This window comes from Urocampus carinirostris, chromosome 7 (assembly GCF_059441175.1).
Source record: "Urocampus carinirostris isolate Australia breed hairy pipefish chromosome 7, RoL_Ucar_1.0, whole genome shotgun sequence".
NCBI classification, from domain to species: domain Eukaryota; kingdom Metazoa; phylum Chordata; class Actinopteri; order Syngnathiformes; family Syngnathidae; genus Urocampus; species Urocampus carinirostris.
In genome coordinates, this window is record NC_142355.1 from 40,396,862 (window position 1) to 40,518,757 (window position 121,896).

General features: G+C 39.4%; 5 protein-coding genes and 1 long non-coding RNA gene across 10 annotated transcripts in view; 5 read left to right on the forward strand and 1 right to left on the reverse strand.

Annotated features, from left to right (window-relative positions):
• Nucleotides 1-49,552, forward strand: part of abtb3b (ankyrin repeat and BTB domain containing 3b) — a 174,339-nt gene extending 124,787 nt beyond the window's left edge. Inside the window, exons 4-17 of one of the 2 annotated variants that reach the window (XM_088340961.1) lie at nucleotides 10,221-10,373; nucleotides 10,557-10,722; nucleotides 15,684-15,773; nucleotides 20,236-20,337; nucleotides 26,945-27,038; nucleotides 31,147-31,282; nucleotides 33,619-33,839; nucleotides 35,283-35,461; nucleotides 36,082-36,187; nucleotides 37,898-38,000; nucleotides 39,870-39,951; nucleotides 40,036-40,104; nucleotides 42,628-42,741; nucleotides 45,195-49,552. In XM_088340961.1, coding sequence (XP_088197087.1) covers nucleotides 10,221-10,373; nucleotides 10,557-10,722; nucleotides 15,684-15,773; nucleotides 20,236-20,337; nucleotides 26,945-27,038; nucleotides 31,147-31,282; nucleotides 33,619-33,839; nucleotides 35,283-35,461; nucleotides 36,082-36,187; nucleotides 37,898-38,000; nucleotides 39,870-39,951; nucleotides 40,036-40,104; nucleotides 42,628-42,741; nucleotides 45,195-45,404 — 1,825 coding nt within the window. In that variant the 3' untranslated portion in view covers nucleotides 45,405-49,552. The remainder of the gene's footprint in view (nucleotides 1-10,220; nucleotides 10,374-10,556; nucleotides 10,723-15,683; nucleotides 15,774-20,235; nucleotides 20,338-26,944; nucleotides 27,039-31,146; nucleotides 31,283-33,618; nucleotides 33,840-35,282; nucleotides 35,462-36,081; nucleotides 36,188-37,897; nucleotides 38,001-39,869; nucleotides 39,952-40,035; nucleotides 40,105-42,627; nucleotides 42,742-45,194) is intronic. The other variant, XM_088340962.1, reaches the window with a different exon arrangement.
• Nucleotides 49,553-51,131: 1,579 nt separating this feature from the next.
• On the forward strand, nucleotides 51,132-69,889 carry mlc1 (modulator of VRAC current 1). 2 transcript variants are annotated; one of them, XM_088340959.1, is made up of 12 exons: nucleotides 51,132-51,294; nucleotides 52,559-52,882; nucleotides 57,308-57,397; nucleotides 57,469-57,522; nucleotides 59,772-59,873; nucleotides 62,690-62,791; nucleotides 62,870-62,941; nucleotides 63,017-63,133; nucleotides 68,405-68,461; nucleotides 68,836-68,958; nucleotides 69,048-69,212; nucleotides 69,332-69,889. In XM_088340959.1, the coding sequence occupies exons 2-12, from the start codon at nucleotides 52,625-52,627 to the stop codon at nucleotides 69,407-69,409; spliced, it is 1,218 nt and encodes a 405-aa protein (XP_088197085.1). In that variant the 5' UTR covers nucleotides 51,132-51,294; nucleotides 52,559-52,624; the 3' UTR covers nucleotides 69,410-69,889. The 2 variants fall into 2 exon arrangements, with proteins under 2 accessions (XP_088197085.1, XP_088197086.1); XM_088340960.1 differs by having other exon boundaries at nucleotides 51,139-51,294; nucleotides 52,579-52,882.
• Nucleotides 69,890-81,228: 11,339 nt separating this feature from the next.
• Nucleotides 81,229-92,152, forward strand: LOC148363325 (uncharacterized). Its single transcript, XM_088340736.1, has 4 exons — nucleotides 81,229-82,316; nucleotides 85,027-85,605; nucleotides 86,905-86,983; nucleotides 92,093-92,152. The coding sequence occupies exons 1-4, from the start codon at nucleotides 81,229-81,231 to the stop codon at nucleotides 92,150-92,152; spliced, it is 1,806 nt and encodes a 601-aa protein (XP_088196862.1).
• Nucleotides 83,578-85,021, reverse strand: LOC148363326 (uncharacterized). The gene is made up of 2 exons (XR_015850834.1): nucleotides 84,786-85,021; nucleotides 83,578-84,042 (listed from the first exon to the last, which is right to left on the reverse strand). It is a non-coding gene; the product is annotated as an uncharacterized LOC148363326 (long non-coding RNA).
• panx2 (pannexin 2) lies at nucleotides 89,400-102,351 on the forward strand. Of its 2 annotated transcripts, none has more exons than XM_088340963.1 (6): nucleotides 89,400-89,510; nucleotides 92,093-92,671; nucleotides 96,068-97,182; nucleotides 97,262-97,397; nucleotides 98,479-98,664; nucleotides 99,444-102,351. In XM_088340963.1, exons 2-6 carry the CDS (start codon nucleotides 92,443-92,445, stop codon nucleotides 99,761-99,763), a joined length of 1,986 nt encoding a protein of 661 aa, XP_088197089.1. In that variant the 5' UTR covers nucleotides 89,400-89,510; nucleotides 92,093-92,442; the 3' UTR covers nucleotides 99,764-102,351. The 2 variants fall into 2 exon arrangements, with proteins under 2 accessions (XP_088197089.1, XP_088197091.1); XM_088340965.1 differs by having other exon boundaries at nucleotides 92,097-92,671.
• Nucleotides 102,352-102,489: 138 nt separating this feature from the next.
• trabd (TraB domain containing) lies at nucleotides 102,490-121,583 on the forward strand. 2 transcript variants are annotated; one of them, XM_088340966.1, is made up of 10 exons: nucleotides 102,495-102,578; nucleotides 102,994-103,034; nucleotides 103,232-103,298; nucleotides 109,183-109,349; nucleotides 109,496-109,636; nucleotides 111,024-111,134; nucleotides 111,217-111,356; nucleotides 115,856-116,028; nucleotides 117,989-118,085; nucleotides 119,170-121,583. In XM_088340966.1, exons 1-10 carry the CDS (start codon nucleotides 102,563-102,565, stop codon nucleotides 119,276-119,278), a joined length of 1,062 nt encoding a protein of 353 aa, XP_088197092.1. In that variant the 5' UTR covers nucleotides 102,495-102,562; the 3' UTR covers nucleotides 119,279-121,583. The 2 variants fall into 2 exon arrangements, with proteins under 2 accessions (XP_088197093.1, XP_088197092.1); XM_088340967.1 differs by lacking the exon at nucleotides 102,994-103,034 and having other exon boundaries at nucleotides 102,490-102,578.
• Nucleotides 121,584-121,896: the final 313 nt, after the last annotated feature.

A 121,896-nucleotide genomic window follows, 5' to 3' on the forward strand; every position in this document is an offset into this window, starting at 1 on the left:
CGGGCCTTTACCAACAGGATGGGGTGCCACCATGCTGGAGCTTCAGGGTTAGACAGTTTCTGAAAACAACACTGCCAGACAGATGGATTGGACGGTCGGGGCAGAATGATCACAATCTCATGTCGTGATCACCCAGATCTCACACACTGCAATTTCTTTTTGTGGGGATTTGTGAAAGGATTCTTCTATGTGTCCCCTAATACATCGTGGTTGAGCTGAAGGCACAGATAATAGAAGCGTTTTTTACCACTGACAATCTAATCCTCTGGCGCGTTTGGCAAAAATTTGACTAACGAGTTGATGAGTGTTGTGTGACTAATGTTGCTCACATTAAACATCTTTGAACATTCCATGTAAAATTAAGATTATTAGCTTTCTGAATGTACAAGATGTGTTTTATACCCTTATGATTTCTGAGATATTCAATGTCAAACTTTACCCAAGACTTTCGGAACACCCTAAATTATAAATCCCCAACTTGCGAACCATATCACTGAGAAACAAGAACAAACTGAAAGACAAGAACAACACAAAATCTGAATAATTAAGCACGCCTTTGGTTGGAGAAAATTTCATTCAAGCCTTCCATGTTTATTTGTCGCAATTTGGATTTTGAATAAAACGTCAACCTGATGCAGACAAGGTTTTCATCAAATCACCCTCATAGGCATTTATATTGATTTATCCTTCCAACTCCAGCTCCTCATGTTGTGTCTTGTAAAAATAATGTATGCTTAATGATAACGTAACAGGCCACTGCAGTAGGACTCTTCTGAGTGTCTTAATTTACAGCTCTGCATGCAGTATGCACTCTCTCACCTTACCATATACAGCAGAAAAATGTGGAATCACTCGACATTGTTCATGCACACCAACAGATTATGATTGTATGACGTAATTATACCTTCTGCTGCAGTGGCGGATGGTGATTCCCGAGGACTCAAAAGAACAGCTTTTAAATTCCACAAATTACAATTTGTCCTTTAAATGACCTGAAGTGTTGCCTGCAGATGCAGTCATTATTGATTGATGCCGCAGTAGCACCATCTCACTGTGTCAGAATGATGTAAGGCTCTGGCAATGTGTTCATCTTATTTCCCTTGATTGCTATTTTCCGGACAAGTTGTTTGCCTAAAAATGTCAGTCGTGTTGTGTAGGTCTGAATCACCACGGAAAATAATTTACTTGGGATTTCTTTATTTTTCCATTTTCCTTTTCATATAATACTGCATTTCGATGCCATTTGATGGTTTTTAACACTGAATAAGCAAATAAATTCAAGATGTCTTACATCATTACAGTGTATTGTGTTAATGGTAGATGAAGCATAAAATATTTTTATATTTTTTTTTTTATTTAACTGAAAACATGTTGTGGTGTTGTCCTTCATTCAGCATGTCAATATACTTCATACAATAAATCCATAATACTAGAAATACTAGTTTTAGGAAACGAAACAAACGAAGGGAGCATCACTGCAGCTGGGTGGTTAACGCGTCCATGGCAGTTCTGAGGTCATGAGATCGAACCTTCCTGTGTGGAGTTTTCATGTTCTCCCAGTGCTTGTGTGGGTTTACTTCGGGCACTCCGGTTTCCATCCACATTCTAAAAACATGCATGTCAGGTTAATTGGCTGGTCCAAATTGTCTCTAGGTGTGAATGAGCGAGTGAGTTGTTTGTCTCTGTGTGCCCTGCGACTGGCTGGAAATCAGTTCAGGGTGTCACCTGCCCACTGCGGGAGGATGGCTGGGATAGGCTCTGGCACCCCCGCGACCCTACCAAGGAGAAGCTGCGCAGATAATAGATAGATGGATGGAAACAAACAAAGGTAAAATGTTAACAATACTCAATGACATATGTGGCTTTACTACTTCAACATAGTCACATTTGAAATATTGCAGGAAACATGAGATGTAAAAAACAAAACATGACAATCTTCATTCAAAAAAATAAAATAAAAACTGCTGAATATACGATATATAGGGTTGTTGATTTAGTAGTAAGTTTGTAAGCGATTCATTTGGATTGGTCGAAAAATCCCAGTCAAACTATTTCCCGCATGTGGATGTAGTGACTGTCCGCCAGGCGTTGAAGTGTTTTGTATCCCCTATTTGTTGCATTCTGGGGAGTACATATCGATGTTTAGGGAGTGGGTAGCCTTGGCATGGTGCAATGGAGGTGTAACTGGCTGGCAAGGGGGTGTTTTGTGGGCACATTGAATGGACATGAACACAATGGTAGCGTGGACACTATACTTTGATACGCAAATAAAGCCCTTGGTCCTGATAGCCTTAGTCCAGTGGTTCTCAATTCGTCTGAGTTCAGGATGCAAATGAAAAGGAAATGAAACCAATAAATCACAATAAAATGAAATGTGGTCCTTCTTTAACACAATAGGGACAGTACCAATTTACCTAACAAGAAGAAGAGACAGAGCAGGGCATTATTGCCATCTACTGGTAAGGAGTGTAATCAACCCTCTGTTTTTTCTTCTTCCTAGCATTATTTTGCTGATGAAGAGGCCCACGACCCACTAAAAGCGGTTATGCGACCCACTTTTGGGTACTGACCCAAAAGTTAAGAAATTCTGCTTTAGCCCAATGTCAAATTAATTATGGATTAGGGAATGAATTGAACCAAATAAAAACTGGCAACCGTTAAGAAAAATAAATTTTCATGAACATGAAGCACTTGACGAAATATCTACTGTATAATATTTGTAATGACATAGAGACACAAATAGCCAAGCACCTGGCGATTGGTCCTTTTGAAGGGTGACCACTGATGACCACAGCTGGTGGCTGTGATAGGTAGAACTTGTCACAAGAAATTATCCAAGCAATCACCAGGAAACAACCACAAAATGCCTGACTTATGGACCAAAACGAAGTAAACTGCCACGAGTCATGTGAACCCATCAGAGCTTTTAATAGGGCTACCGTATGCTAATGAAAGCCCCATTGATGATTAACTAGAATACACTAATGCTTGGTTATGGCGGTCAATGGGGGCCTCCAAGGGTCAAACTTACCTTGAGAAAACGTTCTTACCATCTCAAAGTATACAACTGTAACAAAAGAACAACTACAGATCTACAAATACAAACACAGAACACAGAATTTCAGTTGAATGAATGGACTTTATTGTCATCATACAAAAGTGCAACATATCGAAGGGCTTTTTCTTTCAAGGTTACAAAGCGATTTAGAGAGCGACAAGCTAGCTGTACGCTAGCATCAGGGATTGCCAGTTAAACCAGGTCTTCTTGTGGATAGAATACGGCCTTACCAAATGTAGCGGTATCCAACAAGTTATAACCCTGGGTCATCCGTTTCATGGGTATTGGATCTGACATTGCTGAGATAAGATAAGAGAGTTTTTACCTGTTGCAGTAGGCCAGACCTGCAGCCTCGCTATTGTCTTCTCTCCCGAACCCGATAATAATCCACTAAGCACCTGCTGATGATCACCATTTGTTTGCGCTCTTCTGACTTTCCTCAGAGCCCATTGATTAATTTTGTTTTCAATGTAACGAAATTGTGAAGTAGGGAAGGATTACTCTACAATAAATAACAATAAAATGAGATGTGGTCCTTCTTTAACACAATAGGTACAGTACAAATTGACCTAACAAGAAGAAGAAGCTCTGTTCTCCTGTCTTGGCTACCCATATCCTGCCTGATAATGTTTCCTGCATCGATCCCCAATCTAAGCTACGCTCTCCTTCCCTGGCTACTCGTATCCTACCTGATTCCATTTCCTGTATCCTATCTCTGATCCGAGCTCCGTTCTCCTGCCTTTGCTACCCGTATCCTGCCTGATTCCGTTTCCTATATCAATCCCCCATCCGATCTCCGAACATCCTCTGCTCTCCCGTCCTGGCTGCCCGAATTGTTTCGATCCACGATCACGATTCGTTCTACGGGCCCGGCTACCCGACTTGTCCAGTTCACAATCACGCTCGGCTCTCCGGCCCCCCTGTCTGCCTAGCCATCTGTCAATAACCGTGGGGGCTTCCTGTTCCACCTGTACAGCGAGCACCAGAAGGCTGTCTTTTTCCCTGTCTATGACTACCCCGAAAGCATTGTGTGAAACGTTACGCATTTGGGTCCATTGCTAGTACCGGTCGTGACACTGACAACATTGAGAGAGAGAGAGAGAGAGAGAGAGAGAGAGAGAGAGAGAGAGAGAGAGAGAGAGAGAGAGAGAGAGAGAGAGAGAGAGAGAGAGAGAGAGAGAGAGAGAGAGAGAGACTATCCACTGCGGAGGCAGGGAATCACAAGACTTGGTCTGCAAGTCGGACACACAGATCAGATCATTTTACACAAGACCATAAACAAAAGAAAGAGCAATAATACCTCGTTTTTTACAGGGGCTGCGTTTTGAAATGGACCTGCAATAGTCAATCAACTAGAAACATTGTTGTTCTTATTTATGAAATACTCTGTTATATCCCAAAACAAACCCTACAGAGTTTTTTACAAGTGCAAATGCATATTAAAGTAGTCATGGTCACTTCCGCGTATGCCTCATTAGGATAATTTCTGTTTGAGAATACAAAATAAGTGTAAAGACTTAGCTAGAGGCATTTTTTTTGTGTTTTTAACATGTTTTGGTGACATCTCATTTACTTTCCTAAGTGCAATATTGCTTATTGGTATTCATAGCATTCTGTTGCCACAAGGTCGAAATGCAGTCACATGCATGCTTGCATTTCTTTAGATAAAAGGCTCTAATAAAAATTAAGGAAGTATGAACTAGCACATTTTTGGACTACCATTCGAGGAATCAATTGTTCTTCAGTTTTTGCACCATGCTGCATATGCAATTCAGAGATACTACCCTGCTATCACAGTGTGAACGCTGGGGTCAAGAAGCGCCATATGGTTGTCATTTCCTGCATCTGTCTCAAGGGGACTGCTAACAAATGCACCCTTACTGCCTCACAACACGTTATGCTGGCATTTGATAAAGAAGCACTCCATCTGCTTCCATCATGGGTGTTTGTGTGGTTGTGTATTCCCAGTACATTACAAGAATGTACTACAACAACAACACGTGTATTTTGATATCAATTATTGGAGGGATTGTAATGCATGTTATACTGTTATAGTATATTTTGTAGATATAGAAATGACAAACTACTTTGACCTGAATAGTAAATGTTGAAGCTCATCGCAACTAGGGTTAAATGGCAAGTGTACCTTTGGGATCATCAGGATACTTTAGGCAATAATGCAATACAGTGACACGTCGCTACTTCGCGCTTTGATTATCGCCGGCTCACTGCTTTGTGGATTTTCATCATGCATTGTGTTCCCCATTCCGATTGTCTAAACAAAGGAGCATACTTTCTATCACTAACAAACTTGGACCTTTCTACGCACCAAACATGCTCAGAAGACACATGCAGGTATTTGGTGCTTCCTCGTGACTCCTCGGAGCGTTTAAAAAAGTATCTGTAATGCACTACTCTCCGGTCTCCCGAAGTCCAAAATCAAGAGCCTTTGGCTGGTAAAAAATGCGGCAGCAAGGCTTTTAGTTAAGACAAGTAAGTTGGATCACATAACGCGGATTTTAGCTAACCGGCATTGGCTCCCTGTTAGCTTAAGATTTGATTTTAAGGTTTTGTTGGTATTATACATAATCATGCATGAACTTGCTCCCTCATATCTTTCAGATTTATTATTCCCCTATGTTCCGGTCCTGAGCCTTCGCTCTGAAAATGCTGGTCTACTAGTGATCCCAAGAGCCAAGAAGAAATCCGCAGGTTCATGAGCGTTCTCCATTCGGGCCCCGGTGCTGTGCAATGCTCTTCCCCCTGAAATTCGATCTGCAACCTCAGTGGAACTGTTTAAATCTAGGCTTAAAACAGGCTTATATAAATGTATTATATTTCATTTGCAACATCCATTGCAGCCTGGTCATCCTGGAAAGGAGATTACCATATGTGCGGTCCCTTCTCAAGGTTTCCTCATTTTGAGGTTTATGAGTTTTTCCTTGTCCACATGTTGGTTTTAGTTCAGGGAAGGGTGGAATAATAGTCTGTGGTTTGCAAAAATCTGTGGTCTGTGCAGCCCTTTGAGACTCGTTGTGATTAAGGGCTATACAAATAAACATGAGTTGACTTGACTTATTTTTGACAGAACTGGAAGGTAATTGCACTTTTACATAACATCCACATAATTGTGGCAAAGTATCATGTACGGGCAACAAATAACAGCTACTTGATCCTGTAAAAAATGAATCATAAAATAACTAGATAAGTTGGAAAAGCACAAAAATTTGTTTTTAAAAACAGAATGCTGCAGAACTAACTTTGCCTAGTCAATTGAATCCCCATAACTGACTTCAAGACATCTCATCTCATCTCATCTCATTAGCTGCACCGCTTATCCTCTGTAGGGTCGCGGGGGTGCTGGAGCCCATCCCAGCAATCATCAGGCAGTGGGCAGGGGACACCCTGAACTGGTTGCCAGCCAATCGCAGGGCGCACAGGGACAGACAACTCGCTCGCTCATTCACACCTAGGGACAATTTGGACCGGCCAATCCACCTGAAATGCATGTCTTTGGAATGTAGGAGGAAACCGGAGTGCCCGGAGGAAACCCACGCAAGCACGGGGAGAACATACAAACTCGGCACAGGAAGTCCGGTAGCTGGATTTGAACCCACACAGGAGGTTCCCAAGACCTTAGAACTGGATAATTTAATGGTTTGGTGAAGGGAGAATGGAATAGATGGACGAGTGGATGGATCGAATCCAAGTTGAGTGAACATGACTTTTTTTTTCCCACTATGACGTTGATTATAAGTGCAAAATTATGAAAATTTATGAAATATCTTTTAGACAGAGAAGAAAATGTGTCACCAGAGCTGTAATGTTCATTCAATTATCTCCCTACAGCAGCAGTCCTGAACATATGGCCCATGAGTCTGTTATGGCTTTTTTCATTAGTACATCTGGCCACAGTGATCCTCAGTGATCTTCTATATAACTCTCCAAATCCAGTTTATACGATGCTGATGCACCACATTAAGCCACTTGTTTGGTGCAAAGTATGAAGTTAAAAAAAGTTTCAACTGCAGTTTTCACTCACAGTGTTACACCAACAGACACTATTTGGTTGTTTGTCTCTAAATAATCCTTTATATGGAATGTTATTAAATCTATGTTTACTGTTGAGACACTTTATGATGAAAACCCACAGAACACACTGTAAACACCTGAAAATGCCAGCCAAACACCCAGAGCAATTTGATTGGATGAGCGGTAGGGGTGGCCGACTCTCTGCACACATGGCGCACTCCCCCTGAATGCTCTACATTCAAATACTTCTCTTTTGCAGTTTTTTGTGACATTCTGACAGAATAACTCTGCTCGCTCCTGGTCTTGATACTATTATTTATGAAAAAATGGGGGTCAAAATGAGCCTCAACGATTTTAATTAACTCCGGGAGGGAGCCAAATTTGTGTGTTTTGGGTGTTTTTGTTGAAGTTTTTCATGTGGCTCTCAAAAAAATCGAAATATTTTGCATTAATGGATCTTTGCTATAATAAGGTTCTCAAATGCTCTGCCTTCTGAGATTTGATCTGCAACCTCAGAGGAAGTGCTTCATTCTATGCTTGAAAAAACCGTATTTTCTATAGCTTGTGAGTGATGTTGACCTCATATTCTTGTCTACTTGCCCTTGAGAGGTAAGGATGAGCCTGGTCGTTGTACGGTGCAGGCATTTCAAGCATCATACCGGCACATGGACCTGATGTATGGCATCATCTATAACCTGTTGCATTGGTCAAGATTTTGGAACAGGAATACGTCAAGTAGACATTCTGTTATTTCCTATATTTCATGTTGATGATGTCTGTGCAATGTGTAGGGGAAACAAGCCCAGCATAACAACTACTCCATTCTTCTTTTCTCTCTTTTTATTTTGGCCTTGGACCCAAAAGGCCTCCCCCCCTTTTATTTTTTCAAAGAGTCCCCTTCCGTTCATGTTCTACTGGATTAACAGACTACAAACGCCTTTGTTTTATCACGGCCACGATGTCCCCTTTTATTTTTGCCGTTCACGCTTTGTGTTTTTGTTACCACAGATAGAAGTGACACATTCCACTCCAGTTCCAAGAACGCAGGTCTTTGGGATGGATGGAATGATTAAGCCCCCTGATGGACAGTTCTTGGGAGTACCGAGGTCTCCCCAAAAAGAAAAATCTGCAGTGGATTGCATTAAAGTCTGATAACAGGAAGTTTTTGGTTGTAGTTAAACCATTCATTACTATGTGTGACTTGTGATGACTGATGCCACTTGTTTGTTGTTGGGTTAGAATAATAATATTGTCAGATATTTTGGGGTTCAGGTTTTTGTCAATGTTAAAGCTTGGGGTTTTATTTAGGTAAAGAAAGAAATAAACTCTGAGTCGGAGATTGAGTTGGGTAGCCCTTTCATCGGAGGCGCATCCCACTTGAGCTGTTCCACGGATCTGCCTCCAAGAGAAATCACACACATCTGAAAACTACTGGCCTTTCTTTTCCAAACACAGGCGTAAAACAACACTTCTGATTGGCTTAAAGACGATCACATGATTAGATGAAACGATACAATGCTGGTCGCTAGGTGTCACACTATCATAATAAATAAGAAATGAAAGTTAAAGTATCCGGCCAGCTGCTCAACTGACCTTGGAACATAAAGATTAGCCTTCTCAAAGAGAGAGAAGGTAATTATTTACAGTAAGCCTAAACAATGGTGCAGTATCTTTCTAAGGAAGTATGGATAGTGAGGAGAGGCATATTTTAGGGAAGTGAGACAGCCAGGCGCTATCTCTGAAGGACTTCTGTGTAATCTTCGTCTGAAGGAGAAAATGAACTACCTGAGCTGATACAATTGTAACAAAAGACAAACAACACCTGGATATAATCATTGGTTTTGTCAAGGTACTTTTGAGGATAAAATACAACGGCACATTCAAACTATCATCGGCAATAGTGTTGTGATTAGTAAACACACTTCACTGGCCCTTTATAATGGAACACAGGACAAGATTTGTTCCCTCTTCTTTCCTGTTGGCTGAACAACATAAGTAAACGCGAAACAAAACAATTAAGAAAATAAGTTTGTTTAACAGCCCATAGTCTAGCACTGCAAAACTGATACTGATACAAATCTTTACTGCCATCCCCACTGTATCCTGGCCAAGACGTGAACTTTTATTACGTCAGAGACATTCCCATGGTGACGGTTTTATTTCGAACTTCATGCTGTTCGATAGGTAACTTAAGCAGAATAGCCTGCATGAATGAATATCCTAAACTTTTCCTATCAAAATAGAAATCCCGTTCATTTTGGATAATATTAGCTTCTTTAGATTCCCATGGCCCTTCCCTGCCAGACACTTGCCAGCAGTTCAACCCCTCAACCCCCATTTTGTTTTCGTTCTTCCTTTTATTTGTCTTTTTTCCATCCCGATAAGGATTGAATTCATCATGCAGCTAATGTGCCTGAAAGCAACATTTGTCCTTGTTGTTTGCATTGAAATCTATGTTGAATAAACCTTCCTTTCCGTATTGAATCAAACAACGTGTGTCTTCAATTTTCATTCCTTTCGGATTAGTGATTCTTATCCAAAATCCATGAACTCTAATCAAAATAATTCAAAGTTAAATTAATGTAGCATGTTTGCCTCCAGATTAAGAGTTTGATCCAACTAATTTTTACGGGCGCGATCAATTGACCAATTTGGTAACTGTTCGAACAAAGAATAGTTCTTCCTAAAAGCTGAAAAAAATTTAGGCTATCTCCTTAGAATTGTCTGTCAATACCATTGCAACATCCATTGTAGCCTGGTCCTCCTGGAAGGGGGATTCCCTCAGGTTTTTTTTTCATTTCCCTTATACTAAAGTTTTTCTTTATCCTCATTTAGGTTTTAGATCAGATGATGGTGTTATGCTGGTCTTTGCAGCCCTTTGAGACTTTTTATGTAAGGGCTATACAAAAAAACATGACTTGACCACTGCTCTACAGAATAAGGATGAATTCAATTTTATTTATTTTTGCGATATGATTGTCTTGGGAGAAGTCACCTTTTTTTTCAAACACCATTTTACAGGGCAATACAACTAAGTTAACATTTGCATCAGATGTTACGGACTCCCCCATCTGCCTTCTGAATTTTACCATAGCCCCGCTGACACATTACTCTTTCTTTCCCCCCACAGGCCGTTCCTAGTACTGCCGCCTCTTATGGAGTGGGTGCGTGTGGCCATTGTTCACACCGAGCACAGACGGTGCTTCTCTGTGGACAGCGATGATGTTCGGCAAGCTGCCAGGCTGCTAGTGCCTGGAGTGGACTGTGAGCCCCGCCAGCTTCGGTACAGCTGCAGTCCTTGAGGCGTTGTAGTTCACACACACACACACACGCATGCAGACATACCTTCCCGACTAAGACTCAACTCATAGCGTCAACAAGGAATTACCTTATGAAAAATGGAAACTTTGTGTTTTGGGTGAGGAGGAACATCCTCGTAACTCGCTTTGTGCATTTTGCCCTTCAGAACGGATGACTGCTTCAGCGCCTGGAGGAAACAAGATGCCGCCTCAACTGAGGCAAAGTTCCTGCAGAACTTGGGCTTCCATATGCTCAGCTGCGGACGCACAGACCTGGTGAAGCAGGCTGTCAACCTGCTGGGGCCGGATGGTATCAACAGCATGAGTGAGCAGGTTAGAGAAAGTCGGCGCACTTTAATAATTTAAATGAAAGCAGTCTTGCACTTGCTGAGTGTGCACAAAAAGTTGTAATGGAGAACAAAAAAATTAGACATCCAGACATGGAAGAAGCTGAAAAGGAGGGAAAAGGAGAAAGAGAGAGAAGAAGAGGTAAAGAGGGAAAGAGAGAGAGAGAATGAGAGAGAGAGAGAGAGAGAGAGAGAGAGAGAATGAGAGAGAGAGAATGAAAAAGGCAAAGTATATGTAGAGACAGGAGTCACAGATTGGATCATTTTTGACACAGTAACCCCTCGTTTTCTGCAGGGGTTACATTCCTTAAAAGACCCACAATAGACGATCCCTACTAACTAAAAACATGTATTTTTTAATCTATCAAATGCTTAAATACACGGCCACAAAACAATGGGAACCAAGCAGAGTGCTAACAGGCTTTACCGTTGACGATTTTGGACCAAGACTTTTTCTGTAGGGGTTGTGCAAATGCTTATTTTCTGTAGTATGTAAAATGAAAGCAATAAACTACACTCAAGTTCGGGCAGTATTGAAATGACACAAAAAAATAATTGTATTCCATAACAGTTACGGAAAAAAGAAGTGATCAATTTACAGGTATATTTAGTAAAAATAAGGATTACAATTTTTACTAAAAAACTAAAGTTAAGAGGAGAATGATAAACTCCGATGTGCATTGGTTTAAACTTAAAAAAAAAAATGTCCTTGTTCGTATTAATTTGTTTACATTTACCATGTCCATTCCGCCTCTCCCTCTTTGCTTTCTCATTGCTTCCAATCCAAAAACGTGGCAAAACTAACAGAAAAGTACCAAATAATTAATGTGCAAGTAATACGACCACATCAACAAGCAAGTTTGAGTACTACCTTACATGAAATTATGTAAAATGAAATGATAAACACAATATAATGCTAGGGAGCATGTGTCCTCTTCCGCAGAATCCTTTTAAGCATCCATTTATTCAGTCCATGCACTCATTCACATGTGTCTCATATTTACATATACATAATGTACTCATAGACAAATTGTTTATATCATAATTTCAATCACTGCGAGACAGAAGAGATGGCAAGAAATCCCAGAAATTTGTTGGAGAATTAGAAAGTGAGTGTTGTGGAAAATAGACTTGCATTTGTAGAATAGAGTTGCGTACATTTAGAAATGTAGAAAGACTTGCTTACATTGCTTAGAGTAGTGAGGGAATGTTGACATCATTCGAGAAGATCCTTGGCAAGACAAGGACAAGGACTCTCTGAGCAAACTGAGGCGAACAACATGTCCTAATAAGGGTACGACAGCGTCTTCCTTGTTGATTACTGAGGACTAGGGCCGCCTTTTGGGTTGTACTCAAACTGAAGCTATAAAAGCATTGTTATGTCTGGAGTTCTCTGAGTTCTTTTGGGATGACGAAATAAAAGGCTCCCCCTCATGGCTGGTTCCCGATGTACTTAATTCAATCACGAAAGAAGACTTAAAAGATTATCGAACCTACATTTTCTCCTACATTAGCACCCAAAACGATATTGGGCTCTTAATATGCTCTTAATGTGAACAAAAAACAGAGCATATGTCTGCCATGTGAAAGTTTTATTTTTACTCAATACATAGCACTAGCTGACCTTTGTTACATTATTCGTTTATCTCAAACAAAATATATTAATTTTATTTACATTAGTACATTTTTAAAGTAACCCTCCGAACCCTGATTACAAACTTGTCCATAATTTTTCCAATTGGATGAGTGCAACCAATGTTCCCTCTAAGCTGCATATGTGTGCGCAATTGCGCACTGCCCAGAGCTTTTCCGCGCACAAGAAAATCTAGCCAGCTTACAAAAATCAGGGCTCGTAATTGCTAATTAAGAAGCGAATTAAGTCAAAGTTACAGTGCATGAGGCTAAAAATACAAGGGTTCCCCTGACGTTGTGTTCTAAATGCGGTATTTGGAAGTCAAGGTCGAAGTAGAACGAAGTTGAGTAAAGTCAGTAGAGTTTTTCGATAACTGGCTTTTTCAGCTCGGCTCACTAAAAAGAACCGGCTCTTTCGGGTCCCAAACGGCTTTTCAGGTTGTTTTTGCTTCTGTAACCCCTACACGACCAAATATTATCTAAAAATGTGCACAAAATGACTTAAAGGAAGGGGGGGCAATAGAACAAAAAATAAAAAAATACCAAAATGAAAAAGTAGTGAAGAGCTGGGAAAAAAAGAAACAGAAGGAGAGAAAAAGAAAAAAAGAGGAGGAAAAATTCAGAAAAAAGCCAGAAAAAAAGAAAAAGAAACAAATAAAAGGAAAAAGAAAATAGAGAACAAAAAAGCAAGAAAAAAAGTAACAGCTGGGAAGAAATAAATACAATAAGATTTTTTTAAAAGGAATTTTAAAAAGAAGTAGAAAAAACAGGAAAAAAGAAGAAAAAGTTTGTGTTGCATTTAAATAATTTCCAATCATATCAAGTCAATCTTGTTGCCAACATTGAACTTCCACTAAAAAAATGTAATTAAATACAGTTCTGTATCGTGCAACCGACTAAATAACCCCCCAAAAATGTTAGTATAATGCGACAAAAGATACCAGGAAAAAAAAGAAATGGAAATCTTGTGAAAGAATTGTAAAAACAAATTACGTTTGTAGGCCGTACAACCTTTGCAATAGTACATTAGTCAACTCATTCAAAAGTGAAGAATAATTTTGCATTGCCGGAAACTCAGTAAAATGTGACTTGATGTCAAATTTTGGACATGTTTGATAATGGATTAGTTGCCACACTTGGGATTGCTTGTTGCCCACTGTTGTTTCAAGCGTTGCTCACCGACTTTGTGTGAACGCTCAGACCCGTGGAAAATTAGAGGGAGCATTGAGTGCAACAGAATCTGATGCTGCCGAAATCTCATTCTTGGGAACCGATGGCATGTGTTATATATGAGATCCATACAGTCTAAGGCTCTGCTGGGAGAATCTTCTTCGTATTGTCCATCCAAACCCCCTTTTTTGCCTGCCCACCAAAAAGGAAAGAAGCAAAGCAGAACACAGCCTCCATCCAGCAAAAGTCAAAAGATAACTCTATTCTTTCATTTGGTAATTTTGAAACCTAAGATATCGTAAAAGGAAATAAAAACAAAAAAATGATAATAAAACGAAATGTGGTCCCTCTCATAAACAATTGGGACGGCAGCAATTGACTAAACAGGAAGAAGGGATTAAAAAGGGGTATTTTCGCCATCTACTGGTAAGGAGTGTAATTGACAGGGTTTTTTTTTCTCCTCAGCATATTTTGCCAGGGCAAAGTCCCGCACACAACTGAAAAATGTCCACGATCCACCTTTGGGTACCGACTCATCAGTTGAGCAACATTGCCTTAGATGATCTTGATATATAATTGTATCGTGCTCCAGTAATTATTGAGTATATTTTTTCACTGTGTGATACCTCTTCATGAAGAAAGTGTAGTTTATAGTTAAAAGTGTTTTGCACTTTATTGTACAGTGAAACCTCTACTTATGAATTTAGTTCATTTTGGGAGTAGCTTGGTAACCTGAAAACTTTGAAAATAGAGACATGTATTTCCTGTAAATGCACTAATCCGTTCCAAGCCATTCAAGTACAGTATGATATTGAGCAAGTATGTCGTGGGAGGCGAACCTTCTCGTTTTGATGAATGAAAGTCTTCAGGAATCAAAACAGTTAAGCAAAGCGAGGTGGGAACCCGGGGTATTCATGGGAGAGGTGGCGAGGTGATTGTCTAAATGAAAACACCTGGAGAGAGGAAAAGTAAAGGGGATTGGAAAACATAAATTCATATTGTATAAGCAAAAAATATGAAAACAAATGATAAAACTTATTTTTTTTTCTGCACGGCCCCCGTACCAACTGGTGGTTGCCAACAACTGAATTAAAAATGTATTTTCTTCTTGTTTTAATACACACATATTTAGCTCTACCCATCAGCTGTTAGCATTAGTATTGTCTAGCATTGCTCTGAAGGTCACGGGCTGTGACAAGCACAACACTAGAAACCAGATATTGGGTGTATTTTCCTGTAAGGCTGTAAACTGTGACATCATATTAGGAGAAATATACTTGTCATTTTGTCACCTGCTGCCACCAAAATCATTCAATTAGCAGACAGTATTTGTTCGAAAGATTCCAAGCATTTATCTATAATGATTCTGTCGCACTCGTACATATATCTATTATCTATTATTGTCTATTATCACAACTTAATTATTATTGACTGCTGCTTTGGTTGATTAAGATTGACAGCTGCAGACACAGTCCTCAAAAGAGTTTCTCAATCGCGGTACAATGTGTTACTTTTCTTAGACATGCTCCTGCTCGTACCGCCAATATCGTAATCCCACTCCATAGGGATAGTGGGAATATTTTTCCTACATTCTTGTGCATCACTAATTAGATAAGGAGAGATTTGACTACTGAAAGGAGTCCTAGTTACACGCGCCGTATACCTGTTCTTCATTTAATTTCTTCACTTTGACATACAGAGCACTTGGCAGAAATCCAGATCCTTTTTTAAATTTAACAGTCGGATTCCCTGGTCCACACCAGATCCAGGCCAGCTGCTCGTTACCTACCAACAGGGACGCAAGGGGCGCCGCTGTGTTGACGCAAAAAAAAATGACAAGCCGCACCGTAGCTTAAGCAGAGAGTTTAAAATGTAGGAAAAAAAGTGGCTGCTTGTAGTCCGGAATTGACAGTATTGTATTTCATAATCCTAATAAAACTTACTCTCCTTTTCTCTCTCTCTCTCTTTCTCTTCCGACAAATGTTGACAACAATGGGCTGCCCTTTCTTGCACCTAGAATGACAACGCTCACAAAAAAAAAAGCAGCTGTCCTCCCAGTGTGTTAGACCCGTTCTGCTAAAAATGACATGATTATCATGAAAGATGACTAAACTGTGGTTGGGTTTTATGCTTGTGCTCACGCAGGGGATGACCCCACTCATGTATGCTTGTGTGCATGGAGATGAAGCCATGGTGCAGATGCTGCTGGATGCTGGAGCAAATATCAACAGTGAGGTTTGTACCTTTTTGAGTTTTTATTTTGTGTGTGTGATTTTTTTGAGGGAAGTTCATCTACTGAACAATGAGTAATTCAGCTAAATAATGTAACAGAATCATGAAAAGTGTTTGTATGAAAGATCACGCTCTAATTTGTGCAATGAGAAGAGAAACCGGATTGTTGCCTCTGCAATCTCACAAAACCCTCACCATGTATAGTATGTTTTGATGAGGAACTAATCAAGATTACAATCTTAAATAAAAATGCAAAATTTGGCCCGAAAATATTTTAAAAGTGACAAAAGTTGTTGTTTGAGCTGTTCACGTAACACATTGATAAATACCATCATACAATTGAAATGGGCTTAGAATAGAGTGCAAAATTTCAGGTGCACTTTTAGACTTTCCAGATCTGAATAAGAGTTTAGGAGTTATAGACCTTTAAACTCTTAATACCCTTTTTTCATGTGACCAAAAGTAATTGGACAGTTGACTTAGAGGGCTGCAATTGACTCAGTAGCCTCTTACTTTGTAAACCTGTCATCCCTTAAATAGACAAAAGGTCTGGAGTTGATTGCAGATGTTTGGTTCTAAATGTGGAAGCTCTTGTTGTGCTTTCAAGGGAGCTGTCAATGGAAGAAGAAGATCCCAAGACTAAAAAGTAAAACAAATCCATAAGAGAGATAGCAGAAATGCTCAGAGAAGCTAAATCAACAGTTTGGTACAATCAATGAAAAACAAATGCACTGGTAAGGTTGGACGTCCACAGGACACAAGACACGCCGGATAACCGGCGAACAATCTACATGGTCAAGAAAAATCAATTTAAAACATCTACTTAAGTGAAGAACACTCTCCAAGGAGTGGATGCATCTGTCTCTAAACCTTCAATAAAACAAACCTATTGAAAAAAAATACACAGGGTTCACCACGAAGTACAGTCCCAAAATAGACAGGTCGGATTTTACTTTTCAATAAAACACTTCAACAAACCAGCCCATTTTTTGAAAAGTGTTATATGGACAGATAAGACAAAGATAAACCTGTACCAGAATAATGGGAGGAAGATAGTTAGGAGAAAAAAAAGGGAACAGCACATGATCCAAAGTATACCACATTATCTGTGAAACATGGTGGAGGCAGTGTGACAGCATGAGGATGAATGGCTTCCGAGGGCACGTGATCACTTGTATCTAATGATGACAACCGATAGAAGTAGCCAGATGAATTTTGATTTTAGAGGGATATCCTTTCGGCTCATATTCACCCAAATGCTGCAGAGTTAATCGGATAGTGCTTCACAGTGCAGAAAGACAATGACCCAAAACTTGGAGCAAAAACACCCCAGGAGTTTAATAGGGCAAGGATAGTGGAATATGGATGGGATGGGCTCCAACCCCCCCGCGACCCTAATGAGGATAAGCGGTAGAGCTGATGAGATGAGATGAAATGAGATAGTGGAATATTCAGCAATAGCCAAGTCAATCTCCTGATCTCAACCTAATCGAGCATGCATTTTCAATGCTCAAGATGACACTTAAGGTGAAAAGACACACATAGAAGTAACCAAACAAGGCTACCGCTGTAAAGGCCTTGCAAAGCATTAAGGGGGAGGTAACCCAACGTTTGGTGTTGTCCATGGGTTCCAGACGTCATGCTGTGATTGACTCAAGAGGATTTGCTACAAAATATTGACAAAAAAACGTTTCGTTTAAATCGTCCAATTACTTGTGAGACGCTAAAATACAAGTCCTTCATTTTCAGTCAGATGCTGTTATTCAGATGAACTAAACATTACACTCTGCTCTTCTCTTTTAGTCAAGATAGTTTATTTCAAATCCAATGTGTTTGCAAGTAGAGCCCATCTTGCAAAATGGCGCCTGTCAAAATACTTTTGGGCCTAACTGTGTGTTAGAAAACAGAAATATTAAGCCTCTTGATCGTGTCCATTTTCAATGTGTCATCTTCAATCATCTTATCAGCTTTGATTTGCCCTGGACCAAACCTCACCCAAAGCATAAAGCAATTTGTGCTTAGCCTCTATTAGCTAAACATGTTAAGCCCTTTTATCTCGTCACATAAACACCACTGTGTAAAATGTGTTTTCATCTCAGTTATGATCTTGCATTTTTCTCATATTCAAGACATAACCTTGATATCGGTCGAAGCACTGTCAGAGAATCCGCAGCGGAGAAAGAGGGCTCAAAGAAAATCTATTAGGATGTCTAACTCGACAGATCAATTTATTGTGTTCATTAGGAGGTCAACATGCTGTCAGGCTGTCTTTTGCAGCCCCAGGCCTCTTAGATGATTAGCGCAGGCCCCCCGCAGCAGCGTGACTTGTGCTCGCTTGTCCACACACTTTTGGATGAATTCCCATAGGTTTTTTTTAACTAGGCACAGAACATGTAGTGTTCCTCCAGACAATTATGCTAATACGTTGCAAAGAATTCCACCCGCAGGGGGACTCGACAAATGTAATCTCAGAGTTGACCCATTTGTCCTTTTTCCTTTAGAGCTGTGATATCATTAAAGGAACACAACACTTTCAAAACGGTGAATCCCAGTAACTCAACATGTGAGGCAAGCCCCGAAAGAGACAAGGGTTGAAGTGAACTGCTATTGCATCCCGCTTATTTCTGCATGGAGGCAGGCGATTGTGACTTTTTGTTGTTTTCTTAGCTGCGTGTGTGGCTGCAGGTATAATTTTGTTTGGGTAGCTCCCTGTTAGCGTCGGGGCTGTGAAGACCTTTCTCATTTTACTTGCTACTGGTTGGTGCTCATTCGCTGCCCAATATGTGTTTGTTTGGCTGGCTAGCCTGGAATTGGTTCTGGTTTTCTGTGCCCCTTGGTTTATTCCTGGCCGGGTTTGTGTTTTTTGACATGGCCGTTGCGCCTTTTTGTTGTTTGCACCCGATTAGCCTGGCTTCTCACCGCGTGTTTTTTGATCAACTAGCCTGGCGTTAGCGCCAGTTTTGCCAAGTTCCTTGGTTTGTTTATTCCCGGCCAGCTTCGCGTTTGTCAGCATAGCATTTGCTATTTTTCATTGTTGGTTCCTGGCTAGCCTGGCTGCTCTCTGCGTGTTTTATGTCGGCCAGACTCATGTTTTTTTGCGGCCACCTTTCGTTTATGTCACAGTTTGCCCCCAACTGGTAACTCTCCATGTGTTTTTTTTTTTTTTTTTTGCCAGTTATCCCTTTTTGGCTGATCACCCTTCGTTGTACAATTTTTACTTACCCTTGCGAAACAATGAGCAGGTATTTTCCACTAAAACGACCACAACTTCGCTTGAAACACCAGTACCCTCTTTGAATAATTAATACGTAAAACAATATGCTAACTTGCTTGCTAAGGGCCCGGTCACACAGCCGTTTGTGTCTGTATCGCGGCTGAATCACGACCAGAAATTTCTGCCCGTGAAGCAGACGCTGTTGCCCGCGTTGAGATCGCGATACAGACGAAATACAGCCGTGCTTTACACCCGGCAAGAAATTCACACGCGGTTGGCCGCGCGAAAAAGTTTTGCGCTGCTCAAAACTTTAGACCACGGGTAACCGCGGGCGGCACACGTGGTACACACGCGGATATGACGCGGTACAGACGCGGAACGACGTGCTACGGCCGCGGCCAGGGCGCGGTTACACGCGGATAGGACGCGGAATTTTAGCGGGTGGAGCACGGTCATAGCACGTTTGTATCGCGGCTGAATCACGTGAATTAGCGTGTGTAACGCGTGTGACGGTCAAACGCCTTTCTCCGCGTATATTCAGCGCGATTTGCCGAGCACACGTCAATTGTGCTCGAGACGTCAAGGGGTGAACATGGATCCCCGTCACCGTAGTGACCTCCTCTTAATCCATTTTTATTTCTTGACATTTCTTTTCTTTTCATAACAAGATAATAAAATAAAAATGAAAAACTATTACAATAATAACATATTGGCTTCTTCTTCGGTGCCATGAAATCTTGATCTTCACGGGACTGTGTCTTGAGCGGTTATGATTTCTACAGCCCGGCTCGGCAGCTTTTATACCCGTAGTCCACACGCGGAAAGGACGTGGAACTGACGCGATGAGGAAGCGGAACAGCCGCCTGCGTCTGTTTCGCGGGCATACCACGGATGAACAGCGGGTTGGCCAATTTTGCGCATTTTCCACCGCGGGCAACAGCGTCTGCTTCACGGGCAGAAATTTCTGGCCGTGATTCAGCCGCGATACAGACGCAAACGGCTGTGTGACCGGGCCCTAAGGTGCAGGTGTTCCTCTGATGACATCACAACTCAAGACGAAACAGTATGTCTTTATAATGTATTGTCTCCGAAAATAGTTGGAATATACCGATGAAATATATATAGATTTTATGCAAAAACATGTACTATTTCCTCACATTTTGCATGTTTAAGGTTTAGGTTTTTACCTTTAATGGCTTTATGTGTCTGCCCCCGTTTTTAAACCCCACCCTCCCTGTGTCCGTTGTGTAGGTGCCAAACTCAGTTCACAAGCACCACTCAGTCTTTCCCGAAACACGGCAGGCGACGCCTCTCACTTTTGCTGTTTCACACGGACATGTGCCTGTGGTGCAGGTAGTGACGTCCTCTCTCGCCTGTCGACTCTCTCTGTGCTTCAGCTCATGGTTGGTCCTCATTTTCATGCCTGTCCAGGGTCATTTTTTGTTTGTCCGTTTTTTTTACATCCTTTGACAGTGTTGGGCACGTCACGGAAAAAAAAATGTTACCGTTACTAGTTACTTCGTTTAAAAACCCTTCAGACTGCTGACATCTAAAAGTAGGCTGTTACACTTTAAGTAACAGTCTAGTTACAAATGATTGTGCACACTCTCATTGAAGACAACCACCTAAACCTAAGCCAACCTGCTTCAAAATAGCCACATATTAAAAAAAATTGAAGAAAATATGTACACCAAGATGTGGAAGCAGTCAAGCCTTTGTACTTCAAGTGTAATCTTGAGAGCTTGCAAACAAACCATTAGCTAAGACACTCTATGCGACTGCATCAGCTCGCTACAGTTTAACTGTACGGGTCAGGTGTATCGACATTTTGTTACAAAGAATGACAATAAAAGTAAATTCTATTCTATTCTATTCTATTATATTCTATTATATATCCATTCTATCTATGGGCTTCAAACCACTCTGAGATTTTCTCTTCTACTGTACTGTACAAGACATATTTTGATGTCACACAACCAAACTTGTGCATTGAAGCTGGCCCCCGGATTTCAGTATTTTATCTTAAGTTAAGTAGTTGTAAATATGGATTAGATGTAAGTATATGGTAAGAAGGAATTAGAAATGGCATTGGACTCTGTGCATAAATGGCACAATTTTAACTGTATTGGGTTTTACTTTGTAGGGCTTTCTAAACATGCCAACTCTTCAAGGGGTTCATTAACATGCCCTGGGCAAGTGGGGAACAGGTACAAATTAGATGGCGTTAATGTTTCCTTTGGTAGAAACGTTTGAGTCACAAAATTTAAGTAATAATGCGTTACAGTACTCTTTACTAAGAAAAGTAATTGCGTTCGAGGAACGTAACGCGTTACTCCCAACACTGTCCATTAATAAAATGATTGAGAAAATATTTTGTTGTCAACAATTGGCTTGGCTGTCCTTTTGCCTTTCCCGGCAAATGGAACAAGTGTCATTAAGTAAATGGAAGGGTGAACCACAGCGGACTAATTGTGATTAAACTCGTTTTACTAATTAAGATTGTCTTTCCTCTGTTGTGCATGCCCAGATTTGTGTCATTGTGTCATTCCAACATCCATTTAAAGACAGGCATTTTACTATTACTTTGGATGAACTGCATTTGGAATCAAAAAGAAAGCGTCTAAGTAAGATCATTTAGAAGCTTTCGACTGGTATCTATCTTGAATTGTGTTTTTTGGTAGCAAATGATGACGTGAGGTAAAATTAAATAAACATGAAAACCTGTTTCTATTTAGTTTTTACCAGTCTTGTTCCATGTCTATATTTCATTTTAAGGGACACTGAGTTCAGATGTCGCTGTGTGGTGTAGTGCAGGGGCAAAGTGCACCCAGTTTGATATGCATTGCTAAAATAAAAATATATTATGTTTTTAAAATGTTATTACTATGTTATCACTGGGTTAATTAATGGAAGTAAACGGGTTGAATTGATTAAGTCAACCACTAAAACATTTGTTACTAGAAAATCAAGATGACCCAGCACTCGTGAACTTTTTTCAGAACAGGTCAGTCGGCACCTCAGCTGTCCTTACAGGGCACCACTTTGGAGACCATTGTTGTAGTACAACCGGGAAAAAGATGGCTAAAATACAAATTATGGAGGCTCAAAGAGGCAAAATTGCACCATTATTCTACTTGATTTTTTTGCCCAGCCTTTTTGAAGTTTTTTATTACCCATAGCAGTAAGACAACCAACATTTATGTCAGCTCCCTTTGGGTACGTCTTGTGTTATGAAAATAAATGAAAATATTTTTGTGTTTTTAAAAAGAGATGTTTACATGATAGTTCATGTGTTTTTGCATATAACTTAAATAGTGTTTTTTTTAATGTAATCTAAGTTGTTTTACAACCAGGAGGCACTAAAGAATACACACAGTCGCTTTATGTGTTTGCATTTATTGTGCCTCTTTTGATGCAAAGTTTGAAAAAAAAAAAACGGTTTTCTCCTGCTACATTAAAATAATGTTTATTTTTCTTACAATTGATAATATTTTTTAAAGAAAAATACCAAATAATAAGAATATTATTATTATTATATATGTGACAATTTTCAGTTTGTTATATACATCAAATTTTATAATGATGTATTAAATAATACATCAAGTGATATAGTAATATAATCAACAATTTTAAAATGTTGCTCTATTTGAACTAATAAAATGCAAGAAATTTGACATGAAGCAGCACTTAACAACTTGCCAATGTTTACAATTAGATTTGTCTTTTGGTCGTTGATAACAACATTGTGAACTGTGTATACAATAAGATTAGACATGGTAGTCCAGGATATACACGTAATTAATGACTTAAAACATAAAACATAAGTTTAAAAGAATGTCAGGATAAATAGAAAAATAGATTTACAAGGTATTTTAACTCGTATTTTTTTTACTCACACCTACCGTAGTTCATCAGTGCCTGTGGCTGAGGGGTATTTACTTGTTGTTAAAAAATAGTAAAACTGACTGACATGTATTGCATCCAAAGCATGGAAACAAAGTGTATTTTCTTACTTGTTTATTAGCATATTTGGTATTGGAGTAATTCAAAAGTAATTGAAAGTAATCCAGTTAAAGTAACCCTACCCAACCCTGCACATAGCCATATACATAACCATATATAGTAGCTCGACAGTCCTTGCAAAAAAATCAAATAAAAACAAATTAGGTATTTGTTGAATATTAAAAGAAAACACAACGTTAAAGGTTATTCGCCCAGTTTTTTACAGTCTATGGTACGGCGTTGAGTGCATCCTTAATAAGCACAATGAGCCGGCATTCTCTTTCGGATAATTCGGCTCTGTCCTGGAGGGTTCTGATAGTTTGACCCGACTAGATTAAGCTTGCAGTGGCTCGCCTTCAAAGGGACGCGTCCTATCTCGGCGTTTGTATATAACCATGCCTGAAATGGCATGACTTCCTTCTTTGTTATAAAACTGAATTTGATCCATGTGTCTATGCAGGTGACTGTTGCCATGGAGATGTTGCGCAAGAACTGAACCCAAGTTTTGTTTCAGGAGCACAATACTCAAAATAATAAGGGAGCCTAGCTTGAGAAAAGGATGGCCAATGGATCAATAAATCCAATATTATTCCCCGCCATGGGTACAAGGAGGAGACATCTTTTTTTCTCCCACTTAACACAAATAAAATATGTCTTTGATGTTTGCGTTATACAAGCAAGTGTTATCACAGGAATACTCCGATTTTTTATGTTGAAGCCATAAAATATCACGAGCACAGCAGTCAACCGATTTTCATTCAAAGACTGCAGCCAGCCTTTGATAACTGATGTCACATACATACATTTTTTTTTCAAACTCATGCGACAATTGATTATTTTCCTTCCAAATATTTGACTTAAATACTCTTTCGCAGGGACCCTTTTAAAATAATTTTGCCTCTTCTTTGTTTAAACATAATCCATTTTTTTTAGATTTTTAGCATTTTACACAACCAATTCCTCACAAAAAAACTAATCTAGCTGGATAATACCCCCAAAATTCAAAAACGTTGTTAAGGCTGGGCAAAAAAAACCAAATGTTTTTGATTGTGCGGTTAGGTCACTTTCAGTCTCCGTAGTTTGTATTCTTCCACGTATATTTCACTATTTGTTTTCTGTTGTACTACACACACAACAAGGTGACATTTAGTGGTCAATTGACATACACTGTTCCTTTAACATCTTGCTGTGGTGAGTTGCTTTTCTTAATTGATGACAGTGGCAGTTATTAATTATCCCATGTATTCATGAATAATGCGTTGTTGTTGTTTTTATCTAAAAAAATACAGGTTTGAGTGTGCATTATACACGCTGTTTCACGGTAGTTACCGTATTTTTCCAATGGTTGATCAGTCGAATAAAGTTGCTGATCACAATCGCATAAAATTGGGTGCATCCAGAATCAAACCTGGATCACCGTGGTGAGAGCTCCTAACCACTAAACCACCAGTGATATAGATAGCAAATAAAAACGTTATTTTATCTCAATATCGCACTATTTTTGTTCACTGTACCAGAGACGAACATTAGGAAATGGAGAAAAACGAAAGTCGTCCTTATATATATAATAAACGCAAAAAGCACTAAAAGGAAAACAACTACAATACACAGATGACAAACCAACAGTAGCTGAGAGACGGGCACTGAAAAAGCTGCGGTCAATCATGGACAATCCATCGCATCCAATACACAGCATTATCTCCAGACAGAAGAGCAGTTTCAGCGACAGAGTGCTGTCACTGTCTTGTATTTCGGACAGACTGAAGAGATCTTTTCTTCCTCATGCCATGAGGCTTTTTAACTCTACCCGGCAGAGTAAAAGCCCACATTAAACCACACCACCTACATTGCATATTACCGAATTTTATTGCAATATCTATTCTGTGTAGCACTATTTAGATATTCTATATAACACGCTACAGTGGGCATTTGCACGTCACACTGGGTATTTGTATATTGTATTCTTTTTGCTTTATTATTGTATTGTTCTCAGCTCAGGGATGCTGCTGGAAATGTGAATTTCCCTCCGGGGATGAATAAAGTATCTATCTATCTATCTGTCTATCTATCTATCTATCTATCTATCTATCGATCTATCTATCTAACCCCTCAAATCTACATTGGGTCATTACCAGATTAGAGGTAAATATTTATCAAAGGTAAGCAATAATGTAAGGAACTATACACTTCAGATTCAGATTCAGATTCAGATTCAGATCTACTTTATTGTCATTCTAGTACACGTGTATACAGAACGAAATGTCGATGCATCTGACCCCCACAGTTTCCTTGAATGTACAGATATAAATAATGTTGTATTGTATTTTGGCTACGTATAGTATTTTACCATAGTGCCGATAGTGCAAGAAGAGTAGCTAACCAGATGTGCAAAATGGGCAGTCAGGTTAACAAGTCAGGTACACAGTAACATTAACACTGTAACAATAACGCTGTAATTACAATAGTGCAGAGAGCAATGTGCAAGGAGTGGCAAGCTATAAAAAAAACTGCCAGTAGTGCAAAAAGTCAGATTAGCAGCCGTTTAGATTTAAGTTAACTATATGTTAGATTGACCATTTAACAGTCTAATGGCCAGGGGGACTAGACTATTGCGGAGCCTGGTGGTCCTGCACCGCACACTGCAGTACCTCTTCCCAGAGGCTAGCAGAGTGAACAGTCCATGATGGGGGTGAGAGGGGTCCCCGGTAATGTTTTTAGCATGGGATAGGCAGTGATTGAAACTACATGATTCAATTGTTTGTTTGTTTGTACATGATTCAAATTGAATCTTTTCTTCCGGCGCCGTCACGAATGGCAGCCACTCCAGCAGCTCCCGTGTTATTTTCGATTGTTCTCGATTGTTCTCAGCTCAGGGATGCTGCTGGAAATGTGAATTTCCCTTCGGGGATGAACAAAGTATCTATCTATCTATCTATCTATCTATCTATCTATCTATCTATCTATCTATCTATCTATCTATCTATCTATCTATCTATCTATCTAAATAAATGAAGTTATTTTATTTTGTTTACCTTTGGAAGGTGCTAAAATATGCACACTGTCCGTTTGAGTGCCATCAGACTGTTGATAAAAAAAGAAATGTCTGTGATAATCTGGACTTTGAAGGACATTACATACATTGTAGATTTAATGTTTTTATTGTGTTCATCATTGTCAAAAAATGATTTTAATCATGGCCTCACGTATTTAGTGTATATTACTTACAGTGCTTGGAATAAAATAGAATAAAATAATTGACTCTAATAACATTTGTCTCTAGTTCACGGTTTACGGATCCCTTAACCACCACTGTCGTAGGGATACCATTTCCTGTGGTGTGTCTTGGGCAAGTACAGCCTGGTAGTGCCCATCTCTTTTCAGGCTTGTTTTTGGGTAGGGGTTTGCTCCCCCACATGAAACAGATTTGGTTTCCATGTTTAGCAGGAGAGGCCTCCTGATCTAACTCAGATACGGCACCTTCATCCGTTCCTTGATAAAAATAGCGTGATAATTAAATAAAATAAATTGCCTTTTCTTACGTGATTTATATCTCTGGTGGTCCAATGGTGACGATTCAAAGTTTTAAACCCCATGTACCAGGTTTGATTCCAATTGCATCGACCGCAGAATTTGAGCTGAGATGAACGGAAACAACATTTTAGACAGAATTGTAATGAAAAATATGGGTGTGCATTATAATGGAGTGCGCTTTATACACAAATAAATATGATATAAAAAATGAGTGCATGTCTTTGTTCGGGCTCACCGTCTGGCTTTTTTGTGCTTGGCTAAAGATAGTGAGTGGCAGCTGGCTCCTGTTCTATTGTTAATGAAACAAGAACAATTAATTCCACTGCAGCATGTATTCTAAATTAGGAATTAAACTCTCATCGACTGAGTCTCACGAATTAGAGAAGCTCAAAGTTATATCGTTTAAGTCTTTTTCTTGAACTTGCAGCTGCTTTTGGACGCCAAAGCCAATGTGGAAGGTTCACTGCAAGACGGGTTGGAAAACTACATGGAGACCCCTCTTCAGCTGGCTTCTGCTGCAGGTAAGTGGAGAACAGAGGTAAGATTGGGCCTAAATAAATCCAGCCGACCTAGGCTTGCAGGGATTAAAGCCCACCCTAGCCCAAGCCGAGCTCGATCATTTAACTTGATGTGCTCGACCAAACCCAGAGTAAACGCGAAATTTCATATTTCACTGTGATAACTCAGTCTGTTGTAACAAAATCCAAGTCACACGAGACTATAAAAATGTCATTGTCACTGATTTTCCTAAAGCGGTAGTGTGTAATATTTGACCATTAGCTTGCACTGTGTTATCTAATGCGAAGAAAACCAGTGCCACTGAGCACAGCGTAACAGCAAAATGCCAGACAAACTCAGCGGCGACTACTCGGTAGGGATTCCACTCTGTAAAACAAATGCAAATTTCTCGACTTATGACGTTTTCTAAAAATTAACATTGGTATGATAGTTCATGTATTTTTGGCTTGTATTCAAACTAATGTTATTTTTAACTGAATGAAAGGAGGCACAAAATATTACACACTGTCCCTTTAAAAGTTGAAGAGAACACTTTAAGGCTGTCTGTCATTTTGATGGGCCGTAAACCACAGCAGCATTACGTCCTTAAGAATCGAGTGCTACATTTTAGAAGTGAGAGAGGCAGAGAGATATAGAAGAGCTATGTCGGGTGGATAATAATAATAAAAAAGGCAGCGATAGAGAAACCCCCTGGCGAAAACATGGTGAATGACATTTTAGGCCAAATTCTGGTCGGGTCTGGCTCAGCTTAAGATCTTACCTCTCTATATTGGGAGTATTCATTGAGGACTTGATATGTGGGTGAAAAAAATGTACTATCGTGAGGACCTTCAAACCTCCTGTGTTGTCCTTGTTATGTATTACATGAATAATGTTGGAGAAAACAACGTTCAAAGGTGGGGTGCATCGTTTCCTTCAAAATAATGTAAATTAAATAGTTTCTCTATTAGGTATGTGTTACAAATGCCCATCTGATTTCAAAGAGTCCTTATGCTCGTTGGGCCACAGCACCGATCTGCTTTTATGTTACTTTTAGCAAAGCTGTCTGCAGCGGAACATGCCGGTTATCATTTTTACGGATTAAATATTGGACCATAAACTAAAGTACCACAATGTCCTTAAAACTCTGGTGTGGCACTTTGAAAGCGAGAGAGGCAGAGAGACAAATAAGAACAATGATGGGTGGATAATAGAATGAGGCATTAAGGACTTCTTTGGGTTGACAATAAAAGAGTTTAGTACACTACGTGTTTTAATGAGGTGATTGTTTTTTTTTTGTAGACCCCAGTCTCGTGACAACAACTACTCCCGGCCTTGAAACGCCTTAGCACACTGTTAGCGTAGCAACATCACAGTGAGTTGTGACTAGAAACGGATTCTATCACTGTGTTTCTTGCACATCATGGCCCATGCCACTTGCTCTAACACTGACTCGGCATTATGCAATATTTTTTAGTTTGTTACATAGGTACCTCTTCTTATGAGCATAATCTGTTCCAGGATCAATCATATTACAGCTTGAACTGCTCGTTTAACGAGCAGATTTTCTGAATATGAATGAATTTTGAAAAAAAACTGTTGTACTCCTGTCCTCCCAAAAGGACACAAATGAATCCAAAATAGCTATAAGACACATCTTCTTTCCGATCACTAAAAATATATTCAAAAATACACTAATAACAAAAATAAGATGATATTACCGAAATTAAATATGAGTTCATCATGAGCAGTGTGATGAACAAAGGGGAAACGGGTACCAGGAGGATTCACAAAGATCGTATACCTGTCAATTTATATGTTATAATGTTTTTTTAAATCATTTTACATTGTGTACTATGTATATAAATTCTTATTCTTGATTTTTTTTTTTAATTTGTATTATTTGTAATCTCGTTTTGCCCATTTCGGCTCTAATCCGGAGTGTCTATGTCATTGAGTGCTAATGTTGTCTCAGTACTCTGGATACCGGTAGTCTGTCTTGCTGTGAATAGGTGCCGCGTGGTGTTTGTAAGGTTTATTATCGCTTAACAAGGAGAATTCACAATAGTTCATAAGCGGAATATTTTGGCGCAGTTTGAAAGGTATGAGATCAAGGGATTGTTTTCAATACATAAGCATTTAATGTACACTTGTAATAAATACTGTAGCTTTTATTTTTTGCCTTTATTAATTTGCATGCTTAAACTGTGTCTAGTGGTAGCCTCTGGGATTGCTTGTGAACTGGATTTTCTTTTGTATTGTCAAGTCAGGTCAAGTCATTTTTATTCGTATAGCCCTTAATCACAAAGAGTCGCAAAGGGCTGCACAGGTTATTGCACAGACTATTATTTCAGACTATTATTACACCATCCCCTGATCTGAAACCAACATGAGGGCAAGGAAAAACTCAAAAACCTCAACATGAGAAAATGAAGAAACCTTGAGAAGGGACCGCACATGTGGTAATCCATCTTTCAGGATGACCAGGCTGCAATGGATGTTGCAATTACAAATAATGCAGAGATATTGTCAACAAAAAATATAGGTTATTCATATGCTATAGAGTAGAAGTGTGTTTTAAGCTTAGATCTAAACATTTCCACTGAGGTTGCAGATCGAATCTCAGGGGGAAGAGCATTCCACAGCACCGGTGCCCGGATGGAGAACGCTCTCGAACCTGCGGAACTCTTCTTGGATCTTGGTGTCACCAGTAGCCCAGCGCTTTCAGAACGAAGACTCCGGACCGGAACATAGGGGGAAATCAAATCTGAAAGATTTGAGGGAGCAAGTCCATGTATGATTTTGTATAATACCAAGAGAACCTTGAAATCACATCTTAAGCTAACAGGGAGCCAATGCAGGTTAGCTAAAATCGGCGTAATGTGATCAGACTGTCTTGTCTTAGTTAAAAGCCTCGCTGCAGCATTTTGTGCGAGCTGAAGACTCTTGATTTTGGACTTCGGGAGACCGGAGAGTATTGCATTACAGTAGTCGAGACGGGAAGTAACAAACGCGTGAGTTATAATCTCCGCATCCGACGGAGACAGCATAGGATGAATTTTAGCAATGTTGCGAAGATGGAAGAAAGCGGTTCTAGTAATTTTCTTCACGTGTGTTTGAAAGGACAGATCGGGGTCAAATATGACACCTACATTTTTAACTGAGTCACTCTGGGTGATGTGACTTTTGTGAGGTATATTTTTGTAAAAACAAAACAAAGACAAAAAACTTTTATACCGAAATACTTGTGTTTAGAGATTCTCGGATGTAGATGTACTACTTTATTAACACTAGGGCTGCAACTAACGATTATTTCAATAATCAATAAATCGGTTGATTCTTTTTTCGATGACCTATTTTTAATTTACTCCTCTTTAGTCAAATAGTGAAGTCTTAGTGTAAATAGTGCACAAAGCAACAAAATATTCCATCATATTGTCAGGGCCAGACTCAGGGGTGCAGAAGCACAATGCAGAAACAATAACAAAAAACAAGGTTTTGTCAAAAATCTTAACAATAAACAACAATACATACAAATGTATGTTACACACCTGAAACCATATAAGATACTTGCAAATACTTCGTCGGATCAAGTCGCCCTCTGCCAGACCAAAGTGCTACACCAAAGTGTTACTAGTTAGAAAGACTTTATCGCAATAAAATTTGGTCTCGATTCCCCATCTTCACAATTAAAGTGGTACTACAACCATGTCCTCTCAACAGCAGAACATCACAGCGAAATTCAATGCACTGGTGTTTGCATAAATGGCACAATGAAAAACACAGAGAATCGATGAAGAAAATTGTTGCCAACACTAATAATAATTGATTTTAATGTGGCAGTCCTGATCCACAAATCAATTACGCATACATTTTTATAAAAATATATTCATTTGTTTTTAAAGTAACCTGGCCCGACCCAAACGCAATGATTTTCATTTTAGGCATGACCAGCGTAACTCCCCTTACATACGTGTATCCGTCCGCGTAATCTTTTTCTTACGCCTTCATCTGAATTTCAGCCTTGTCCTCAACTGACTCATGCCTTTGAAGGAAAATTTGTCCTCTGAGCTGGCAGAGGCTTTTTTTCACTCACTTGAGTGTTTTCCCATATTTTCTTTTTACACACAGGCAACTTTGAACTGGTGAGTCTCCTGCTGGAGCGGGGGGCAGACCCCATGTTGGGAACCGTGTCCCGCAATGGCATCTGTACAGCGCTGCAGGGAGACATGAACTCTTACAGTTTGGCAGCCGCACACGGACACAGGTGATATAGCTTTAGGGCAGGAGTCAGTCATTTTAGCTGGAGGCAACATGTTGAAAAAAAACATCTCAGGGCCCAGACAAGTAGATTTAAGAGAAAGAGGGATCGACAGAGAAAGAAAGAGACAAAGAAAGGGACAAAGAAAGAGAGAAAAAAAGACAGGGGGAGAAATAGAGGGAAAAAGACAGAAAGGGACAGAAGTTAAGATAGTGACACAAAAAAGTGAGAGTAAAGGGGAGCAGAGTAAGAGAGAAAGAGAGAGAGAAGGCATGAGAGAAAGAAAAGGGGAAAAAGAAAGAGAGGGATGGAAAAAGAGAGAAATAAATGAAGAAAGACAGTTGGAAAGAAAGTGAGAAAGAGAGACATAGAGAGGTAAAGAAAGAAAAAGGATGAGAGAAGTGAAAATGAGAGAAAGAGTCAAAGAGAGAAAGACAAAGAAAAATAGTGTGAGAAAGACAGAAAGGCAGAAAGTGAAAAAAAACAAGAGTTAGAAAAGAGAGAGAGGATGAGAAAGAAAGGGAGAAAAAAGGTAGGAAGGAAAGAGATAAATAGAAACAGAGAGAGTGAGGAAAAGAAAGTAAGAAGAAAGAAAAATAAAGTGAGATGGAGAAAGTAAGACAGAGAGAAAGAGAGAGAGAGGGGGGGTGAAAGAGGGAGAAAAATACAGCTCCAGTTGCTATTACGAGTTGCCCCTGGCTTTGGAGACATCAAGTGTACATATTTAAAACTGCTGCTATTTTTCCTCTTCTGCTTCTCTCAGCATTGTCTGTCCAGACTAAACCCCTTGGTGCGGCGGATCTGGCCTGCACGCCACATATTAGTCACATGTTCCTTCGGGAAACTAGATTTACATGACGTACACTCCACAAACACATCCACTAAGCAGTTCAAAAGACCATGAGAGTCACACATGCTGATTTTGAAGTTTGTTTGAGGGTATTTCATGGATTATAGTTTGTTTTTTAGAACCATTATCTTGGACATACTGATCACATAACTGGACCTCCCCAGGCCTCCCACTCCTCTGGTGCAGCTGAATCAGGGAATTTTAGACCAACAGGCACTGAGACATTTAAACACACTTAAATGCGATGCATCCAAAATAAGTAGTGTATGGGTATGTGGCATCTGTGTCAGTAACTCGGGCCAGATCGGTAAAAGAATGTCAACTCCAAATGTTTAGCTTTGTTTTTCCAGTAGTATGCGTTATCATTTAACCTACATTAGTAATTTACCCTACACATCATAATATATAATATATACAAAATATAATTTTTCTAAACAAATTTACGGTCAGTACCTACCAACACTACCACTTTCTACTGCTTTAAAATAATATTTTACTATTATTATTTATTTATTTTTAGATTTTATTTCATTTTATGTTTTTAATCCCACTTTTTCAAATTTAACAAAAAAATCTTGAATTGAGACTAGTATTTTAATCTACGGATGCTTTATTTTGAATTGAGACTTGAGTCTTTGCGTGTGAATAAACCTCTCTACGCATTACATTTCCATTTTAGTAAATGTTTGCCTCTTCTCTTCTAGTTTTAAACAAGCACATGGTGTTGTTTTTTTAATATTCTGGATATGCTTTGTGTTTTGCTCGTAAAAACAGAGTGTGCATAAAAACAACTACTATTTTCACATCAAAAGGTTGACATGTATGCATTTATACACAAACAATAAGGGAAAACTAGTTGTGTGTTTGGAATTGAACAGTTGCGTGAATGCAGCTTTACACCTAAACCATCTCACCACACTATACAAACCCAACACTTCCCTTTAACGCCCATAGAGATAATTTGTTTTGCATTTATTTGAAAAATCTGAACGTTTGATATGAATGACATAGAAACTCCTGCGATTGGCTGGCAACCAGTCCAGGGTGTCCCCTGCCCACTGCCCGATGATTGCCGGGATGGGCTCCAGCACGCCCGCAACCCTACTGAGGATAAGCGGTGCAGCTAATGAGATGAGACATAGAAACTCGCTCATTTTTTTGTCATATTCAGAAATTTATGGCGGGTCTGATAAAATCATACATCAGATCTGGCCCGCGAATGTATGTTCGACATGGCTACTCTAAAACATTTGTTCTTTTTTCTAAATATTGAAACGATTACTGTGAAATGCTGCCATATGTCTGTATTCGGACCACTACACTAAACTGTTGAGTCAATGGATCTGTCTTGAATATTGTGCTCCAATGCAAAGATTATGTTTGCTGTTTTGTCAAAAAATGGAAGATATAACAGAGGTTAGAAATGAGCTCAGTAATGGGTTTACACTTGAATTGGTTGAATTTTTGGTTTGTTTTTTTGTGTCTCTTTTAGAAATGTATTTCAGATGCTGTTATCCCACACTGAAAAGGGTAAAGGAGATGTCTTATCCCTGGAAGAGATTCTGGCAGAAGGATCAGAGCTGGAAGGAAGAAGTCCGAGTCAAACAGACCTCATACGGAGAGGGAGGGCCAAACTCAAAGCCCTAAAAGAAGCCATGTACCACAGCTCAGAACATGGACATGTTGACATTACGATAGACATACGGAGCCTGGGTTAGTGAACAACATAACTAATGAACTAATGTACAAGGAACGTTTGGTCATTTTGCCACATTTAAGTCTTCAAACTTAAAGCTGAAAAATTCAAAATACTTTCTAAGAATCAACAACATGTGAGACACAATTCTAAAGTGGAAACAAACTTTTTTTTTAGCATTATAAATTATATCTCAAACAAAAAAAACAAAAAAAAGTAGGCATAGCAAAAATATTGGCTACCCGTTTTCTCAGCACAGCCAAGTGACTTCAGAAGTTTCCTGAATGATCCAATGTCGAAATAATGACTAAATTACTTCCTCAAAATGTACACATCTCCCGGAACACGGTAGGCAATAATATCAAAATGGAGAGAGCATTAAGCCACTGAAAACCTACCAAGACTTGGCCATTCCTCTAAACTCTTAACCCTGACAAGGAAAAAAACTAATCAGAGAAGCAACTTAGAGGCCAATGATCACATTGCATGACCTACAGTCATACACATTTGAGAAGGGGCAATTTATGCATAAGAGAACTATTATACTCTAAATAAATCTGCCCATTATGTAAAAATGGCAAGAAGAAAAACCCTTTCTGAAAGAATGCTATAGAAAGGCCCATTTGGTGTTTGCAAGAAGCCACAAAGGAGACACAAATAAAATGTGGAAGAAGGCACTCTGGTTAGATGAGACCAAAATTGAACTTTCTTGGTTGAATGCAAAGTGTTATGTTTGGCTTAAGAGTAACACTGCACGTCACCCGGAATACACCATCGCATCATGTACTGGGGTTGCTTTTTTTCAGGAGGGACTGGAATGATCATTAGAGTTTATAGGAAGATGGATGGATACACATACAGGGCGATTCTGAAAGGAAATCTGTTGGAGACCTTCTATTAGGGCGCAGGTTCACCTTCCAACAGGACAACCCTCAACTTGAAGCAAAATCTACAATAGAATAGTTTGAAGCTAATAATATGAAGGTGTTAAAATGCCCAGGCCAAAGTCCAGACCTCAATTCTATAAAGCATTTGTGGAAAGAGCTTAATATGCTGTGCACAAACGATCTCCATTAAACCTAAAGGAACTTGAACTATTTTGTAAGGATGAATGGGAAAATATTTATGTTTCAAGGTGTGCAAAACTTATAGAGACATACCCAAAAAACACTTGTAGCTGTGATCTCAGCAAAAAAAGGTTGTACAAAGTATTAACTCAAAGGGGGCTACTGTTTTTGCAACAGCTACTTTTCAATTGTTTTCAATTGTAATATTTAGCACAATATAAAATGTTGTTCAAATTTGTTTTCTTTTCGCAATTATGTCTCTTAGAAAATATTTTGAGTGTTTTATCTCAAGTTGAAGCCTGAAATATGGCAATATGTCAAAAAGTTAATTTGTAAGGTACTGTATATTTTCATCATATCGGATGTGTGTTTCATTTTTCTATCTTATCTTAGGAGTGCCGTGGACGTTGCACACCTGGCTAGAATCTCTGCGCACAAGTTTCTCCCAGCACCGCCGGCCATTGATCCAGGGGCTTCTTAAAGGCTTTTTCAGCATCGAAGAAGAGGAATACACAGAGGAGCTCATCACGCATGGCTTGCCTCTCATGTTTCAGATCCTCAGAGGCAGCAAGGTACACACTGTAACATTACGGAGTCACAGGCCTTTCCGGTCATTTGTAAGTCTTTGTCTGAATCTAAATCTAAGTCTTGGACACGATGTAAGACTCTAAGACAGGGTTTCGAACTCATTTAAGCTCAGTGGACACATGGTTGAAAAAACACTCTCACAGGAGCCCGGACTAGTATATTAAAGAGAAAGAGAGAGAAGGAGATAAAAAGAGAGAGAGAGAGTCTAACAAAAAAAAGAAAGAGACAAAGAAAGAAAGAAAGAGAAAGACGATAAGAGACCAAGAAAGAGTGAGATGCAGTTTATGGAAAACATTCTTTTTTGTTGTTGTATTTTACCAACTGTTTTCAGGTGCCTTGCCCCATTAAGTGCAAACGACCTTGATACACACAGGGGGGCTTGTAGCCAATTGCAATGTTCCTTTCCCACTTTTACTAAACACAGGCGTACGATTAGGGAATATCAGAAATACTGCACACTGTTTTGCGTATTTGTTCTTTTCACAATGTGACACGTTCTACACGTCTCTTAAGGATTTAAAACATATCTGATATCTGTAAAAAAAAAAAAAAAACATATTTGTAAGTGTGAAATGAAAACCGTCTTTTCTGTGTTTTGTGTCAGAATGAAGTGATCAGCCAACAGCTATCCGCCATTTTCACCCAGTGTTACGGGCCTTACCCGGTCCCCAAACTGGCAGAGATTAAACGCAAACAGTCATCGCGCCTTGGTGAGAGCTTGTCGCCTTGTTTTTAAGCAAAGCTGCATTTTAATGTACATCGAATCTTGGGCGTTACCAGGGAGAGACAGGGTGGATAATGCCCAGCTACAAACACGCTCTGCACACCCAAAAAAAGTGTATGTAGTACTGATTGCAGTCTGAGCACCGCACATGGTATGTCAGTGGGTTTATCCCCTTCATATAATAAATTGTAAGTCAGGGGACACTACCTTGGATTCTCCTGAGCCCTACACAACTCAGTGTGTGCGTCAGTCCCCACGGAGGAAGCAGGGATGTTAATATCCGTCTGAAGAAATGTGAAATGTGAAAGCCCCTCAGCCACGCTTGGTTTCCTGTACTGGGGGTTAGAAGAAGACCCCTCGGCCCCTCTTGGTTTCCTATCCTGGCGGCATGAAGAAAGCACCTCGGTTGCACCTTTTTTCCTGTCTTGGCTGCGAGGGGCAAGGACTTTCACTCGTCCTGTTGCTGCAGCTGTCGTAATCTTTTGGCTGGGAAGGTGTCTGGCATCCGGCCCTTGAGAGGGAGGTTATGTTGGGGTCTGGTACCCCTTCTTTCATCAGAAGAAATACAAGGAAAAATACAAAAAAGAAGGGAAAACACGTAAGAGAGGAAAAAGCAAGAAAAAAGAAGGGAAAAGCTAAGAAAACTAGAAAAAAGTGATAAAAAGAAGTGAAAAGCTTGGAAAACAAAAAATAAAGAAGGGGTTATCTTTGATCAGTATATTATTTATTATAATAAAGTATTGTGCACAAAATTAAATATTATATCCATCCTTTATCTGCACCGCTTATCCTTAGTAGGGTCGCGGGGTGGTGGAGCCCATCCCAGCTATCTTCGGGCAGTGGGCAGGGGACATCCTGAACTGGTTGCCAGCCAGTCACAGGGCACACAGAGACAGACAACTTACTCGCTTATCCCCACCTAGGAACAATTTGGACAGGCCAATTAACCTGACATGCATGTTCTTGGAATGTGGGAGGAAACCCGAGTGCCCGGAGACCCACACAAGCACGGGGAGAACATGCAAACTCCGCACAGGAAGGCTGGTAGCTGGACTTGATCCCATGACCTGAGAACTGTACCGCGGACGCGCTAACCACTCAACCATCATGCCGCCCTCTGAAATTAAATGTATATATTTTAAAATCTATTATTCTACTACAGTTACATTTTAACTCATTTAAACTTTATATATTAAGCAACTTTACAGTCTAGCAATGCCAATTAAAAATATTGACTTTTCAATGCAACAACGAATACTCAATAAAATGCAATAATAAATCATACCGTTTTTTTTAAAGCTTATTATGAATAACATTATCCCTGAAAAACACTGGAAACAAATTAAATTATCAACAAATCTAAAAATAAATATAAAATACAAGACAATTCTAACCTTTTTAAATATTCAACACACTTAAAGTCAACAACACAGAACCAATGGAAATAAATGCACATTGACTAGAGAGGCGAAAACGCCTGGAAGGAAGCCGATTGTCCATGGTTTCAAATAATAAAACCTGTAGTAAGCTTTTGCTGGTTGTTTTATTTAACGTGCATAGTCTGTGCAAACAAATGTTTGGGGTAATAATAGTTGAGAGCTCTGACCACATGATTTTTGAGTGGGAACTTGCACCATCTTGTGACTAGAAAGAGGAATTTGTTTGTTTCATAAATAATAAGCTTTGTGTCTTTCAGATCCTTGCTTTCTGAACAATAAAGAGATGTCGGATGTTACATTTCTGGTGGAGGGGAAGCCTTTCTATGCCCACAAAGTTTTGCTCTTCACAGCCTCAAATAGGTAACTTTATTTTTAAACCATCTTTAAAGGGACAGTGTGTATTATTGAGCACCTCCCTCTGGAATCCCCCTGCTGAAAAAAAAACTATTGATTTAAATTCAAAAAACAAAAATACATGAACTCATCATCATATCGATTTGCATGTTTTAACTCCTTGATGTTCCGCCAACCCGCCGGTGGGCCATCGGACGGTTTGAGAAACAAAGTTGTGTCCGTACGACGTCACCAGTCACTGAAATACATTATTGAAAAGCTTAAACTCCTGGGATTTAAGATATTTCAAATTGTATTCATCACAGAAACGTAACAATCCATCCAATTACCACAAGACATCCGAAAACTATAAAGCCTGTATAATTCACGCAAGAGTGCTGTGATATTCCACTCGTGAACCGATTATACTCAAACATGGTCTGGTTATATTTAGGAGAGATCACAATAATGCCAACAGATTAATCAGCCTAAAAGCATTCCTGCATCGTTTGATGATCCTTGTTGTAATTGGTCTGTTTTGCTCCACAATTCCTCTTCAAAAAAAAAACAGACAGATGATTACCAATATGGCTGTTAGCCTCTGAACTTTTGATTGACACAACTTTCGGCCAATTGCAAGAATTTTTCAAGGTGTTTAGCCTGTGACAGCATATGAGGGCCTGTATTAAAAGAAAAAAAACACATGACTTATTTTAGCCTCAAAAATCTTTAGCCTATAGTAACCGATTCAAATGTTGAATAACACATTGGTTAGCCAATAAAATTCCCAAAGTATTCTATGTGGTTTCTTGCAAACGCCAAACGGGCCTTTTTATGGGATTCCAAGCGTATTCTAATCTGAGACGAAAATAAACGTGTGTAAATGCAACCCAGAAACCATTTTTACGCGCAATTATCTCACGCATCATGGATTGACTTCTGGAAAGAAAAGTCAAACATTTACAACTCTTTCACAATGAAAATACGAGTAAGTAATATACACAGTTGTTTTAGGGTTTGTAAACTGGTCGTCTCCGAAAAGCCACTTTTGAAAACGCTTGGCATACCTTTAAAAAAATGTGTAAAATACAGTGTTTAGTTTTTTAGATTGATATCAAATTTGACTTGGTACCAGGTAAGGCATAATGCTATTGTTCCAGCTGTTCTCCAGGTTAGATGTCGATGCTACATTATGCTACTATATATATATATATATATATATATATATATATATATATATATATATATATATATATATATATATATGGGAGGCCAGAATTAAAACCTTCTATTTCTGTGTGTTCACACTAGATTTCTCTCAACCACAACATATGCTTTTTATCCCCAGTGTATTTTATAAGAAAGAACAAAACAAAAAAAGCAGAAAAGGCCATTTAAATCACTAAATAAATCATTATATTGTTTGCATCTATATTATTTTTTATGTGCTATCTAAATCACTTTACAGTTTGCATAACTAAAGGTGGGGTGCGTTGTTTAAGGTTTCCATAAAATGTTTTAAGTTAATAAAAACTCTATTATTATGTGTTAAAGGGACAGTTTGTAGTATTTATTGCCCTTTCATGGTACAAAAAAAACTTTCATTCAGTAAAAAAAACTGAACACTGATTTGAACACAAGGAAATAATACATGAACTACCATAATAATGTTAAGTTAAAAACAATAATAGATTGAGAAATTTATATTTATTTTACATAGTGAAATCCATGCATCTTGTATCTTACTGCTTGCTGTGGCACTGGTTTCCATTCACATTAGACAAAAGTGAAATCTAGTGGTCAAATAATACACAGTCTCCCTTTATTGATGGGTGACAACAAAAGTATAGATTTCAACTATGGTATAACATTTCTTATCAATGTCTTCTCCCAAAGGTTCAAAACACTTCTTGCAAATAGACCTTGTGGTGAAAATACCTGCATTGAAATAAGCCATGTGAAGTACCACATTTTTCAGGTAAAATCTGCATGTTTATTATACACATACAATAAAAAACTGGTCCATGTGAGCTCGGCTATGACATTTGTTTTCCCGTCTCAGTTTGTGATGCAGTACCTTTACTGTGGAGGATCAGATGCTCTTCACATTAGGAACCCTGACGTCATGGAGGTTTGTGCACTCATCCCTTTGATTTGTTACATTACTGTAAAGTCTGGACTGCAGAGCGCACCTGAATAAAAGCCGCATGCTCGAATGTAAGACCAAAACTCAATTTTCTCTTTGTACAAACGACACTGGATTTGAAACTTTAGGCTTAAACCGGCATAAAAATGAACTACAGAGATCCATCGTTTTTTGTTGTTAAATGGGCCAGAACCACCCGCAAAATTTGAAAATCCGCACAGTTATGTCCTACTTTCGTGAAGGCACCCAAATGGTTAAACTTACCTCATTATTATACTGATCGTTTAAGAGTATACGCCTGTAACAAAATAACAATTATAGATCTACAAATAACACACAACAACTTTATTGCAGTTGAATGAATGTTTTTTTGTCATAATACAAAAGTAAAATGAAATTGGAGGTCTTCTCTTTTCATTGTAAGAAAACAATTAAGAGAGCGGCCAGCTAGCTGTGTCCTAGCACCAGGTGTCCACGGTGTAAGACAGATCTCCACAATGGTTAAAATAAAACCGGTTTCCAAAGAGTTTTATCTTTAGGTCATCCGTTTAATGGCTAATGGACCTGGCCTTGGCAAGATACAGGGTCCGTAGGGGTAGCTTGTGAGGGTTTTTAGCATATCCGGTGCAAACTCAGTCGCTTCAGCAACCGGATAATTTTCTATGGAGCACCCGTTGATGATCACCATTCCTTTGCGCCCTTCTGACTTTCCTCTGAGTCTGAATTTATTTGTGAAGTTATTTTCAATGCTACCAGCCGCTAAAAGCTAGCAGTCCCTATGCTTACTAATTTGTTTACGGGGGCAGCGCCTGGCCACTGTTTGACCAACAGAATACACAAGCCTATGACAGTCATGCACACAGTGTCCCGACGGATCACCACCTTATCGTGGTGGGGCACTTTGCGCGTCTCCATGACCCCTAGAGCTATGTCGGCGGGAGTCTCGTACTCCTGGTAGGGTTACCCAAGCCGAACAGGTCGAAGGGTAGAGTCCAGACTAAGAGTGATCCCAAAAGCTGGTGGCGGCACGCTTTGAGGCGGTTTCCTACAGACCTGGATCCCGTTAATCGCCTGCAGTTGTAGAAAGATGCCGGTCGTCTAGGGTCTCCCTTGCCACTGGAACCATCTTCTTTACAATCAAGATAGTGGCGTTGGGGAAAGCGCACCCCTTACGCCACTTTAAAAACCGTCATTGCGCAGGTATCCTCTTTTACCCGAGTCTCCGACCACAATCCAGGATCGGACGGTTCAAACATCAGCAGACTCACAAATAAAAGAAGATGGTCATCATCGAATCGATGGACAACCCCAACGAACGAACGTCACGCCAGCCCATCCCAGTCGCGTGCACAGTCACACTCACCCAAGACAGAGCCCTCAGGGTGCTGTCTAACATAACACAATATGGGATACAATGATATCAATGACAATAAAAATAAATTCAATTCAGTTTAAATCCGCGAAAGAGTGAACCAGCAATAACCAAAGCGCAAAGAAGCGAAGGGTCTTTGTAATTCACGACCATTTTCTAACTAAGCGTCGACCCCTTTGGCTACAGAATGCCAACAGCACTGTGTCCCCTGCACATCTGGTGCTGTTTTCAGCTGCATCCTTTTCAGTTCAGGAGGCTCATTTAATAAACTATGCTTGGGAAAGATACCTAAAGATGGCGTATGGAGGAAACACAGGAAGTGCAAACAAAAATGTCTCTATTCATAAAACTGTGTGTGCTGTTTCTCTTTATTAATCACAATCAATTCCAAAGTTCGGGCACGTAAGGGAACTGACCCTTCATAACTATAAAAGGCAGGGGGGAAACACCCTTGATAAATATTCAAACATACCAAATGGCTTAAGCGAAGAAAGGAACCAAAAAGCGCAGTTTTACACAATTCGAAGTGGAGCTTCTTGTGAATTGTCGAAAACAATTTTTATTTGGGAGATTGGGTGTTGGCATTGCGAATGCCAAAAAGACAGAGGAGTGACAGCATGTGGCAGATGATATTGCCTCAGAGGGCCGGATTGTAGCAGAAATAAAGACTGTGGTCCAGCATTAAAGTTGAGGGCAAAACGCAGATCAACCTACACCGCACCAGTGTATGTGCAACAGTGAGGGATTGGGGACACTGGAGCTTACCCCTGCGGAGGATAAGCAAGCTTACTTTGTACCGCATTTTGTTATCAAGTACCAATACCAATGCAAATTCCTGCTTCCGCCTAATGGGTGGTTAAAAACGAATAAGCCGGGCCACATTTAAAGTCGCAGTGTTTAAAATGTAGCAAAAAAGTAGCGGCTTGTAGACCAGAACACATCGCACCTATTATAACAACATAAGTAATAACAAGAAAATGGATTACCTACGTGATTTACATGATTCAACCTTTTAAAAATGAGTTGTATAGTCTACATTGTATCATGTCTTCATTTTTTCGTCAATAAATTTCAAATACTTAAAAAAAACTTGGTCTAAATACTTGTGTGATGACCTAATGCTTTACTTGTTTCAGCTTTTGTCTGCATCGAAATTCTTCCAGTTGGAGGCACTGCAGAGGCACTGTGAGATTATGTGCACCAAGAACTTAACAACTGACAATTGCGTGGAGATGTACAACCACACCAAGGTATGAACAAAGGTTTTTTTCACATTGATCATTAAAGGGTTATTGTGTATTATTTGATCACTACATGTTGCAGTATTGTGTCGTGCAACTAAAAACAAGCACTAAAAGCACAAGGAAGAATACAAACTACGAAGACAATAAGCACTTTTTCAAAAATTATTTTGTGAGGTTTTTGAGTAGCTGCAAGATGGCGTGTGAGGCTCATGTTGCAGTTCCTTAAGGCCCGGTCACACAGCCTTTTGCGTCTGTAACGCGGGTAAAATTTTCCGACTTTTTTGCCCGTGGTGGAAAATGTGCAAAATTGGCCGGCGACTGTTCCGCGTCCTTCCGGCGACTGTTCCGCGTCTTATCGCTGGTAACCGCGGCTGCATCGCTGTGCTGCCCGCGGTTACCCGTGGTCTAAAGTTTTGAGCAGTGCAAAACTTTTCCGCGCAGCCAACCGCGTGTGAATTTCTTACCGCGTGTAAAGCACGGCTGTATCTCGTCTGTATCGCGATCTCAAAAGCGTCCAACAGCGTCTGCTTCACGGGCAGAAATTTCTGGCCGTGATTCAGCCTCGATACGCCCGTGAAAGGCTGTGTGACCGGGCCTTTAGTGTAAGTATTGGTCCCCTAAAAACTTTCATTTGGATTTACTTTTACTGGAGATGTAACGGATTCGTGGTGTCTGCGAGACTTATTCAAGAAAAGAAATGTGCCTTGGCTCAAAAAAGATAGAAAAACACAGTCCTAGAACACAGTCCAAGAAAAATATAAAAATAGAGAGAGCATAAAACCAATGCAAACCTACCAATACCTTCTCAACTTCCAGCCCTCCCAAGGAGAAAACTAATCAGAGAAGCAACCAAAAGATCAATGATTACACTGGATTACCTGCAGAAATACACATCTGTGGTGGGAAAATCAGCTGCATAAGATAACTATTAGCCATACTCTGCATAAACCTGCCCTTTATGGAAAAGTGGCAAGAAGAAAGCCCTTTCTGAAAGAATCCAATAAAAAGGCCCGTTTGGTGTTTGCAAGAAGCCACATGGGAGTTACAGATAACTTGTAGAAAAGGGTGCTATCGTCAGATGAAACCAAAATTGTACTTTTTGGGCTGAATGCAAAGTGCTATGTTTGTCGTAAGAGTCACACTACACATCACTTTAAAGAATACCATCCCCACTGACATACATGATAGTGGCAGCATCATTCTCTGGGGTTGCTTTTATTCAGCAGTGACTGGGACGATTGTTAGAGTTGATGGGAATACGGATGGAGCCAGACACAGGACGATTCTGGCAGAAAAATCTGTTGGAATCTGTAAGAGACCTGATATTGGGGCGCAGATTCACCTTTTAACAGTACAACGACCATAAATACAAATCAAAATATACAATAGAATGATTTAAAATTAACAACTTAAAGGTGTTAAAATGACCAAACCAATGTCCAGACCTCAATCCTATAGAGCATGTGTGGAAAGATCTGAAAAAAACTTTAGGATGATGAGCCGTGTTGTAAGGAAGAATATGTCGGTTACTCAAAACAGCAAGATGGCGGACACTTATCTCATCTTTCTTTATGTGAGGCTCATGTTATGTAAAATAAATGGAATCTCTCGACCTACAAATATTTAAATAATGCACGTTTGTGCATTTTTGCTTATTTTCAAATCAATGGTGATTTTTTCCAATGACTTGTTTTTCTTTTACCAATGATAAAAGGCACGCACTGTCCCTTCAAATTTTCTATTATATTTTTTTGTAGAATATTGAGTGTTACTTATCTGTTACTATTGAGTGTGCGACTGTTCACTCATTCTTCGACTTTTTCCTTCTCCTGTCCATTTGAAACCACGTTGTCCCAAGAATATGCACGTATAACAGGGGTGGGCAACTATTTAGAGTTGGGGGCCGGATTGGCTTAAAAGAAGTCGGCCTAGAGACCAACCCTGGAAAACAATCATTTTTTCTTCATTTAGCAATAATATACTTTATATTTGTTTTTAAACATATTCATTTTCATAAAATTGGTTTTACAACAATTAAACAAAACCAAATATCAGGATTCTATTTTAAGCACAAAATTAGATTTTTAGTTCTGCATTATTGCTGTAGTTGTATTTCTGAAGTATTTTTGTAGTATTTCTGCAGTTGGATTTTTGACTTATATCTGTAATCTTTCCTTTATAGAATCTTTGTAGTATATCTGTAGTATTTTTGGAATATGACTGTACTGTGGTTGCATTTTTTAGTATTTCTGTAATTATATTTTTATAAAATATATTTCTGCCTATGGGTAAGATTTTTTTATGTATTGTTTAGCGCCTTCGAGTGGTATCAATACTTGGTATTCGTATGGCTTGTTATAGATTTCAGTTCTAACTTGTGGTGCAAAAAAGTGGTATCAAACATTCCTGTGAGTCCACATTTTTATGCAATTTCAACCCTTTTTTTCTTGTTCCCTCAGTTCATAGATGCACCAGACCTAGCATCCTACATCGAGGGCTTTTTCCTTAAGAACATGGTTCTGCTGATCGAGCTGGAGCCGTTCAAACAGCTGCTTTATGATGTTCCTCCAGATAGTCCCAGCTGTGACATCCTGCAGAATTTGGAGAAAACTCTTGCCATTCGCATCCAGTCCATCCACTTGTCCTCGTCTAAAGGATCCGTCGTTTGAACTCACACTTGAAAAAAGAAATCACAGCCTTAGTGTGTGAGGGATTAAAACAACTGGAGGACCTTTTTTAATTCAAGAACAAGCATTTACAGTGCCTAGCGAAAGTGTTGCCCACACCATAGAACTTTTTGTCATATTTGTTGTGATTTGTGGTAGACCCAAACGCAGGAAGCATGGCGAATAACTTGTGGTATTTAATCACACAATCCACCAAAAAGTGAAAAACTAAACTATGAAAACCAGAAAACAAAAAGCAAACCTCAAAAACCAGATACTCTAGAAAAAAAGGGATGACGGAAAACAAATATGACCTGACAAAATGTCTTTCTGAAGGCTTGGGGTAATTAAGGACAGGTTTGTGGTGATTGGACACACATATCCAAATTCCAAATCCATTAGGTGCCCTCTGGTGGAAGAGGACATACCAGACCCAAACATAACCTCCCGCTCAAAGGCCAGATATCAGACCTCCCAAATGGAAAAAAAAGACATAGGCTGAAGCACCTGGACAACTGAAGATCTTTGCTGGAACAGGAGGCCAAAGCGTCCGGGGACTCTCTTCACAGCTGGGGAAGGGAGCCGAAGTGGCCAGTTGCTCTACCCGCAGCCAGGGCAGGGAGCCAAAGCGGCAAGGGACTCTCCTCGCAGCCGGGGCAGAAGGCCAAAAAGGTCTCTCCAAGCAGACTTGGCAGGGGGTGCTTCCCACTGGGTCCTATGTTGTGATTTGCGGTGGACTCAAACGCAGCACTCAGGAAGTACAGGGAGTGCAGAATTATTAGGCAAATGAGTATTTTGACCACATCATCCTCTTTATGCATGTTGTCTTACTCCAAGCTGTATAGGCTCGAAAGCCTACTACCAATTAAGCATATCAGGTGATGTGCATCTCTGTAATGAGAAGGGGTGTGGTCTAATGACATCAACACCCTATATCAGGTGTGCATAATTATTAGGCAACTTCCTTTCCTTTGGCAAAATGGGTCAGAAGAGGGACTTGACAGGCTCTGAAAAGTCAAAAATAGTGAGATATCTTGCAGAGGGATGCAGCACTCTTAAAATTACCAAGCTTCTGAAGCGTGATCATCGAACAATCAAGCGTTACATTCAAAATAGTCAACAGGGTCGCAAGAAGCGTGTAGAAAAACCAAGGCGCAAAATAACTGCCCGTGAACTGAGAAAAGTCAAGCGTACAGCTGCCAAGATGCCACTTGCCACCAGTTTTGCCATATTTCAGAGCTGCAACATCACTGGAGTGCCCAAAAGCACAAGGTGTGCAATACTCAGAGACATGGCCAAGGTAAGAAAGGCTGAAAAACGACCACCACTGAACAAGACACACAAGCTGAAACGTCAAGACTGGGCCAAGAAAAATCTCAAGACGGATTTTTCTAAGGTTTTATGGACTGATGAAATGAGAGTGAGTCTTGATGGGCCAGATGGATGGGCCCGTGGCTGGATCGGTAAAGGGCAGAGAGCTCCAGTCCGCCTCAGACGCCAGCAAGGTGGAGGTGGGGTACTGGTATGGGCTGGTATCATCAAAGATGAGCTTGTGGGGCCTTTTCGGGTTGAGGATGGACTCAAGCTCAACTCCCAGTCTTACTGCCAGTTTCTGGAAGACACCTTCTTCAAGCAGTGGTACAGGAAGAAGTCCGCATCCTTCAAGAAAAACATGATTTTCATGCAGGACAACGCTCCATCACACGCATCCAAGTACTCCACAGCGTGGCTGGCAAGAAAGGGTCTAAAAGAAGAAAAACTAATGACATGGCCTCCTTGTTCACCTGATCTGAACCCCATAGAGAACCTGTGGTCCCTCATCAAATGTGAGATTTACAAGGAGGGAAAACAGTACACCTCTCTGAACAGTGTCTGGGAGGCTGTGGTTGCTGCTGCACGCAATGTTGATCGTGAACAGATCAAAGCACTGACAGAATCCATGGATGGCAGGCTTTTGAGTGTCCTTGCAAAGAAAGGTGGCTATATTGGTCACTGATTTGTTTTTGTTTTGTTTTTGAATGTCAGAAACGTATATTTGTGAATGTTGAGCTGTTATATTGGTTTCCCTGATGAAAATAAATAATTGAAATGGGTATACATTTGTTTTTTGTTAAGTTGCCTAATAATTATGCACAGTAATAGTCACCTGCACACACAGATATCCTCCTAAAATAGCTAAAACTAAAAAAGCCCCACTCCAACTTCCAAAATATTCAGCTTTGATATTAATGAGACTTTTGGGTTCATTAAGAACATGGTTGTTGTTCAATAATAAAATTAATCCTCAAAAATACAACTTGCCTAATAATTCTGCACTCCCTGTATAGCCAGGTGAATAAAAACAATGATATTTAATCCCCAAATCATCAAAGAAATGACCAAATAGTCGTTGAACCAGAAAAAAATACGGCCTAATGCTGTCCAAATGCCGTCTGTTTTCTGTGACCTAATGAAACACAGTTACACCCTGTTTGTTATTGTTAGTTATTTAGGTTAATACTGGATCATTCAGAGGTCATCAGGGAACTTCTGGAGTCAGTTGGCCTAGCTGAAAAAGAGGGGGGCAATATTTTTGCAACCACCCACTCTTCAGTTTTTTTGTTGTACCTATAATAAAAAATGTTGAAAAAAATTTGGTTCAACTTCACAATTGTGTCTCACATGTTGTTTATTCTTAGAAAATGTTTCCATTTTTTAACTTTATGTTCAAAGCCTGAAATGTGGCAACATGGCAAAAAGTTATTTGGGCGCCATTACTGAAATGTGACAATATGTCAAAAAGTTCTTTGGGGGCCAATACTTTCGCAGGCACTCCACACAAGGTGTTCCAAAAGTCTTGGGCACGTTTTGTCATTGAATATCTCAGAAACTATTATGGATATAAAAACACAATTGATAAATTCAGAAAACCTATAATCTCAAAGCTGTTTATGTACCATTCTTCTTTGAAACAGCAGCAGTCAGTTGTGAGACATACCTCGACATGCATGAAAATTGGTTAAAGGGTTAATTGGCTGAGAAAGAGTCTGGTGACTTCATTCTCCAAAAAGATTGGGGGGCATCACACTAAAACCTCAGAGTTAAATAGTTTCTGAACACGACACTGACAGACGAAGGGATTGGTCATCCAGATCTCCACATTTCACACTATGTGATTTCTCTTTATGGGAATTTGTGAAAGGATCTATCTATGTTCCCCCTAATCCAAGAGACGTGGTTGAGCTAAAGGCACAAATAGCAGAAGCTGTTGCAACCATCAACAATGCAATGCTGGGCCAAGAATTTGAGTTTTCACTTGATGTGTGTGGTGTGAGCAATGGCGCTGAGATGAAACATCTTTGAACATTCCATGTAAAAATACAGATTTCAAGCGTTCTGAATTTACCAGATGTGCTTTGATGTCCTTAATAGTGTACGAGATTTTCAATGTCAAATCGTGCGCAAGACTTTTGGAGCACCCTGTATATTGATATATATTGCTCAGTTGCATTGATGCAATTTCCATTAACTGTTATGATGAACTTACCCATACATCAACAACTCCACAAAATGTTCTCTCAAGATATGTTCAATGTTTTTCTAAACTGTAGCTTTTTGTAAATAAGTAAGCCACTGATGATGCTAGCCAGGCTGTGAGTACGAGTGGAAGAATTACATGTGTGTAATGTTGTCATCACCTGTTCACTCATTTGTGTTAAGCAATATATTTGTACTTTCCGTCTTTTTACTGTAATTACTCTCAAAGCCAAAAAAGCGTATCTGCAATATAACTTAGAGTGGCATCCATCTTGTTTTTTGTGGAAATAAAAACTATTTCCTCTGTATATATTGTTGATAAAAGGAGATCTATGGATAATGTAAGTTGTTGTATATAGTCGCAAACTGTTGAATATGGCTGTTAGAGTCAAGGGAAATGTGTCGAAAGATTGAAGCTGTCTCTTGGGCTACACTTATTGGAAACTGGTTTTGGCATGATATAAGAAACATTTAAAACTCTTAATTGTGTTGTCATTTATGGTGAGAGGGCCCATGTGTGTTTGAACATGAAATGGAGATGCCGGCAGCCGTGATCGAAAATTGTGAAAATACATGCCGTGTATGTGTTTGTGACTTGATATCGTTCCTCCATAAAGACAATTCTTGCTGTGAAACAGTCTACTGTCTATAACTTGTTTTGGAATTACCGGGCCGATAATTATCTGACCGATAACACCAAATATATCTCTGGTATAAAATTTTGTTTCACTTTATCTCAGCTCAAATACTACGATTGAACGCAACAGGAATCAAAACCAGGTCATGACAGTGACAACGCCGAAACCTAACATCTGTACCACCAGAGATAAAGATAACATGTGAAGAGGCATTCGATTTTGTCTCATCAACATATTATTTTTACCATGGTACCAGAGACAAAATTAATCCCCATTGTATGAAATTGAATGAGATTATATTCAGCGATATTTTTCGACTGTTCACAAATGAGCAAATACGGTAACTACCCTAAAACCTCAAGCATAACATGCGCCCAAACTTTGAATTATTTTTTAATTCAGAGTTAGTTAAGAGTTTAGCGAAAGTTTGATAACTAGGGTAGTCACTTGATACCAGACAAAAATATTCAATAAGCCCGCACTACTTGTCAGAAAGAGTCTGGGCATTTGTGTTCCTGGTTATAATATGTTTAGATGTTCAGCCAGCATCGAAGATAGAAATACAATAAAAATAGATAGGCACGGTGAAAAAAATATACAAAGGCTCATTAAACTCAGTTGTCATACTTAGTAAAGGAAATATTTAATTCTAAACATTTTATGGACTCCTCAAACAACAAGAGAGCATTCTCCCTCCAGGCCCTAGTGGTGTGGAATGCTCTGCCTCCTGAGATAAAATATGCAACCTCAGTGTATGTTTTTCAATCTAGACTTAAGACACACTTCTATTCTATAGCTTATGATTTGAGACTTTTGTGATTAAGGGGTTTAGAAGTGAATGTGACTTGATTTGACTTGACAAACATGATCGTAATTTGTTTAGCCACGTCCATCACTATGTGTATCTGTTTTGAAGAACTCGCAAAAAAAGAAAATATCAAGTGGTGCTTAGAAGAACAAACCAACCTTTGTTCTGCAGTCACTTTCATTCAAAGTGAATACGAGGTCAGGCAACTGCTGTAAATGAAAGCCTGCACAAAAATAAAAAACAAGCATATGAGATGAACTTATTTTCTCTCAAGTAAGATGAACCTAGTTGAGCCACATGGCGACGTCATTGATCTTTGTTTTTGTATCATGTTTGACATTTGAGTGAGGTCGCCAGGAACAGGAACCATGAGGAAAAGGGTGACGGCCATTGTTAAGGTGTTGTCATGGTAACAGTATGGACAATCCTGCATGAAAGGCTCCACTGAAGCCCAAGGTGCATGTTGTGCATGACAAAATATTTGGCTTTGATTTTAACTTGTTTTCTCATCTCTTGAGTTGGAATTCCAATGTTCATAACTTTCCGGGGAGCTGCATCCTTGCTTTCTAACAAAGACATCTTTTCAGCGTGAGATTCGGTGGAAGTAGATTAGAGAATAAATGGGAAGTTTGCCCTGGTGACTGCCCCCTGTTCGAGCCCCCTCAAACCACCCTTGTTGTCATGCACAAGCGCTCCCCTTTTGGAACAAAAAAGAAAAAAATCTTGGCCGGCAGGACAACAGGCATGTGTTTTAGCCCCACATTTTTGAAAAAGGTTTCAGCCCGCCTTGTTTCTGAGAATGGGAGCAAATAGGAGGGTAAGTGGATGGGTATAGTGAGAGATGGAATGGAGAAGAAGTCGCAGACCAAAAACGGTTTATTTGTTCATGTGACATTTGGAATAAAATTTGGTGGACATTCTTTGAGATCAGGTGGGTGAATTCTTTATATCTGTGGTTGTTTTCCTGTGGTCTTCGATGACTGACTTCAATTTATTAGTTTTGTTTTTGTTCTTGTTTTCTTTTGGGGTTTTTTGTTATTTTTTTGCACAAGTCATGTTGACTTACTTAAAACGAAATGAAACTGTAAAACAACAGTTGACTCACATTGGGTTGCAATTCATTTAGGTGTCAGAGCTAGACAGTGGTTAAAATTCAATTGTTTAATACATTTATTGCAATGTTGTTTTTAATCAATGTTTTCCCTAATTAAAGTCTGCAGGAATAATCGCAAAGTACACTTCACTTGCAAAAATGTATAGTGGGAATTCTTCTTTGTGAAATCAGCATTAATGAATGAATTACTAAACATACTAGACAGACAAAATATACTAAAGAAGAAGGAAAGTAAAATTGTTGTAATGGTAGTGACTTCGGAAATTTATTATTGATACCTATAGGTAACCCTTTAATTATTAAAAAAAACATAAATGTATTGTTATAAATACAAAATGTAATAGAAAAGCTACCACCAGCTTAATCATAGATTTATTATATTAATGCCTCCGAACATACAAACATAAAATACAATTTCACACAATGTTACATTTTATTATTATTAATCGTGTTATATAATTATTGTTAAGTACTTTGTCTTTCACATAGTTTTTCACGCAATTTTTAAATTGTTAATAAAATTGATTGATTTATTCTTCTGTTTTATATTCCAAATTATTCACTTTACTCTAAATTGTTGTCCTAGTCTTTGCTGAGTTTTTCTGTCATTTTAAATTCAATATTAATGTTTTTCAGTTCAACACAACTTTATTCAGTGGAAGGCAAATGTATAAGATCTCATACAATAATCATAGTGTTTGAGCAGCACTCTAATTGAAGCTATTGTTATTATTGCTATTTTTCTTCATTATTACTATTATTAAATATCTGATTTTCACGTTCCATGTATGAATTTTAATTAATTATTTTAGCTTGATTTGTATCAATCTCAGCTTGTCAAATAAAAATAAACCTAAATCTAAAGATTAAGGTTTTAAAAACTGCTAATTGTCACTCACACACAATTGGTCCTTTTTTTCCCAGTATGGAGAGAAGACGTTATAACTTTTGTAAAGGTACTGAAATTGCCAGGATAACCTTGCTTATAATCCCTGAAACAAAAGAGCTGACAGAAAATTCATGAACGATGATCAGCTTGCTTTATTCGATCTGACAAGAGTTCGATGTGCTTTGTGGTCAGCTCGTTTTGTCCACACACAGATCAGTGAAGGCGAGTGTCCGCCGTATTCGACAAGTGGTGGCAGGGATGCAGCGCGAAGAGGTGTCGGCACGAGAGGAGTTCACCTACAGCCCCGTGTCCACTCTAGAACGAGGCAGCGGCTCGCTAGGAAGACGAGGCACTAGGGGATCGGAGACGAGAGTGGACAGGAGGGAGCTTGATGAGTCTGAACGGGACAGCTACACAGTGGACGTGAGGGCTAGTGACCTTCAACTGGCCCATCCAGAGCCTCAACATCATCCCTGCTTCAGCTGTAGGGCATGGCTCTACAGTGTCATCATTGGGGTAAGAGGAAACATGCAAAGAATCAAGAACCTTTTTTAGAAAACTAAAAAAAAAAAAAACTCAGCATGAGAAAAAAATTAGAAACCCTAAGAAGGGGTCATTAGGTAATCCGCCAATGGAAGTTGCAAGAACATCAACAGGAAATATATCATCAGCATGAAAAATAAATAATAACAGAAGGTTTAGTTGACTGCTTCCTGCCCCAAAATCTCGACCGATGCAATAGCTTCTAGATCAGTAATTTTTAACCACTGTGCTGTGATACACTAGTGTGCCGTAAGAGATTTATGAATCATTTTCTGCAAATATTATGTCATTGTCAAGTGTCTGTGCTGTAAAAACTTGGGGTATTATAAATTATATTGTCATTAAACATACTGTTCAGTGTCATTTTATAACATTTTTGGTTAATGGTGTGCCGCAAAAATTTTCCAATGTAAAAAACATGCCCTGGCTCAAAAAAGGTTAAAAAACACTGTTTTAGATGATGCGTATGTCAATTCAAAGTGCTAGTACAATTGCTCAGAATACATGCCCCCTGCAACATACAGGCTCATTCGTCTCCATCAAGGAGTCTGAGGTGAACATCATTTATATGCTTTAGAATCTCTTAAATACACTTTTAAAAACTTCCACTGAGGTTGCAGATTTCTTTCGGGCTCTTGGAATCACTACTGGACCAGAATTTTGCAAGTGGGGCTCCGAGCAGGAACATAGGTGGTCATTAAATCAGAAATATAAGTGGGAGGCAAATGCATAGGAACTTTTGTATGATAGCAACAGAACCCTAAAATCACATCTTAAATTTTCTTGGAGCCAGTGCAAGTCATCTAGAATTGCAGTAACATGATCAAACTCTCTTGTCCAAATCAAAAGCCTTGTAGGAGAATGTTTCCCCAGCTGCAAACCTTTGATGCGAGACAAACATATGAATTATAATATCAGCAACAGACTGGGAAGCATCGGACAAATCGTTTCAGTGTTGCGAATATGGGGAGAAAAAGCAATACCAGGAATTTTCTCAACATGTATTCATGTACAAATGGAAAATGCGAACAAAAACTGATCTTCATCTTATTAGTTTGCTATTTCTTTCAAACACAACTCCAAAAGGTAGGCATGTGCAAACAATAATCCCACAGGGGCTCAAATTTTTCAGCGTCACACACTTACTGTACAGAATTAGCATCTATAGCGCTCAATGGCAGTGATAACCTATCCAAAAATACAAAGTATATTTATTTTCTAATGCAATTTTACTGTTTGTTTGAAAGAAATGCTACATTAACATAACGGAAAGCGTTTCTGGATTCTGGTTCAAAACAAAACAAAATACACAGATATACTGGATGTGTGCTATGTTGTTGACAGTGTTGTACATTAAGGTGAAGATGAAATAAACACCGGAGGAGCTTTGCTACAAGCAGAGACTGCAGGAGTTACTGCAGATGTGGATGTTAAGGTTCCAACTGGTGAAGTGTGGTGGGGTTTCTACGGACCCTTTCTGCATCCTCAGCAGGTATCTCAGGTCACAGGTGTTTCGCTCCTTAATCTGTACATCTTTCCTGAATGGGACAGTAAGGGCTGAGTTAGCCTTCACCAGCAGAAGGGGTCCAGCTAAGATCTATTGACAGCCATAGCCACCTGGAACTGCATCCAACGTGCCTGGGAGCCCAACCCTGATGCTTTGATTTGACGATCCTCTTCAGCCGAGTCTCGCACCCTTTGTACCACCAAGTCCCTTCTGTCTCACGCGTTGGCTTTCGAACAGCTCTTGACACTGTAGTTGCCAAACCCGAGTCGTCCGCGACACACAGTGCCCACAATTTTCTGACGCCTCCAATGGGTTTCTGCGTCTTTCATCGCCACAAGGGGTGTACACTTCCTGCTGCATTTAATGGCAGAGCTTGCGTGTGTAACCTTTGCGCCCCTAAGGACTAAAAGCGTGCACGCTGCCCTTGCCTTGGTGGCCTTGAATTCTTCTATGACAGAGGAGCATGGTAACCGGAGTACTGATGACCTACTGTAGAGGTTGACTGAGCTGAAGGCTGAAGGAACACCCGGCCATTTGCGGATAAACCTACTACAGACTCCATCACTTCAACTCTGGTCATCGGGAAGTTGTAGGATCAGAAATGGCCACTGAAGCCTCGGTATGATGCCATGCTGAAAACGCCATACCTTAAACCTGCCCAGTACTAAACTCCTGTTTACGCTCCTCAGCCACTCTTTAAGCTGGATTTTGGTGTCCCTCGATGTTCCCCTTGTCCTTCAGAGTGCAGTACTAGCTCTTCCCCAGGCATCAGATTCGTTTATCCAAATGGTTGGAATCTCTGACCCCTGGATGCTGAAAGTGTTGTTAGACAGGTTTCCCTTAAGGATGCCCAAGCTTCTAGATTTTTCAGGCTTGAACTGCACGCGGGCCCAGGTGGCCATCTTCTCCGGTGCACTCAGGACCCACCATGTCCCAAGAATGGATGGAGTCATCATGGAGATGTCATCCATGAACGCTCTACTGGCTGGGTGCCTCTTTCCGTCCACTGCCGCTGGTTCTTTACACTGGGACTGTTATGAGCAGCAGGTAATTACTGCCATAAACAGGGAGACTGAAATAGAGATCACTTTTTCCAGCCTCTGCCACATCGTTGTAAAATCCTTTACGCTTAACCTCATCTGTGAATGTCCCATATGAGACTTCACCGGCTTGATGACCTCCAGTGGTAATGTTGCAATGCCGTGTGGATAAGCTGGTGTGCCACATTTGGGTACGCCTAGGCGAGATCCAACCAAACCACTGAGAGAGATATCTTGTTACTCTTCGCTTCCTTGGTTATCTGGGTGATTGCTGCCGTGTGCTCCAGGCAACCAGAGTAACCCTAAAGACCTCCTTTCTGGACGCTTGCATTGATATAGCCATTTGCGAGTAAATATGAGGACAACCTTCTGGCGATGATTGCCCGGAGGACCTTCTCCTCAATGTCCAGTAGGGAAATCTCTCTAAACTGGCCTGAGGAATTCAGCTCCTTGAGAATCAAGCACCCCTCTACAAGTGTCCTCAACAATGATTTCCTGCTTCTTCTTCCACAGTGTGCGCAGAAGTGCGACCAGTCTCCTTAGCAGCTGTGGAGAATTCTTATAAATCTTATAAGACGCCACTGATAGACTCGAGGCCGATCCCGTCCCACCACTGACCTAACTTCTTCAAAGGTAAAGTCTGCCATGTTAAAAGGGATGCTTGGATTGGGCTTTAGGATACGGAAGGGGCACTCTCCCATTGGTAGGTCCATGGTGGAGTCGCTATGTGCTGCCTTAACCACATCTTCCACTTCTTCCTTGGAACATGTCAGTCTTCTGCTCCCGGGCTGGCCAAGGATGTCCGATGAATAACGGAATGTATTTTAAAAGAGGAATGATTTCCTATGCCGGCGCTTCTCTTTTCGTCTCCTCCGCATTGCCTCTGCCCTGCAGCTGAAGTAGGTTCCTCCGCACTTCTGAGTTTAACTCGCTCAAGGCTTCCTTCTCCTGTTCTTCTACTCTCAGGCACCTTTTTTTGGGTTTCTGCAGGTCTTAACGCGTTTCAACAATGCGATGTTGTTTTCTGCTCGGGCCTGATTGCTGTCTCTCCGGCTTTTCTTTGTTGATTCCAAATCTGTCGTAGCATGCTTGATATATTGTTTCCACCAGAGTCTTGATTTTCTTTATAGCACACTTTTAAGGGGTTTTCAAGAATAATGCTGAGGTCATTTTCCAATTGCACCCACCTGTGGTCCTTGGCAGAGACAATATACTGAACTTTTTTTCTTGCACGTGAATTAGTATTCAACTGTTGCTGTAATAAGTTTTACAAATTAAAAATTCAAATTATGGAGATGGAAACCGCACCATTTTTCTTCTCATTTGTTTTCCTAGCCTTTCACAAGGCTTTTTTTAAAGGTAACGGCATGATGGTGGACAATAATGTAAGCTCTCTCTATAGGATAGCCTCATGTTATGTAAAATAAATACACATTTCTTAACATTCAACAATTTTTTAAATGCACCTTTTTATAATGGTTCATGTGTTTTTGCTCATTATTCATGTTTTTCTAATAACGGTCTGCGGGCTACTCAGCTGTCTTTGGGGGTCGACTAGGTGCCCACAGTAAACCATGATCTAGAGCAATTTTGCTTGTTTCAAGTGTTATTTTACAAATGTTACTCTTTATATAATTTATGTAAATTCTTTTATATAACCAATTTAACAAGTAAAACTAAAAATGAGAAAAAATGTACATCATTTTTTGAGCGCAAGCATTAAAAATAAATGTTAATTTCTGATGATAAAATTTATACTAATACCTCAATACTAAGACACATCAACATCTTATTGATACCAAACTCATACCCTTTTCAGCTTTTCATGCATTCATGTGTTTTTGACCATAGGGCAGTCTGTTCATCACCTCTGGGTTCTCTTTGTACCTGGGAAATCTCTTCCCTGTTGCCATGGACTACCTACGCTGTGCTGCAGGCTCAGTACGTGGTTGTGCACTCAGCATACGTAAAATATAAAAGTATTTGTTTTTGACTGTGTCTTTTCTTTTTAGGGCTTATCAGCAGCAATTGCGAGTTTTGCTATTGCCAAGAACAGGCACGTTGCAGTAAGTTATAAAAAAAAACTGAAGACACTTAAAAACTTTTGATCAAGACCTTATTTAGCCTATCAGGTTTGGACGTTGTTCCACTAAAGCGGGGTTCGTCAACCTGCGGCTCAGAAGCCGCATGCGGCTCTTTGGCGCTACAAAATGGCTCCCCTGGCGCTTTTCCAAAAAAAGTTTATAAATTGAAAAGACGAGACAGGGAAATTTATATTTTAGTTCAATAAGGTTTCAGTAGTAAGAGAATAATGATACAAGAACCTTTAACATATTCCACTGCTTGTTTTTCTTTCTTTTCCGTGTCTCCCGTGTAGAGCCGGGTGGAGTACAAGCTCCGCCCCTTTTAAAATGGCATTGTCACAATGTAACACTCCTAAATTGAACACAAAAGTCTTAAAAGGGTAGAAACAAAATCCTGTCATAGGCACATTTTCAGTAAGAATGTAGCTGTTTTCATCAAGGGATTTCTGATTTGTTTTCAGAATATATTTGGAATGACACTTAGGGATATATTTTGCTGTTTTGTTGCTCAAGCCCAAGGTGGGTGCGTTGGTTTGGTATCAACACAGAGAGAGAAGAGATGAAGAGATGCTGAAATTGTATTGATGTATTTTTGTTTACTTTACCTTTTCTAAAGGCTAACTATTTTATGTTTTATTAATCCATGCTGCGTTTCATTGCACTATTTTTGTTGCCCAAATAAGGGGCACGTTATGCATGCTCCATTTAATTGTTGTTTTTTCGAATACAAAATGATATCGAAATTTTTATTTTATTTTTGCATTTCTTTTATTTTATGAAATCAATTAAATTGTAATTCTTTAAAATTGTAATAAGTTTAAACTTGAGGCAGTATCCCACAACAGAGTAGTCACGAAGTGGATAATTATCCACAAGATGCGCTGCATTAAACTTGGACATTTTGATAGTAGGCTAATATAGCTAATACAGATTTACATAAATCTGTGTTGCATTCATTATAAGGGCTATTTGAGGCTTGTAATTTTTTCTGGGGAAATTCGTTTTTTGTTTTTGGATCAATAGGCCTATGGCTCTTTTAACAATTTGGGTTGCCGATCCCTGCATTAAAGTAAATGCATGCATGGCAACAGGTGAATGTACCTTGTATAGTGGAATTATAAATTCTGCTCACGATTGGACAAGCACTTATTATTTTTCTGTCTTGGTGTTGAATGTATACCTATCAACCTCAGCCAATTGCATACCTGTCAACTTATATGTTTTCCCTGTATTTTGTACATTTTTTAACAATTCAAATTGTAAATGATGTGTAACAATTGTATTACAGTTTTTTTTTAAATATACAGCTATGTGTAATAATTTACACTAAATTTACTGCAAGTGGCGTAAGAACTAAGGTGGTAGTTTTTTTTGTTTATTTGATCAAAAATAAACTTGTTTTACACAAATTAGTGTTTATTTTACTCTACATAGTCAGTCTTGCTTTGAGTAAATGGGTGCAGATTGTGTTTGTAAGGTTTATTATCGCTTAATAAGGAATCAAAATCATTAATAAGTGAAGCAATTGGCTGAGGTTGATAGGTATGCAATTACTTCCTGATTAATGATTGCAATTCACCTTAGTAAGCGTTAATAAACCTTACGATCACAAAGCGGCAACTGTTTACTCGCAGACCGACCATGTATAATAAAATCGAAAATCATATCTGTAAACAAGTTTATCTTATTTACCAAATAAACTACACAAAAATTATTGCAGCTTTTTTCTTATTTCTTTCCCCATATTTGGTTTTCACTACATTTTCCATGTGTAAAGCAGTTTTAAATTCGTTCTTCAGGTTGTAAAATTTACTAACCTGCGCCTATCATGCTTTAGCCACGAGGCCGCAATATGTATAAGGAATAATGCTTGATCAAGGATAACATTTGGTAGTGTACAGAGACCATATTAGCAATCTACGATATCGTTGTCGTCTGCTACAAGTGAACGAGATGATCCTGTTTGCAGATGAAATAGGCAAGATGAAATCAGTCTCATGAAACAGAATTCCCACACAAAAATTGATTTACGAAATACAAAATTTTGAATGGTCAAAAATCGTATAAACAATGAGGAAAATGTTGACAGGTAAGCGATAAGCGCTCAGGCAGAGCTAAATTTCACTAAATCAATCAGAATTTCTAACAAAACAACTGAAAATAGACATCTGATAATATTAAACGGAATACTAATTTGAAGTCTTGTATTCTGTTTTTCTTTTCCCCCCAAGGTGTCAGATTTCCAGGTGGTTTATGTGTCAACCTTTGCAGTGACGACGACATGCTTGATTTGGTTTGGATGTAAACTGGTCCTCAACCCTTCAGCCATCAATGTAAAATCCTCTTTAGTTTTTTTTTACTTTGGCATGAGCTTTTGACATGCTGTAATTTCCGGACTATAAGGCGCACCCCAAAAAAAAACCCAGATCGGCCAGAAATTTGAACATTCGCCTTTTAATCCGGTGTGCCTTATATGCAGACAGGTTTTGAAATGCATTACATATTTTTACACTTGTTGATCTTTCGATCAATTTTATCGCTGCCAACAATTGCATGACAATGATGGCAACGGGCATTGAATTGCATGGCAATGGTAAGGACCGAATCCAGACCACCAGGACAATAAGGTCATTCACAATTGCACAATATTGGATGAAACGGGAATCAAAGACGGAACAGTGCGGCAAAAATGGTCAAAATATAATGACAATATGTATAATGGTAAGTAAAGTACTACAAATGAAAAAAATTTTTCTGGTGCCAAATTTGTCCACATTATCCCTTTGTGTGTTGACAACAAAAATACTACTATATAAATACTACAAAAATGCTACAAAACTAATACAAAAGTAAATATTAAATTTAGTGATTAGAATCGGGGACCTAATATATTATTTTGCTTACATTCTGAATTTAAGAAAATACTTTAAAAATACTACTATAAACATATTACAACAGAAATAAGACAAAAATACAACTAATGTAGGACTACAAAAGTATGAAAGAAATACTACAAAAATACTATCCTGGAAATATGACAAAAATTCTACGATGGAATTTTTTCAAAAGTAATTCTAGAGAAATACTCAATAAGTACCTTTACAGTAATACTAAAATAACAAAAGAAATCTGCAGAAACAGAAAATATTACAAAATACTACAGAAATACAACAAAAATACTACAATGAAAATACTTCAAAAACAGTAGTACAAATATACTAAAACGTGCCAATACAATGATGTAGAAATACTATAGAAACATCCATCCATTACACCATTTATCCTCAGTAGGGTCGCGGGAGTAATGGAGCCCATCCCAGCTATCTTCAGGCAGTGGGAAGGGGACACCTTGAACTGGTTGCCAGCCAGTCCCAGGGCACATAGGGACAGACAATGAGCTCACTCATTCACACCTAGGGACAATGTGGACCCGCCAATTAACCTAACAAGCATGTTTTTGGAGTGGTGGAGGAAACTGGAGTGCCCGGAGGAAACCCACGCAAGCACGGGGAGAACATGCAAACTCCACACAGGAGGTTCGATCTCATGACCTCAGAACTGTGCAACACACGTGCTTACTACTGCTCTGCCGTGCTGCCCCCATAGAAATATTATTACAGAAATATACTCAAAACTACAACTACAGTAGTATTATAAAAGAAATACTAAAATACAAGAATACTACTACTTCTGCCCAGCGAGCAAGGGATCGCTGTTGTTTGTTTCACCGCACCGGACTTCTTCGATTCTCCAATAAAGCTTTGTGTGAAACGTCACGCCTTTGGGTCTGTTCTGGTTCTGACACTACAAAAATACAACAGAAAGAGTGCAAAAAAATACTACTATGGAAATAATACTAAAATACCCTAGAAATACTACAAGAAATACCACTAACACTACAAAAAAATTCTAACATTCAAGTGCAGAAATAATAAAAAATACCTCAGAGATACTGCAAAACTAAAGATCAAATATTGTGCTTAAAATAAGGACCTGATATATTAATTTGTCTTTAATATTGAGCGTTTCAAAGCCAATTTGATGAAACTAATCTTTTGAAAAACAAATACGAACAAATAAAAAATGTACACATTTGCATGTATTTTCACTCATAAATGAAAACATTGGTCAATAGGTTTGGCCTCTTGGCCAAATTTTGACAACTCAAATGTGGCCTGCGAATCCAAATAGTTAGTCTAGCACTCGAGTGGATAAGATCTTGAACTTAGAGCTGCGATCCAGGTACCATTCCCGTTGCATCCAATGTATTGCAAATGTGATCAGCGATATATTTGGTACTTTTTTTTATTGTTTGTGCAATCCCAGCCCTTACTCTAGTTTTAACACCATGCGCCTTGTAGTCCAATATGCCTTATATAAGCAGTGTCTGAAATAACGTATGCCCGGACGCCAGGGGCGTGCATCGTCTCTGCCCGGGTGGCCGACAACCTTTTCCATAAAGAAAAAAAAAATCTTTCATTTTTTTTAGTTATTATTTTTTTTTTTTCAAATCATACATTTGCTTTATTCAGATTTCGAAATGTTCCGTTTGTTTTCCAATTTGCATACTCGGCAGCCAATAGGGAGCCTGCATCTTCGTGCTTCCGGACTTTCCCGAGTGTTCTAAGGTCGTGCATTTGCATATCATTTTTTAAAGTAGACGCAGAGAGAACACAAGAAAAATGGATAAGTGGTTAGGAATCAAGCCAAAACCCCAGCCCCAGAAGAAATATTCGAAAAAAGCCAACAAAAATTATGACGCTACAACACATGAACATATATTTAAAGCATCGTGGAAGAGGAGTTCACGTGGCTTGTCGCAGACAACGCAACGCAAACATTGCATGAATGAAGACGAGTTAATACAGGTACATAATGATGGCAGATGGAAAATAGCGATGTCATATACATGCAATGAATGTTATAAGTAGATTTAAAGTGTTGTTTTGTTATATATCCTGATTATCAATCCTTAATACTTTGCCACAATGTTGTTTAATTTTGCGATTAGTCGTCTTATTGTGTTTCAAGTTGTGAAAAATGGGGAGGGCAACTTTATGGCTGGGTAACTTTTTGTCATGAGTTTCAGATACTGATATAAGAAAAAAAAATCACAAAAGACGATTTTCGTGTTCATTCCACTCCCCAGATCAACTTTAACCTCATCCTGATGATATTGCTAGAGGTGTTGATGGCTACCACTGTCATCCTGTCAGCTCGTTCAGGAGAGGAATGTTGCTGCCATAGAAAGGTGTGCGTGTTCTTCTGATAGTACCCGACACAAAATCCACACACTTTGACTGATCTTCCTTTTCATCCTCTCCACCAGGCAGACACAAATCAACGACCTGTGATCACGGTCCCAGCGGTATTCCCTACTCGTCTCCTCAAAGCATATTCCGTGAGTAGCCACCAGCCACTGTGAGGTTCCAGCTGTGCCCCTGCTCGCTCTTTGACAAAAACGAATGTGTGACAGGTGATTGAAGTCATCGTCGGAATCTCTGCTGTTTTCGGAGGAATCATTGCACTCAATGTGGACGCTTTGCAGCCCGGACCATACTTGTCCGTCACGTTTTTCTGGATCCTTGTGGCTGTAAGCTTTGTTGGCTTATTATCTTTTTAAATCTGAATGGAAAAGTATCATTGGTTTTGTACTGTATTATGTTAGGGTCTGTGCGCTTCCTTTCACCAGGCTGAGCACTGGAACTGGGAACAGGTGTGTCCAAATAACCACACACCTGTCCCTACTTAATGTTGTCAGGTCATTTTCATTTCCACCCCACGCCAAGTTTGTCTGGTTTCTGGTTTCTTTGTTACTTTGCATTTTCAGGCTTGGTTTTTTTTTTTTTTTGCATATTTCTTTGTTTTGCAAACCCTGGTGTGTTTGTCACTTTGTACTTTCTTTTGTTCAATACATCCCCTTTTTGAGCACTCCTGCCTCAATTCCTGTCTCCTCCACATGGGTCAATCACCCCCAAAACGACAACAGTAATAGGCGGATACCAAGACATATTTAGAGGTATCAGTAGTTTCAAAGTCTAATGATACTGGCATCAGTCAGGAACTAAAGGCCTGTATGGCTGTTACCAATCTAGGATTTTTATTTAATTAAAATGAGCCCTTTGTAAACTAACTGGGATATACTGAATACTGTAACTTATACCAATGATTTAATACATATTTTACTACTGTTACTATTTTGGGGGGTATTCATGTCTTTGTTTTTGGAGGGAACTTTTGGCCTCAAAGGTTCTTATGGTATAGGCCAGCTATATTCGCCTCATACGTCCGCCGACCGGACCCAGCCCGTTGGAGGATTTAATCCGGCCCGCCATTACTTTATACAGTGCATCCGGAAAGTATTCACAGCGCTTCACTTTTTCTTCATTTTGTTATGTTACAGCCTCATTGCAAATTGTATTAATTTAATCTCTTATCTCAAAATTATACACAAAATACTCCATTATGACAATGTGAAAAAGTTTTTTTTTTTTTTTTTTTTTAATTTATTAAAAATAGAAAACTAAGAAATCACATTTACATAAGTATTCACAGCCTTTGCTTAATACTTTGTTGATCCACCTTTGGCAGCAAATACAGCCTCAAGTCTTTTTGAATATGATCCCACAAGTTTAGCACACCTATCTTTAGGCAGTTTTGCCCATTCTTCTTTGCAATAAGTCTCAAGCTCAATCAGGTTGGATGGGAAACGTTTGTGCACAGCCATTTTCAGATCTCTCCAGAGATGTTCGATCGGATTCAAGTCTGGACTCTGGCTGGGCCACTCCAGGACATTCACGGAGTGGTTCTGAAGCCAATCTTTTGAGATCTTGGCTGCGTGCTTTGGGTCGTTGTCCTGCTGAAAAATGAACCTTCGCCCCAGCCTGAGGTCAAGAGCGCTCTGGAGCAGGTTTTCATCCAGGATATCTCTATATATTGCTGCATTCATTTTTCCTTTTATCCTGACTAGTCTGCCAGTTCCTGCTGCTGAAAAACATTCCCACAGCATGATGCTGCCACCACGATGCTTCACTGTAGGGATGGTATTGGCCTGGTGATTAGCGGTGCCTGGTTTCCTCCAAACATGGCGCCTGGCATTCACACCAAAGAGTTCAATCTTTGTCTCATCAGACCAGAGAATTTTGTTTCTCATGGTCTGAGAGTCATTCAGGTGCTTTTTGGCAAATTCCAGACGGGCTTCCATGTTCCTTTTACTAAGGAGTGGCTTTTGTCTGGCCACTCTACCATACAGGCCTGATTGGTGGATAGCTGCAGAGATGGTTGTCCTTCTGGAAGGCTCTCCTCTCTCCACAGAGGAACGCTGGAGCTCTGACAGAGTGACCATCGGGTTCTTGGTCACCTCCCTGACTAAGGCCCTTCTTCCCCGATCGCTCAGTTTAGAAGGCCGGCCAGCTCTAAGAAGAGTCCTGGTGGTTCCAAATGTCTTTTATTTACGAATAATGGAGGCCACTGTGCTCATTGGGACCTTCAAAGCAGCAAAAAAAATTCTGTATCCTTCCCCAGATTTGTGCCTCAAGACAATCCTGTCTCGCAGGTCTACAGACAGTTCTTTTGACCTCATGCTTGGTGTTTGTGCTCTGACATGCACACTCAACTGTGGGACCTTATATAGACAGGTGTGTGCCTTTCCAAATCATGTCCAATCAACTGAATTTACTGCAGGTGGACTCCAATTAAGCTGTAGAAAGATCTCAAGGATGATCAGTGGAAAAAAGGTGCACCTGAGCTCAATTTTGAGCTTCATGGCAAAGGCTGTGAATACTTATGTAAATGTGATTTCTTAGTTTTCTATTTTTAATAAATTCAAAAAAAGTTACAAAAAAAACTTTTTCACATTGTCATAATGGAGTATTTTGTGTATAATTTTGAGATAAGAGATTAAATTAATACAATTTGGAATGAGGCTGTAACAAAACAAAATGTGGAAAAAGTGAAGCGCTGTGAATACTTTCCGGATGCACTGTATGTCAAAAAGGAGGCAAGTCTCTAAGTAATTTCTATCAAGGTTATGGTTTTCAAAATAGATGCTAACTAGATGCACACTCTGGTCGCTAGAGGGCAATAAAGGAAATACTCTCAGCTTTAGTTGGGACCAGTTTTTTTGTTTGATCTGATGTAGTCTAATGTCATTGACCATGCACTGCTCAAACATATTTTATATTTATTTTTCTATCAATTTCACACCATTACGACAATTAAGGCAAAAATAACATTTTTCAAAGCTCCCACTTAAGTTTGTATAACATGGTGAGTTGGTTCATGTGTAAAACTACATTCACTCAACTTAAAATAAATGAGTTAACTCATTCAATGGCAAGCATGAAAATCCTTTATTTCCCATTGTTTTTTAAATAAACTTGTTATGTTTTGAAAATATCCTTTGTCGTCCATGATTATGAAATGTAGAATAGGCTACTATCAATGGTAAGAAATTATACTGAAAAACAACGGCAAGCTAAAAAAAAAAACGTTTTCCAGCACAACACAGACAAGAGTACAAATGTGCCTATTTAAATATACAGCAGGAGCAGTACTGAATTTGGCTGTAGTTTATTTACTAGTTACAATGTTCAACACACAGATAAAAACTCGTCTTTCTTATTTTAGGTAAGAGTTTTTTATTGCTAGAAAACCCGTTAAAAGAAAGAAGTGAATGAAAAATAAGATTGAAAAATAATACCTTAACAACAAAATTCATTTTTTCATTGTACAATTACTCATCCTCAATGGGATTCTAGGTTTATGATTTAATTATTAACCATTAAATTGGGCGGCACGGCGGCGGAGTGGTTAGCGCGTCCGCGGCACAGTTCTGAGGTCATGGGATCAAATCCAACTACCAGCGTTCCTGAGCGGGGTTAGCATGTTCTCCCCGTGCTTGCGTGGGTTTCCTCCGGGCCCTCCGGTTCCCTCCCACATTCCAAAAACACGCATGTCAGGCCGGTCGCCCTGACATCACATGTGATGAAAACCATGGAGCGGTTGCTGCTGCACCACCTGAGGCTGCAGGTCCGTCACGCCATCGACCCTCTGCAATTTGCTTACCAGGAGAAGGTGGGAGTGGAGGATGCTATAGTATACATGTTACACCAATCCCTCTCTCACCTGGATAGGGCTAAGGGGGCTGTGAGGATTACATTTTTGGACTTCTCCAGTGCCTTCAATACTATACAGCCTCTGCTACTGAGTAGGAAACTGACAGAGATGGGAGTTAGCTCACACCTTGTAGAATGGATTGCTGACTACCTGACAGGCAGACCCCAGTATGTGAAACAGGGGGGCTGTACATCGGACACTGTGGTTAGCAGCACAGGATCTCCGCAGGGGACCGTTCTCTCTCCGTTCCTATTCACTCTATATACATCGGACTTTAAGTACAACTCTGAGTCCTGCCATGTGCAAAAGTTTGCCGACGACACTGCGATCGTGGGATGTATCAGAAATGGGCAGGAGCAGGAGTACAGGAAATTGATTCAGGACTTTGTCCGATGGAGCGACGCAAACCACCTGCACCTGAACACCACCAAGACCAGGGAGATGGTGGTGGACTTCAGGAGAACCAGAACGCACCCGGTTCCTGTAACCATCAAAGGAGAATGTGTAGAATTTGTCCAGACCTACAAATACCTGGGTGTGCAGCTGGACAACAAACTGGACTGGACTGCCAACACAGAAGCTGTATGTAGGAAAGGGCAAAGCCGACTTTACTTCCTCAGAAGGCTGGCCTCCTTCAAAATCTGCAAAAAGCTCCTGAAAATATTCTATGAGACAGTTATGGCAAGCGCCCTCTTCTATGCGACAGCGTGTTGGGGAGGCAGCGTCAAGAAGAAGGATGCCTCTCGTCTCAATAAACTGGCTAGGAAAGCAAGCTCTGTTGTGGGCAAAGAGCTGGACAGCCTAACAACAGTAGCTGAGAGACCGGCACTGGAAAAGCTGCGGTCAATCATGGACAATCCATCGCATCCACTACACAGCATTATCTCCAGACAGAAGAGCAGTTTCAGCGACAGACTGCTGTCACTGTCTTGTACTACGGACAGACTGAAGAGATTTTTTCTTCCTCATGCCATGAGGCTCTTTAACTCTACCCGGCAGAGTAAAAGCCCACATTAAACCACACCACCTACATTGCATATTACCGAATCTTATTGCAATATGTATTCTGTGTAGCACTATTTAGATATTCTATATAACACGCTACAGTGGGCATTTGCACTTCACACTGGGTATTTGTATATTGTATTCTTTTTGCTTTATTATTGTATTGTTCTCAGCTCAGGGATGCTGCTGGAAATGTGAATTTCCCTTCGGGGATGGATAAAGTATCTATCTATCTATCTCTCTATCTATCTATCTAATCGGCTGGTCCAAATTGTGCCTAGGTGTGAATTAGCGAGTGAATTGTCTGTGTCTGTGTGTCCTGCGACTGGCTGGCAACCAGTTCAAGGTGTCCCCTTCCCACTGCCCGAAGACAGCTGGGATGGGCTCCGGCACCCCTGCGACCCTATTGAGGATAAGCGGTGCAGATGATGGATGGATGGAATTATATACATTTTTCCTCAATCTCCACTGCCCAAATTCAGCTGGGATTGGTTCCAGATAAGCAATTAGACAATGAATTAAAAAAATTAAATGAAAAAATGAATTGATATTATTTTCTTCTTTTTTGAAAAAATATTACCTAAAATGAACATTTTCTGCCAGTGGATCTTTTCCTATTCCATTGTCAGCCCAAAATTCTGCGTGAGCCTGTTTGTGTTAATTTCCTTTCAATACCTTTACTACAAGACTACAATATTATAAGGGCCAAGATCTTACATGTTGGTTATGGTTATGTTTGCAGTGTTTTCCCAGTGCAATCGCCAGTCATGTTGTGTCAGAATACCCCAACAGATGCCTGGTGAGTACATTTATTTTTCAAGCTTATTGTTAATGTTTCTTAAGTCTCATTCACTGCATATTGACGGCCACACACGTTATTGTAAATAACTCATTCATTGCTATTGACCGCTGAAGAAGTCAATGATGGTTAATGAGTTAATAGAAGCTTAAAGGCGTCATAATGAAATAAACAATCAATTTTTCAACCAATATGTTGTCTGCCGGTCAATATTTGTCATCTACTGTCAGTCATGTGTCATTCAGTTCTTCCTTTCTTCTTTGCACGTCAGTGTCTAAGTGTACTTTATGAATAATAGATTAACCAGCTTGTGGTTTGAAATGTCCCCTTGAAGATGATTTTCTTCCCGTTGTTCCCATTCTGTTGTCATTCAGGTGGAGGTGCTGATTGCCATCAGCAGTGTAACGTCTCCACTCCTCTTTTCAGCTTCTGGCTTCCTCTCTTGTAGCGTCATGAGCTTTGTTGACATTTTTTTACATGATGTACCTACAGCCAAGGTGAGTTGATTACAACCATTCGTCTCGGACCACTTCGGGAACACAAAACACTAATAGGAATCCCTTTATTTCACATGGCCATGCTCTAGCAATCCTACGACATTTTGCTGCTGATTCTGCTGGCGTTGCTGCTGGTGCAGGCCATTTTAAATTCTGCCACTGTGGTGCACTGTGCATCTTATAAGAGTGAGCTCCGCTTGAGGGCAGGACAGCACAGTGACGAAAACATGGGGAGCTCAAGCCAGTACTCTGTGGTATACTTTGGACACAGATTGTGTATTTTTTGCTTCACTTTTTATTCAGAATATAACTGTGCTTAATTTTCCATCCTGTATTTACATGTTATATTTTTCATGTCTTCTCATTTATGCAGCAACCATCCAACGGAGTGCTGCAGAATATCAGCAAAGACAGGACCAGGAAGGCCATGATGGTGCAAATCACTCATTAAATGCTAATTTTAGTGTGTTATATTGTAAATACACTGCTACACCAGCGCATGAAATACTACCATAAACTCCAGACTACAAAGTGCACCTGATCAAAAGCCGCTCACTTAAATCTAAGAAAGAAACTAATTTAAAAGTTTGAGTACTACATTTCTGGACGACAGCCCCAGGGAAACCATACTGTGGTGAATAGTGCCATATTGCAACACAGGCATGGAACATCGTCTTTTGTGCTATTGTCATTGGCCTTTGCTACAGTAATGGACCAATTTGCATTCGCTTGTTGTCATTCCTTGAGGATTAAAGGGAACTTCGGCAGCCTGGCATTGACACTAATGATACAGAAAGGAAGTGTATGCTTTTGAATAGAACACTTCCAATTTTGTTCAAATCAGATGTGTGAATTTAACTTGATTTATTTGGTGAAAAAGTTGAAATATATGAGTATGTTGTAAATGGTCATTAAAGTACCGGTAAGCCTCTCATTTTGCTCCTGTTATATATATCATGAATAATGTTGGCAAACACATTAACTAATTTCTCCTTTAAATGGGTGTCATAAAAGTTTCTAGATGTCACTGCGGTGTTTTGCATTGGGAGCTTATGTGCGCCGTGAAAAAGAGCAGCTTGGTTTTCCTCAATACCACCACGGAAAAAAAGAATAAGCCGCATTGTATTCAAAATAGCTGTGTTTAAAATCTAGTAGTCTGGAATTTACAGTATACAGGAATCCCTTGCTGTACCGTGGCCTTTTCTCTGCAGTTTCGCTACTATGTGGAATTCTGAACGTCTATTTAGCCGCTCCACTCCTTTTCCACCTGTGTCTGCCTGTAGAGCAATAACGTTTCAGTCTAAGTTGTCCACATATGTGAAACAGTTTGACAAACCTACTGTACATTACAAACGTGCAATTTCGATTGTCTGAAAAACCAGAAGAGGATACTTTCGATCGGCGACAAAGATGGACTTCTCGACACGCTTAAACAGTAGTTCTCAACTGGTGTGACTTGAAGACCCATTCACTCTAATGACAAGCTACGACCCAAATCCAGAAAAGAATTCAAAAATTCGATAGAAAAGATTGTGCAGTTTAAAGCACAGATAGAAGAATATTTTCACCTTTTTTTCTAAAAACAAAATGACCAGCAAAACCAAAATGATTTTAAATACTAACTGTATATCCTCTTATATAAGCCTACATCGCATATAAGCGAAATCGTGTACCTAAATAACATAAATGCTTAATTGTGTAAACAATACAAATCAATATACTGGTTAAAAAAAAAGGTATAAATATAACGTGTTTTTAACGATTCACTGTACCTTCAAGCAGTGCTTTAACAGCCGACACTTGTATAATATTTTTGTATTTCGCAATCATTTCCTTCTTTAACCAAATTGTTTTTGTCACTGTTTTATACTTTTTCTTCCACCTATCGCTGAACTTTCTTGGGAACTATTATTATGGACAGAAAAAGGAAATAAAACAAACAAAATCACAATAAAATGTGATGTGGTCATTTTAAACACAATTATTACGACTTCAAGATATAACAGGGCATTATCGCCGTTTACTGCGTAAGTTACCATCCCTTTTTTTCTTCTTTATTCTTTCTGCTTTTTTTTTGCCACGCAATGGCCCGCGACACATTGAAAACAGGTCCGCGACCCACTTTTTGGTCCCGACCCATCAGTTGAGCAACAGTGCTAAAATAAGGTAAAAACAGTTTTCCATAACGTCCACGTGATAGTGACATAATATCATCCGAATTAAAACAGTACCGTCCCTTGATAATTTACACCCTTTAGTGCAGGACAGTGCAGAAGCAACAAGTTATAATTTGACACTACAGAAGTTATTTGTAAAAAGCAAAGATACAAAAAACGACAAGACAGTATTTTATTTGTTTAAAAAAATGCTTAATATGGTTTGTTCTTTAGTTTAAATGTATAATAGAGTATTTGATAGATAAATAAAGGTTTCTACTTGGCGGATTTCGATTATCGCGGGTCCTTTTAGAACAAATCCCCCCCAAATATGAGGGATTACTGAATTGCTAGAATGTTATATTTCTAGTCATTGAGACTGTTCTTCTTGCTCTTGCCTCTACAGTGCTGCATCTGGGATAAATTTGGATTTTTAAATTTTTTTTTTGCTTTCTTGTGTGTGCATGTTTGCGCGCATGTACAGTGCATCCGGAAAGTATTCACAGCGCTTCACTTTTTCCACATTTTGTTATGTTACAGCCTCATTGCAAATTGTATTAATTTAATCTCTTATCTCAAAATTCTACACAAAATACTCCATTATGACAATGTGAAAAAGTTATTTATTTATTTTTACTTTTTTTGAATTTATTAAAAATAGAAAACTAAGAAATCACATTTACATAAGTGTTCACAGCCTTTACTTAATACTTTGTTGATCCACCTTTGGCAGCAAATACAGCCTCAAGTCTTTTTGAATATGATCCCACAAGTTTCGCACACCTATCTTTAGGCAGTTTTGCCCATTCTTCTTTGCATTAAGTCTCAAGCTCAAACAGGTTGGATGGGAGACGTTTGTGCACAGCCATTTTCAGATCTCTCCAGAGATGTTCGATCGGATTCAAGTCTGGACTCTGGCTGGGCCACTCCAGGACATTCACGGAGTGGTTCTGAAGCCAATCTTTTGAGATCTTGGCTGTGTGCTTTTGGTCGTTGTCCTGCTGAAAAATGAACCTTCGCCCCAGCCTGAGGTCAAGAGCGCTCTGGAGCAGGTTTTCATCCAGGATATCTCTATATAATGCTGCATTCATTGTTCCTTCCATCCTGACTAGTTTGCCAGTTCCTGCTGCTGAAAAACATCCCCACAGCATGATGCTGCCACCACCATGCTTGACTGTAGGGATGGTATTGGCCTGGTGATGAGCGGTGCATGGTTTCCTCCAAACATGGCGCCTGGCATTCACACCAAAGAGTTCAATCTTTGTCTTAACAGACCAGAGAATTTTGTTTCTCATGGTCTGAGAGTCATTCAGGTGCTTTTTGGCAAATTCCAGACGGGCTTCCATGTTCCTTTTACTAAGGAGTGGCTTTTGTCTGGCCACTCTACCATACAGGCCTGATTGGTGGATTGCTGCAGAGATGGTTGTCCATCTGGAAGGCTCTCCTCTCTCCACAGAGGAACGCTGGAGCTCTGACAGAGTGACCATCGGGTTCTTGGTCACCTCCCTGACTAAGGCCCTTCTTCCCCGATCGCTCAGTTTAGAAGGCCGGCCAGCTCTAGGAAGAGTCCTGGTGGTTCCAAATGTCTTTACGAATAATGGAGGCCACTGTGCTCATTGGGACCTTCAAAGCAGCAGAAATTTTTCTGTATCCTTCCCCAGATTTGTGCCTCAAGACAATCCTGTCTCGCAGGTTTACAGACAGTTCTTTTGACTTCATGCTTGGTGTTTGTGCTCTGACATGCACACTCAACCGTGGGACCTTATATAGACAGGTGTGTGCCTTTCCAAATCATGTCCGATCAACTGAATTTACTGCAGGTGGACTCCAATTAAGCTGTAGAAAGATCTCGAGGCTGATCAGTGGAAAAAAGATGCACCTGAGCTCAATTTTGAGCTTCATGGCAAAGGCTGTGAATACTTATGTAAATGTGATTTCTTAGTTTTCTATTTTCAATAAATTCAAAAAAAGTAAAAAAACGTTTTCACATTGTCATAATGGAGTATTTTGTGTAGAATTTTGAGATAAGAGATTAAATTAATACAATTTGTAATGAGGCTGTAACATAACAAAATGTGGAAAAAGTTAAGCGCAGTGAATACTTTCTGGATGCACTGTATTTGTGCGTGTTTGTGTTAGAACAGCAGGGTACCACAATGATGTTAATGTCGCATAGCATGTTTGCACTTTTGACACAGACATGATGTAAGGCACATCATCACTATAGTTAATGACCTTTGTATGTATTTCAGTCATGTAATGCAGCAATACTGCATTTTGACCTATTCAATATAAGGTATAACATGTTTTCTGTAGACAGACCAGAAAATTCTAGGGAGAAAATTCAATGCAAATGGAGGAGGCGAGACCAACTGGGACGATGTGACAGGGAAAGTTAAGCAAAGACTTGTTTTTTGGACACTAAGAAAACTGACAATAGAGGGGAAGGTCCTAATCATTAAAGCGATCATCCTCCCACTGCTTTTATCAATCAGTTTAGTTTTTATGCCCAAAAGAAACATGCTTTTTCAACTGGACCGAGCCATCTTTCACTTTATCTGGGGCTCAAAGTGGGAAAGGATAAAAAGAGATACAATGAAAAAGAAAAAGGAAAAGGGGGTAAAGGGGAGCCTGACCCCTAGCTCTTCCTGGGGAGCAAATATGTCTCCCTCCACTTCCAAAACGCTATGGGCCCACCCAACAACCCGAAAAGTCAAGCGATGACCCGGTTCTGGATGGGCTCGTACTTGCGGAGGCTAAAGCTTGTACCAAACAATCATTTGATACCAGTGGCCTTTAACTTGCAACCAACACATCTCTTCATTCGGGACTTTTTAAAGAAATTTGATTTAGAAACACAAGTATGTCACACTTTACAAAACCACAGGGCCCTTATTGCTATTGTGCAGGAGCGAGCAACAGTGAGTCCTGTGCGGGGGGGCTTGCGTTTGGCGAGCCTACAACGGTTTGGAGCAACGTGAATCATCCTGCCTGATGGGATTGTATAACTATATTTATCCTACAGTTGACATTTAATATGTTATATATGTTCTTAGCCATTTTTGAAGAGTTCTCAAGCCTGTAAATCATTCTCCAAGGCCATGAGTTGTGTTTCGATGTACAGACTGTGTTTTGTTCTCTCATACCAACGGATGTATCTTGACCTGGAATGACCTCTTCATGCCATAACTCAAGATTGTTTTTTACCAAAAAGCGTGAGAAGAAGGAAAAGGAGGCTCTCCCAAAACAAAAGTAAACCGTCCATCTTCAGCCGGATGACAAGCTTTCCAAAGAAGATTGATTAACTCTACGTAGCAAAAGTTAGAAAACAGTCTCCTTTGTTAGATAGAATCCCCGCCCCTCAGTAAAGAGGCATGTATTGCAGGGCAAAAAACATAATAAAAGAAAGGAGATTCGGAGATTTCTTCAGAGTTATTTGGGCGATTGGTGGTAACAAAACTCTCCGAACTCTCCTTGAAAGTATAACTTTAATCATTGATTCTCTTTGTCTTTTATTACAGAGCGTTTTATCATAAATGTTAGAGACTTGAACCTAACATTTAATTGGTCCTTCGAAACCGGATTCCAAGATACCAGACGATTCCAGGACGCGAGAGGAAAATCCAGCAAAGACTGTGGCCACAGCATAAAGACCCCTTTTCCGGGACTGGACCTTCCCTCGCGGGCTGGGATCTGACGGTTGACGGAAAGCCAAGGACTTAGAGAATCGTGAGTAAAATTTATTCATAACATTGTGTGCATACCGGTGGGGGAGGGTGACTCGCGGGGGGTAGATTCTTAAGGTTTAAGAATCCTCCGTCGAAAAGATTAAAAATCCTTTGTAGAAAAGGAAAATCTTAACAGAAAAACCCTGACAATTCTAGACTCTATCAGGTAAATAGTTTTCAGACAGTTAAAATCCCGCGGGAGGCGTGGACTCCCCTAACCCAGCGCTTTAAAGTTAGTTAAATTCCACAAGGATGAGCGGGGGTCCTCTGTCATTTGGAAACAAGTAAAAAAAAAAAAAAAAAAAAAAAAAGAGTGAACTTTATCACATGAGTAATTAATCACTGTCTTGTTGAAAATCACCTGGCTTGTTGAAAATCACCTGGTGTTAGAATACCCTATGTATTAAGACCCACCGGGACTAAATTACAGACTTAAAATGGGGAAAGGACAGAGTAAGGAGAGACAAAAAATTCTCGATGAACTCCAATGTAAAGATTGGAAAATCATTTATAAGGAAGATTCAACCGCAATCAAGCCTCTGTGTTACTGGATAAAACAATATGAATTTACCGGAAAATTATCCACGGCAAGCATCAGAGAACTACAACAGAAAATAGGCAAAAAATGTAAACAGAATGAAACTAAAATGAATAAAGAAGGATACGAACAGACTAAAGTTTGGATGAAAATAGCTGGACAACGAGAAGACGGTGAAAGAAAAGCGAGACGGATCAGAGAAGAAAAGAAAATACAAGAAAGTCAAAAAAACGATCAAAAAAGAAAATCAGAAAGTAAGGAAGAAAGAGAAGAGGATGAAAATACCATTATGTATCATAAAAAGGAGGATAACGAATATACAGGGCCATATAGTGAACCGCGTCGATTACTGGCTGCTGCATCTTTACTGAGGGAGAAAGAGCAGGCACACAGTAATACGCCTCGCTCCACGCCGCCCCCACAATATGCCAAATATCATTCGCATGCGCTAACACTACCCAGGCCATTTGCCCGCTCCCGAGGAGAAGCCGGAGCCTGGTCACATAGCATGTCAGGAGAACTAGGCAAAATACTGTCCCCTTCACCACAAGTACAGTTACTGGACCCGGAAAGGGAAGGTACAGAAATATTCCCCCTAATAGAGCTACCAAATCCGCGTGCGGGACAAGAAAATCAAGGAAATGTTGTTAGAGTGTACCGAACATGGACTCAGGACGACATAAAAAAGGCAGTAGATGGCGTGCCACACCCAAAAACCGACATAGACGAATGCGTTAGACAAATGGAGCTATTAATGGGTACATATCATTTAAATGGTTTTGAAGTTCAGCAAGTCTGGATGTGCCTCTTAGGGGGTGACTGGCAGCTAGTTAAAGGGAATTATTCACCTATAGGTGAAGAGGGTAGGGTTTTACCGCCCGATTCTAAATGGCTAAAAGGCCAAGTGGACCCCCTTATTGACAGAGTAAAAAATAGATATAGAAAACGAGCAAACTACACTGAGATTGGCAGGAGCAGACAAATATCCGGAGAGTCATTTGACGAGTATAGAGTAAGGATGGAGAAGGTATTCAGGACAAACAGTGGTTTGGCGTTTGATGAGGATGAGACAGGCGCTTACAAACAGCAACTTAAAAATGCCCTGCACTCTGGATCAACACCAGACATAAAAGGCTGGGTGGACCGACACTACATAGGTATGAGTGGCGGCACCCTGGCAGAATATATAAATCATGCCCTACACGCCGAAAAAGTCATAAAGGGAAAAAAGGAAAGAGAGAAAAAAGGCACTATATTTTACGCAGACGATGAAGGTAAACTTATCCTCTACCAAGGACGAAGCAGTCGCGGAAGGGGCCGCGGGAGGGGTCGTGGTAGAGGCAGAGGGGGCCGAGGTGGAGGCAGTGGGGGTAACACACACGGCGAGTCAAAACAAGGCATTCAAGTAGGAAGACGAGACGTAAAGTGTTGGGCCTGCGGTCAGAAAGGTCACATGTCATTTGAATGTGAAGAAGAAAGCTCTGCTGAGCAACACCAAACAGCGTGACTAGGCCAAGTTAGGAATGATAAAATAAGGACAGTAGAACAGCATCAAAACAATGAAGAGTTAACTGGGGAAGAAGGAATTTTTAATCTCGAAAGAATTCTCTTTGAAGAAACAATCAAACCCGAAGTAACATTATTAGTTCAAGGCACTCCTGTAAAATTCCTCTGTGATACCGGGGCGTGCAGAACCACCCTTAAAGAACAAATCCCAAATGTGACCCTCGGGCCAAACAAAGTAATGGTGCGCGCAGCTCAGGGGGTATTAAAAAGAGTCCCAGAAACCGAGCTGACGTGGCTCAAAGACCCAGAAGGGAAGTCATGTCAAATGTCAATTTTAGTGCTGCCCGAATGCCCAGTTAATTTGTTAGGACGAGACGGACTTGTAGCCCTAGGGTTAGCCATAATGCCCACGCCTGATGGCTTAAAAATAATTAGGCACAAGCCTGAAGAAGTATACGTGATGCAAGGTGTGGGACAGCCACGTTACCGTTATACCCTAGACATTCCAAATAAACCGCCTACTAATACGGGAGCTAGCCTAGTAAATGAAGGAAAGAATGCTGTTGAGCAACAGCAAGACACAATGTCACCTGATGAACTACACGACACTATGTGGTTCACCGCCAAACCCGATTCTAACTATGCAAGCAAACTCAGTAAAGCCGCTCCCACAAAGATAACTGTGTCTTATGTGTATTCAGACATAAAATCAAATGCCGTAGCAGCAGTATTCTTACCTGACCCACTCCAGTCACTGTTTAAACAGCATAACTGGCTTATGGATAGATGCGTACCGCATATTTCGTTGTGCAAAAAGAAGAGCATCAAATGGCAAGACTTGGAAAAATTAGTGTACAAAGGAGAAAGAGCCAAAGATTGGAGAGAAACGGGTACGAATACTTCGTATAGCAACTCCACAGGATTAACAAGAAAGGCTCTTTTCTGGTCAGTGACAGTGCAGTCAGGAGTACACTTAACAGAAGAACAAGAATGACAAATCTTTTTAACCAGAGAAGACGAGGAATTGTTGAAGCAGATTCCCGAGAAATTATGGTCTCAGGGGCCTACGGACGTGGGCCTTGTAAAAGGGGCATCCCCTGCAGTAGTCAGACCAAAAACAGAGCATCGCCCTAGAATAAAACAATATCCACTCAAGCCAGATGCTATGGCTGGGATACAACCAGTGATTGAAAATTTAATAAAAGCGGGGGTGTTAGTGGAATGTGCCGACTCCCCAGTAAACACGCCAATATTTCCTGTAAAGAAAGCTCCACCATCCATAGGGTGGAGAATGGTACAAGACTTAGTTGCAGTAAATCAAGCCGTCATTCAAAGATCACCTTGCGTACCTGACCCACACACACTCTTAAATTCGCTAGACCCAAAGGCAAAAATCTTTACTGTAATTGATATTAGTAATGCATTCTTCTCCGTACCAGTGCATAAAGATAGCCAATATTGGTTTGCATTTACTTTTAAAGGGAAAAGATACACCTATACTAGACTGCCTCAAGGGTATTGTGAAAGCCCAACAATATACTCGCAAGTCATTATGTCTAGTTTATCCACCTTTGAACCCCCACGTAATAGCCAGCTTCTTGTTTATGTCGACGACATACTCTTGGCGTCCGAAACAATAGAAAACTGTAGAACCGATACATTAGCACTGCTAAAACACTTAGCAGAAGAAGGTCACAAAATCAGCAAAAATAAACTACAACTTTGCCAAGAGAAAGTAAAATACCTAGGACATCAGCTTAGTGCAGGAGGGAGGGCGATCTTAGAAGAAAGAAAGACAGCCATTTTACAAGTGCCTAAACCTTTAACAAAGAAACAAATGATGTCATTCCTAGGCCTTACGAACTACTGCAGAAGTTGGGTACCAAATTATGCGGAAATAACAGCACCCCTACAATCGCTTATGTATACAGAGGAGCTTAAAATGTCTGATAAATTGAAATGGACACCAGAAACAGAAGAGGCGTTTGTTAAAGTAAAGCAGGAAATGGTTAGCAGCTGCGCGTTAGCCTTACCTGATTACGACAAGGAATTTGTGCAAATGGTGGATTGTAAAGGAAAGTTCATGACCTCAGTCCTAACGCAGTTACACGGAACAAAATTACGGCCAGTGGCCTATTATTCAACCAAGTTAGACGCTGTGGCACGTGCACTACCACATTGTGTGCGAGCAGTCATTGCTGCCTCACTGGCAATAACATCCAGTGCAGATATAGTTCTCTTCCACCCTCTTGTACTAAGGGTTCCACATGCCGTATCGGCATTACTTTTGCAGACAAAGATGTCTTTCTTGTCACCTGCAAGACACCTGTCATGCATGTCCACACTTTTGTCTCAACCGCATCTGACGATAGAGAGATGCACTGTACTGAACCCTGCTACATTACTGCCTACTGAAGAAGATGGAGAGAAACATGATTGTCAAGCCTTAGCTGAACAAACAGCAAAAAGCAGAGCAGACTTAAAAGATGTGCCTCTGACAGAAGGCCAAGTAATATTTGTAGATGGTTCCTCCAAAAAAGACAATACTGGTAAAACAAGAACAGGCTATGCTGTGGTTACTCTAAAAAAGGTGCTAAAAGCAGAGATGTTGCCCCAACATTTCTCAGCGCAAGCTGCAGAATTGGTGGCTCTTACGGAAGCGTGCAAGTTAATGAAAGACAAGGTTGCAACCATTTACACAGATAGCCAATACGCATATGCAACTACCCACACATTTGCACAACATTGGAAAAATAGAGGTATGATTACATCGACAGGTAAACCAGTCACACATGCAACATTATTAACAAATCTTTTGCAAGCAGTACAGCTACCAAAACATCTAGCGATATGCAAGTGTGCAGCGCACACAAATGGAACTGATCCAGTTTCAAGAGGAAATGCGTTTGCGGACAGAACTGCAAAGGCAGCTGCACAGGGCCAACTTGATATACACATGATAACACAGGACCGGTTTCCTGACCTAGCAGGAAAAAACCCTGACAGACAGATACTATTAGACATGCAACAACAATCGCCAAAGTCTGAACAAGATTCATGGAAAAATAAAGGAGCACAACTGTGTAAAGGCATTTACATGTCACCTGAAGACAAGCCAATTTTACCAAAAAATTTATATAAATGGGCTGCTATAGTGAGTCACGGTTCAACGCATGTGTCAAAGGGAGGGATGGTTGGACTAGTAAATAAAGTATACACGACTTATGGTTTTAACTCCTATTCAAAAAGATTTTGTAGAGCATGCCTAATATGTGCCAAACATAATGCTCAAGGGAATTTAAGGCCAAAGAGGGGACAATTCCCCAAACCAGACTACCCGTTTCAACATATACACATGGATTTCATAGAATTGAGTCAGAGTGACGGGAAACGGTTCTGCCTTGTAATTATTGACTCATTCTCAAAGTGGATAGAACTCTTCCCCACAAAACACCCAGATGCGTTGACAGTAGCAAAAGCCCTATGTCAGGACATAATTCCACGATATGGAATACCGGAAAAAATTTATAGTGATAATGGCTCACACTTTGTCAACCAAATCATTACCAAAATAGGGCAAGCCTTCCACATAGATCTAAAGAACCATTGTGCCTATCACCCGCAAAGTGCCGGTCTAGTTGAAAGGATGAATTATACAATTAAAAATAGACTCAGGAAATGTATGACTGAAACCAAAAGACCATGGACTAAATGTCTTGACCTAGTAAAATTATACATCAACATCACAAGTACAAGCGGCCTGACGCCGTACGAAACGATATTTGGTAGACCGTACCGATTGCCGTTTTTTAAGAACATGTGGGAAACAGATGAGGAAAGTACATTAGCAGATTACATGAGAAAAATGTTGCAGCACCAGAAGCAACTGGCAGATCGCAATAATAATGATGATGATACACTTTCTATGTCTCCACAGGAAAGCCAGTTAGTTGAACCAGGAGATTGGGTCCTGATTAAAAGCATAAAGAAGAAACACTGGCATTCACCTAGGTGGGAGGGGCCCTACCAGGTGTTGTTAACCACAGGCACAGCAGTAAAGATTGCGGAACGAAGTACATGGGTTCATTTGACACATTGTAAGAAAGTAATTAAAAATGACTAAAATAACTATTTCTATCTTAGCATACGCCGTAACCGTCCTCATTTGCGTCATTTTTATAGCATTGTGGTACCTGTTGTAGAGCTGTAGTTCCTCAACGAAACTTTCAGAGGAAGGCTGGCTACAAAGGGGGCTACGATTATAGTTTGCAGTCGTCTCAAACCAGTGAAGATTGTCCACAACTCTGGAAGTATTAGGAGGAATTGCAGATCTACAGGCTAAATGATGGGCCCCTATCTATACTTGATAATAATCGCACTCACCGCTGCTGGCTCGGTTCACACCCATGGAAAGGTCTGCACCATACAACGCATACTGTCAAATCATACAACATGCACTCCTTGGTTAATATCGTGGACCTATAACAACTCTGTGACAGTGACTGTGCCACCAAATGCCACCACTGTGATATCCATACCGATAACCTCTTTAAAAGGGTTCCAGGGAGGCAGTCTAGGGGGACAGCCAACACATATTACTGGGCAAGGGTGGGAGGAGTACTGGTGGTACGTGTTTGGACACGGAGCGTTCCAAGGGTGGGAGTATTTGGTTACAACGGAAGCAGGGGAGTACTGGACCCCGGGGGACAGCTCTGAGGCCCAGTATTTCAAAAATCGGGTTAAATTGCAGCATCAAGGAAGCAACTTACAACTGACTATAACCGTTACAAACCAGACAATTCGACCTCCGGGATCAGATTTTTTCAACAGCACGTGCTGGGGTTTCACGTTATGGGCCTGGTCCTCGGGCCTGGACCCCTTTTTCCCGGTCGTAGTGTGTGTAAATGACAGTATGAAATCGACTGATCAGCCAAAATTAAGTAACTACTCTCTAACGACAAATATCACATCAGTAAGCATGTCAGTCAAAGACATTGATGGGTGGTTCAAAGTTACCACAGGAATTTCAAGGATAGATAACAACTGGTTGCTAATGGCTGAGCAGGCGGCACATGCTGTCATGACGGATTGTGTTGTGTGTATGGGTGCTCGCCCTCTTTTGAGAGTTGTACCATCCACTCTGAACTCAGAGTGCCTGATAAACGTAATGAATAATGCTGTACCAAACGGAAACTGCTCTTTCTGGGATCAAACCTACCCCATAACGACAGTTGAAAAACATAAGCCTGTGTTTTCTAAAAGAGTAGCTCAAAATAATTTTACCTGTATAAATAGAACCGGATTTGGTGACAATATAAGTAATCTGAATAGTACACAATGTCACCAAATGTTGACAGTCAATATAACATTTAAACCACTCTCCCGGAGTGACATCTGGTGGTGGTGTGGAGGAGACAAGTTGTATGATAGGCCCAATCCCATTTCTCTCACTCGGCCCTGAGAACCCTCCAGTGAGGTCCCTCGATAGAGGAGTGTCCTCCGCGAGTTGAGTGCAAAGTGGAGATTGTTTGGACAAGACTTGCAAGGTTCCACCCCTGTCCAGGAGATGGCGGTAATATTAATTGGCTGTAGACCTCAGTGACGTATTGGTCTACGTCACATGTAAACAACTCGAGTCTCAACCTGTAGTGTGTCAGTTGGAGAGTTCGTGCAACGTTAAAAATGCCCGCTACTGCTGTGTTATTACCGATTGCCTGAAAGCTCATCATCTTTTCCGTGTCTCCAATCAACGGAGGAGAAATGTGCTATACTGAAGACAGCTTCGGCGCTATAAAGTGCTGATTCATCTTTACAAGGTACGTACACTCATTAAAAAAATGACCCGTTCGGTCAAATACAGTAAGAGTTAACATACAATGCACGTTCACATAATACCCTATGTTTGTGTAGACATAAATGGCAATCTACTTATTAGTATTTTAATGCCATTTTATGACATATAGTAGGGGCCTTGAATCTGTGACATGACGAAACGTAAACAAACACAAGAACAGTCCACCTGACCCTTTAGCTGACATAATATCGTCACCAAATTTCCCTGTACGACCCAAAAACCTTAGTTCATAAGGAATTTAATTCAAAAGAGTTGTCATTGAATATAAAAAGGTCATTTCAACATTTTTTCATGATGCTTACATCACAGTTAAAGCGGTCTTTTTCTTTTCTATGCCCACATTTATGTCTAAATTGTTTGTTATCTATTGTGTTCCAGAGTGGCTGTCCCATAAGCGTGGACAGGTTGGACAGGAATGTTCCCATCCTGTGCTTATGGTTGGATGTGGAGTCAGAACTCATTCAGGACTTAAGGTTGAGCAAGAAGGTTATGTGGGCCCTGCAGGAGCTGCTAAAGAGTGAACAGGGCCATGGCTGGAGGTCCTGATCTACGTGTACTGGCTGGTCCACGCTCTGTCCTACCGTGTGGTGTCACGGGTCTTCAGGGTTCCCAGGTCCACCGTACAAAGAATTGTCCACAGTTAATATGGAATAAATTGCCCAAAAGCCATATTTTAGGCTCTGGAAGTCAGACCCACATTTGCATTATGTGCTTTTCTGCATTACTATTCAATAAACATCTTCATTTTGAGTAACACCTTGGTGGTTTATTTCATAATGATGTGAGATACTGTGTGTGAACTATGTGACTGTTGGACAGAAAAAACCTACAAATCACTCCAGCTTAAATAATAGTTTACTTTCAGAAAAACAAACTCACATTGGGCCAAAATACATAATAGTAAATAAATAATGTGTCACAAATTTTAACAAAAATATACCAATACTTCCATAAAGCTGGAAACACAAACTGGAACTTCATTGAGTTCTTAATAAAAAAAAAAAAAAACTTTTATAAAACAAAGGGAAACATTGCAGAGATGTCACTGTTCTGGAAATTTGTCCACGAGCTTCCCAAAAAGGACGGGAACAGCTCAGTTTTGGCCACAGTTTCTTCGAGCCTTTTCCTCGCTCCGGCAGACTCCGCTTTCAAAAAGTCAAGGAGTGTATCGTGCTTCCTTTTTTTTCTGGGTGATTTGGGGTTTGGCGCCGGATTAGAAGGTGCCAACGACGTGCCCGGTGGTGTGGATGGCGTGGTAGCTGTGATGGTGACCAGCTCTTCCACGGGACGTTCTACAGTGGCCTTTAGGTTGGGTGGAAAAAACAAGAATTACTTAATGCTGATGTATTGTACAAAACAACTGTGTATAGGATGCTCAACAAGTTGATATGAGACAGGAAATTATAGGATGTGTTCTGGATAATTATTTGATAGTGAATAGATACAAAAAATGACATGTTATTCTTATGGCTGTAAGAGCCTTCTATTGGCCAGCATCACATATGCTTTAGAATTGTCTCCACATTTGGACAACATTTTGAGAAGGTAATTAGTTTACTTAATATGTGTTTACAGAGAAGGCAGTGGACTATGTGATAGTAATTTGTTTCAACTGTATTTCCACGTGAAATTCGGAGACATTACTCATAATGCATGATGAAAACTAATGCATTCTGATCTCACATGAAATAATCATATTGTAAATAAAACACGACACCTGAAATTGTGTGCAGTAAACAAGGGCTTATGTCCAGAACGGTATTCTGACTATGCTCCATGTAGATGTAAAAGTACGACTCGTTTAAGATAAAAACAGGGATGGGCTGAACCGTGATTTTCTGCACAGTTATCCTACTTTACAGTTTGTAGCGTGAAGATTATTTTTTGGCAGCTCCCTTGGTAGATTTGTGCACTTCGTAAAGTAGCGATTTTGCAATGTTCATGTTTTAACGCGAAAATACGATTTTCTATTGCATTTACGTCTAACTAAGATATCTCAATACATTTTGTTGCAAATACATGCGTGGTTGTGGAAAACTACTTACATTTGTGCGGTTCCTTTCCGGGCATGTTTGTTGATATTGAGAATTCGCAAAGCCTTCTGGGTAGTCACTTCGCCGCCAAGTGAGGTAGGGAGCCCCCTCGGTCTTGAAGTGGTTACGACATGGTTTGAGGTCACTTCTGCCTCGGACTTGAGAGTATCGGGACACACCCCATTTTCACGTGAACGCGCAAACCGAGTGACTAGGGCACATAGCGAGTGAAAGTGCGAAGAATGGGACTCAGCCTACTACCGTACAATACCACAGGATTGTGTGCATCTGTGTCTCTTATTTTACCTGTGTCTATAACCGCCACCACAATCCCTGAATTGCTAACATCTGTTAAGAGCTTGTTACCACATGCATGGAAAAGAAAAAGGTCTACCTATGCCTGGAGTGACAATGATCCTACATACATCGACAGCATCGGTGTTCCAAGAGGCGTACCAGATGAATACAAATTAGCAGATCAAGTAGCAGCGGGTTTTGAATCTTTGATTTGTTATTGGTGTACAATTAATAAAAACGTTGACAGAATAAACTATATCCATTTCAATGTACAGAAGTTAGGAAACAAAACAGAACAAGGTTTCTCCGCCATACATGAGCAACTCTCTGCTACCTCCCTCATGGCTTTCCAGAACCGGATTGCTGTTGATATGCTACTGGCTGAAAAGGGAGGGGTCTGTTCTATCTTTGGTGACCAATGTTGCACGTTCATACCGAACAACACGGCAGCAGACGGAAGTCTGACAAAGGCCCTGGAAGGCCTCAGGTCACTTAACAACAAGATGAAAGACCACTCAGGAGTTGACACATCAATGTGGGATGGTTTTGGAGATACGTTTGGAAAATATAAAAAAATTATAATATCAGCCATGATGGCAATAGCCGTTTTTGCGGCAATTCTCACATTGTGTGGATGTTGTTGTATTCCGTGCATAAGAACATTGCTAACAAGACTAATTACAACAGCTCTTGCCCCAATGCAGGCAAAGATGGTACCTTTGTATGCTCTGTTGCCCACGGATACCGATGCTGACGATGACTCTGGCAATTACCATAAAAATGACGATGGTGAAAATTGTAATGACACAAATGTTGATGATGATTTCCTGTCTCTGCATTTTCCTTATATTTACTCAGATCCTGGTCATTATGACGACAACCTCTAAGTGTAACAACTGTGTTGTATTCATGATTTCTCTGTTGAAAATCGTATTGCGAAATGACAGTTGAATGAAGTATTAAATCACCAGTTGGATAAACAGGAGGGGATGATGGGATTGTATAACTATATTTATCCTACAGTTGACATTTAATATGTTATATATGTTCTTAGCCATTTTTGAAGAGTTCTCAAGCCTGTAAATCATTCTCCAAGGCCATGAGTTGTGTTTCGATGTACAGACTGTGTTTTGTTCTCTCATACCAACGGATGTATCTTGACCTGGAATGACCTCTTCATGCCATAACTCAAGATTGTTTTTTACCAAAAAGCGTGAGAAGAAGGAAAAGGAGGCTCTCCCAAAACAAAAGTAAACCATCCATCTTCAGCCGGATGACAAGCTTTCCAAAGAAGATTGATTAACTCTACGTAGCAAAAGTTAGAAAACAGTCTCCTTTGTTAGATAGAATCCCCGCCCCTCAGTAAAGAGGCATGTATTGCAGGGCAAAAAACATAATAAAAGAAAGGAGATTCGGAGATTTCTTCAGAGTTATTTGGGCGATTGGTGGTAACAAAACTCTCCGAACTCTCCTTGAAAGTATAACTTTAATCATTGATTCTCTTTGTCTTTTATTACAGAGCGTTTTATCATAAATGTTAGAGACTTGAACCTAACACTGCCCTCCCAAACAGACTACGGAACCTGTCATGGATGGTGGCTCATGAGGTTCTCTCAGTCAGAGCCGTAATGCACCACCGAGGAATGTCAGCGATTTTGACATGCCCTCGACCTGGCTGTGGCGCCCAGGAGTCGGTGAGGCACCTTTTTTGTGAGTGCAGCGCTGCCGAGGACCTGTGGGCAATGGCCGGCCACCTAGGAAAATTCCCGGACTTGCCAGCAGGGGAGGTCCCTGACGCACAGTACGTGCTTTACGGGGTGAGTCGGTCGAAAAGGTCACAGAACGACTTTGTCAAGGACCGGCTCACTCTCTCCGCCATCAAAGACGCCATCTGGACTTCCAGAAACCTGCTGGTAAGGGGGTGCAGGTAGCGCCCCCCCGTGGCTGTGCTTCGGATGGCTGCAGATACCATACAATCTGCGAGCGGCAAGCCTAGGACGCAGCCCTAAAGAAGAATCGTCTGCACCCACCCGGAGGAGGGAACCGGGGGTCCTGGCAGCAATGGCCTGGTTATTCGGGTGGTTGTGGAAGGTAGAAGTAAGAAGGGAGAGGACCCATCTGAGCATCCTGGGCAGAGGACTGGAGGATGCTGCTTGGGAGGGTGGGATGAAATCCCATTTGAGAAGACAGAGCTATGCCCTTGCACAATAGTATTGCCCTTTACACATTGGTTAACTGCTGTTAAAAGTGTCCATAAAAATTGTTCAAACCTCATATTGTTAGAATATGATATAATGAAATTGTGAATGCATTTTATTGCTGTTAAAAGTGTCGATAAAAACTCATATTGTTGGGATATGATATAATGAAATTGTGTGTTTAATTGCTGTTAAAAATGTCGGGAAAAATTGTTAAAACGTGTCAGATATAACGAAATTGTGAATATGCTTAATTGCTGTTAAAATTGTCAAGAAAAATTGTTCAAACCTCACATTGTTTATTTGCTGTTAATAGTGTCAATAAAATTGTTCAAACCAACCCTAATGTAAAGTTTTTTGTTATTAGATTCAAAGAAGAAATAAAGTATCAATGTAAAAAATGTGTGATTTTATTTTTGGAGGAAGATGGATTGGACCTGACTAGGGCACTAAACCTGGAATTTAAATTGTAATGCATTCATGTCAAATATACAGCCTGCAGGCCGGACCCGGCCTGTTGGATGATTTAATTCTGGCAGCCATTCATTTCAGACTATGTAAAATAAAGCAAGTCAGTTGGTCATATCTTTTAAAAGTTATAGTCTTCGAAAAAAATGCAAACCAAATGCTCTCTTGGATAGAGGGCAGTAAATGATATTTTCTCAGCTTTGTAGTTCCATTTTATGTCATCTAATCCTATCGCCCATGCATTCCTAAAACTTTTTTTTGTATACAGTATGTCACAAAGTGAGTACACCCCTCACATTTCTGTAGAGATTTCCTCATAATGTTGAATTGAACAACACTGAAGAAACATCACTTCGACACCATAACAGGTAGTTTGTTTAAAGCTTATATAGCAGTGTAAATGTATTTTGCCCCTCAAGAAACTCGAAATATAGCCATTAGTCGCTAAACCCCTGCAACAAAAGTGATTAAAGTACAGTTCCTAAAATTCAATATTTTGCGTATTTTACTTTAATCCTCCTGGTCATGGATTTCACCAGAGCCTCACAAATTGCCACTGGAATGCTGTTCTACTCCTCCATAACAACATTACTGAGCTGGGGGATATTCAACATCTGTGCTTCTCCATTCGTTGACAGACCTATTTTCATTGTGTCATAGCAAACTTTATTCAGTGATGTTCTATTAAACATTATCATGAAATCTCTGCAGAAATGTAAGTGGTGTACTCACTTTTGTGACAAATTGCATCTTTGTTATTCATTTCGAACTAGTACAACATTTAAGGTAAAAAGATTAGATTATTCTAATTTTTCCCACTCACGTAGAATTTGGTGAGTTGACTCAGGTGTAAAACTGTAGTAGAACCACCCTCATAGTTTGATCCTATGTCATCTAATCTTATTGCCCATGCATTCCTAAAACTTTTTTTTGTATACATTATGTCACAAAAGTGAGTACTGTACACCCTCACATTTCTGCAGACTTCATCATAATGTTTAGTTGAACAACACTGAAGAAACATCGCTTCAGCACATCAAATTTGTATAGTTTGATGAGTTGTTTCAGCTGTAAGACTGCATTAACTCAACTGTTAAAATAAACTAGTTAACATATTCAATGCCAAACATGAAAATCCTATTCTTTGTGAATAAATGTGTTATGCTTAGGAAAGAAAAACCCCTGTCATCCATGATTATAATATGTAGAGTAGGCTACTTAAGTCGGCTGAATGGTAATAAGCTATGGTAGTAAGCTAAAAATGTTAGGTTTACATTATTTTACAGAACCAGCCCGCCTGAGAACACAGTCTGAATCTGGCCCTGGAGCCAAACTAAGTTTAACATCTTTATCTTTGAAAATTTCACGTACAAATAGAGATTACAAGCTTTTACCAGAATTTACCTGATGTGTTTTTATATCCTTCATAGTTTTTTAGATACTCAATGTCAAAATGTGCCCAAGAGTTTTGGAACACCGTGTACAATAATACAACGAAATTGGAAGGCTTCTCCTTTCAGTGCAAGGTAAGTTGAATCAAATTAATTTGCATCACTTCTTACAGTTTGTTCTTTAGCTTGTCATGTGATGAGCTGTAGAATGTTAATGTGCGATGAGACAAGGAGATGGAGAGGAGGTGGTGAGAGGGAGGGGTTCTGAAGATGGGGGGTGCTAAAGGCGGAACAAACCGGTGTGCGCGGCTACATGCTGTCAACTGCTCGCCCGCACTGCAGATTATTAACTCTTAGCCTCCTGAGCGATGCCTCCAGACAAGGTGGGTGAAATCTGATCTCTTAGCTCTTTAGCAACATATACCTGACATGAATGTGACATTTTGCAATGCAGCATCATTTGTTGAGCATATTTAGAGAGAACGTCCCTGGAAGTGGATGCTTTGAAGCTCACAAAGGAAGAGCAGGCATACACTTGGAGCGCTTGCTCACACAGCTGGATGATGCACTTAGATGTTTTGCAGCTGTGGTCCTATATATGTGCATTTCTCCTGGATCAGACATGTACTTAGATGCCTCAGAGCCCCATAATGAGCTCATCAGAAGGCATGATCCTGACTCAATTACATTAAATGTATTTTTTTTATATCAACAAGGTATTGTCGGTCTAACACCGAGGACGAGTGCCATTGCCATGCGAACACAAAGTTCCCTTAGTCAGTGTTCTGTGCTCAAAATAACAATTTGCTTCGCCTTTAAGTCGAGAATAGAACATCCAGAAGGGATTTTCTATCGTTAAAAATAAGACTGGATCCATGCCAAATGGCTTTGAGACTCCAGAAATTAAAATGTAACGTTGTCCCTTCAAAGTAAGATCAAACCGAGTTATCACTTGGATACTTTGACCTCACACATTATTTAGACTGTGAAAAAAAACTATGTTGGCAAAGGGGATGTCCCACAGCACTGTGCAGGGCAGAGTCCCAAGTTTCTCATCTACGAGCCATTAAGAGTACTTTCCATTCCTGCAAAGACAAATTGGATTGGCTTGCCTCCACTTTTGCTTGGAAGGGAAGAAAGTGAGAAAGTCGAATGGATTAACAAAGCTGCCACACAAAGGACATTCACACAACCTTCAAAAGAGTCTGCGCTGGTATGTAATGCGCAAGCATCGTGTATGCATGAAGTGCATCATCAGAATGCTCAAAAAAAGTCAAGTCATGACAAATGCGAAAAATCATCTTCAATGTTTTCTTCACAGAAGATTTGACTTATCCACATGTATTGAAGTGGGTTGTTGTCATTGTGTAAAATATCACACATACAATAAACTGTATGTTAATTGTGAATTTGTTTAGTTTTTCTTTTCAGGTACTTTTTCCTTAGTGTAAGCACATTCTTACACTCTGTTGGTCGAGGCTTTATTAACCCTAGCCCAATCAGATGCTTTTTAAATGCATTTCTTGAGGAAGATGAACAGTAAATTTTAAGGGACCAAAGGATGCAGCAATCACAGCAATAGTGCAATGTTAAAAAATTAAAATTGCAATGTTGTAATCTAAATCCGTGCGACAATTTTAAAAGAACGACAAATGTTAAAATGGCAAGGCTGCACTCCATAAGTTTATTACTGAAGCAAAATGTTTTGTTTTTAAAGAATTGTGTTGATTAGAGCTGTTATCACTTCCATAAATCTTTTAGACCAGTCCATACTTTTAAACAAATTACCAAAACATGTATAATTTGTCAGCTTTAACCTATCACAACAATTGGAACGAAAAAATAAACATATAAATATGTGACAGTATTTGGCAATCGGACAGCACGGCAGCGCAGTGGTTAGCGCAAGTGCGGCACAGTTCTGAGGTCATGAGATTAAACCTTCCTGTGTGGAGTTTATATTTCCCCCCCATGCTTGCATGGGTTTCCTCCGACCACTGCGGTTTCCTCCCACATTCCAAAAACATTCATGGCAGGTTAATTGGCCGGTCTAAATTGTCCCTAGGTGTAAATGAGCAAGTGAGTTGTCTGTGTCTGTCTGCCCTGCGACTGGCTGGCAACCAGTTCAGGGTGTCCCCTGCCCACTGCCCGAGGACAGAAGGGATGGGCTCCAGCACTCCCGCGACCCTGCTGAGGATAAGCGGAGCAGATAATGGATGGATGGATGGATGGATTGATTTGGCAATTAAGCCAAATGTTTTTGTCTTTGCCCTAATATTTTACAAAGACACGGCGTCGTGTATTTGTCCCTTTGTATTATACAATTTTCTTCAATATTCAGATTGTTGAATGCAATGTTTTTGAAATACTTCAACCACCATCCTCCTCACATAAAAAAAGTTAGAAAAATAAAATAGAATAACTCAATTGGGGTGAATAATGACTCCTTTACTTTGGATGATTTGACTCAACTTCCTAGGTCTATTAACCACCCACAAAATATTAGTTATTTTAAAATCTGAATACATTTTAAAAGTAATTAAGAAAATATATATTTCAATAATTTTGGCCAAAGATTTGACTTCCCACTCCCAAAGCATTTTTTTAATAAAAAATAAACTACAAAAAGTGAGTATTTTGGTCTAAAAGCTGCTCAAAAAGCGGGTCATTTTATTTAAGGCATACTAAAAGGCCAGATTATTCTGTTACCAAAGAACTGCAAAAATGTTGTGTTTTTGTTTTAAATAAGACACCCCAGATCATTAAACAAATAAATCAATGTAATTTGGCATTGCTCTTTTATTGACCCACATATTTTTAGCACAATACTGTGATAATTATTCATCACAACTTAATTATTATGACACATCATATTAGGACATTTCAACATGGTTACCTCCCTGGTACGGTTTTGCTTTTATTTCTATCCAGTCAATGCTTGTTCCATTTTCTTGTTGTCTTTAAGGAAGACGGCAAGGACGCATCTCTCTATAAGAGTCTTCAAGATCTCAAGGACACGTGCTAAATTAAGCTTGCATTCGTTTAAGAGTGCGAACTGAAGACAGGGTTGTGGCGCTGCACCAAAATGATAAGATGACAGCTGAAAAGGCAAAGAAAACCATGTGCTTGTGTACATTATCTTTGAAATGGGACTGCTTTGAGAAGCAACACAAGAGGACCTGAACCTTGACCACACATGGAGACACATCCTCAAGTTACCGGTACCCACCAAATGTTGTGTGGGTGAATATCAGGCTTTTTTTTTTTTGTGGTCGCACATAGAAGGCCTCGTAGTGCGTGCCATTTCTTTCCCAGATGCAGAACATCCTTGACCAAAACTTAGACATGGCAACAGCTCTACTAGCTGGAGAAAAGCTCAAGGAGCTCATCCTGCCGGGCTCATCGCAAGATGAAAGGAGCAGCGCTTTGGCTAGCTTGATGGTGCAGCTTAAACTGGAGCTGCCCTTCGATCGGGTAGTTACGATAGGAACGGTGATCATCCCCATCCTACTTGTCACACTTGTCTTCACCAGGAACTTTGCAGGTGAGCCTGTGGTGTACTGCTTAACATTAATTGAGTTGAGGGTTTTTAGAATACTGTAAAATAAAATAAAAAACTGAAAACAACAAAAACATGTAGTAGTAGTGTAACTACTAGTGATGATTACCAATGGATTTCATGGTGAATGGTAGTTTTTATGTAGGGAATGGTTAGATTGTGATAATGATTCTGGTACCTAAACAAATAAGAACCATAGGTTTACATTAAGGGTAGGCAGTTCAACTCAAAGATAAATATTATCAAAACTAAGCAAGTACTTGGATCAGATAGCTACTGTTGTCATCGGATCGATACTTCTCTCCACCACCAACTTCTTAAATGTGTCCACCAACTTTCTAAAAGCATTGCGTCTCTATATAGTAATAGTAATTTCCTTTGTATTGTCATTCTTTGTAACAATGTACACAGAACGAAATGTCGATACACCTGACCCGTTGTAGCGAGCCGATGCAGCCGCAGCCAACAGAGGGCGCCGCCATTTTACCAATGTTATAAGTCTTAGGTATGACTCGGCCGAGGCGCGAACCAGCGACCTCCCAGTCTCAAAGCGGGCGCCCTACCATCTAGGCTACTGAGCTGGTAACAAAACCCTTCTCTCTCTCATCCAACGCCCTTGGACATTCTCTAAGACTAAGTATATGCCAAAACGTGTGACTGAGAGGAACACTTTTAGCAACTCTCCCTATCTGACCTACTGCTGCATCCTGTTATTGCCAGACAGAGGAGAGGGCCAAATCTATACATGCACCCATACCAGAAGCCAAAACTGACAGAGGCAAACCAGAAGTTCAGCACAGTGTGGACTTTTTTTCAACTAAAGAGCAGTTACCTACCAACATTACATTACAAATTTAGACTACTGTACCTCTTTTTTCCATTAAAACACCTACTGTTTTTTATTTTAAAATTTAGTGCTTTTTCACATTTAAACAAGGGAAAAATCTTGCTTGGGACTAATATTTTAGTCTACAGCAGAAGCAAGACGAAGTCTTGTGCGTGATTAAATTGCTTCATCATTGGCACTTTCGGTTTCAAACAAGCACATGTTGTTGTTTTTTTAACATTCAAGAGACAAATTGTGTTTCATGCATAAAAATAGAACGAGCAAAAAATTCTACTGCTTTTTAATGTCTAAAGGTTAGTATGTATGACAATGCTAGGTGGAATTTGTGCGGTAAATTGCTTTCTAATGTGGCAACACCACAGATTTACATAAAACTATTAAAAAATTACTTGGTAGAGTGCAATGAGCTGCAAACAAAAATATAATCATATTATTCTTCCTAAACAAAAACATTTAAATCAGTTGTCTCTATGGAAATAGAGACAACAAGAGACAATTGACACTTTGTTTGCATTACTGAATTTATTTTCAAAATGTTGTTCAATGTAAGGTATAATAGAACTCTACTTGACATTCTTGAACAGTATTTGTATTTAGTTACTGTTTTTACAGTAGCAATGCTACTTTTTAAGTTTGACTATCTTGGCTTTTTTTCTGAAACAGTTGTAATAGAAGTATCTCTATTTATTTTGTTATACCGTTAATGTTTGCAACCCAGTTATTTAATAAAACACAATAATAACAATAAGAAGCTGTGCCTAAAATCTGTGTGCTGTGTTTATCGTAATTATAAACAAACTCAAGGGGGAAAGGTTCAATCATTCAATCACGATGACATTTCCAAGCAAAAAGGATCGGTATCAAATGATACTACCATGTATTCACCAAAATCCAGAGTATCGTTTACCCATAGTTTACATGACTAGTAAAAGTTAACCTCATGGCATTTGTGAACTACCCAATTGAAAACGACAAACCATAAGCAATGTCACCTACACAAATGGACATTGTTTCTGCTTTGAGCTGTCTAGATTAAACAAAAGACAATTTTATTAATGTAACTCACCACTATCAAGGGAAGACAGTGAATGTTTCCTACTGTCTCCAAAACTGCTTTGTCGCACGTCTTGTTTACAAGCTGTGCTCGTCATTGCTTGACAACCATGGGTTTACACTAGGAGTGGGCGATACTGGAAATTCCGGTATTGATCGGATCCAAGTAATACTGGGTAGTGTTGATCAATACTGATCCGATACTTATACTTAGAAATTTCATGATCATTGGATAATTGAACCCTCCCCCTTGAGTTGGTGTATAATTTTGATCAACACAGAACAAAGTTTTTAAGCTCCAAAATGTTTCTATATTTAATTATTAACTTCATTGCAAACTTTAAATGTATAAAAATTAAATAGAAATATTTCAATTACAACTGAAACAAAACCCAAGGGTCAAACCACAAAACAGCAGGAACAAAAATACAAGTACTGTTTAACAATGTCAACAAGACAACTGAAGTACCTTCCAAGCACAATCTTTTTTAAAATAAAGTCAGTAATTCAAATAAAGTTTCAACTGTCTCTCATTGGCTCTGTTTCCATGTGGCAACTGATTTAAAGGTTGTTGTTTAGTAGAAGTAACATGTTTACATTTTTGGTTGCAGCCCGTTGCTCTCTTTTTTTCATGTATAGATGTAATTTTGTGGTATTGCCGCAATAGCAAACCACTCTACCGCACAAATTACACTTGCCATTGTCCTTTTTTGTAGTTGGAAGAAAAGGCTGCACCCAACAACGCTTCCTAATTGCCTCTTTCAGTTTTTGTTTGTAGTAGAGGTTGGATCCCTACCGTATGTTTCCTCCTCTCTCCAAAAGTGTGCTTTGTTGCACAATTTGTGTGTTTACAAGTTGTGCCTGTACATTGCTTAACAAAGCAACGGTTTACATTAATTATGTATGAATACAACTGGCATGTTCGCTGTAGTGACAGAAAATAAAATGAACATTTTGTGTGGAAATCAAATAATTCACAAGAGGCTTGATTGTGATTCCGCCAAAGTTACTGCGTATAATTAGTGTCTGTGGTAATTAAGCATCGGGTAAACGAAATTTGTTTACATGAATGATAATCACACTTGTAAAAGGAATAGCCCAATCATCTAAATCTGCTTATTAACAGTCTAGATAAGAGCAACAAAAATAAATATAATATAATAAAATATAGTATAATAAAACTTTACATGTCTTTACTCAACAAGTAAATCTGCAATCCTCTGATTTTAATCCGACTTTTCCCAGCATGTGTACGTACTGATTATTTAGTAGCACATTGAAATATGTTCCCTCTGGAGTGATAGCTATGATGATGAAAATGACACCACACATGACAATCTCAGGTCATAAATTATTGTGCTGTAATTTGTTAGTCACTGATTCAGGGTCTAAGACAAAGTCAGCTAAAGGGTGAAAAGGCTTATTTAATTAAAAGTATAACTATACAAAAAATAAGTGTTCCTTGTATTTTTCCCCTGCAGAGGAGTCAATATACTGTTACACACCACACAACTTTACCCGAGACCAGGCACTGTATGCAAGAGGCTACTGCTGGACAGAGCTGCGTGACGCTACTCCTGGCGTGGAGTCTCACCTCTGGCCTTCACTATTTGAGCACAAGTTTCTACCTTACGCATTGCTGGCCTTCGCTGGCATTATGTACATCCCTGCTCTAGGCTGGGAGTTTCTCGCCTCGACTCGGCTCACGTCAGAGCTCAATTTCCTGCTTCAAGAGATTGATAACTGCTATCATAGAGCTGCCGAGGGCCGTGCCCCAAAGATCGAGAAGCAGATTCAATCCAAAGGGCCTGGCATAACTGAGCGTGAAAGACGAGAGATTATAGAAAATGCTGAGAAGGAGAAGAGTCCTGAGCAGAACCTCTTTGAGAAATATTTGGAAAGAAGAGGCCAAAGTAACTTTTTGGCAAAGATTTACTTAGCACGCCATTTGGCTATTATCTGCCTCAGCTCCATTCCCATCTCTTACCTGAGCGCCTACTATGCCCGACAGAGACAGAATGAATTCACCTGTGCTCTTGGTGAGCCCCCTGACATTAGCAGCTATTCAGAGCTCAAGATACGGGTCAACTGCAAGCTGCCTGCAGTGCAGTTGCAACGGATCATGGCAGCAGTCGATATTGCCCTGCTCTGCACCATGAACCTCATTATTTTGCTCAATTTGCTGCATTTGTTTGTGGTGAGAAAGTCCAATTTTGTATTTGACAAGTTGCATAAAGTAGGCATCAAGACACGGCGTCGCTGGCAGAAGTCTCAGTTTTGTGACATAAACATCCTGGCAATGTTTTGTAACGAGAACAGAGACCACATCAAGTCCCTCAACAGGCTGGACTTCATCACCAATGAGAGTGACCTCATGTACGATAATGTGGTACGGCAGCTTTTGGCAGCTCTTGCGCAGTCCAACCATGATGCAACACCAACAGTGAGGGAGTCTGGGATCCAAACAATAGACCAAAACATGGATCCCTCTGATCTTGGAGTAGGAGAGATGCCTTCGGAGCCGCTTGTCATCAAACGACCCCGCAAGAAGATTAAATGGATCCCAACTTCAAATCCTCTACCACAGTCTTTCAAAGTGAGTAATGACCTCAAGGAACTTAAAAGTAGTCATTGCAACTTTAAGCATTTCTGTGATTTGTTTGTCTTTTGTGAAGGAACCTCTTGCTCTGACACGTTTGGAAAATAATGCCAAGCCTGAAAAACCTAAACCGCTCAGACGGAAGACCGTAACAGACACTTTCATTGCGCCACTTCTTGACACCAAGAGCACACAGTATCCTGCAACAAAAGGTATTTTCATTTATTTTTAGTTATGATCAAGTACATAGTATGGATAGTTTGTCTGAGCTGTCCAAGATGTACCCTACTGTCTTCCAAAGCAGCTTTGCTCACACTCTCCTATATGCTTATTTTCTCTTCTGAATTGCATTCTCATTACATTTAACCAAAGCAGTGGTTTTTAACCTTTTTTAAGTGAAGAACAAACCTAGTACCCCAATCATCGCAATATTTTTTTGGGAGGTATACTTAAAAAAAGATGCATAATAAATGTATAATCTAATTCATCAAACTTAGCAGCCTAGTTTGTTTGGTAGTCTTTCTTAGTTGGAAATAAAACTATTGAGACACACACAAAAAAATATAGGAAATCCCAAAAATGTGTTCACTGCAATAAATTGGAGTGGTTAAAGCATAAAAATGTATTAAAAACAAGTAAGTAATCATATTTCCATGTAAAATACTCTTAATCTGTTGGCAGATAATTATGCTCATTTTAAACATTATCTTTCTCATTTTACAATTCAGTCAACAATTAAATGTTTGAAATTAGTACTTAAGAGGCAAAATTGTATGCTGTCTCTCACATTGCATTCTTTTGCCCATTTTAAGTGTTGTTTACCTTACTACAAACAAACACGGTTTTCAACTTATAAAAAACATTGAATATCTAATATATAGTAAGTAAACCTTTTTTGCGCCATAAGAGGATTTTATAATTTGTTTTAATTCCCCTGAGGATCATAAAATGTCTGTTTTAAAAAATTCAGCCTTGTTAATTAACTTTATTTTTATGTACAGTACTTATATTTTTTGTATTTGCAAAATTTCATATTCATTTTTAAAAGGTTTGTAAGTTTATTTTTTTAAGTTTATTTTGAATCACATGTACCCTTAGGAAGCCCGCATGTTACCCCAAGGTTATGCGCACCCTCACCTGAAGACCCTCATTTTACAACTTGACAAGATTAAAAGTGTTGCTGAGCAAGTGACATTGGCGTAGCTTATCCTTATAATATAAGGAGAAAGTTTATTGAAACTGAGTAGAACGTTTCTGAGATACGATCAATGTCTTCTGATCCTTGTACTGTAGATTTAAGTGGAATGGAGAAAAAGCAAACCCGCAACTTCTCACTGGATGTTCACCCATACATGCTGACCGTTCGTAAACCAAAAGTGGAGATCACAAATCCGGATCCTCTTCCTTCGGAGCACAATATGGACACAGTATACCTTGAAGGCACACACACGATTGTTCATGTATCTAGCACAATTACAGGTAACTTACGTTAAGTCATTTCTTCAAATAAGATTAGACTTAAGTGCTTGAGTATCTCCAATCTATGATGCAGTTGCCAGTTTGACTCTAGAACTTATATGAATCTTGAAATTTAAAAAAATAGTCAACTGAGTAAACAAAAAAAATTCTGTTACACAAGCAGTTATTGCATTTGACCCTGATTCAGTAAAACGGTCTCTGTGGCTGTTTGAAGTTCAGATGGAGCTTGACATCATCACTACCATTACGCAAGCTACATAAAAAATTCATAAAAAGAGTTTCTTTGGCGAGGTTGTGGTTGAAACAGCTGATGTTCATGTACCTGGCCTTCAATCCCTACCATGTAAGGGATAAGTAATCTAGAAATACTTACTATGCAATAAAAAAAACAGTAAATACTGTAATCCCTCCTTTTTTTCTGAAGTTGCATTAAAAAAAAAGTAGAAAACTTTATTTATTAAACACTCTTATTAATTTAAAGTAAACTCATTTATACACTCAAGAATTTATTGAACAACTTTATATACGGTTATTTAAAATCATTGTTATACTGTTTAATTCCAATTTCAATGATATTTTTGAAACCTTATTGCACAGCTGTATTAAGGACAAGATCCACTTCCACATGATACTTTGTTGCTATCATTTGGACGTTATGGAAAAACTGCAATTACTTTCCGGTCGACAATGTTGAAAGAGCCATATTGAACATGTGAAAGACCAGCGGTGTTCATTGTGTCTAACATAGTATTGTTTCTGTTTTTGTTTTGTTTTTTCAGAGAAAAAGGTTTGTTCTCCAGAATCTACCACCACAGTCTTTTCAACGGTGACCTTACCATCCAGCGCCTACGTAAATGGCGGTAGCCCAAACCCGCCATCGATTGAGGATCCGCTCAGTCCCAAACCCTCGCCACCTTCAAGGGAGCCCATCACACAGGTGGAGAAGCTTGAGTCTCAGCCATCAACACTCACCAGGGCCCCGACACACCAGCTGCTGAGTATTCATCATACTCTGTTTGAGGAAGAAGAGGATGAGAAAAACCGAAGAGACAGGCTAGCAGGGCGTCCAGGAGAACTCATAACTGCGGCCGAATGTTAAAACAAAGAGGACTTCCTCCGCAATTTTTTCAACACTTTCCTTGGCAAACATGAACACTACTAAGCACGTCAATACACACCCATCACTTGATTTTTTTTGAGGGCAGCACACCTGTATTGTTGAAAACGTTGAACAGACGTTGACACATAATGTAAATGTGATGTGGAGCAGGTGAATTATCCAAGAAGCGATGTTGCATTCATATCTCAGGATGACTATGTATGATCCATCACCCGCCAATGAAACCAGCAGTGATCACACTCAACAGGGTGCTATTGGGAAGGGGCGACATGATAGAATGACTGACTATATAGCGTGAGTGATGGTATGTGCAAATATGTGCAAAGGACACTGCCTTGGGTATTTTAAAAAAAATTAGATTTATAGATTGCTTGGTCCCTTTATTATGATCTGCAAGTAGACAGGCAGTTTACGCAATACAATTGTCAACCTGAAGAAGTAAATATGCAAGAGATCACAACATATTTGTGGCAATAATGTATGCGCTTACAACATTATAGTCATTGCATAAAATACAGCGGCATAGGCCATGAGTATGAAAATACTATATTAGTAAAGTTTGCAATCTGTGGGTGCATCGATGCTTTGTCATTGAAAGTGTTTGACACGTTACTTTAAAAAAGTAATTAGTTAAAGTGACTCACTACTTCTTCCAAAAAGTAGCTAAGTTAGTAACGGAATTATTCTATACTAAAAGTAACTAGTTAACAGGGAAAGTAAGTAATCCTTTCCATTACTTTAAAAAGAAGTTGTTGTATGTCAAAGAATTTGAAATTGTATGCGCAGTGTTCGAGTGAGTTGAATAGAGAATATATTTGTGTATAGAACTTTGAAATATTTATTGCACCTCACCAGCAACAGATTTATTTTTCACTTGAAACAAAAATAAATAATCAACAATATAATAAAATAACAATTAGCAGTAAACAATATAAAGTGAGTTTATTAAATCAAATGCGTCTTTCACAACCTGAGACAACTGGTCATGTAGAAATTTGACTTTTGGCCTACTGGGTCAGATACCTGCCTGACAATACAAGCATTGCTACCTTCATGGTAAATGGTCTGCATTTATATAGCGCTTTTCAAGTCAATGAAGACTTTCCAAAGCGCTTTACCATGTGCTTCACACACATTCACACACACACACTCACACACCAATAATGTCCATGCAGCCATGCAAGGCCCCAACCTGCTTTTTGGGGGCATTAGGGATTCAGTGTCTTGCCCAAGAACACTACAACATATAACACGGAGGAGCCGGGAATCGAACCTGCGATCTCTTGATCCCAAGACGAACGCTCTACCTCCTGAGCTATCCATTATCTGCACCACTTATCCTCAGTATGGTCGCGGGGGTGCTGGAGCCCATCCCAGCTATCTCTGGGCAGTGGGCAGGGGACAGCCTGAACTGGTTGCCAGCCAGTCGCAGGGCACACAGACACAGACAACTCACTCGCTCAATCATATCTAGGGACAATTTTTAGCGGCCAATTAACCTGACTTGCATGTTTTTTGGGAATGTGGGAGGAAACCGGAGTGCCCGGAGGAAATCCACGCAAACACGGGGAGAACATGCAAACTCCAGACGGGTAGGTTCGATCTTATGACCTCAGAACTGTGCCGCACACGTGCTAAATACTGCGCTGCCGTGCTTCCTTGCCACCTTCATACAGCACCAAATTAACGTGTGCCATCCTATGGACAGAACAAAAACAATGAATAATACACTTTCATTTTGGCTTTTACAGCTGCAGAGTAGACTTGCTACGGCTGGACGTTCCTTCAATTTAGTCAAAGAAATGCACAGTTATTTTCACCGTCAGTAATGGGAACGGAGTTCTGACAGCGGAAACAAATAATTAGTTAGATTACCCCGTTACTGGAAGAAAATAAAAAATGGTGTTACGTGACGACGTTATTTGTAATGGCAGTATTCCGAACACTGGTCATTGAATTTTCTTCACAAGTAAGAATTTATTTTATAGCACTAAAAGTATATTTTCATGCTGTAATCACTCATGTATTGGTTTGGTGAGTGACATACACGTTACAAACTTTTTTCAGATTTGTGTAAATGTACTGATGCAGCATGTCCACCAAAGTTAATTTTGATGTGTATATAAAGAAACACTTAAAAGTGAATTCATTATAGAAAAATGAAATGAAATTCATTATAGGGCCATTTAAGTGTTTGTTTTCTTAGTTAAAGTGAAGCAGAGGAAATAAGTAATAGTACATTTCTTTGATTCACAGTTTTTCACATCATGCAAACAATCGTCAGATAAATTACCCAGGCAGAAGTAGAAGAAAGAACAGAAAAACGTGAGTTTCACTTTGAATTGTTAGTCGGGCCATAGAAAAGTAAGCCTACACAAGCACTTTACACCAAGTAGAATGTGGAATGAAAATGAACCTTACAAGGACAGTATGACATATATATTACTGTTGACAAAATAAATAAGTTAAGCACATGTTTTCTGGTGTGATAAGAGGTGTATTTATTTTTACGAGTAACACTGAATATTGGAAAAATAAAAGCACTTTGCATTAAGACCCTGCTACAACACTGTTTCGATGCAAATTATTAATTCTTGGTACATGTGTGGATAACTAGTCATATTTGTCACTGTAAAATATCACAATGCTAGTCAGATAGCTATTCAATTCAAGCTACTGAATAAACACGTTTTGTGGTATTCCGAAATATAGTACTACATTGTCCACAATGCACTGCGGCTGACAAAACAGGAACTGCCACGATAGTAGTGACAATTCATGCTTGGTTTGTTCAGTAAGTGCCTTTTCTGTAAAGCAAATGTTCGTATACGAATAAATTTGGTATCAGAAATTCCTTTTTTAAACACATGCGTATTTTCTTTGAATTGATTGGACTTCTTAGCCACGCATACTAGTGTTAGCGTCCGTATAACCACTGTAGCTGAGAAAAACGCTCAGTATTTTTCCTAGCTTACTTGGTTTGTTCTTCAATTCATTATTTTGAGCAAGTGATACAGTTCTTTCGTTATAGTGGACATTCCCTTTTGGTTAGTAAACAAGAGGAAATAAATCAAAACCACCAATCCTTGGTTGTTGTGTACGTACGTCAAACGCTTTAGTCAGCAGACAGGCTTGGTTGGCACTTACGTCTCAAACTTTGAGAGCCTGTAAATCCGTTTATTTTATTTAATTTTTGTTTCTACGAGCAGACTGTCAAGATTCGTTTATGGACCAGGAAATAAATTCTGAGGTTTGTGATAATATGTCTGTGTGTTTTGATATGAGCTAACACGTGTTTTCTGTTTAAAGCTGATGTTACAATGCTATGTAGCTAACCGAGTATATTTCTATCAATTGCTTTGATATAAAATCATCTGGAGCCATACATTACCCACTGCCTGGCTATAAAATCTGTGAATATCGAGACTTTCTCTTTACTTTTCACAGGATGGATCTGTACGGCCATCAGAGGATCCGTCAGAAGAGGCGTTACCACCTCGTCCTCCCGGACTCAGTAAGATTTTAACCTGCTTCAGTTGTCATCTGTGATTGCAGATGTTTTGTTATTTATGACACAGTAGCTGATTATGTAACTTGAAGGCGGTGGGACTTTTTGACACAAAAAGATAAAATAGCATTATTTCCCGAGTGTCACGCCATATATTTTAAGACAAAATTTTAAAAAAACGCCTAACCCGCACTCCAGACAGAAGCTCATTATTTTGCACATTTGACTTTACTGTGTGGCGATTGCTGATTTGATTAAATTCATGAAATAATAATAATAATGCCAGACCCTGTGTCCCATAACAACAAATATACTTTACCACTTTGAACTTGTCAACCTCCCTTAGTTACTTATGATCATTGTAGCTTATTTTCACCGTCATTTTTTGTAAATAATGGTTTAAGATAAAGGTGCGTGCAGTTCTTTTGTAAAAATATTTCACAAAGAACTTCAAATTAAGTTTCCAGCTTTACAATGTTTCCCTTCTGCACATTGGGCGTATACAATGGAGAAGATAGTGAGCTGTGAGTGCAGAGGTCAAACCAACTAACATCACTCACCCAATCAGATCCGTCCTTTCCTACTGCTCACCCAATCAAATCAGTCTGTGTACTTGGCTGGCATTTTAGGTAGTTTACAGTTTTATTTGTGTGAGTTTTCATGATAAAGTGTCTCAACAAATCACAAATCATACATCATTTAATACATTTCCTTATTTTTGATTCCTTAGCAATGTACAGAAAACGGGGTATGTTAGTGAGAGACATTGCCTGCAAACTGTAGTGGAAACTGTGCCCTAGATATACTGGGCCGAACGTGCTGTTTCCATACCTGTCAACATGTACGTGTTTGCTGTACGAAGTACGTTTATTATGCATTTTAAGACATGTACGACGTATAAGAAAATCCGTATGGAAAAATGCAAATTTGTCAATTATGGGTACCATCCGTTATACACCGACTATCACGAAACGGCAAATCAATCAAGACAAACGAGTTCTACGCGGTGGCCTATATCTCGGTATTATTTTTTTTTTTGTATCGTTTTTTTTTCGTTGCAAACAAAGCGAGCGTTTTGATGCTACTGTGCGCATGCGTCTGCCGCCTGGGGATTTCCCATCATGCATCATTCAGATCAGGGGTTGATTGAGTAAATTTGAAATACATGTGGTTTCATCGGATTTCATGTGGTAGTTGAGTAGTGAAAGGAAGTCCGTCTCTTTTTAGAGAACCGGCTTCTTCGGCTCAACTCGTTAAAGAGAGCCGTCTCTCAAACGGCTCACTTGCTTTAATGCATTACATTCTGAATTATTATGTTGCATAAGGAAGTAAAGAAAAAAAAGGAAGTATAAAAGGAGAAAATGAAAAAAGACAGGTTTGTGGTTATCTCTTTAATCAGTATATTACCAACAATAATTTAATGCAAATGAACTAATAATTTGAATAGGAAAATGTATTATTCTACTTAATTATATTTGCATGTATTTTTTCTTTCTACAGTGAACGTCCAAGCTACCGTATTTTCCGCACTATAGGGCGCACCGGGTTATAGGGCGCACCCCCAAAAAATAGTTTTTGGTCCTATATCTTCCATAGATAAGGCGCACCGGATTATAAGGCGCTACAATGGGAACGTCGACAAAACAGTCAGATGATTCAGTCAAACTGATTACCCCCTTAACATTCCCAAAGCTTGCAAAGAAGCAATTACGTGTCGTAGACACGTGCGGATGCGGTGTCCGTACGATGTCACTCAAATGCATCATTTCAAATATCATTCGGAAGGTTAAAGTCTTGGGATTCAAGAAATGCCAACCATTCCTTAGTTTCTATTTTCTTTTTCGTTTGCAACTTTACTGTGCATATGACAATAAACACTTGGAATTGAGTTTAATTCACTCAACTCATCACAGCAACCTCAAGATCGTTCTAAAACAAGATACCGGGAAAATATAAAGCCGCATAGCTCACCTAAGTTCTCACGTTCAATAATGCAGGGATGTGATTTTTCCGCTAATTCGCGGAATTCCGCTTTTTTTATCTCCAAAAATAAAATTTTAAAATTTCCGGTGTTTTAATTGGTAAAAAAAAACGATTTCGTCTCGACAGCATGCCATTTGAGTGTTTCCGTAACTGAAATGAAACGTACTTGCGATTGGTTGAAGTCTCGTGTTGACCAATAAACGCGCTTGTTATAGGAGTGTGCCATTGTTCATTTCTCACACGTTTTTGCCGGGTGTTTAAAGAAAGATGTCCGTGATCGAACGCAAAGATGCTCCGCGAGCTAAAGAAATTGATAAGATTGTAAAAAACAAGTTTCGATGGGACTGGTTGGAGAAGGAATTATCTACGAATGTTGGAAAGAAGACTGTGACGAATTTGTTCAATGACTTTATTCGGAAGATCGATCGTGCCGGGAAAGCACTTTGCATTTGGTGTCATGATACCATCGACTATGGTGGGAGAGGTTTCAAAGCTCTTGAAAGTCACGCAAAGAGCAAAAAACACGTGAAAGAACTCCAGTCAAGAACGACAAATTATTCCATCGCTGGAAGTTTCGGTGCCCAAACGAAAACTCCAAAACTTTACGGCCTCCATCCCTTATTGACATCACAATCGGAAGCGGTAATAAAGAGACGTGATCCACCCCAACAACCTGTACCAGTTGCTGATAGAGTCGTGAATTTTGAGGTAGGTGGTAAACTTTTCAAATTTATTTGACAGTTTTCCCATTTTTTTCGAAAATATTATAACGTAATAAAAATGGCCATAAATATTTAACAATTACAATAATAGATTTTCATGTGTACATTACACCAACACTTTACTGTAGGGCCTATACTTATTGTACTTTCATTTATCAAATACTTGGATACGCTGCTATTAAAGAAATAAATTATTACATTTAAAATATGATTTAGGAAATTTAAAAATATTATTAAGCCTAATAGTAATCAAAACTATTGTCAGTATTTATATTTTTTAAATTAAGTACTTGTATGATATTCTACCATTGATTTTCTTAATGGCCACGATATTATTATGGTACATAATTTACTTAATATTAATAACATGGTTAATCATTGACACAAACTCAAATGAATGCTGCATGTTTGCACTTTTTAGGTTTCAAGATGTTAACCATCTTCTTTACAATTAAGATAGTGGCGTTGGGGAAATGTTTTTTAATGTGACTGATTTTGAGTTGACTTAAACTGTAATTTTATATGGGATAGTTCAATATACATTGAAAATTTATGCTGTTGTCTTGTCTATTTCTTTGTCATCTGAGTGCATTGAAAGTACTTAAAAAAACCCATGAGCTCCGGGGGGGGGCTTCGCCCCACTTTTCCCCCCACCAGGGCACTGCCCTGGTCCTACCTGGTTTCCCCCCCCCCCCCCCAGCTAGCAATCACCCCCCCCCCCCCCCGCTAATTTTCAGATAATTTCACTTTGGTCAAATCACATCCCTGATAATGATACGCAATCATGGTCTTCTTACAACCGTGAGTGTAGTAAATCCAGGAGAGCAAAAAGGTTTACAAATACAGACTAATGAAACATGTTTCTTTATGGCGTAGTTTAGCAAGCTTGCTATTCAGTCATATTTTTCGGCCAATTGCAGGGTTTGTTTTGGCCCTCTAGCCTATCCGAGGCTCCGTATAACTTCAGCCAATAGCGATCGATTTAACGGATGACTGACACATCTTTTTCGGCCAATTGCAGGGTTTGTTTTGGCCCTCTAGCCAATCCGAGGCTCCGAATAACTTCAGCCAATAGCGATCGATTTAACGGGTGATTGACACATCTTTTTCGGCCAATTGCAGGGTTTGTTTTGGCCCTGTAGCCAATCCGAGGCTCCGAATAACTTCAGCCAATAGCGATCGATTTGACTAATGATTAACACATCTTTTTTTGCCATTTGCAGGGTTTGTTTCGGCCCACTAGCCTATCCGAGGCTCCTAATAACTTTAGCCAATAGCGATCGATTCAAACGATGATTGACACATTGGTTAGCCAATGAAACGCCGGTATATAAATCCCAGCATACACCGCGGACTGCTCCACGTTCCGGGGAAAATCTAGTCGGCGGCTGTTGCGTAAGTTGCGAGACTTTGCGATTTAATTTTGAGCCATATATAAGGCGCACTGTATTATAAGGCGCATGGTCAGCTTTTGAAAAAAATTAAGACTTTTAGGTGCGCCTTATAGTGCGGAAAATACGGTACTTATTTTTTTAACTTGTTTTTATAATAAACCTCATTCATGTTGAGCAACTCACAACAATCTCACAACAAAATGTTAATTAACAATATATATGATATAACGAAACACATGTACAATATACCATGTTAAACTACATGAATAAACACGTTTGAAAAAAATAAAAATATGGTGTAAGATTATTTTGTATTTTGTAAGGAAAAATAGAACAGTTTGTAAGGGCATGGAGCCCTGGAGGTTGAAAGGTATGTGTTTCTGTAGTGATACTTTGGATTTGCATGTGCCTAGCTCTGTCAAGGGAAAATCAAAATTGTATCAGAATGGATGATATTGGATGGGGAAACTTTTATCCCTAAGCCATAAGTACACACAAAAAGAGCCCTATATGGCTCACAAGCCCTAGGTTCCTGACCCCTGATCTAATTGTTATCCTTTTACAAAACATATACAGTATACTAGAACAGGGGTCTCCAACATGGGCCAGCAGAACACCTTGAGTAGCCCCTGGACAGGTTATGAAAATAGCTCACCGTTGATGGGTGAATGGAATTCATGGGGAACATTTATTTCTAACTGACATGATGGCATGGTGGATGACTTAACTTCTAAAGATTTCAACCTGATAATAACTTAGTAATAGTTGTAACACAAGTTGTTTTTCTTGAGATTTATATGCCAATCACTAACAAAATGTAGCTCTCAGATTCAATAAGTTGGGTAACCGCATTACGAGAAAATACTGCGTTAGACATTTTTCATCCGATATGCGCGGTATTTATATATAGTAAATGTTAATAAAAACATTATACCCTGTCGGCACGGTGGATAACTTTTAAGGCTCACAGTTCAGATATCCCCTCCTTTAAGGTTTGCCTTTTCTCCCTGTACCTGTGAGGGTTCTGACCAGGTACTCCGGTTTCCACCAACATTCCCAAAACTTACACGACAGGTTAATTGGTTACTTCAAATTGTCCCGACGAATGAATGGGTGAGTGAATTGTTGTCTGTCTCTGTGTGCCCTGCGATTGGTTGGTAACCAGTCCAGGGTTTTCCCTGCCCACTGCCGGAAGTCAGGTGGGATAGGCTTCAGGACCCCTGTGACCTTACTTATGATAAGTGGTTTGGAAAATGAATAAATGAATATTACACCCTTCCGTAACTGTTTGCTAATTGTTATTCCTCTGCTACCTGGTTAGACTAGAATGTAACACATGTTTTAAACCTTTATTTGAATAGTACCCCCAATAACGCTGGCAGTATGGTGTATGGGTGGTTTGCGCGTAGCCCCACTGTGCTGAGGTTGAGTCTTCAAGTCCAGCTACCGCAGTAACCCCGTGTGGAGAATGTATGGTCTCCCCGTGCCTGCGTGGGTTTTTTCGGGCACTCTGGTTACCTCCCACATTCCCAAAACCATGCATGTCAGGTTAATTGGCCCACCCAAAATTGTCCCTAGGTGTGACTGAGCGAGTGAGTTGTCTGTCTCTGTGTGCCCTGCGACTGGCTGGCAACCAAGTCAGGGTCTGCCCTGCCCACTGCCCCAAGTGACCCTACTATGGATGGATGGACCCATTAATGCTGAACTTTCAGTTGTGATTGATACATAAATTATTTTAAAAAGAAAGACGACACATTCAATTTTTCTGTTAACTGTTCCTTTTTCTTTTAGCTGACAGTGAGGCAATGGAACTGCTTTGGCAATATCGTGCCCAGCGTCGCCAGTCATCCCCAGAATTACCAGAGACGGTGACCCGTCTTGTTTCCCCTGATGGCAGCCTTCTGTACCTAGTTGGCACTGCTCACTTCAGTGATAGCAGCAAAAGGGATGTGGCTTCGGTGAGACTGTTTTACTTTCACTAGCTGCAAGCAGTGATTCTCTTTTTTTGTTGGGTACTCTATCAATTTGTGCTGTCGAAGGAAATTGCCCATTCTTTCCTTTTATTTTTCTTCATTGTATTTTACTCTTCCTTGATCTGCTGCAGACTATTCGTGCTGTGCAACCAGATGTGGTTGTGGTAGAGTTGTGTCAGTACAGGGTGTCCTTCCTGAAGATGGATGAGAATACATTTCTGAAGGAAGCTAAAGAGATAAACTTTGAAAAGATCCAGCAGGCCATCAAACAGGTAACATTTTCTGAAATCCACAAGATTTGTAGTTTTGAATAGAATATAATTTATTGTCATTGAAACATTTGAAGTGCAAACCAAAATTAAAAAGTGTCATCCTGATGGTGCAAGATCATTTTCAAGATCAAATACCACAGTTTCAAATAATAAGTTACAGGTAATAGTATAAAAATATGTAATATTAAATAAAACAAAAATTTATGACTAAAAAAAAAAAATCTTCCCTTTTCATTTTTGCACATTCTCCAAGCATTTTAAACACTGTTCCATTCATTATGCAATGTTGAGGGTGATTTCTTGCCTTAGACTAAAGGCTGTTTTTCAATCTATCTTTTCTAGACTTGATAGTACTAAATTGTTTACCTAAGAGCTGTAGTTCAAACAACTAATATACAAATTTGTAAATACAAATAATACTTTTGCCGTTTTTATTTTGGATCCATTTTGATTATATAAGTAAATACATAAATGGATAAATTAAAGAACACGGAACCCTGAATTCCTTGTTGTCGCAGTTGTCTTATGCAGACTTTTTTTCAGGAAATCCTAAATTCCTTGAATTCACGCTTGTCTTAAAAGATTAATTATTTGTTAATGTTGAATGGTCTGCATTTATATCGTGCTTTTCAAGTCACTGAAGACCTCCCAAAGCGCTTTTCAATGTGCTTCACACGTACCCATTTTCACACACACACTGATATTTGTTTTTCTTTAATAATTTGATAAACTAAACTCAATTTAATTTTGCAATTAAATGTTATGAATTTATATTTTTACTTGTTGTAATTTTAAGTGTCTTGATGTCACAGTTGTTTTTATACTGAATTATTTTAACTTGTATTCTCATCTTATAGTGGACAACATAGTCATACACATTTTAAAGAAATGCAATGTTGATAGTAAAAAAATAAAAGTTATTTTTGTTCTGGCCTGGAGAGGGTTGGGCACTACCAGCCTATACTTGTGCAAAACACACCACAGGAAATGGTGCCCCTACAATCCTACTAGTTAAGGGATCCACCCACATATCCGCAACCCACCAATCCACCCTTTGTCTTCAGTAGGGATATTTTGATGTAGTATAGTTAACAGATCGAAATCTTAAACACTGTGTTGCGATTAACTTTAGATATTAGAAGCTACTGCCCAGAAAAATAAACTATTTATCTTCAAATTAAGCTGTATGAAATCAACATTGCAAAAGTAAAATGCGATGAAAATCAGATATTGACATTTAAAAAAAGGATCAACTCAACACATTCCGAACTTGCTTTTCGACATGAATGAGTGCAAATGCAATATTCACGCTCAGTATATATTTTTTTAAATGTGTAGTCAAAAGATTAAAGCTTACTATTTCAATTTATTTCTATGTTTTTGTCAGAATGGCGTGATGTCTGGTCTGATGCAGATCCTCTTGCTCAAAGTTTCCGCTCACATCACTGAGCAGCTTGGCATGGCTCCTGGTGGGGAGTTTAGGGAAGCTTTTAAAGAGGTGTAAAGAGTTTAACACAACACTAAACCATCATAATTTTGATCCCTTTGCTGATGCGGCATCTAATGTGTTGTGTACCCAGGCTCGGCGTGTGCCGTTCTGTAAGTTTCAGCTTGGAGACAGGCCCATACCTGTGACGTTCAGAAGGGCCATTTCTGCTCTCAGCCTGTGGCAAAAAGCCCGCCTTGCCTGGGGCCTTTGCTTTCTTTCAGACCCCATCAGGTACCCTACATGTTTAATTCTTTTCATTTAAAGGTACCCTTATTTTCCGGAGTCTAAGTCCCTCATGAGTATAAGTTACACTACCCCAAAAATGCATAATTGAGAAGGAAAATACTCATATTAGTCGCAGCGGAGTATAAGTCGCATTTTTGGGGGAAATTCAGTTCATAAAATCCAGAACCAAGAATATACATGTAGTTTTGAAGGCAATTTAAAAATAAAAGAGAGCAAGAGGCTAAATATGTTCGTACGGTATACGAACGTAATGTTACATGCTTGGTAGTATCAGGGACAACATAATATCTTTAGAGGTATTCATATAACTCTAGCTTTATCTATTCGAACCTTCACTCTGATTAATGCAATCTTTTCTTTTGCACACGTTTTAACAAACAGCAGCCTGGTAACACCAGACCACTTGTCTCCTCAAAATTATGATCCTATTTGAATATTTCCAGGGTTATTGCACATAATTTTGTGTGTCTCCTTCTCAAGGTTTGTTCACTGTCCTTATGCTAAGGTTGTTGAGTTTTTCCTTACCCTACTTTTAGCTGAGTAACATTTTTGGCTACTCTACCCACCTCTGCTTACTGACATAAAACGCGTACGGCTTTGTCAGAGGGCGACACAGTGGGCACGTGTTTATTCAACACACAAAAACTGGGCACCCCGCTTATCTCATGAGTTACCTCACTTTATGGACCCAAACAAGCTTTACTAACTTTTTTTCTAATTTTCGCCTGCTTATTTCACTATTTTCAGCTTGTAATCCACAAAAAATGTTTTTTTTCCGTCATTTCGTGCAGTCTTCTCATTTGTTTCTATAAATTACCATTGTGTGCCGAAAACTTTCCTCCCGATAAAAAACTTTGACTTAATGTCCAGAAAATGAGATATGAAATAAAAGTTCATTTTTGGTTTGGTATACAGTAGTGTCATTTGAATGTAAGACCCTTTTACCAATAGTATATATGTGTATTTCCTACTTGACCAGCTAATTTTAAATGGATAATTTATTCTGTTGTGCGTTTAAAGGGACAATGTCTAACGCTTGTTAGTGGTAAAAGTTGGAGTGCATCCACGTGCTGGACTACTCAAAGATGGTAATTGGAGTTTTTTATGAGGACTTGCTTATTTAAAATGGCCAGTGGCTCTAAATAGTTGATTAAGCCTGATACATCCATTTTATTTTCAAGATTGATATAGTAAAGATAGATAGATAGATACTTTGTTCATCCCCGAAGGGAAATTCACATTTCCAGCAGCATCCCTGAGCTGAGAACAATCGAGAACAATCGAAAATAACACGTGAGCTGCTGGAGTGGCTGCCATTCGTGACGGCGCCGGAAGAAAAGATTCAATTTGAATCATTTACAAACAAACAAGCAATTGAATCATGTACAAACAAACAAACAAAATATTCATGTTTCAATAAGTGGAGTGTTAATAAAATATTTCTGATACTGATATAACCAGATAAAACTAATTTTAAGTTAGCGTAGCGGTCGACCGATTATCGGGCAGGATGATTAGTATTTGGGAATTCGAGGGGTATTGATAACAGAATTTTTATTTGTTGATGTGACTGTTAAATATTTTTTAAACTGGGTTATTTAGGCTCAGATGCAGCCGAGCCTCTCTCTCCCGCTTTCTGTCTCTGAGGCTCCCCTTTCCGCGCCTTCTGATTGGATAAGCTACCAGAGGCAAGGCCAATGAACCTGAAAGAATAATGTTAGAAGGGAGAAAACAGCGGCAGCTCTGCTAACTCTTGAGTCCTGACATGCCTGTGATTTAAACCGACGATATTGAGCTTTTTAAAAAGTCTGTGGTAGAAAAGCATGCGTGTGATTGAGAGATAGCGTAAAACTTGTAGTTGTTTTAGGGAAGCACGTTCAGGTGGAGAGTGATATGTTGGCTCTTATCATCACATTAGTTTGTCAATCAAGCCTGTGTGTCTGTAATTAAGAGAGAACATACAAAGTACGTTAAAGTGAAAGGTTGAGTGATGAGCTATTACCATAACATTAGTTGGTCAATATAGCTCTAAATCGGGAGTCCCCCCACTTTTCAGTTTGCGAGCTCCGTTGAATTTTTGTTGCACTTTTTGTTTTAAGTTAAACAAAGTCATGTTGGTTGTATTGACATTTTTATTTCGCCTTTGTTTTTCCCCCGCCAAAAAGCAAGCGTCGGATACAACTCCAAATATTTTCATTTGGTTTATTTTGTTTTCATGTCCACGTTTGCTAGGTCGTAACCCTGTAGATTGAGACCAATAATCGTTCGGTTTAAATATGCATATCAATAAGAGCTAATAAATCCAAATATAAAGTGTCTTTGGGCAAGACACTGAAACCCTATTGTCCCAGATAAGCAGGTAGGCGACCCGCCTGGCTGACTTCGCTATAGGTGTGTGTGGGTATGTGTAAAGTACATTGTAGAGCGCTTTGGGAGGTCTTCAGTGACTGGTCGAAGTGCGATATAAATGCAGTCTATCATTTTTACCATGAATAAATCTACCTGTAAAGATATAAAATATATACTAACTATGCATTCATTAAAAAATGTCAATTAAGTACCAGTATATAACTAATGAAAATAATACACATTAATATGATTAGCTTTTAGCATTACTCTAGTATACCAACTGATACAAACAAAATAAATGCAACATATAAACAACAACAGCTTTAATAACACTGCATTGCTGAGGCCACTACTAAATTTGCACAATCTGTATAATCCATCTATCCATTATCTGCCTCGGTAGGGTCGCGGGGGTGCTGGAGCCCATCTCGGACACCTTGAACTGGTTGCCGGCCAGTGGCAGGGCACACAGAGACATACTACTATTCACACGCTCAAGATTGATATAGTAAAGCGTAGCGGTCCACCGATTATCGGGCAGGATGATTAGTATTTGGGAATTCGAGGGGTATTGATAACAGAATTTTTATTTGTTGATGTGACTGTTAAATATTTTTTAAACTGGGTTATTTAGGCTCAGATGCAGCCGAGCCTCTCTCTCCCGCTTTCTGTCTCTGAGGCTTCCCTTTCCGCGCCTTCTGATTAGATAAGCTACCAGAGGCAAGGCCAATGAACCTGAAAGAATAATGTTAGAAGGGAGAAAACAGCGGCAGCTCTGCTAGTCTCAAAGGGCTGCACAGATCAAAGACTATTGCAAACTACAGACTATTATGACACCATCCCCTTAAATTGTCAACATCGCAGTTGAAGTACCGCACTGATGAGTCAAGTTTGAGACTAAATATCTCGAGTCACAGAGCGCAAGGAAAATTTTGCAACAAGCTTGCACACTGCACAATACACAAAGAGGTAAGTATTAGTTTCAGGAGCGAGCAGCAGCAAGTCAACTGCAGGAGAGAGAGTGGGAAAGGTGAGAGGAGAGAGAGTGGGAAAGGTGAGATGGCACAACATTCATTTGGACAGGTAACTTAAAATTAGTTTTACCTGGTTATATCAGTATCAGAAATTATTTTCCCCCCATTTTATTAACACTCCACTTATTGAAACATGAATTGTTTGTACATGATTCAATTGTTTGTTTGTTTGTTTGTACATGATTCAAATTGAATCTTTTCTTCCGGCGCCGTCACGAATGGCAGCCACTCCAGCAGCTCCCGTGTTATTTTCGATTGTTCTCGATTGTTCTCAGCTCAGGGATGCTGCTGGAAATGTGAATTTCCCTTCGGGGATGAACAAAGTATCTATCTATCTATCTATCTATCTAACTCTTGAGTCCTGACATGCCTGTGATTTAAACCGACGATATTGAGCTTTTTAAAAAGTCTGTGGTAGAAAAGCATGCGTGTGATTGAGAGATAGCGTAAAACTTGTAGTTGTTTTAGGGAAGCACGTTCAGGTGGAGACTGATATGTTGGCTCTTATCATCACATTAGTTTGTCAATCAAGCCTGTGTGTCTGTAATTAAGAGAGAACATACAAAGTACGTTAAAGTGAAAGGTTGAGTGATGAGCTATTACCATAACATTAGTTGGTCAATCTAGCTCTAAATCAGGAGTCCCCCCACTTTTCAGTTTGCGAGCTCTGTTGAATTTTTGTTGCACTTTTTGTTTTAAGTTAAACAAAGTCATGTTGGTTGTATTGACATTTTTATTTTTTTAAAGAAAAATCTGGAATTTTAAGTTTAGTGTACCTTAATACGAGTTGCTGCTAAACCTAGTTTTATTTCCTGCACTGTGATAGCTGTGTTGAAATTGCATTGTATTTACTGTGATAGGTTTCAGACAGCTATTTAAGTTGTATTTGAATTCATAAAAAATATTATTAATAAAAAATTCTTATGTCAATTTTTAAGCTCTTATAGATAATTGCTTTTGGCTCGAAATCAGACTCATTTTAATACTAATAAGTGGTATCTGTGTTATCCCTGAAAAACCCATATAGGTGGATTCTTACTGAAAAGGGTAGGGAAAAAGCCCTAAAAAGCTGATTATCCTGTGTTTGTTTCCATATTTCAGCAAAGAGGATGTGGAGAAATGTAAACAGAAGGACCTGTTGGAACAGACCATGTCAGAAATGATTGGACAGTTTCCAGCTCTTCACCAGACCATTGTGGCTGAGAGAGACATCTATCTTACGCACACACTTCGCCAGGCTGCACGCTGCGTAGAGGCCCCTCCAAATGCCCAGCGTATGTGTTATACTATGTAATGAGTGTGACTTGGTGTTAGCAGCTTGTACTGTTAGTGGTTGCTACACTGCCCAGTGAAGGTATTGGCTCATCAAGAACTTTTTGACATATAACCACATTTTAGGCTTTAAACTTAAAGCTAAAAAACTATAAAATATCTGTTGTGGTGGGAGTTGTCAGTAAGGGTCATGTGCCTGGCATTCAACATGTAAAGCACAATCGTGAAGTTGAAGCAAAATATTTCAGCAGTCTATATTATATTTGTTTTGTTTGTTTGGATCCCTCAACCACTTGGGTCGCAGGGGAACCATTTCCTGTGATGTCTCTACGGCCTACAGCAGGTACATGCAAACATGTTTCCTCTCAAAACAAACTGGGGAACTTTTGCGTGTTAGGCGAATGTGCTAACCAATGCACTACGGAAATACTAAGTTGGTTGGTTGGATTCCTCAACTACTAGGGTCGTAGGGGCACCATTTCCTGTGGTGTGTCTTGGGCAAGTACAGCGTAGTGGCGCCTGTCCCTCTCCGGGCCAACATATGTTTCTACCCTGTCTCGAACCGAGGACCTTTCACGTGTTAAACGAATGTGTGTCATTATGTCTTAGTTTATATGCACCTGAACAGACAACATTATGAAGTATTATGTCTTCATTACAAAGACCAAAGAACACACCAGACATGTGCAGGATAAAGTTGTGTAAAAGATCAAAGCAGAAATGGGATACAAGAATATTATAAAAAAAAAATTACACATCTCCCGGTGCACTGTGCGAGGAATAATATCAAAATGGAGAGCATAAAACCCACTGTAAACCTGGACTAGTTTACAAGCTGGGGGCGTCGTTGCTGTCATACACTTTCCGGAAAAATTTTAACATGTTACCTCGTGTTCTTTTTTATTGATGTTTACTATTGTTTGTGTACTGTAACTCAATGCTAAATCGATTCCACCCTGGTCATCCTGGAAGGGGGATTACCACTTGTGAGGCCCCTTCTCAAGGTTTCTTTTTTCCTCACGCTGAGGTTTTGAGTTTTCCTTGCTCAAATGTTGGTTTAAGATCAGGTAATGGTGTGATTGTAATCCTGTGCAGTCCTTTGAGACATTTTTTTGTGATTAAGGGCTATATAAATAAATGTGACTTGACTTGACTTAAACCTACCAAGACCTGGCCATCGCTCTGAACCAGGGGTCAGGAATCTTTCTGACCCAAAGATCCGCAAGCAAAAGTATTTTGATTTTCTTCTTGAGAGAGCTACACCATATATTTTGAGACAAAATTCAAACGGTAGCAATTTATTGGGTGAGCGGATTTATGCACATTAGTATTTTTTAACATTTTTACAAGAGAACTCTCCTCGCACCTTGTTTCAAAACTATTATTTATGACAAAAATGTTGGCCAAAATGAGCTTCATTGATTTTAAGTAACTGGTAGTGAGCCAAATTTTAAATGGTATATTTGTTGTTATGGGACACAGTCTCCGGCATTTTTATCAAATTATCAAACATCACATAGTGCTGAAAAATTAGCTTTTGTTTGGAAAGTGGGCTTTGTGGTTTGTTTTCTGTCTTGAAATATTAAGTGTGGCTCTCAAAAAAAAATTGGCTTTTCCGGCTCTGTTCCCAACCCATGGCTTAGGGGGTTATCATTTTTATAAAAGATGCAATTTCTGATTCTGTGAAGAGTAATTCTTGTTATTAAAAATCTCTGCTTTGTTTGACAACATTTAAATTTGATTAACGTTATTTTTTTTAATTTTAATAGATGTGTCACTTTTAAGCAGTTTCCATTGACCCTCTAATGCCCACACTCAATCTTGTTGATTGCAGTGTAAATCAATCATATGTAAAGAAAAAAAGATAAATACAAAAAAATGACCAAAAAAGTTGATGCATGTCTATTTTCTTCATTTGTGTGTGTGTCTTTATTTTAAAATGACAATTCTGAACTTTTGTAGGAGAGCCTGCTGTTGTGGTGGGAGTTGTCGGTATGGGTCATGTGCCTGGCATTGAAAGGAACTGGGATAAGGATCTCAACATCAGTGAAATTATGAGGTACGTTTTTCCTATTGAAGTGACAGCCAGCAGAAGTTGTTAGTAATGCCACATATTATTAAGACATAAACTTCAAGGTTATTTATTAGTGATTTCAAATTGTGTGAGGAATTTTAATATATTAAATGAATTATTATTATTTATTGTTTAAAGAAACTTTGCCTTCTTTTCAGAGTTCATAGGGGTTCTTAAAATCCTTTAAAATGCTTGAATTTTAATGTTTTCAAGGATTGAAAAGTGTTTGAATTTTAAGTTAAGTTCTTGTAAACGCATGAGATTGTTGCCATGTTTCTTGGCAATTTTATTTGATAGACCATGCATTTATTGAAGAAAAAAAGAGAACCAATCTGCCTAAAAATTACACCAACACTGCTTCCTGGAGGCTTAACTTTGCCGTTGCATTTCTTCTTTCCTCGTGATAAACGACAGCTGTTATTTGTTTGTACGGCCTTGTCATATGAGGTGTCATCACCCCCTGGGGGACAGTTGCATGGTACACCTAAACGGGGCACTATAAAATGTGTATCAGTGCAAGTATTGCGTATTATTATGGGCCAAAAATTAGGGTAGTGTTTCCTACTGGTAAATTGTCATGGGAAGTACTTCCAGCAACTGAAAATGAAAGCTACATATGACCACCAATCTACCCAACACTTTTATGGGGAGAGATTTGTCTCAAAAATATTTACACACGTATTTTTAAAATCCACAATTTGTTATTTATTTAAAATGTAAAAATCATGTGTCTTGATAAATGAGCAGGCAAGATTAAGAATTGCATATGTGAGTCGCAAATATATTTGTGAATCTTAAAATGACGACATTCACATTAGATTTCTTTTTTTTTAATGCTAATGGGACAAAAAGGCTTTAAAAATCCTTTAAAAGTGCTTGATTTTGGCCACTAAAAAAGTGTACGAACCCTGTGTTTTCAACTTTGCTTTGTTGGAACTTTAATTTGCATCTAATAGCACTGATTATTACTAACGCAGTCTACAACTTGTGATGTAGAGTAAGACATGCCATTCAAACGGTTTCCATTAGCCAAAGTAAATTAAGATTCTTGTCTCTTTTTTCGTTTTAGTGTTGCACCCCCATCGCAGTTTGGCTGGGTTTTGCACGCAGTGGTAAAAGGTGTCATGATGGGAATGCTGGGCTATGCCTGCTACCGTGTTGGAGCAAGTTTACTTTGAGTCATCTTGCCGTCATCTTCTACCCGATCATGTGTGGACAATCTACGACTCTCCTGGTTGACCTCACAGCCCAGCTGAAAGCCATCCACAATTGACTCGTCAGTTGCGTCATAAAAACAAGTGCATCTTTTCCCAGTGGCCTTAAAAGAGGTGTGGCTGAAAGAACAGTATACTCAGCCATTAAGGACCCCAGGGCGGGATTTCGTGTCCCAATGGATATTGGACGGTGTTACAGCCTGAGAAACCAACGTTTTTTGTTTTTGTTTTTTCTGTAAAATTTTAGAAACACCAACACTGTCTATGAAATGATTTTAAGTGCATTTAATTATATATTTTAATTTGAGGGTTTATCAAATCATGAGTCAAATTTCTCAGCATTTTTCCTGATTCCTGTTTTCAATGTTGTGTAATTTTTATTTGTTTATTAATTGAATACATGAACATACCATCGGAGTCACAATGATGGAGTTAAAGGCCCATTTGTGCTTCAGGTGATTGATGAAAATGTACAGGGGAATCTAAATACTTCCATAGCATCTTTTGTTATTGGTCCATTTACACACATTCTGCAATGATGCAAATGTAATCTGAATGCGAGTTACCAACAAATAATCTAATTTAATTAGGTTCATCCTGGTATATGCACTATTCATTTCTTAATGGAAAAGATGTTAGATTTAATTGGTAAAGTCACCCTTGCTTGCACCCCATTTATTTTGTCGCCAAAGGTACCACAAAGTCAAACGCCAAATGGTGTCTGCTTTATATGCCCAGGATAAAATATAACAAGCAATTTGCCCATCTGGCTGGGGTCATTTTCATAAATACTGTTCATACTTACATTTTTGTTACTGGAAAGTACAACTTATTTTGGATTTGGCCAATTGATGTGATGGAACCTTGGCAACACGGTCCAAATTGGAGGGACACTGCATAACCTTTGCTTTACGTCTTCCTTCGACTTTGCCAGAATTATAAATGGTTCCTCACAAAAATTACTATGGCTTTTCACGGTTTTTGCTGCAATGTTTTAATAAATATTGGTACAGTGACTGGCATGTTGACAGGTTTGCACATACACCAAACAGTTAAGAGGTTCTGGGTTCAATACAAGCAATGTTGCATTTAATCCATGAGCCTGCATTACAAAAAGTGCATGGCGGGATGAGTAGCGAGTCCAATTTGTCCCTAGATATAAGTATGAAAGTAGTTGGTCGTTTGTCTGGATGTGCACCGTGATTGGATAGCAACCAGTACAGGATGTTCACTGACTGAAGTCAACTGGGATAGGCACCAGGACCCTAATGGGAATAAGCGGTTGGACAATGAATTAATGAATGAATGGCACAGTGAATTGTTTGATTAAATTTTTACCACCTCAATGCTTTACTCTGCTTTTATTTTGAGACTTTAAATTATCACTATTTTGCAGTATTTCGCCTATGTTGACAATAAGTACCTCTTCATGTTTTAGCAAATTAAATTTGCATTTTTTGACATCGTACTACCCACAAAAGGTAATTGTGAATATATTAAGTTCTAAAGGCATTTTTTGGAATGTAGACGCTCTATATTTCTGTGTACAATTTGATTTTTATGAACCAGTACTATGCCATTCCAAATATTTTTTATGCTCATTTCAGGAAAGGCTTATTACGTTTTTCAGTATTGGTCATTTGTTGAATAACTGTCACCCACCCGGACCTTGTTCTCAATTAATTGGTCATCTTGTGGCTGGTTATTCATGCAATAAATCACTTGGGCTGGTCCATGTTACAATTATGCTCTCAGTAGTTTCATAATAGGTGTTTGATCTGAACATTTTATTGGTAACCTAAAGGGGCAATGTGTAATATTTAGTGCCTCCTAGTGGTACAAAAAAACTTTCATCTGGTAAATAAAAGCATAGATTTGAGTAGTGGGTAATAATAGATGAACTATCATACCAATGTTATATTTTATTTAAAATAAATCACTGGTTGAGAAAGTTTTCCTTTTTTCAGTTGAATCCCTATTTGGATCAGTGCTATATACTTAGGGATGCTTCGGCTACGTTCTTCCGTGTACCACTGGCCCTCGCCCTTATCAGACATCACAGTGTCATCTTGTAGTCAAATATTACACATTGGGGCTATAGTAATGTAGATGCTTTTGAACAAGTACCCCTGAAAACCACTGTCCGTTCATTTTCTATTTTTTGGGCAGGTATTCAGGTACGAATTGTTGTACGCACAATGTGTGTGTGGTAAAGGGAGTGTTTTGTATTTCTTGACAAATGTGGCAATAAAGATTCTAAATGAAATGATTTCCATGGAACCGCTTCAAAGTCTGCACTATGTACCAACTAGCATTAATTTTACCATCTCTTTGTATCGCATAAACCCTTCTAAGATTAATGTTTATACGGTATAAATTGTTGTTTGTAAGATACACATTTGGCATGTTTGGCTGCCTTTGTTGTGCAATATCATGAAACTGTAACATCAATGAAGTGTATTATTAACACGGGTGATGTCGCATTGAGCTTAAAACAGGGATGTTAAACTCAGTTTGGCCAGATCCCAAATTCCTGTTATTAGGCAGATCAATACAAGAACATTAACTCCAAATGTTCGTTT

Coding starts and splice junctions, on each gene's coding strand:
- trabd (XM_088340966.1), top strand. Junction 103,299..109,182: donor ACCTCGTCCTCCCGGACTCA/GTAAGATTTTAA, acceptor TTTTTCTTTTAG/CTGACAGTGAGGCAATGGAA. Junction 109,350..109,495: donor GCAAAAGGGATGTGGCTTCG/GTGAGACTGTTT, acceptor GATCTGCTGCAG/ACTATTCGTGCTGTGCAACC.
- panx2 (XM_088340963.1), top strand. CDS start 92,443: ATGCAGAACATCCTTGACCAAAACTTAGACATGGCAACAGCTCTACTA. Junction 97,183..97,261: donor CTCTACCACAGTCTTTCAAA/GTGAGTAATGAC, acceptor TCTTTTGTGAAG/GAACCTCTTGCTCTGACACG. Junction 98,665..99,443: donor TGTATCTAGCACAATTACAG/GTAACTTACGTT, acceptor TTGTTTTTTCAG/AGAAAAAGGTTTGTTCTCCA.
- LOC148363325 (XM_088340736.1), top strand. CDS start 81,229: ATGATGGGCCCCTATCTATACTTGATAATAATCGCACTCACCGCTGCT. Junction 82,317..85,026: donor GGAGACAAGTTGTATGATAG/GCCCAATCCCAT, acceptor AATGGGACTCAG/CCTACTACCGTACAATACCA. Junction 85,606..86,904: donor TCAGGAGTTGACACATCAAT/GTGGGATGGTTT, acceptor TCGGTCGAAAAG/GTCACAGAACGACTTTGTCA.
- mlc1 (XM_088340959.1), top strand. CDS start 52,625: ATGCAGCGCGAAGAGGTGTCGGCACGAGAGGAGTTCACCTACAGCCCC. Junction 57,523..59,771: donor CCAAGAACAGGCACGTTGCA/GTAAGTTATAAA, acceptor TTTCCCCCCAAG/GTGTCAGATTTCCAGGTGGT. Junction 69,213..69,331: donor GCTCAAGCCAGTACTCTGTG/GTATACTTTGGA, acceptor TCATTTATGCAG/CAACCATCCAACGGAGTGCT.